Genomic DNA, 144,179 nt, shown 5'->3' on the forward strand with positions numbered 1-144,179 from the left:
GGCTTATGCCCAGTCATGGAGCTTATATACACAGTGGGCTTATACCCAGTAATGTAGCTTGTATACACATAGTGGGCTTATGCCCAGTCACAGAGCTTGTATACACACAGTGGGCTTATATCCAGTCACGGAGCTTGTATACACACAGTGGGCTTATGCCCAGTCACAGAGCTTGTATACACACAGTGGGCTTATACCCAGTCACAGAGCTTGTATACACATAGTGGGCTTATGCCCAGTCACAGAGCTTGTATACACACAGTGGGCTTATGCCCAGTCACGGAGCTTGTATACACACAGTGGGCTTATGCCCAGTCACAGAGCTTGCATACACACAGTGGGCTTATGCCCAGTCACAGAGCTTATATACACACAGTGGGCTTATATCCAGTGACGGAGCTTGTATACGCACAATGGGCTTATGCCCTGTCACAGAGCTTGTATACACACAGTGGGCTTATGCCCAGTCACAGAGCTTGTATACACACAGTGGGCTTATATCCAGTGACGGAGCTTGTATACACACAGTGGGTTTATGCCCAGTCATGGGAGCTTGTATTATACGCACAATGGGCTTATGCCCAGTCACAGAGCTTGTATACACACAATGGGCTTATGCCCAGTCACAGAGCTTGTATACACACAGTGGGCTTATGCCCAGTCACGGAGCTTGTATACACACAGTGGGCTTATATCCAGTGACGGAGCTTGTATACACACAGTGAGCTTATGCCCAGTCACAGAGCTTGTATACACACAGTGGGCTTATGCCCAGTCACGGAGCTTGTATACACACAGTGGTCTTATGCCCAGTCACGGAGCTTGTATACACACAGTGGTTTTATGCCCAGTCACGGAGCTTGTATACACACAGTGGGCTTATGCCCAGTCACGGAGCTTGTATACACACAGTGGGCTTATGCCCTGTCACGGAGCTTGTATACACACAGTGGGCTTATGCCCAGTCACAGAGATTGTATACACACAGTGGGCTTATACCCAGTCGCGGAGCTTGTATACACACAGTGGGCTTATACCCAGTCACAGAGATTGTATACACACAGTGGGCTTATAGCCAGTCACAGAGCTTGTATACACACAGTGGGCTTATTCCCAGTCACGGAGCTTGTATACACACAGTGAGCTTATGCCCAGTCACGGAGCTTGTATACACACAGTGGGTTTATGCCCTGTCACGGAGCTTGTATACACACAGTGGGTTTATGCCCTGTCACGGAGCTTGTATAGACACAGTGGGCTTATGCCCAGTCACGGAGCTTGTATACACACAGTGGGCTTATGCCCAGTCACGGAGCTTGTATACACACAGTGGGCCTATGCCCAGTCACGGAGCTTGTATACACACAGTGGGTTTATGCCCTGTCACGGAGCTTGTATACACACAGTGGGTTTATGCCCTGTCACGGAGCTTGTATACACACAGTGGGCTTATGCCCAGTCACGGAGCTTGTATACACACAGTGGGCTTATGCCCAGTCACGGAGCTTGTATACACACAAAGGGCCTATGCCCAGTCACGGAGCTTGTATACACACAGTGGGCTTATGCCCAGTCACAGAGCTTGTATACACACAGTGGGCTTATATCCAGTGACGGAGCTTGTATACACACAGTGGGCTTATGCCCAGTCACAGAGCTTGTATACACACAGTGGGCTTATGCCCAGTCACAGAGCTTGTATACACACAGTGGGCTTATGCCCAGTCACAGAGCTTGTATACACACAGTGGGCTTATGCCCAGTCACGGAGCTTGTATACACACAGGGCTTATATCCAGTGACGGAGCTTGTATACACACAGTGGGCTTATGCCCAGTCACAGAGCTTGTATACACACAGTGGGCTTATATCCAGTCACGGAGCTTGTATACACACAGTGGGCTTATGCCCAGTCACAAAGCTTGTATACACACAGTGGGCTTATACCCAGTCACAGAGCTTGTATACACATAGTGGGCTTATGCCCAGTCATGGAGCTTGTATACACACAGTGGGCTTATACCCAGTAATGTAGCTTGTATACACACAGTGGGCTTATGCCCAGTCACGGAGCTTGTATACACACAGGGCTTATATCCAGTGACGGAGCTTGTATACACACAGTGGGCTTATGCCCAGTCACAGAGCTTGTATACACACAGTGGGCTTATATCCAGTCACGGAGCTTGTATACACACAGTGGGCTTATGCCCAGTCATGGAGCTTGTATACACACAGTGGGCTTATACCCAGTAATGTAGCTTGTATACACACAGTGGGCTTATACCCAGTCACAGAGCTTGTATACACACAGTGGGCTTATGCCCAGTCACGGAGCTTATATACACACAATGGGCTTATGCCCAGTCACAGAGCTTGTATACACACAGTGGGCTTATGCCCAGTCACGGAGCTTGTATACACACAGTGGGCTTATACCCAGTCACGGAGCTTGTATACACACAGTGGGGTTATGCCCAGTCACGGAGCTTGTATACACACAGTGGGCTTATGCCCAGTCACAGAGCTTGTATACACACAGTGGGTTTATGCCCAGTCACGGAGCTTGTATACACACAGTGGGCTTATGCCCAGTCACAGAGCTTGTTTACACACAGTGGGTTTATGCCCAGTCATGGGAGCTTGTATTATACGCACAATGGGCTTATGCCCAGTCACAGAGCTTGTATACACACAATGGGCTTATGCCCAGTCACAGAGCTTGTATACACACAGTGGGCTTATGCCCTGTCACAGAGCTTGTATACACACAGTGGGCTTATGCCCAGTCACGGAGCTTGTATACACACAGTGGGCTTAAACCCAGTCACAGAGCTTGTATACACACAGTGGGCTTATGCCCAGTCATGGAGCTTATATACACACAATGGGCTTATGCCCAGTCACAGAGCTTGTATACACACAGTGGGCTTATACCCAGTCACAGAGCTTGTATACACACAGTGGGCTTATACCCAGTCACAGAGCTTGTATACACACAGTGGGCTTATGCCCAGTCATGGAGCTTATATACACACAGTGGGCTTATACCCAGTAATTGTAGCTTGTATACACACAGTGGGCTTATGCCCAGTCACAGAGCTTGTATATACACAGTGGGCTTATGCCCAGTCACGGAGCTTGTATATACACAGTGAGCTTATACCCAGTCACAGAGCTTGTATACACACAGTGGGCTTATATCCAGTGACGGAGCTTGTATACACACAGTGGGCTTATGCCCAGTCACAGAGCTTGTATACACACAGTGGGCTTATGCCCAGTCACAGAGCTTGTATACACACAGTGGGCTTATGCCCAGTCACGGAGCTTGTATACACACAGGGCTTATATCCAGTGACGGAGCTTGTATACACACAGTGGGCTTATGCCCAGTCACAGAGCTTGTATATACACAGTGGGCTTATATCCAGTCACGGAGCTTGTATACACACAGTGGGCTTATGCCCAGTCACAGAGCTTGTATACACACAGTGGGTTTATGCCCAGTCACGGAGCTTGTATACACACAATGGGCTTATGCCCAGTCACAGAGCTTGTATACACACAATGGGCTTATGCCCAGTCACAGAGCTTGTATACACACAGTGGGCTTATGCCCTGTCACAGAGCTTGTATACACACAGTGGGCTTATGCCCAGTCACGGAGCTTGTATACACACAGTGGGCTTATACCCAGTCACAGAGCTTGTATACACACAGTGGGCTTATGCCCAGTCATGGAGCTTATATACACACAATGGGCTTATGCCCAGTCACAGAGCTTGTATACACACAGTGGGCTTATACCCAGTCACAGAGCTTGTATACACACAGTGGGCTTATACCCAGTCACAGAGCTTGTATACACACAGTGGGCTTATGCCCAGTCATGGAGCTTATATACACACAGTGGGCTTATACCCAGTAATTGTAGCTTGTATACACACAGTGGGCTTATGCCCAGTCACAGAGCTTGTATATACACAGTGGGCTTATGCCCAGTCACGGAGCTTGTATATACACAGTGAGCTTATACCCAGTCACAGAGCTTGTATACACACAGTGGGCTTATATCCAGTGACGGAGCTTGTATACACACAGTGGGCTTATGCCCAGTCACAGAGCTTGTATACACACAGTGGGCTTATGCCCAGTCACAGAGCTTGTATACACACAGTGGGCTTATGCCCAGTCACGGAGCTTGTATACACACAATGGGCTTATGCCCAGTCACAGAGCTTGTATACACACAGTGGGCTTATGCCCTGTCACAGAGCTTGTATACACACAGTGGGCTTATGCCCAGTCACGGAGCTTGTATACACACAGTGGGCTTATACCCAGTCACAGAGCTTGTATACACACAGTGGGCTTATGCCCAGTCATGGAGCTTATATACACACAATGGGCTTATGCCCAGTCACAGAGCTTGTATACACACAGTGGGCTTATACCCAGTCACAGAGCTTGTATACACACAGTGGGTTTATGCCCAGTCACGGAGCTTGTATACACACAGTGGGCTTATACCCAGTCACAGAGCTTGTATACACACAGTGGGCTTATACCCAGTCACAGAGCTTGTATACACACAGTGGGCTTATACCCAGTCACGGAGCTTGTATACCACTACAGTAGGTCTATCTTCTCTGATGAAATGGCGTCGAGTCCCGGGCGCCGCGCCTTTTATAGATGCCCGAGTGATGTTCGGCCTCGAGGTGGAATCCGAGTCAGGCGGGAACACTCAAACTTGCGTTTCGGTGGACCCGGATTGCACCTGTTCGGAGTAGTTCACATTCCTCAGAATTCTATCCGCTCATCTCTGGTTTCCAGTCAGATCCGCAGCCCCCCTCTTCCCCACACACCTATGTCTGATGCATTTACATCCACCTCACTGATGGCTACTGTTTCTACTCCCGAGGTTTTAGCTAGTGGCTTGATGATACATGTGGTTTTTGTCTAAGTAGTTCGGAGGAAGAAGCAGACGGAGTAGGGAGATTCTGCCAGTCCGACATCAGCAAACAATGTTGATGCAGCAGAGATTCCTGGCCCATCTGGATCTGGTGAGCATGCAGTTCCCCATTTATCATCTGTTCATTCTTCCTCCGATTCGTCTACCAGCAGCGAATCTTCAATTTCCGCCAAGCGCCTGCGAAAATTAGCCAAGTTAATTGCACAGTGTTTAGTAAAGAAAGCATCGAAGCGCAAGGAGCCGAGTGCAGCAGGACCTCATGCGGAGACCATGCCTTTTGGGGAAACGGTACATTGTGCTAATACAGCTGTGACGAGGGGACTGAGGGAAAGAATGAGGGAAAAGATTACAAAGGGGAAGTACGTAGATGTGTTCACGCTCACTCATGAAATGAGAGAGGGTTTTGATAAGGCTAAGAAGCCGGGATGTATGGGTGAAGGTGCTTTTCATAGTTTTCATCACTGGTTAAAAGGTTTTTTAGTGTTTTCGGCATCATATTGGGAAACCAAGCCCAATGAACATCCGAACATTATAAAATACATATTCCAAGTTCACGAGATGTTCCGAGGGGTTACGTTTGGAGGGAATACAACGAAAAATGTAGTTGTAAACAGGATGGGAATGCACCCATGCCTTTAGGTTTTAAGGACGTGGAGGTTTGGTTGGAGGTTACACAGCAGGGGAAAAGTTCACTTGAGGGTCAGGATAAAAGAACCACCCTTGCTCCAACGGTAGGCCCCGGATATATTGCGAAGGGAAAATATTTCACGTACAATTATTCCAAATGTAACAGGGGCATGATTTGTTGTTTTCGACAATCATGAAGGATTTGCGTGGCAAGTCACCCAGCTAGAGAGCGCAAGTCGTCAGCAGGCGGTAGCCAGTCATATCAGGTCACAGGCAGAGGGGGTAATAAGTAAGGCATTGTCCCCGATGGTGTTGTCAGAATTGATGAAATGGTTGGCAAGGTTCTGCACCCCAGGAGGGATGATGCTCAGTTTTTGTTTGAGGGCTTTAGTTCTGGTTTTAGTTTGCCCATTCTTGATTCGGTGCAGGTGGTGGCGCGCAGAAATATAAGGTCTGCGAGAGAGTTACCCAATGTGGTTAGACAGAAAGTGGATACTGAAATCAAGTTTGGATGCATGTGCGGTCCTTTTAGCTGTGAACCTTTGCCTGGCTTGTGCGTTTCACCGTTAGGGGTGGTGCCCAAGAAAGTTCAGGAAAGTTCAGCTTAATCCAACATTTGTCTTACCCTCATGGGGGCTCTGTTAATGATGCAATTTCTGATGAGTTTTGTAGAATTTATTACCAGTTGTTCAAGGTTGAATTAATATGGTGTTTTGGCCCTAGGACGCTTATGGAGAAATTGGACATTGAGTCTGCTTTTTCGTCTCCTTCCCCTTCATCCTAATTCACTAAGGTTCATGGGTTTTAAGTTAGACGGTCTTTATTACTTAGATAAATGTTTGCCTTTGGGCTGTTCTGTCTCTTGTGCCTATTTTGAGAAATTTAGTATTCTTCTGCATTGGTGCATCCAAGCAGGTACAGGCCACAACGGAGTGGCGCATAATTTTCTCTTTATAGGCCCAAGAGATAGTAACGTTTTTCAGGATCTTTTGTTTTCAGCCCGCGCATTGCTTAAAGTTATGGGAGTCTCAATTGCACATGACAAGACATAAGGCCCGACCAGGGTTTTTTGCCAGAAGTTGGAGAGGGCAACTTCAGGAGTTGCTAAGCCACATCAAACTATACAATTGTCACAGGAGATCAAAGATGATTTACAGGTTTGTTCATTGTTTTTGGTTAATTTTAGAGATTGAGCGTGTTCGGTTCCCTGAGAACTTGACCCACCCAAACTTCGGGGATCCAGGGTGATCCCAGGTGCCCCTCGGATCTCTCCTCCTGCCCCGGATCCCTAATTGAGGCAAAACCTTGTGATCCTCTCGAGGTTTTGCCTCGAGCAGCCATTTTTAAGAATCCCTTTGCCTTCAATGGCCAAAGCGCTGTTTGGCTGACAGAGCCATCTGTCACGGCTTTCAGCCAAACCGTGTGTATGATCTGACACAGATGCATGCAGCATGGACGAGGGAAATCCATGCTACATACATCTTTGTGATTGACACAGAGCACGGACAGGACAGTGAGACCTGTCTGTGCTGCCGCGGTCCACTTGTCTGGTAAAATATCCATAAGGGACCTGTGAAAAAAAAAACAACATACCAACTACTATGCGAGATTCCAGACTTGGCAAAAAAATAAATAAATAAATATCACGACCTGAAGTACCGTTCTATAGAACGGTACTTCCCGATTGACAGCTTAGCGGCGGGATTTCACCATGGAAACCCTGCTGTGAAGCGCTCATTGGCTGAGAGAGGTCAGTGGAGTTTACCCTGCGCTTCCCAACATTGACTAAAATGGAGGGAGCCATTAATTTGCTGAGAGATGGGGGATGACTTCTCTCAGCCAATGAACACTTAGCGGCAGGATGTCCATGGTGAAATCCCACCACTAAGCTCTCATTCGGGAAGTACCATTCTATTGAACGTTACTTAAGTATGTGGATTGGGATTTTCTTCTTTTTTTTTTGCCAAGTCCGTGGGATGCCTACTTCGGAACGAAAAGGACAGAACCACACATAGGAGGCAGTGAGTATGTTTTTTTTTTTCACAGGTCCCCTATGGATACTTTACCGAACAAGTGGATCGATGCTACAGGTATACATAGGTGAGTATGTGTACATGTGTATGTGTGTGTACATGTGTGAGTGCATGTATGTTTAATAAACTTATACTGTGTATGGTGTGTGTATGTTATTTAAACATTTATTTACAGGTGAACAACAGGTGCTAGTGGGCCCTTAATGCAGTGCATGCTGGTACTTGTGGTTCTCCAAGTACCAGCATGCGGGGCAGAGTTGCTGGGACCTGCAGTTCTACTTGTAAAGATAATGTTTACACTTATTTAATTTTACACAACACATACACTTTCAACCTGCCACCCACCACCACCAAGGGTGGCGGGGATAGCCCCGGGCTATCAGCCTGGGCCTGAGGTACCCTGGAGGGGGTACCACCTTATTGGGGGGTTCCCAGCTCTGCAGGGATCCCTGGCCTGAGCTGACTAGTGGTCAGGGCTGATGCTGTGGCTGGGGGGCCCAGTGAAAGGGCTCCCCTGGCTGTGGCATCAGCCTCTCACTAGAAAAAGTTTGGTGCTCGTTCTGGAAGATACAGGGGAACCCTACTAATTTTTTTCCCCTGTATTTACAGAACCAGGACCAGATCAGAGCCCAGTGCTGGTTTTGCCAAATACAGGGGACCCCTACATCATCTGTCCCCAATATTTTGGCAACCAGGGCTGGTTCTGACTAGCCTGGTGTTGGTGTGCTTAGGTGCAGGGGACCCCTACATCATTTGTCCCCTGTATTTAAGCACACCCAGCACTGGGTCACTAAAGTCCAGGGCTGGTTGCTCTTTTGGAGGGGGGGGCACGCCATCTTTTTCTTTTACACAGGTTTTTTATTTATTTTTTACCGCAGCAACACAGATGGGTCACTGACACATCCGTGCTCTGTGTCAATCACACAGATGCATATAGCATGAATTTCCTGGGTCCACGCTACATGCATCTATACACGAGCCATGACAGACGGCTCTGTCAGCCAATCAGCGCTTTGCCCATTGAAGGCAAAGGGTTTTTTAAAAATAACCGCTGGAGGCAAAACCTTGAGATCCACAGGATTGCAAGGTTTTGCCTCGATTAGGGATCTGGGGCAGGAAGAGAGATCCGAGGGGTGCCTCGGATTGCCCAGGATCACCGAAGTTTGGGTGGGTCTGATTCTCAGGGAACCGGACCCACTCATCTCTAGTTGTAACGTGGTGGAACTCAACCCTCTATATGATTCAGAGGATGGAGGAGCAGCAAAAGGCCATTCAAGCCTATACATCCACCTAGGACATAGGGAAAGGAGGGGATTTCCATGTTGTGCAAGATTCTCCAGCCCTTCAAACTTGCCACACATGAAGTCAGTTCAGACACTGCCAGCTTGAGTGAGGTCATTCCCCTCATCAGGCTTTTGCAGAAGCAGCTGGAGAAAGTGAAGGAGGAGCTAAGACAGAGCGATTCCGCTCGGCATGTGGGACTTGTGGATGAAGCCCTTCATTTGCTTTGCCAGGATTCGAGGGTGGTCAATCTGTTGAAATCAGAACACTACATTTTGGCCACTGTGCTCGACCCTAGGTTTAAAGCCTATGTGGTGTCTCTCTTTCCAACCTACAAAAGCCTGTAGAGGTGCACATACCTGCTGGTGAAAACACTGTCAGCTGAAGTGGAATGTGACACATCAACAGGTCCTTCTTCATTTTCTCCTGCAACTGGGGCTGCCAGGAAACAACTTAGGTATCCTAAGCAACCCACTGGTGGTGATGCAGGGCAGGCAGGACCAAGTTTGAACATCTGGTCCGGACTGAAGGACTGTCACCATTGACAGAATGGTGGAGAATTACATCGGTGACAGCATCCAAGTAGGCATGTCAGACAGTCCGTCCTGTACTGGCAGGAAAAAGGCAATTTGGAGGCCCCTATACAAACTGGCTCTATTTTACCTAAGTTGCCCCCCCTCTAGTGTGTTCTCCGAAAGAGTTTCTAGTGCAGCCGGGAACCTTGTCAGCGAAAGGCGTAGGAGGTTGCCTCCACAAAATGTGGAGAAGATGTTCATCAAAATGAATTATCAACTCTTCCAGGGAGACCAGCCTCCAGAACGTACAGAGGGACCTGTGGTGGTGGATTCCAGTGGGGATGAACTAATACTCTGTGAGGATGAGGATGTACACAACACTGAAGAGGGTGAGGAATCAGTGGATGAGAACGACATCTTACCTCTGTGGAGCCAGTTTGTGCAGGGACAGATTAATTGAAAGCTTGTTTTGTGGGGGACCAAACGAACCAATCATTTCAGCCACAGTCGTGTGGCAGACCCTGGCGCTGAAATGATTGGTTTGTTAAAGTGTGCATGTCCTGTTTATACAACATATGGGTGGGAGGGCCCAAGGACAATTCCATCTTGCACCTCTTTTTTTTCTTTGCATTAAGTACAGTTTGGGGCCTAGTTTTTCAAACTGCCATCCTGTCTGCCACTGCAGTGCCACTCCTAGATGGGTCACGTGTTTGTGCCGCCCACTTGTGTCGCTTAGCATAGTCATCCAGCTACCTCGGTGCAACCTCTTGGCCTAAATAGACTGGAAATGAGTGGAAATTAATGTTATTGAGGTTAATAATAGCATAGGAGCAGAAAACCCACAAATTCTGAGATTTTAGCTGTTTTTATGGTTTTTTCCAAAAAAAATACAGATCCAAAACCCGGAAAGGTGGTTTTGTCAAAACCAATCCAGATCCAAAACTAAAACACGAAAAAGTGGCCGGTGCAGACCCCTAGTTAATTTTAATTTGACACCGGCCTGAAGGGCCAGATTAGTTTCAAATTCATACCTGCAGCTATTCACTGATGCAGCTGGCTCTTCTGGTTTCGGTGCCTTTTTCCAAGAGGAATGGTGTGCTGCTCCCTGGCCTACATCTTGGTTTTCTCGTGGTTTTATGGCCAACTTCATGTTATAGGAGTTGTTTCCGATAATTGTGGCAGTGGAGCTGTGGGCCAGAAAACTGTCAAACCGGAGCATTGTTTTTTGTGTGACAATTTGGGAGTTGTTCACTCGGTTAACAACCAGCGTTCCTCTTCACCTCAGGCTCTTCGGCTTTTAAGGTAGCTTGTGTTGAAGTATTTACAGTTTAACATCAATGTTACTGTGAAGCACGTTTCCGGAGTTGATAACGAGATAGCGGATGATTTGTCGCATTTCAACTTTGATAAATTTCGCTTTTTGGCACCGGAAGCTGAACCTTCTGGATTAACGTGTCCTCCTTATGTCTGGCAGATTATCGATCAGGCATAGCGGAATTGGCACAGAAATCCTTGGCACCATCGACACTGTGAGCGTATACGTCAGCTTGGCATGGGTGGGAAGCATATCGCATTAGGTACCAACAGGAGGGTAAGTCAGCCAAGCAATGTTTGCTGGCATTTGTATGGGTCCACTATAGTCAGTGTATGTACATGATTTCTGCTTTAGTCTGGATTTTATATTTTTTGCTAGAATGACTCAAATGAATGAACCCATTAAGTCATTTGTTTTGTCCAAGGCTCCTATGGGATGGGCTAGAGAATGGCCATCTCCGGCTTCATCTCATAGGCCCATTGATTTGGGATTATTACAATACCTTTTGGTAGTCCTAAAATCAGTGGCAGATTCAGAGTTCGAGGCAGTACTTCTCCAACTGGCTTTTTCCTTTACTTTCTTTGGGGCTTTTAGAATCAGTGAATTAGTGGCTTCAAATAAGCATTTGTTGAAGGGAGAGGCAGTACCGTGCAAGATCCCCCGCTCAAAAAAGGATCAAATGGAAAGGGGGTGATGGTTGTCTTTAAAAAGGAATATAGTTGGCGAGACTTGCAGCGGTGTTTAAGCGTTGTCTGGTTAAGTTGGGCCTGAAGAGTGAGAATGACGGCACCCACTATTGTCGCATTGGAGCGGCTCCTTGCGCTGCGGCCAGCGGTTTGCCAGCTCCAGCCATACAAGTGATGGGCCATTGGAAGTTTGCAGCTTTTAAATCTTATGTTCGCTGTGATAAGGTTTGATGTTGCGCTACTTGCGGTAACTCAAAAACGTTGCTTATCCGTCAGTTTTTTAATGACTAGCATTCAAAAAGTGGGGGTGTGAAGGGATTTTTAATTTTCCTCCGAGGGGGCATGATTACAATTGGCTGAATATCAGGTCCACGGGAGGTTTTTAAGTTTTCTCCTTCGCTTGGGTTCTTTTTGTCACTAACACAGTTCCTGGTAAACTTGTTCAGTTACTTGGTTTGCTGGGTGAGGATACTGACATTTAGGGATCTTTCTTAGCATCCCCGTCAACGGAGCAAGTGTGGATTGTAGGTCCTTCCTACATATTTTGAGCTGAGCGGTATCAGTTAGCTAGGAAGGCTTCTTTGATGTTGGGGGGGGCGAAGGGTTAGATGGTTAGGGGTTCAAGGTTTAAGGTTGGCAGCCCATTTGGATTTGATTTTTAGGAAAGAATAGCTACGGGGCATCCTGACTGGTTGGTGGTGCACATTGGGGGCAATGAAGTAGGGCAGATTAAAGGAATCGACCTTATTCTGAAAGTGAAGGCTGATTTGGCAGAGGTAGCCTCACACTGGCCTGATGTTCATGTGCTATGGTCGGAGTTGATACCTAGGCTTGTTTGAAGAGGTTCCAGGGGGCATAGCTTCTTCTGGGGGCGTAGTGGTTATATTTAGTTTGGGTAGCTTCTTCTGGGGGCATAGTGGTTAGACACCCGTTATTGACTTTACAGAGTCCACAATATTTTAGGTCAGATGGGGTGCATCTTTCTGAGTCAGGTTTGGGAGTGTCCCTTAAGGATATTTTCACATTCCTTGATTGAGTAGGATCTAGGTCCAGTCGGGGATAGGTGTCAGTTCAGGGCGGCAGGCTGCAGTTTCAGAACCTAGCTGTGGCGGGAAGGCACTACTAGCCAACGGCCACATGTATCTAAGGGTTAATTGCAATAAAGTAATGGATGCCTTATTTACCCTACGTGCAAAAACAGTGTATGTATTTGCTCCCCTTGTATTGTAACATGGTTTATCCAGGTTCACAGTCACTTGTTATATCTTACTCTATTCCCAAAGCTGAATCAGGCCCTCAGTCTGGATATTCATTTGGCACAATAAAGACTGGCGATGACCAGTTTGTACGAGAACCCCAGACTTGTATCCTGTTTCTACGGCTGCTGTGTGTATAAAGAGGTAGTCCATCTACCCCAGGAGAGGGACCCCTATCCCGACTGTGTCACAGTATATATATATTAGAAATCACAGGGGCTCTGCACTCACCATAATAACTAATAATAATATACATAATAAACAGTGGGGTTTTAGTTCATAAATTGCTGAATGCATTTAAGCTTGCAGCCCACCGACACGGGACCCCACTTTACTGCAAGTCCCTACTCTATTGCTCAGAATTATAACATGGAACTAGCCATCACATTAGTGTTACACTCAGGGTATGCTATCAAGGTTTAAAGCTCACAGCAACTTTGCTTTTAAACGTGAGACAGTCACCAAACACACCTGTTGCAAAGCACCTAGGAGAACAGCTGACACAAGTTAGATTAAACTAGTTAAAAGGGGTGCATGAGAAAATGTGATTTTTCCCTGATTCTCTTTTTCAGTTTAATGTATAGTTGTAACCATGGTGATGGGTCACTTGGGGTTGTACGTGTCTCTGTCGGCTGCTGAGAAGCGGGCGCTTCGGCGTTGTCTGATGATGTCATCAGATCTCCACGAGACTACGTACGGTGAAGGTGATGCACGGGGTGATGTCTATAAAGGTATGTAAAGTTTTACTTGTTTATATGTCTTGATAAAGGAGTTAACACTTCGAAACGTTGACAGATTAACGCTGGTCCTAGCGTGTTATTTTTGAATGTTGAGGAGAGCCACGAGTGCCGTCCATTTATCCAGTTGTGGTATTACTATTGTCTAGGAAGGGCACCGGGCACGTTGTTTTTTTCTTTATTGGGAGTGCCACACAGTGTGGATTTTATATATATGTATATATATATATATATTATACATACACATATATAGCTGACGCTGCTCTGCACCTCTATGGGGGGGAAATCAAGTGTTTTGTGTGCTGGTGGCCACTAGATGGCGCCAACATTTTGCAAATAACAGTTTTAGGGCTCTATTTATTAACATTATTTTGACTAAAATAAAGTGATAAAGGCTGTTTTGTGTTGTCACACCCTTTTCACATTATTTTAGTATCACCTATAGTTATTACAGGGCAATTGGAGTAGAATTAGTAAAATTCTACTCCAACCCCCAGTATCACTTATTTTTAGTAAAGCAGATCGCATTTCCCATAACTGTAATGGGAAATGTGATCCGACCACAGTTACTAAAAATAAATTGTAAAAAAATACCGGGGAAATCCCTGTGATAATAACGCCACCTGGAGGTGGCGTTATCCAGGGTCTCCCCCGGTTACCGGGCTCCCACTCTGCTCTAACGGGGAGAGCAGAGGCGGGAGCTGGTACCAGTAATCAGCTGTGTGGTCTAAGCAGACCGCAAGCTGATTGCTGTAAAAAAAAGAAAAAAAAAATTAAACATTTTTTTTTTCACTTACCTGAATCCAGGGACCGGGAATCGGGCCTCCGGTGATGGCTCCTCTCCGGTCAGCTGGTCTCCCACAGTGCACTGGGGCCCGGTCATCAGGTGATCGGGCCCCAGTGCAGTATGGGAGATCACCTGATCGGGAAGCCGGGAGAAGACCACCGGAGGCCAGGAGGATGCAGGTAAGTGTAATGAAGGGAGGGGGGGGGAGGGGGGGTCGCGGGGGTCCGCGATCGCAGGGGGCGGGGCTTAGCGTCGGTGGGGGGGTAGTAGCGGTGGTCGGTCGGCGCATGCGCAGGCTCTTTTTCCGAAAATACCGCGACTAGATTGCGGATGGGATCCGCAGGGACAGAGCTTTATCGCAAGCTCTGTCCCTGCAAGGGATTTATAGTAAATCCCTGTGATATTACCTGAATTCGCAATGCGAATTCACTCGGTAATATCACACTACAATCCGCATTCAATATGCGGATTGTAGTAAATAGAGCCCTTAGTCACAAATATGGTTTGGGCGCTACTCATACTGAGATACTTGGTGACGTGTCTGCTGAGGGAGTCACTGCAAAAAGATGAAGGGCGGAGCGGGATAAAGCTCGACGACAAACTATGACTGATGACTAAAGAGAATGAGAATGTGATCGCCATCGCCAAGCAAATATGAGTCCTCAGCAAATTTCCCGTCAAACAAAACAAAGAGCGAACAGAACAGAGGTAATAACACATCAACGCCTACAAAGTCCGTAAACAAGATGCCACGCTAGACGGGCTGCATTTACCAGTTACCAAGGAAACGTCCAACATGATCTCACAGTTACTTTATTCTGTCATTGTGACCGGCTCTTATCTAGTGAAAAAATAAATCGCTAAACAGTCTTCTATACAATAGTTATTAGTAAAAAAGTTAAATTAAAGCCAATTATATAAAATTGGGTTTATGGAGCAGCTGTGAGAATTTGAACAAACTTTGCCATCTGTCCCTTTTGAACTTAGGAGAACACAGTGTTACTAGCTCATTATACGTTCCCGCACTTTCTGCCCACTCCACTTACAGGGAAACAGTCCTAGGCTTCAGTACAGAGCGGGTCATGCAATGTAGCGTTCCCGCTAGGCTATTTTAGCGGGGCGCGGCGCCCTGTCCTCCTTCTGGAGGGCAAAAAGCACCCTGCACTCACAGCCTGCGGGTGCAGTCTTCACCCGCGGGACGCAGTGTCCCGCGGGTGGAGAAATGTGGGGTAACCCGGTCACCGCCGGAGAATAGACGCCGGGCGCATGCGCCCGGCATCTATTCTCCCTGTCTGCAGCGCTTGGGGGCTACACGCCCCCTTTTGATAGCCACGCCCACTTTTCAGCCACGCACATAATTGCCCTCTCTAGCTCTGGCGCCCTGCCTGCCGCCGGAGCTAGAGTGAACACTATAATGCACTCATCTGTACCTGAAGCCTTGTGCAGGAAGCGGATAACTGACAGCAGCAACTGAGGAGGAAACTGCTGCTGACATCTGACACAGACATTATACCAGCATGTGTCTGAGAAGGCAGCCAGTGCTACGTTACTCTCACCTGATGCAGGAAGCAGATAACTGATAGCAGTGACTGAGGAGGAAACTGCTGCTGACATCTGACACACAGACATTATACCAGCATGTGTCTGAGAAGGCAGCCAGTGCTACATTACTCTCACCTGATGCAGGAAGCAGATAACTGATAGCAGTGACTGAGGAGGAAACTGCAGCTGACATCTGACACACAGACATTATACCAGCATGTGTCTGAGAAGGCAGCCAGTGCTACATTACTCTCACCTGATGCAGGAAGCAGATAACTGATAGCAGTGACTGAGGAGGAAACTGCAGCTGACATCTGACACACAGACATTATACCAGCATGTGTCTGAGAAGGCAGCCAGTGCTACGTTACTCTCACCTGATGCAGGAAGCAGATAACTGATAGCAGTGACTGAGGAGGAAACTGCTGCTGACATCTGACACACAGACATTATACCAGCATGTGTCTGAGAAGGCAGCCAGTGCTACGTTACTCTCACCTGATGCAGGAAGCAGATAACTGATAGCAGTGACTGAGGAGGAAACTGCTGCTGACACACAGACATTATACCAGCATGTGTCTGAGAAGGCAGCCAGTGCTACATTACTCTCACCTGATGCAGGAAGCTGATAACTGATAGCAGTGACTGAGGAGGACACTGCTGCTGACATCTGACACACAGACATTATACCAGCATGTGTCTGAGAAGGCAGCCAGTGCTACGTTACTCTCACCTGATGCAGGAAGCAGATAACTGATAGCAGTGACTGAGGAGGAAACTGCTGCTGACATCTGACACACAGACATTATACCAGCATGTGTCTGAGAAGGCAGCCAGTGCTACGTTACTCTCACCTGATGCAGGAAGCAGATAACTGATAGCAGTGACTGAGGAGGAAACTGCTGCTGACATCTGACACACAGACATTATACCAGCATGTGTATGAGAAGGCAGCCAGTGCTACATTACTATCATCTGATGAAGACAGCATAGTCTGGGATTTGTAGAATAATATTTATTAAGCTTTCACAAGGTGCGCATGATTAATTTAGATATATATAAAAAATACATTTTGTACTCCTGCTTAATGACAGAAGGCAGACGGAGGTGAGGAGTAGATCCGAGCACCTGTCCTCCACCACCGCCGAGCTATAATACGTTACAGTGATATTACATATTTATACATTGGCAGAGCATTGCTATATAGGGGTGTGGCAGCAAGGTATGGGGGGTAATTAGTACAGTACACTGCCCTAGGCACATGGCAAAGCACCAGGGATTTATTAGGCAACAAAAGTACAGAGCAGGTGCTCATGTTCCTTGGGGGCGGTACCCACTGAGCAGGGTCATTTATAAGACATGCCAGCTCTATTACAAAATCTTTCACACTCATTGTAACATAAAACCCCATCCCTTCCGCTGTTCTTCATTACAGCTCACAAAAGGAGCCATACCACAAGTCTTCACTACGGTCCCACTCTAGAACCATCATTCGTCACTACCTTGTAAAATATCAATGATGGTTCCAACCTTCTGAAACATAGGCTGATCATTGTTCAGTATATTGAAATATCAAGATATGGATCTATCAAGTTATGGAACAGTCCCATTCTCCCCAAGGTGAGGCTACTATTCTCACTGAAATGTCAGGGACCCAGCATTTGTATGGGGGGCAGAAAATGGCACTTGGTCCTATGAAGGAGCCCCTCAGACATATAAACAAAGATCCAGCATGAAATGTTCACACGGCCAAAGCAAAAGCTGGATATTCAAACTAACACTGCAACATCCAATCACAGATTAACCTGCAGAATCGCACTGCGCCCACCAGACTAAACAGGGGAAATATTCAAGAGGGTGATCCAGGAGAAATGCTGCCCCTGACCCGCCACGTTGCCCCATCTTTTTTTATGAACCATCATGGGAAGATTACCAAGCCTCCATTCCCAACATACAGAATATACAGTAAATGTAAAGGACAACTGAATACTGGTTCTATATAACACTGCTCAGTAACCACAGCCTGCTGGCAACTGGATGATGGATATAGGAGTAACATTGGAATACCCAGGTCACCATCTGGCACAGAATAATGGGCCCCAGTCTCCCTGAAGGCACTTGGTGGCTTAAGCTAGAGCAATGGATAGGACTGGGTACATATTGCTCTGGGTTGTGTCCGGTTTTGGCTTATGTAGCTGTGAGATGGTGACTCTGAGCATTTGGGCAGCAATTGTGGTGGTGTTGCAAAGTCGGGATGGGACGATATATAAAGCCAAGCTCATCATTTCTCCTGCATCTTCTCCAGGATTGGCACAATCATGTCAAACTTGGGTCTTTTGGCTGGATCCTCATTCATACAAATCTTCATGAGCTTGCAGATATGTGGAGAGATCCCAGGAGGAATTGTGGGTCGCAGACCTTCCAGGGACACCTAAAACAATCCACAAATGTAGCTCAATATCATATCAGCTTTACCTACCTACCACACATATGCCTTCTATCCAACATAACAAAGGTGAGCTATAACCTACCTACCACACATATGCCTTCTATCCAACATAACAAAGGTGAGCTATAACCTACCTACCACATCTATGCCTTCTATCCAACATAACAAAGGTGAGCTATAACCTACCTACCACATCTATGCCTTCTATCCAACATAACAAAGGTGAGCTATAACCTACCTACCACATCTATGCCTTCTATCCAACATAACAAAGGTGAGCTATAACCTACCTACCACACATATGCCTTCTATCCAACATAACAAAGGTGAGCTATAACCTATCTACCACATCTATGCCTTCTATCCAACATAACAAAGGTGAGCTATAACCTACCTACCACATCTATGCCTTTTATCCAACATAACAAAGGTGAGCTATAACCTACCTACCACATCTATGCCTTCTATCCAACATAACAAAGGTGAGCTATAACCTACCTACCACATCTATGCCTTCTATCCAACATAACAAAGGTGAGCTATAACCTACCTACCACATCTATGCCTTCTATCCAACATAACAAAGGTGAGCTATAACCTACCTACCACATCTATGCCTTCTATCCAACATAACAAAGGTGAGCTATAACCTACCTACCACACCTATGCCTTCAGTCCAACATAACAAAGGTGAGCTATAACCTACCTACCACATCTATGCCTTCTATCCAACATAACAAAGGTGAGCTATAACCTACCTACCACATCTATGCCTTTTATCCAACATAACAAAGGTGAGCTATAACCTACCTACCACACCTATGCCTTATATACAACATAACAAAGGTGAGCTATAACCTACCTACCACACCTATGCCTTCTATCCAACATAACAAAGGTGAGCTATAACCTACCTACCACAACTATGCCTTCTATCCAACATAACAAAGGTGAGCTATAACCTACCTACCACACCTATGCCTTATATACAACATAACAAAGGTGAGCTATAACCTACCTACCACACCTATGCCTTCTATCCAACATAACAAAGGTGAGCTATAACCTACCTACCACACATATGCCTTCTATCCAACATAACAAAGGTGAGCTATAACCTACCTACCACACATATGCCTTCTATCCAACATAACAAAGGTGAGCTATAACCTACCTACCACATCTATGCCTTCTATCCAACATAACAAAGGTGAGCTATAACCTACCTACCACAACTATGCCTTCTATCCAACATAACAAAGGTGAGCTATAACCTACCTACCACATCTATGCCTTCTATCCAACATAACAAAGGTGAGCTATAACCTACCTACCACAACTATGCCTTCTATCCAACATAACAAAGGTGAGCTATAACCTACCTACCACATCTATGCCTTCTATCCAACATAACAAAGGTGAGCTATAACCTACCTACCACATCTATGCCTTCTATCCAACATAACAAAGGTGAGCTATAACCTACCTACCACATCTATGCCTTCTATCCAACATAACAAAGGTGAGCTATAACCTACCTACCACACCTATGCCTTCTATCCAACATAACAAAGGTGAGCTATAACCTACCTACCACATCTATGCCTTCTATCCAACATAACAAAGGTGAGCTATAACCTACCTACCACACCTATGCCTTCTATCCAACATAACAAAGGTGAGCTATAACCTACCTACCACATCTATGCCTTCTATCCAACATAACAAAGGTGAGCTATAACCTACCTACCACATCTATGCCTTCTATCCAACATAACAAAGGTGAGCTATAACCTACCTACCACATCTATGCCTTCTATCCAACATAACAAAGGTGAGCTATAACCTACCTACCACATCTATGCCTTCTATCCAACATAACAAAGGTGAGCTATAACCTACCTACCACACCTATGCCTTCTATCCAACATAACAAAGGTGAGCTATAACCTACCTACCACATCTATGCCTTCTATCCAACATAACAAAGGTGAGCTATAACCTACCTACCACACCTATGCCTTATATCCAACATAACAAAGGTGAGCTATAACCTACCTACCACACCTATGCCTTATATCCAACATAACAAAGGTGAGCTATAACCTACCTACCACACCTATGCCTTATATACAACATAACAAAGGTGAGCTATAACCTACCTACCACACCTATGCCTTATATACAACATAACAAAGGTGAGCTATAACCTATCTACCACACCTATGCCTTCTATCCAACATAACAAAGGTGAGCTATAACCTACCTACCACATCTATGCCTTCTATCCAACATAACAAAGGTGAGCTATAACCTACCTACCACATCTATGCCTTCTGTCCAACATAACAAAAGTGAGCTATAACCTACCTACCACATCTATGCCTTCTATCCAACATAACAAAGGTGAGCTATAACCTACCTACCACATCTATGCCTTCTATCCAACATAACAAAGGTGAGCTATAACCTACCTACCACATCTATGCCTTCTATCCAACATAACAAAGGTGAGCTATAACCTACCTACCACATCTATGCCTTCTATCCAACATAACAAAGGTGAGCTATAACCTACCTACCACATCTATGCCTTCTATCCAACATAACAAAGGTGAGCTATAACCTACCTACCACACCTATGCCTTCTATCCAACATAACAAAGTTGAGCTATAACCTACCTACCACATCTATGCCTTCTATCCAACATAACAAAAGTGAGCTATAACCTACCTACCACACCTATGCCTTATATACAACATAACAGAGGTGAGCTATAACCTACCTACCACATCTATGCCTTCTATCCAACATAACAAAGGTGAGCTATAACCTACCTACCACATCTATGCCTTCAGTCCAACATAACAAAAGTGAGCTATAACCTACCTACCACATCTATGCCTTCTATCCAACATAACAAAGGTGAGCTATAACCTACCTACCACATCTATGCCTTCTATCCAACATAACAAAGGTGAGCTATAACCTACCTACCACACCTATGCCTTATATACAACATAACAGAGGTGATACTACCTTCTAAACCAACATAAGAAAGGTGGGCTATAACCTACCAACCCCACCTGTGTCTTATATACAACACAACAGAGGTGATACTACCTTCTAAACCAACATAACAGAGGTGGGCTATAACCTACCAACCCCACCTGTGCCTTATATACAACATAACAGAGGTGATCTATAACCTACCTTCTAAACCTGTGCCTTATATCCAACATAACAGGTGAGCTATAACCTACCAGCCCCATTTGTGCCTTATATACAACATAACAGGTGAGCTACGACTTACCTTCATGCCAATCTCCATGTTTGAAAGGTCAGCAAAAGGAACCTCTCGTGTCACCAGCTCCCACAGCAGCACAGCGAAGCTCCACATGTCTGAAGAGCGACGGTTAATGTCCTCAGGACGTTTCTGCAGAGCTGGAAAAGGACGTCCGGCCAATGAGCAATGTGATGGATAAAATAAGCCTAACGTTGTACAGATACACAGCTTTGTACAGGGAGACGTACGGCTTGGTGGGAAGCTGGATGGGGTCTATGGAATTGTACATTTCAGCTGATAAGTCAGCGAGGGGGACAGTATTATATGGGGGTAGGCAGGTGTAATGGGGTAGTATAGAGAGAGACCATGAGGACAGTGTTATATGGGGGTAGACAGGAAGTCAGCAGAGGAACGGGATAGTGTAGAGACCATGAGGACAGTGTTATATGGGGTTAGACAGGAAGTCAGCAGAGGAACGGGATAGTGTAGAGGCCATGAGGACAGTGTTATATGGGGGTAGGCAGGAAGTCAGCAGAGGAATGGGGTAGTGTAGAGATCATGAGGACAGTGTTATATGGGGGGTAGGCAGGAAGTCAGCAGAGGAACGGGATAGTGTAGAGACCATGAGGACAGTGTTATATGGGGGTAGACAGGAAGTCAGCAGAGGAATGGGGTAGTGTAGAGACCATGAGGACAGTGTTATATGGGGGTAGACAGGAAGTCAGCAGAGGAACGGGGTAGTGTAGAGGCCATGAGGACAGTGTTATATGGGGGTAGACAGGAAGTCAGCAGAGGAATGGGGTAGTGTAGAGACCATGAGGACAGTGTTATATGGGGGTAGACAGGAAGTCAGCAGAGGAATGGGGTAGTGTAGAGACCATGAGGACAGTGTTATATGGGGGTAGACAGGAAGTCAGCAGAGGAATGGGGTAGTGTAGAGACCATGAGGACAGTGTTATATGGGGGTAGACAGGAAGTCAGCAGAGGAACGGGGTAGTGTAGAGGCCATGAGGACAGTGTTATATGGGGGTAGACAGGAAGTCAGCAGAGGAATGGGGTAGTGTAGAGACCATGAGGACAGTGTTATATGGGGGTAGACAGGAAGTCAGCAGAGGAATGGGGTAGTGTAGAGACCATGAGGACAGTGTTATATGGGGGTAGACAGGAAGACAGCAGAGGAACGGGGTAGTGTAGAGACCATGAGGACAGTGTTATATGGGGGTAGGCAGGTGTAATGGGGTAGTATAGAGAGAGACCATGAGGACAGTGTTATACAGGGGTAAGCAGGAGTAATGGGGTAGTATAGAGAGAGATCATGAGGACAGTTATACAGGGGTAGGCAGGAGTCATGGGGTAGTATAGAGAGAGATCATGAGGACAGTGTTATACAGGGGTAGGCAGGAGTAATGGGGTAGTAAGAGAGACCATGAAGATAGTTTTATACAAGAAGTCAGCAGAGGAACGGGGTAGTGTAGAGACCATGAGGACAGTGTTATATGGGGGTAGGCAGGAAGTCAGCAGAGGAATGGGGTAGTGTAGAGACCATGAGGGCAGTGTTATATGGGGGTAGGCAGGAAGTCAGCAGAGGAATGGGGTAGTGTAGAGACCATGAGGACAGTGTTATATGGGGGTAGACAGGAAGTCAGCAGAGGAACGGGATAGTGTAGAGACCATGAGGACAGTGTTATATGGGGGGTAGACAGGAAGACAGCAGAGGAACGGGGTAGTGTAGAGACCATGAGGACAGTGTTATATGGGGGGTAGGCAGGAAGTCAGCAGAGGAATGGGGTAGTGTAGAGACCATGAGAACAGTGTTATATGGGGGTAGACAGGAAGACAGCAGAGGAACGGGGTAGTGTAGAGACCATGAGAACAGTGTTATATGGGGGTAGACAGGAAGTCAGCAGAGGAATGGGATAGTGTAGAGACCATGAGGACAGTGTTATATGGGGGTAGGCAGGAAGTCAGCAGAGGAATGGGGTAGTGTAGAGACCATGAGGACAGTGTTATATGGGGGGTAGGCAGGAAGTCAGCAGAGGAACGGGGTAGTGTAGAGACCATGAGGACAGTGTTATATGGGGGGTAGGCAGGAAGTCAGCAGAGGAATGGGGTAGTGTAGAGGCCATGAGGACAGTGTTATACAGGGGTAGGCAGGAAGTCAGCAGAGGAATGGGGTAGTGTAGAGACCATGAGGACAGTGTTATATGGGGTTAGAAAGGAAGACAGCAGAGGAATGGGGTAGTGTAGAGACCATGAGGACAGTGTTATATGGGGGGTAGACAGGAAGACAGCAGAGGAACGGGGTAGTGTAGAGACCATGAGGACAGTGTTATATGGGGTGTAGGCAGGAAGTCAGCAGAGGAATGGGGTAGTGTAGAGACCATGAGGACAGTGTTATATGGGGGTAGACAGGAAGTCAGCAGCGTAATGAGGTAGCGTAGAGATGGATTGGACGTCAGAAGAGAAGAAGCAGCGGGTAGGTGCAATGCTATGTGAGAAGTGAAGTTGGAGGAAATGGTTACCTTCTGGTGCAATCCATGCCGGGCAATACATGCGACCTGGACACTGGAAGGACAGTTTGACATCTGCCATACTAACACGAGCGGTCATATCTTCATCAATCTGATGAGTGAAGGAAAGAAAGGACACTGAAAAGACGAGGGCAATGGAGGCATCACCGATAATAACGGGAAGAAGCCGCATCTGCGTGACTCACCATGACACTGCGGCTGTTCAGGTAATGCCGAGGAATAAGAGGCTCTAATGTGTGAAGAAATGCCATGCCACGGGCAATGTCCAGGGCAAACTTCACTGCTTGGCACTGATCCACCACCAGATCTGGGGAGACATACAAGGGACATTACTACTACATTTTCCTGACATGATCATCAGATAAACCCCACTGTCCTCCACTATTTAAAAATCTCTCCCAAATGTGAGCACATATTCCTAGAAGGACTCGTCATACCCGACCACGAAATACTGGACCTTCTCTGAACATAAACCCCCCCGAAAAAGTACCTTCATATGGCCTGAGAGACAGAGAATAGACAGGAAGGCCAAAAAGCATCAGCCTCCCCACTCCTTACCCACATCAAATAATATGTCTTCCCAATACATGATGTCACTGGGACTGATTCACTACCGATCGCAACTGCGAATGCAATAGCGATTACACACACAGTTCAACTGTGATAGTATGCTAAATCATTGCGATCGCTATGCTGCCGCAGCACAACGTCAGGACACCCACCTTACCTTACACACATCCATAATGTTTAGCAAGACTGAGACACCATCAGTAACATGGAGTACCATCACATCCTCACACACACTTACACAGGCTCTGACCTTACTCAGGAATTACTAACCTCATCACACACAGTGATTACACAAGACTGAGACACCTTCAGTAACATGGAGTACCATCACATCCTCACACACACTTACACAGGCTCTGACCTTACTCAGGAATTACTAACCTCATCACACACAGTGATTACACAAGACTGAGACACCATCAGTAACATGGAGTACCATCATAGCCTCACACACACTTACACAGGCTCTGACCTTACTCAGGAATTACTAACCTCATCACACACAGTGATTACACAAGACTGAGATACCATCAGTAACATGGAGTACCATCACATCCTCACACACACTTACACAGGCTCTGACCTTACTCAGGAATTACTAACCTCATCACACACAGTGATTACACAAGACTGAGATACCATCAGTAACATGGAGTACCATCACATCCTCACACACACTTACACAGGCTCTGACCTTACTCAGGAATTACTAACCTCATCACACACAGTGACTACACAAGACTGAGATAACATCAGTAACATGGAGTACCATCACATCCTCACACACACTTACACAGGCTCTGACCTTACTCAGGAATTACTAACCTCATCACACACAGTGATTACACAAGACTGAGATACCATCAGTAACATGGAGTACCATCACAGCCTCACACACACTTACACAGGCTCTGACCTTACTCAGGAATTACTAACCTCATCACACACAGTGATTACACAAGACTGAGACACCATCAGTAACATGGAGTACCATCACAGCCTCACACACACTTACACAGGCTCTGACCTTACTCAGGAATTACTAACCTCATCACACACAGTGATTACACAAGACTGAGATACCATCAGTAACATGGAGTACCATCACATCCTCACACACACTTACACAGGCTCTGTCCTTACTCAGGAATTACTAACCTCATCACACACAGTGATTACACAAGACTGAGACACCATCAGTAACATGGAGTACCATCACATCCTCACACACACTTACACAGGCTCTGACCTTACTCAGGAATTACTAACCTCATCACACGCAGTGATTACACAAGACTGAGACACCATCAGTAACATGGAGTACCATCACATCCTCACACACACTTACACAGGCTCTGACCTTACTCAGGAATTACTAACCTCATCACACACAGTGATTACACAAGACTGAGATACCATCAGTAACATGGAGTACCATCACATCCTCACACACACTTACACAGGCTCTGACCTTACTCAGGAATTACTAACCTCATCACACACAGTGATTACACAAGACTGAGATACCATCAGTAACATGGAGTACCATCACATCCTCACACACACTTACACAGGCTCTGACCTTACTCAGGAATTACTAACCTCATCACACACAGTGATTACACAAGACTGAGATACCATCAGTAACATGGAGTACCATCACATCCTCACACACACTTACACAGGCTCTGACCTTACTCAGGAATTACTAACCTCATCACACACAGTGATTACACAAGACTGAGACACCATCAGTAACATGGAGTACCATCACATCCTAACACACACTTACACAGGCTCTGACCTTACTCAGGAATTACTAACCTCATCACACACAGTGATTACACAAGACTGAGATACCATCAGTAACATGGAGTACCATCACAGCCTCACACACACTTACACAGGCTCTGACCTTACTCAGGAATTACTAACCTCATCACACACAGTGATTACACAAGACTGAGACACCATCAGTAACATGGAGTACCATCACATCCTCACACACACTTACACAGGCTCTGACCTTACTCAGGAATTACTAACCTCATCACACACAGTGATTACACAAGACTGAGATACCATCAGTAACATGGAGTACCATCACAGCCTCACACACACTTACACAGGCTCTGACCTTACTCAGGAATTATTAACCTCATCACACACAGTGACTACACAAGACTGAGAGACCATCAGTAACATGGAGTACCATCACATCCTCACACACACTTACACAGGCTCTGACCTTTCTCAGGAATTACTAACCTCATCACACACAGTGATTACACAAGACTGAGATACCATCAGTAACATGGAGTACTATCACATCCTCACACACACTTACACAGGCTCTGAGCTTACTCAGGAATTACTAACCTCATCACACACAGTAACTACACAAGACTGAGACACCATCAGTAACATGGAGTACCATCACATCCTCACACACACTTACACAGGCTCTGACCTTACTCAGGAATTACTAACCTCATCACACACAGTAACTACACAAGACTGAGAAACCATCAGTAACATGGAGTACCATCACATCCTCACACACACTTACACAGGCTCTGACCTTACCCAGGAATTACTAACCTCATCACACACAGTGATTACACAACACTGAGATACCATCAGTAACATGGAGTACCATCACATCCTCACACACACTTACACAGGCTCTGACCTTACTCAGGAATTACTATCCTCATCACACACAGTGACTACACAAGACTGAGATACCATCAGTAACATGGAGTACCATCAAATCCTCACACACACTTACACAGGCTCTGACCTTACTCAGGAATTACTAACCTCATCACACGCAGTGATTACACAAGACTGAGATACCATCAGTAACATGGAGTACCATCACATCCTCACACACACTTACACAGGCTCTGACCTTACTCAGGAATTACTAACCTCATCACACACAGTGATTACACAAGACTGAGATACCATCAGTAACATGGAGTACCATCACAGCCTCACACACACTTACACAGGCTCTGACCTTACTCAGGAATTACTAACCTCATCACACACAGTGATTACACAAGACTGAGACACCATCAGTAACATGGAGTACCATCACATCCTCACACATACTTACACAGGCTCTGACCTTACTCAGGAATTACTAACCTCATCACACACAGTGATTACACAAGACTGAGATACCATCAGTAACATGGAGTACCATCACAGCCTCACACACACTTACACAGGCTCTGACCTTACTCAGGAATTACTAACCTCATCACACACAGTGATTACACAAGACTGAGACACCATCAGTAACATGGAGTACCATCACATCCTCACACACACTTACACAGGCTCTGACCTTACTCAGGAATTACTAACCTCATCACACACAGTGACTACACAAGACTGAGATAACATCAGTAACATGGAGTACCATCACATCCTCACACACACTTACACAGGCTCTGACCTTACTCAGGAATTACTAACCTCATCACACACAGTGATTACACAAGACTGAGACACCATCAGTAACATGGAGTACCATCACAGCCTCACACACACTTACACAGGCTCTGACCTTACTCAGGAATTACTAACCTCATCACACACAGTGATTACACAAGACTGAGATACCATTAGTAATATGGAGTACCCTCACATCCTCACACACACTTACACAGGCTCTGCCCTTACTCAGGAATTACTAACCTCATCACACACAGTGATTACACAAGACTGAGACACCATCAGTAACATGGAGTACCATCACATCCTCACACACACTTACACAGGCTCTGACCTTACTCAGGAATTACTAACCTCATCACACGCAGTGATTACACAAGACTGAGATACCATCAGTAACATGGAGTACCATCACATCCTCACACACACTTACACAGGCTCTGACCTTACTCAGGAATTACTAACCTCATCACACACAGTGATTACACAAGACTGAGATACCATCAGTAACATGGAGTACCATCACATCCTCACACACACTTACACAGGCTCTGACCTTACTCAGGAATTACTAACCTCATCACACACAGTGATTACACAAGACTGAGATACCATCAGTAACATGGAGTACCATCACATCCTCACACACACTTACACAGGCTCTGACCTTACTCAGGAATTACTAACCTCATCACACACAGTGATTACACAAGACTGAGACACCATCAGTAACATGGAGTACCATCACAGCCTCACACACACTTACACAGGCTCTGACCTTACTCAGGAATTACTAACCTCATCACACACAGTGATTACACAAGACTGAGACACCATCAGTAACATGGAGTACCATCACATCCTCACACACACTTACACAGGCTCTGACCTTACTCAGGAATTACTAACCTCATCACACACAGTGATTACACAAGACTGAGATACCATCAGTAACATGGAGTACCATCACAGCCTCACACACACTTACACAGGCTCTGACCTTACTCAGGAATTACTAACCTCATCACACACAGTGACTACACAAGACTGAGAGACCATCAGTAACATGGAGTACCATCACATCCTCACACACACTTACACAGGCTCTGACCTTTCTCAGGAATTACTAACCTCATCACACACAGTGATTACACAAGACTGAGATACCATCAGTAACATGGAGTACCATCACAGCCTCACACACACTTACACAGGCTCTGACCTTACTCAGGAATTACTAACCTCATCACACACAGTGACTACACAAGACTGAGAGACCATCAGTAACATGGAGTACCATCACATCCTCACACACACTTACACAGGCTCTGACCTTTCTCAGGAATTACTAACCTCATCACACACAGTGATTACACAAGACTGAGATACCATCAGTAACATGGAGTACCATCACATCCTCACACACACTTACACAGGCTCTGAGCTTACTCAGGAATTACTAACCTCATCACACACAGTAACTACACAAGACTGAGACACCATCAGTAACATGGAGTACCATCACATCCTCACACACACTTACACAGGCTCTGACCTTACTCAGGAATTACTAACCTCATCACACACAGTAACTACACAAGACTGAGAAACCATCAGTAACATGGAGTACCATCACATCCTCACACACACTTACACAGGCTCTGACCTTACTCAGGAATAACTAACCTCATCACACACAGTGATTACACAACACTGAGATACCATCAGTAACATGGAGTACCATCACATCCTCACACACACTTACACAGGCTCTGACCTTACTCAGGAATTACTATCCTCATCACACACAGTGACTACACAAGACTGAGACACCATCAGTAACATGGAGTACCATCACATCCTCACACACACTTACACAGGCTCTGACCTTACTCAGGAATTACTAACCTCATCACACACAGTGATTACACAAGACTGAGATACCATCAGTAACATGGAGTACCATCACATCCTCACACACACTTACACAGGCTCTGAGCTTACTCAGGAATTACTAACCTCATCACACACAGTGATTACACAAGACTGAGACACCATCAGTAACATGGAGTACCATCACATCCTCACACACACTTACACAGGCTCTGAGCTTACTCAGGAATTACTAACCTCATCACACACAGTGATTACACAAGACTGAGACACCATCAGTAACATGGAGTACCATCACAGCCTCACACACACTTACACAGGCTCTGAGCTTACTCAGGAATTACTAACTTCATCGCGTATGGCATCGCAGTGGCAATTATGCACGCCCCTGCAATGGCGTAAAAATGCACTGACACTCCTGCGTTTCTACGGCCACCCCCTCGTCACCACCCACAAACGGCACTTCCTGTCAATCACTCTGCGTTGGGTCTGTGTAGTCACTGCGATCTCAGCCCCGATAGCAGTGGCCGGCTCACGCACTGCGATGCATACGCCTGCGCAGAACGCAACAATTGGCCAATTGGATGCGTAATCACAGTTGAAATCTGACATTAATCAGGCCCAATAATCTATCATTAGCCCCACCCACACCGCTTCCTCCATCACTTATTCCCATGCTCCACCGCTTCCTCCATCACTTCTTATTCCCATGCTCCACTGCTTCCTCCATCACTCCTTATTCCCATGCTCCACTGCTTCCTCCATCACTCCTTATTCCCATGCTCCACTGCTTCCTCCATCACTTCTTATTCCCATGCTCCACTGCTTCCTCCATCACTCCTTATTCCCAAACTCCACTGCTTCCTCCATCACTCCTTATTCCCAAACTCCACTGCTTCCGTCATCACTCCCTATTCTCACGCTCCACTGCTTCCCCCATCACTCCTTAGTCCCATGCTCCACTGCTTCCCCCATCACTCCTTAGTCCCATGCTCCACTGCTTCCTCCATCACTCCTTATGTATATGCTCCACTGCTTCCTCCATCACTCCTTATTCCCACGCTCCACTGCTTCCTCCATCACTCCTTATTCCCATGCTCCACTGCTTCCTCCATCACTCCTTATTCCCATGCTCCACTGCTTCCTCCATCACTCCTTAATTCCATGCTCCACTGCTTCCTCCATCACTCCTTACTCCCATGCTCCACTGCTTCCTCCATCACTCCTTACTCCCATGCTCCACTGCTTCCTCCATCACTCCTTACTCCCATGCTCCACTGCTTCCTCCATCACTCTTACTCCCAAACTCCACTGCTTACTCCATCACTCCTTATTCCCAAACTCCACTGCTTCCTCCATCACTCCTTATTCCCAAACTCTACTGCTTCCTCCATCACTTCTTAATCCCATGCTCCACTGCTTCCTCCATCACTCTTACTCCCATGCTCCACCGCTTCCTCCATCACTCCTTATTCCCATGCTCCACTGCTTCCTCCATCACTCTTACTCCCAAACTCCACTGCTTACTCCATCACTCCTTATTCCCAAACTCCACTGCTTCCTCCATCACTCCTTATTCCCAAACTCTACTGCTTCCTCCATCACTTCTTAATCCCATGCTCCACTGCTTCCTCCATCACTCTTACTCCCATGCTCCACCGCTTCCTCCATCACTCCTTATTCCCAAACTCCACGGCTTCCTCCATCACTCCTTATTCCCATGCTCCACTGCTTCCTCCAACACTCCTTACTCCCATTCTCCACTGCTTCCTCCATCACTCCTTATTCCTACCCCCCACTGCTCCCTCCATCACTCCTTATTCCCATGCTCCACTGCTTCCTCCATCACTCCTTATTTATATGCTCCACTGCTTCCTCCATCACTCCTTATTCCCATGCTCCACTGCTTCCTCCATCACTCCTTATTCCCATGCTCCACTGCTTCCTCCATCACTCCTTATTCCCATGCTCCACTGCTTCCTCCATCACTCCTTATTCCCATGCTCCACTGCTTCCTCCATCACTCCTTATTCCCACCCCAACTGCTTCCTCCATCACTCCTTATTCCCATCCTCTGCTTCCTCCAACACTCCTTATTCCCAATCCTTAACCATTCCTCCATCACTCCTTATTTTCACCCACACTGCTTCCTCCATCACTCCTTATTTCCATCTTCCACTGCTTCCTTCATCACTCTTTATTTCCACCACCCCCTAAGCCTTCCTCCAGCACTTACTCTACGTCCTCCCCCACTGCTTCCCAGAAACACTTCTCTCCCCATTGCTTCCAGTGTTACTGCTCCCTTACACCCACATGTTCCCGTAATCACTTCCTCTACCCCCCACTACTTCTCCATCACTTCTAATTCCCAGCACCCAACATCTCCCATCACATCTCTCCACCCCCACTGCTTGCCAGCATCACATCTCTCCACCCCCACTGCTTCCCAGCATCACATCTCTCCACCCCCACTGCTTGCCAGCATCACATCTCTCCACCCCCACTGCTTCCCAGCATCACATCTCTCCACCTCAACTGCTTGCCAGCATCACATCTCTCCACCCCCACTGCTTCCCAGCATCACATTTCCCCACCCCCACTGCTTCCCATCATCACATCTCCCCACCCCCACTGCTTCCCAGCATCACATCTCCTCACCCCCACTGCTACCCATCATCACATCTCCTCACCCCCACTGCTTCCCATCATCACATCTCCTCACCCCCACTGCTTCCCATCATCACATCTCCTCACCCCCACTGCTTCCCAGCATCACATCTCCTCACCCCCACTGCTTCCCATCATCACATCTCCTTACCCCCACTGCTTCCCAGCATCACATCTCCTTACCCCCACTGCTTCCCAGCATCACATTTCCCCACCCCCACTGCTTCCCATCATCACATCTCCCCACCCCCACTGCTTCCCAGCATCACATCTCCTCACCCCCACTGCTTCCCATCATCACATCTCCTCACCCCCACTGCTTCCCATCATCACATCTCCTCACCCCCACTGCTTCCCAGCATCACATTTCCCCACCCCCACTGCTTCCCATCATCACATCTCCCCACCCCCACTGCTTCCCATCATCACATCTCCTCACCCCCACTGCTTCCCATCATGCTTCTCCTCACCCCCCACTGCTTCCCATCATCACATCTCCTTACTCCCACTGCTTCCCATCATCACATCTCCTTACCCCCACTGCTTCCCATCATGCTTCCCCCACTGCTTCCCAGCATCACATTTCCCCACCCCCACTGCTTCCCAGCATCACATCTCCTCACCCCCCACTGCTTCCCATCATCACATCTCCTCACCCCCACTGCTTCCCAGCATCACATCTCCTCACCCCCACTGCTTCCCAGCATCACATCTCCCCACCCCCACTGCTTCCCAGCATCACATCTCCTCACCCCCACTGCTTCCCATCATCACATCTCCTCACCCCCACTGCTTCCCATCATCACATCTCCCCACCCCCACTGCTTCCCAGCATCACATCTCCCCACCCCCCCACTGCTTCCCATCATCACATCTCCTCACCCCCACTGCTTCCCATCATCACATCTCCTCACCCCCCACTGCTTCCCATCATCACATCTCCTTACCCCCACTGCTTCCCATCATCACATCTCCTTACCCCCACTGCTTCCCATCACATCTCCTTACCCCCACTGCTTCCCATCATCACATCTCCTCACCCCCACTGCTTCCCATCATCACATCTCCTCACCCCCACTGCTTCCCATCATCACATCTCCTCACCCCCACTGCTTCCCATCATCACATCTCCTCACCCCCACTGCTTCCCATCATCACATCTCCTCACCCCCACTGCTTCCCAGCATCACATCTCCCCACCCCCACTGCTTCCCATCATCACATCTCCTCACCCCCACTGCTTCCCATCATCACATCTCCCCATCCCCACTGCTTCCCATCATCACATCTCCTCACCCCCACTGCTTCCCATCATCACATCTCCTTACCCCCACTGCTTCCCATCATCACATCTCCTCACCCCCACTGCTTCCCATCATCACATCTCCTCACCCCCACTGCTTCCCATCATCACATCTCCTCACCCCCACTGCTTCCCATCATCACATCTCCCCACCCCCACTGCTTCCCAGCATCACATCTCCTCACCCCAAACTGCTTCCCATCATTACATCTCCCCATCCCCACTGCTTCCTAGCATCACATCTCCTCACCCCCACTGCTTCCCAGCATCACATCTCCTCACCCCCACTGCTTCCCAGCATCACATCTCCTCACCCCCCACTGCCTCCCATCATCACATCTCCTCACCCCCACTGCTTCCCATCATCACATCTCCTCACCCCCACTGCCTCCCATCATCACATCTCCTCACCCCCACTGCCTCCCATCATCACATCTCCTCACCCCCACTGCCTCCCATCATCACATCTCCTCACCCCCACTGCTTCCCATCATCACATCTCCTCACCCCCACTGCTTCCCATCATCACATCTCCTCACCCCCACTGCTTCCCATCATCACATCTCCTCACCCCCACTGCTTCCCATCATCACATCTCCTCACCCCCACTGCTTCCCATCATCACATCTCCTCACCCCCACTGCTTCCCATCATCACATCTCCTCACCCCCACTGCTTCCCATCATCACATCTCCTCACCCCACACTGCTTTACGGAATCACTCCTTATTCCCAAACCCCTCACCATCTTCACACATACACTTCCCGGCATCACCGCCCCCCCACTTCCTCCATTGACTCCAGTCCTCATGGATAAACCATCAGTGTCAGTCACTCCTGTATACCCTGCAATACTCACTGGTTCCCTCGTGCAGAACATTATACAGAGATCCGTACGGCATCCAGTGTGTGATGAGCACAGGGTGAGGGGCCGGTGGGGACTGACAAGCACCCAGAACTGGGAGGACATTGGGATGAGAAAATATCCTGTGTAGGACGAGACAATAAAAGAGATGAGAGGAATGATAGACCTGGAATAATGTACCAATGTGATCAGATGGGTGCTTATAGCACGTGCAGGCAGTGTGTAGGTAAACCAGTGTAATGCACAGATGTTTATGAAATACCATTTAGGGCATTATATATTCATATAGGAAAATCATTATGCATTAAACAATACTTTAGGGAAGACCTCTGTATATATTTGTAATCTGTGAAACATCCACATCCCCTGTAAACCTGGAACCCAGATTAAGTTGGGCCTTGCCTAGGTTTATAACTCAGCTGCTAATTCTGCACTGTGGCAGATGGATAGCCCCCCATGGCCTGGCCGTTATATCTTCCGTCTCCTCAGAAATAATACTCTGTGCGGCCTCCACCTTCCAGGGGCGCACAAATCGCATGACCTGTGCTCATCCTCATCAGCTTCAGACATCGCTGCTCTTGTAGCTATAACTTACAGTCCTGCAGCCCCTGTGCCAATTAGACCCCTGGCTACTTCGCTCAGCGGTGGTCATGTGAGCGGTATTACTATGCTCAGCGGTGGTCATGTGAGCGGTATTACTATGCTCAGCGGTGGTCATGTGAGCGGTATTACTATGCTCAGCGGTGGTCATGTGAGCGGTACTACTATGCTCAGCGGTGGTCATGTGAGCGGTACTACTATGCTCAGCGGTGGTCATGTGAGCGGTATTACTATGCTCAGCGGTGGTCATGTGAGCGGTATTACTATGCTCAGCGGTGGTCATGTGAGCAGTACTACTATGCTCAGCGGTGGTCATGTGAGTGGTATTACTATGCTCAGTAGTGGTCATGTGAGCAGTACTACTATGCTCAGCGGTGGTCATGTCAGTGGTATTACTATGCTCAGCGGTGGTCATTTGAGCAGTACTACTATGCTCAGCGGTGGTCATGTCAGTGGTATTACTATGCTCAGCGGTGGTCATGTCAGTGGTATTACTATGCTCAGCAGTGGTCATGTGAGCGGTATTACTATGCTCAGCGGTGGTCATGTCAGTGGGATTACTATGCTTAGCGGTGGTCATGTGAGCAGTACTACTATGCTCAGCGGTGGTCATGTGAGCGGTATTACTATGCTCAGCGGTGGTCATGTGAGTGGTATTACTATGCTCAGCGGTGGTCATGTGAGTGGTATTACTATGCTCAGCGGTGGTCATGTGAGTGGTATTACTATGCTCAGCGGTGGTCATGTGAGTGGTATTACTATGCTCAGCGGTGGTCATGTGAGTGGTATTACTATGCTCAGCGGTGGTCATGTGAGTGGTATTACTATGCTCAGCGGTGGTCATGTGAGCGGTATTACTATGCTCAGCGGTGGTCATGTGAGCGGTATTACTATGCTCAGCGGTGGTCATGTGAGTAGTATTACTATGCTCAGCGGTGGTCATGTGAGTAGCATTATGCTCAGAGTAGGACACATGTGTGAAAGTAAATATACACAATGCTGCAAAGTGAATGAACAGAAGAGAAATGTAAATCTAATCAGTATTTGGTGTGACAGCATCAATTCTTCTAGGTACACTTGTACAAAGTCAGGGATTTTGTAGGATTCTAACCAATCACACCAAGCAGTAATGTATGCTAAGCACATAATAGCTGGACCTGGCGTTATATTACACCGGACATCACTTAGCCCATTCCTTATAGATTACCGCTGCCTAATTCCCTCACATGTCCTACAGGTGAGATTAGGTGCAATAGGTCCCGGCCCTGCCGAGCGCATGATGATAACTTACCTATTACCTGCATAACCTATCTAGTATAATAATATAACAAAATATATATGTACAAAAGGTTTAGGCCTTATACACTCCATGTAGACCTTTGCGTATTCGATTAGAAATGGCATTTGCCGTAATTCCAGCTGCACGGAGTAAGGCGAGAACGTCTTTGTTTTCTGTAGCTAATTGAAAGATAAAATACGATGTCACATTATGATGTTCCTGGTTATTTGGGCTAGAGATGGGCCTAGCTAGTTTGTTGCTCATAGCGCGCCATTCAGGCCTCTTGTGTCACACCATGGAACATTACGTGATGGCTGTACTGTGGCGTACCGTGGTATTCTACAACGAAAGATAAGCCATGGCATGTAATACACTGCTTAACCACTAGGTGGCGAGTGCTCCACTGATAATATTTGTACTGCGGTGGGATGCTGAGAGAAATGATTTCAGTTCAGTAGAGTTCTTAAAAGTTTTAAAAGTACTTAAAAATATTGAACCTCTTTCTGAAAAACTTGCCCCGTTATGTGTACAATACAATGTCTACTGTATAGCAGAAATGCCAAATGGTGGGATGTCGAGAGAAATGTCTTGAGTCCAAGGTCACATGAGTGCTGTGTGACTCGGTAGCGCTGAGCGTCTTTTATGCGTCTTTTCACCCAAAAATGCGTCTTATTAGCACAAACAGCTTCTGCTGATTAAAATGATATGCAGCATGCCTATGTTCTGTAAGCCAGTATGGGTGTATCTGCAAGCAAATCACTATGTTACAGTGTTACAGTCACTGATACTGTAAGATAGCGTTTCCCGTGCAGATACACCTGCACTGGCTCACAGAATATAGGCATGCTGCATATCATTTTACTCAGCAGAAGCTGCTTGTGCTATCAATTCGAAGTCGCATAAAAGACGCTCGATTTAAAACCTAAAAAGGAAAAAAAAAAAAAACCTGCCCTTCCATGATTTGAACTCAGGAAACCCAAGGTGCAAGGTGCACACCTTAACCACTAGCCGACACACACCAGCCATGTTGAGAGCTGCACCTGTCGTGTATGTGATGTGAAGTGTACGAATTAAACTAGGCAATGTGTATAATGTCAATAGTGGGCAGTGTTATAGTCGCTGATGCTGTAACGTAACGTTTCACGTGCAGATACACCCAAACTGGCTCACAGAACATAGGCATGCTGCATACAATTTTAATCAGCAGAAGCTGCTTGTGCTATCAATTCGCATCGCTGTGTGATTCAGATGTATTTGAAGGTAATAAGTCTCATAAAAGACGCTCGGACTACCGAGTCATGCCTTATTAATACAGTACATGTAAACGCATTCATCACGTCTCAGTGAAAGCTGTACATGCCTGTGACCCCTGTCTGAGCCCATGAGACATATATATATATATATATATACATACATAATATAATTTTTTTTTTTTTTAACAGTACGGGACTCACACACATACTGTACTGTTGTTATTTAATACTTTATTACACATTCTTCTACAGCCCTGATGATTCAATGACTGAAACGCTATACTATAGTGTACCCAATCACAGCTTCTGTCAGCCAATCATCGGGCGGTGATACAGAATTAGTCATTGGAACACTGACGCATGTGCTGTGTAGTTTAGGAAAAGTGACACCTGGTGGACAAAAACTTGTATTACACGATAGGACTTTTTTCCAGTGCTACGCTACGTTCCATTACGAAACATTCTGTATGGCGCGACTCAAGGCTACTGTGTGGCACGAGATGCATGGCGCGCTGCATGGCGCACTACATGGCTGTACGGAGCAGACTAGCTGGGCACATCTGTAGTTTGCGGATATCAGCAGCAGGCGTTGTGACCTTGGGTCTACTGAGTAAAGATTCTTTGTTATCTCATTAAGCTGAAGCCAGGAGGAATTGGCGCTAAGTGATGGGAAACATTTAGGAATGATGATTCTTAAGGACAATTAAAGATTAATGCAACAGCTAATATTATAGATGATTCAGATAAACATTATATGTGGCATTTGTCAAATTAATCAATACAAGTCATTATAATCAGAATAATCAATATATAAGAGAAAATATGATTTGAATTAGAAGCTTTTTGTTCTAAGAGTAGATTGATGCGAGATTGGGAATTGCTGGTAGCAGACAAAATACTCCTTTTACGCCGACCTAAAAATCGCAGATTGATGCGCATCAACCCGGGATTTTTTGTCAGTGTAAAGGGATCTACCCGGGGATCCAACTCGGGCATTTTGCAGGGTTGGCCACGGGTCGTTCCCGTGCCACCCGCAGTGTAAACAGTGCGATCCGGGTCACAAATTTTTCCGCATGGCTCCCGCTTGGCCGGCTACAATGGAGGGTGGAGATGATGTAATCTCCAAGCGTCAACTGCAATGCCAGAAGAGCCGGTCACTGCAGAGCCAGCTCCGGTGTGAACGCCGCCAACTCGGTAATATCCTGGGTCGGCGATGCAACATGAAAGTGTTCTGTGCCGGGTCTGATCCGGATTGGAACAGTGTTCCAGCTCCCGGATCAAACCCAGCACTATGGTGTAAAAATGAGAGATACCTTTGTTATCTCTCTTTCTACGAAGTCCATATGGTCCACAGGGAGACCTTGGGGGGTACAGGCATGGCAGAATCATCCGGGCACCATGCAGTTAATTTTTTTATTCCCAGGATGCACTGGGTCCTCCTCTATACCCCACCCCTGGGCCAGAGGCACATCAGTTCGTAACAAGCTAAAGGCCGGAGGATAAAGAGAGAAGAAAGTCTGGAACACACAAGAATCACATTCTCACAAAGAAGGAGATGGAAAATCGGTGACCAGAGCGAAGCCCATCTGAAGCGCAGGTGAGTAAGGGTGGGTGCCCTGTGGACCCTATGGACTTCAAAGAACGAGAGAGAACAAAGGTAAGTTCTTATCGTATCTCTCATTTTCTTCTTCAGGGTCTATAGGCTCCACAAGGAGACCTTGGGGATGCCCCAGAGCAGTTCCATTTAAGGGTGGGGATGCTCCTGTGCAGAAAGGAGAATCCGTTGCCCAAAGAAAGCATCCTCAGAGGCAAAAGGTATCAAATGCATTATACCTTGGAAAGGTCTGGACAGAAGACCACGCGGCCGCCGTACAAAGCTGTACAGCCGAGGCACCACGGTGAGCTTCCCACGAGTGACCTACAGGCAGAGTAGAATGAGCAGTAACAGAAGGCGGTACAGAATGCCCTTCGTAAGTGTAAGCGTCAGAGATCGTCATACGAATCCATCTAGCCAATGTCCGTTTATTGGCTGGCCATCCCTGCTTGTGGAATCCATAGAGGACAATAAAGGAGTCCGACTTCCGAAGGGAACTCATACGGACCACATAAATCCCGAGGGCACGTACCACATCCAATGGTTTACACGATCCCAGCATTGTGTTAACCATAGAGCCAGAAAAACCCTTGGACCCTAGGAGGGATGTCTCAAGAGCCACGCCATCAAAGACAGAATGACCCCGGTCCAGGCTAAAGCAAGGACCTTGAGACAACAGGTCCGAATGCTGAAGCAACAGCAACGGAGTGTCAATGGAGAGACTCTGAAGATCTGAGTACCAGTGACGTCTGGGCCATGCTGGAGCCACCAGCAGGACAGTGCCTCCTTCCCGTTTGAACTTTCGAAGAACTCAAGGAAGAAGGGAGATTGGAGGGAACAGGTACGCAAACTGGAAGGTCCACTTGACTGACAGAGCGTTTACCAAGAGAGCATTGGTGTCTTTTGTCCTGGACCCGTTTCACACTGCAGTTTGTGATTGTGTCTGAAGGCCCCACTTGTCCACTAGGAGCTGAAACACTTCTTGGTGAAGAGACGATTACCCGGGATGCACGTCGTGACGGCTGAGGAAGTCCGCTTCCCAATTGAGAACTCCTGGAATGAACACTGCCGATATGGCTGGGAGATGAGCTTCCGCCCATGTCCGGATGCGTAACACCTCTGTCATTGCCGCCTGACTTAGAGTTGCTCCTCGATGGTTGAAGTAAGCCACGTCGTGGCGTTGGCTGACTGAACTTGCACGGGCTTTCCGCAAAGTATGAGCATGGCTTGTTGCAGGGCCCTGAAATGAGTGTGGACCTGTCACTGCGCCCCAACCCCAGAGACTTGCGTCAGTCGTCAGTAGGACGAAGTCCGGAATCCAAAAGGGGCGCCCCCTGGTGAGGTGGCCCGTCTGCAGCCTAAAAGCAAGAGACAGACGCACCTCTGGAGAGAGCACCATCGTTTGTGCCTATATCCAATGGGGTAATCCGTCCCACCTGGAGGAGGATCAATTTCTGTAGAGGCCGGGAATGAAACTGGGCATACTACACCATGTCGAAAGTCGATACCATGAAACCCAGTAACTAAATTGCTGAGTGGAAGGACACTCGGTGACTGTGTAGGCATCTGCGGACTCACATCTGCAAAGTGGAGATCTTTTCCGCAGCCAGAAAGATCTGCTACTGTTGTGAAACCAACAGAGCTCCCAGATGGAGCATCCTTTGAGATGGAATCAGGGAGGACTACTTCCAATTGATAAAGCACCCGTGCGTCAGCTGTAGGTGGTGGTGGTGGTGAATACGTCTGAAGAACTTGCCAACAGTAAAAAGTCGTCCAGGTAGGGTAACAGGCGGAACCCCTGCAGCCGCAGATGGGCTGCCATTACCGCCATAATGTTGGTAAATACCTGAGGTACAGTAGAGACCAAACAGTAGAGCCCAAAACTGGAAATGTTGTTGCAGAACCGCAAACCTGAGAAAACACTGGTGAGTCGAAGTAATTGGGATATGCAAGTATGCATCCTGAATATCCAGTGACACCATAAAATCCCCAGGATCCATAGCCACTATAATTGAGCGTCAGGTTTCCATCCTGAACCGAGGTACCCTGAGGAATTTGTTCAGGGACTTGAGACTGAGGATAGGCCGATGGGATCCGTTCGGTCTTTGAACCAGAAAGAGATTGGAATAATAACCCATTCCCATCTGGTGCAACTGGACAGGTACTATGACTCCTGCTTGAAGCAAGGAGTGTACGGCCTTCTGTTTGATTGAAGGCCTGTGCAGAAAGGAGGTCTTCTGCGAAAGGAGAGGGCGAACCCGTGAGAAACCACTTCCCTTACCCAGGTGTCAGCGGTGGTCTGACACCAACCATGGGTGAACTGAAGAAGTCTGCCTCCCACCCTGGGATCCCCCAAAGGGAGGCCCGTCCCGTTAGGCGGAGGGTTTATACTCGGACTTGGAAACAGGACGTCTTGTACTCCAGGCCTGTTTCTTGATTTTGACAGCCTTTCTGGAAGCTGAAGGCCTGACCTGTGGGTTAACCTTGAGGACGTAAGGATCGAAAGGAAGAGGTGCAAGGCTTCGCTGAAGCCGCAGCCGAAGGCAGAAACGTAGAATTAACCACTGCCAATGTGTCCACAATCCTGTCCATGTCAGGACCAAACAATACTTCCCCATGTATGGCGAGCATGGTAGGTGGAATCAGCATTTGCCCTTCAAGAATGTAACCACAGGAAACGGCGATCAGACACAGCTGCAGCCGAGACACTGGAAGTCAGAAGACTGATATCCAGAGCAGCCTCCCCAATATAAGAGGCTGCATCTCTAATGTTACCAACCAAAGTCATCTGAGCCCCAGAAGCATTTGAGGGAAGGGTATATAGACTTCCGGGAAACCTCCACCTTCCTAACCTTCAGGGAAGAAATGGAAGGCGTAGGTAACGTAGCACTTGTAAGTAACTGTCTTACATGTGAATCCACTGCAGGGGATTTCGTGCAATGAACATCAGGAAATGGATAACACGCAGTCAAACATCTCTGAGCTTGATACCTCTTACCAGGCGTTCGCAATCAACAAAATGATCCGATAAAGTGAATTACGCATAAGTAGTCCTATATCTGTACAAACAGAGCCTGCTTGAACAGAGGAGCTGGTTTGTCATCCTCTATTAGGCTCTGACAGTCCACACCAAGGCAGGAATAGTAACCCCAAACCAAGTCTCCATCTCCAGTGGAGGGGACTCAGGGTTAGTGACATCCGCAATCTCTCTCTGACATCTCAGACTCTGAGAGCTGTTTGGACTGTGATGACCCCATAGGAAGCCTAGATGACTTAGCGGCTTTCTCCTCCTGCAACAAGTCTGTAGAGCAGTAGAGGTGGCCACCATCTACCCATGGTGGGGGCACAGGAGCAATCTGTATAGCAGTAATCTGTTGTGGCAAATCCCGAGAGGGAAAAAAACAGACTGCTGTGGTAACCCCATAGAGGGGAAAGCAGATGGCACCGCTAAGCGGTCCGTAATAGTAGCCAGGACCTGAGATAAAAGGAAGCCCAAGGGGGTTCCTACACAGGGACCGGGACATTAGAAGGGCCTGCTGTATTATACCACCTAATCCATCCTGTACCATCTCCTCCTCACTTACACCTGCAGCACCTGACCTGCCAAATAGCAGAGCGCACATTATTGTCTCTCCCACACGTAGCTGTAGAGCAATATCGAACTTACTGCTCAGATATGTATTTGTGTCTGGCTCCACCTGCCGGATCCCCGGGTGTTCCCAACCCCCAGGGGAAAAGGACTGCTCTTTAGCGGGTCACCGCACGCGGTGGCCCGCTGCTTACCTGATCCCCGTGACATCCGGCCGCAGTCCAGGGATTCCCCGGGTTCCCTGCTAGTCAAGACCCCGGCATCCCTGCTGAGATCCCCGGATCAGTACCAGCGTCTCGGCACCACCGGGGTGAAGGAGTGGCAGCGCGGACTTCCGCTGGCCTTTTCAGCATCTTCAGGGGCTGAACGGCCCCACTGCTTTACCAGTAACCCGACTCCGGCCAAACACCTAACGAACTGATGTGCCTCTGGCCCGAGGACGGACCCAGTGCATCCTGGGAAGTAAAAAGTTAACTGCGTGGTGACCGGATGACTCTGCCATGCCTATACCCCCCCGCCCAAGGTCTCCCTGTGGACCACGTGCCTGGACAGTATGAATACTCAGTGTGGCCCACGTACCAGGATAGTATGAATACTCAGCATGGCCCACGTGCCTGGACAGTATGAATACTCAGCATGGCCCACGTGCCTGGACAGTATGAATACTCAGTGTGGGCCACGCGCCTGGACAGTATGAGTACTCAGTGTGGCCCACGTGCCTGGACAGTATGAATACTCAGTGTGGCCCACGCGCCTGGACAGTATGAATACTCAATGTGGCCCACGTGCCTTGACAGTAGGAATACTCAGTGTGGGACTCACCTCAGTTTCGGATACTCCTCATTGAAATCTCTGCTTTTCCTTGTACTCCAGTCTCGTATTTTGAGGACTTTGATGATAATATCGTTCCCCTGCCAGCGCCCCTTCCACAGCTATTGGGAGAAAAGCGTTATTACTATAGACGGGTGTGATTACATGCACAGATAGGGACCATCACTGGTACTCACCTCCCCAGAATGGTTGTCGTGGAGCTTGTGGCTGAGAGTCAGCTGCTTGTAATCAATGCCAGCCTGCTTATTCAGAGTACCGTTACCTGTGGGCAAAGGACACGTGAGATGGGGAGAAGCTCCAGTAACAGGGGGTTATATGGTTAGCGGTACAGCCAGGCACAGGAGGAGGTCAAGACTGGGCTACAAGGGTAGGGAATGGTACAGGTTTCCAGGATAGGGGCAATCACAAGAGCCACGAGGCATAATACTCATTTTATCTATATCCAACAGACTCGAATTATATCAGCTCCTCCACATCTCCCTTATTTCATGTCTGACATCACTGTGACATCATCACATACCCACAATATAACGCTCTCTTCTGACGCATTCACAGCGCTGCTTATCACATTACTCAGCACAGTCTCCTATATACAGACTCAGAAGCACACAGATAACAAGAGATATGGTAAGAACTTACCTTTGTTATCTCTGTTTCTACGAAGTCCATACGGTCCACAGGGTGACCTTGGGGTATAGCTGGATCTGGATCCACGGGCACCACGCAGTTAAAGCTTTGCTGCTCCCAGGATGCACTTGGGTCCGTCCTCCTCTATACCCTGCCCCCGACCACAGGCACCTCAGTTGGTAAGCAGCTAAGGCTGGAGGAGGAGACTAAACAGAGAGAAGGAAGACTGGAACACACAAGAAACCATACTCACAGAAATGGGAGACGGAAAACCGGTGACCAGTCACATAGCCCATATGAAGCCAGGTGCGTCAGGGCGGGCGCCCTGTGGACCCTATGGACTTCGTAGAAACAGAGATAACAAAGGTAAGTTCTTACCATATCTCTTGTTTTCTACTTCAGGGTCCATAGGGGGTCCACAGGGTTGACCTTGGGGATGTCCCAAAGCAGTTCAACTAAGGGCGGGGACGCTCCTGTGCTGAAAGGAACACCCGGCGCCCGAAGGATGCATCCTGAGAGGCGAGGGTGTCAAACGCATAGAACCTCAAAAACGTTTGAATTGAAGACCAAGTGGCCGCCTTACACAGCTGAACAGCAGAGGCGCCACATCTAGCAGCCCAAGAGGGACCCACAGAACGAGTGGAATGAGCCTTAACAGAGGCTGGCACAGGTAAACCCTCCTGTGCATAAGCCTCAGAAATAAAGGAACGAAGCCAACGAGCTAACGTTTGCTTGTTGGCAGGCCAACCCCTCTTGTGAAAACCGAAGAGGACAAACAATGAATCCGACTTCCTAACCGAAGCAGTCCGGTCAACATAAATTCTAAGTGCCCGGACTACATCTAAGGAAGCCTCACCAGCTGAAAGATCAGGTGACTGAAAACAAGTGTTTAATGTGGAACTTTGAGACCACTTTGGGGAAAAACTCAGGACGAGTGCGGAGCACCGCTCTGTCCTGGTGAAAAATCAGAAAGGGAGGGCGACAGGAAAGCGCCCCCAATTCTGACACCCTCCTGGCAGAAGCAATTGCCAGGAGAAAAACGGTCTTAAAAGTCAGCCACTTGAGTTCCACCGACTCAAGCGGCTCAAAAGGAGGACTCTGCAAGACCCGTAGTACCACCGCCAAGTCCCAAGGAGCCACCGGAGGCACAAAGGGAGGCTGGATCCTGAGAACACCCTGGAAAAAGGTGTGAACAGTGTAGCAATCCGACGTTGAAACCACACGGACAAAGCAGACACATGAACCTTAAGAGAGGCTGGGCGTAAGCCGAGGTCCAAACCTGATAGAAGGAACTCCAAGATTCTGGAAACCCGGAACACCTGAGGATCATAGCTTCTGGATTCACACCACCGAAAGTAAGTGTGCCACACCCTATGGTAAATCCGTGCGGAAGCAAGCTTGCGTGCCCTAACCATGGTACCAATGACCGAACTGGAGAAACCCCGAGACCTTAAGACGGCTGTCTCAAGAGCCACGCCGTCAAAGACAGCCGACCCAGATCCGGGTAAAGGCAGGGCCCTTGAGACAATAGGTCCTGACGCTGAGGAAGAAGGTACGGAGCGTCGATGGAGAGGCACCTCAGATCGGAGTACCAAGGACGTCTGGGCCACGCCGGAGCTACCAGCACGAGCGTGCCGCCGTCCTGCTTGAATTTCCGCAGAACCCGAGGAAGCAGGGATATCGGAGGAAACAGATACGCCAGGTGAAACATCCATTTCACCGACAGCGCGTCTACCAGACAGGCACCTGCGTCTCTTGTCCTTGACCCGTAAACGGGCAACTTGTGATTGTGACGGGAGGCCATCAAGTCCAGCTCCGGCAGCCCCCACCTGTCCACGAGTAGCTGAAACACCTCTGGGTGAAGCGACCATTCCCCGGGATGCACGTCGTGACGGCTGAGGAAGTCCGCCTCCCAATTGAGGACTCCGGGAATGAAGACTGCCAAGATCGCTGGAATGTGACACTCCGCCCAAGCAAGAATGCGAGACACCTCCGACATCGCTGCCCGACTGCGAGTTCCTCCTTGGTGGTTGATGTAAGCCACCGTGGTGGCGTTGTCGGACTGCACCTGAACCGCCCTTCCGTGAAGAGCGGGGCCGGATGATTGCAGGGCCCTGTATACTGCCCGCAGTTCGAGAATGTTGATGGGAAGAAGAGCTTCTTCCGCGGACCAACGACCCTGAAGCGATAATGAGCCGGTCACTGCCCCCCAACCCCGAAGACTGGCATTCGTCGTGAGCAGGACCCAGTCCAGGATCCAAAAGGGGCGCCCCTCGAGCAGAAGAGCCGTCTGAAGCCACCAAGCCAAAGACTGCCGAACCTCCGGGGACAACACCAGCAACTGAGAGCGGATCCGGTGTGGTAACCCGTTCCATTCTGATAGAATCAGCCCCTGCAGGGGCCGGGAATGGAACTGGTCAAATTCCACCATGTCGAATGTCGACACCATGGACCCCAGAACTCTCATAGCCGAATGAACAGACAGGCGGCAACTGCTCAGGCAACTGTGTATCCGCAGCTGGAGGGAGGAGACCTTCTCCGGAGTCAGGAAGATCCTCTGCTGACGAGAATCCAGCAGGGCCGCCAAATGAACCATCCGCTGAGATGGAATTAGGGAGGACTTTTTCCAATTTATCAGCCACCCGTGCGCTTGCAGGCAAGCGATCGTCAGGTGGAGATGTTGAAGCAGTACCTCCGGGGAGCTCGCCATCAACAGGAAGTCGTCCAGATACGGCAGCAGCCGTACATTCTGGTTCCGCAGATGTGCGGCCATGACCGCCATAATCTTCGTGAACACCCGCGGTGCCGTGGAGAGACCAAAGGGTAGCGCCCGGAACTGATAGTGGTGTTGAAGGATAGCGAACCTCAGATACCTCTGGTGCGAAGGTGCTATCGGAACATGGGAGGTAGGCGTCCTGGATATCCAGGGATCAACATAAACTCTGAGAGCACGGACAACGTCCAACGAAGCCCCACCAGCTGTTAGAACAGGAGATTGAAAAGCTGGCACCACAAGTTCCTGATTGATGTGGAACTTAGAGACTACTTTAGGCAAAAACTCAGGACGAGTGCGAAGTAGAGCTCTGTCCTGGTGAAAAATTAAGAAGGGGGGACTACAGGAAAGTGCCCCCAACTCAGATACCCTCCTGGCCGAAGCAATTGCCAGGAGAAACACCATTTTAAGTGTTAACCACTTGAGGTCAACCGACTCAAGAGGCTCAAAGGGAGGTCCCTGCAGGACCCGAAGAACCACCGCCAAGTCCCACGGAGCCACTGGAGGCACAAAGGGAGGCTGGATTCTAAGAACACCTTGGAAAAAGGTGTGAACGTCAGGCAGTGTAGCGATTCTACGTTGGAACCACACAGACAGAGCCGATACATGAACCTTCAGGGAAGCAAGACGTAAGCCCAGGTCAAGACCTGACTGCAAAAATGCCAAAATCCTAGAAACCCTGAACACCTGAGGATCAAAGTATCTGGACTCACACCACTGAAAGTAAGTGTGCCACACTCTGTGGTAAATCCGTGCAGAGGCAGGTTTACGCGCCCTCGCAGTGGTACTGATAGAGCTTGAAAAGCCGCGGGACCTTAAGACGGCTGTCTCAAGAGCCACGCTGTCAAAGACAGCTGACCCAGATCTGGGTAAAGGCAGGGCCCCTGAGACAGCAGGTCATGGCGCTGAGGCAGAAGGAACGGAGCATCTACGGACAAGCTCCTGAGATCGGAGTACCAAGGACGTCTGGGCCACGCTGGAGCCACCACCAGAAACGTGCCCCTGTCCTGTTTGATTTTTGTGAGTACCCGAGGTAGCAGGGAGATCGGAGGGAAGAGGTACGCTAGGTGAAATGTCCATTTCACCGACAGCGCATCCACCAGGCTTGCGCCTGCGTCCCTTGTCCTTGAGCCGTACACGGGTAACTTGTAATTGTGACGGAGGCCATCAGGTCCAGGTTGAAACACCTCTGGGTGAAGCGACCATTCCCCGGGATGCACGTTGTGACGGCTGAGGAAGTCGGCCTCCCAATTGAGGACTCCCGGGATGAAGACTGCCGAGATTGCTGGAAGGTGGCACTCCGCCCAAGCCAGGATCTGAGACACCTCTAACATCGCAGCTCGACTGTGAGTTCCTCCCTGGTGATTTATGTACGCCACCGTGGTGGCGTTGTCTGATTGCACCTGAACTGCTCTTCCGTGAAGAACGGTGCCTGACGACATTACAGCCCGGTACACTGCCCGCAGCTCTAACACGTTTATGGGAAGAGCTCCTTTTCAGCAGACCACCGGCCCTGAAGAGATAACGAGCCGGTCACTGCTCCCCAACCCCGGAGACTGGCATCTGTCGTGAGCAGAACCCAGTCCGGGATTCAAAAGGGGTGACCCTCGATGAGATGATCTGTCTGAAGCCACCAATTCAGGGACAGGCACACCTCCGGAGACAACACCAGCCACTGAGTCCGGATCCGGTGAGGTAATCCGTTCCATTCCGAAAGAATCTGCCCCTGCAAGAGCCTCGAATGAAATTGAGCAAATTCCACCAGGTCGAATGCCGACACCATGGATCCTAGAACTCTCACGGCCGAGTGTACTGACACTCTGCGACTGCCCAGGCAACTGTGTATACGCAGTTATAGGGAGGCAACCTTTTCTGGAGTCAAGAAGATCCGCTATTGACGAGAATCCAGGAGAGCTCCCAAATGGACCATCCTTTGTGATGGGATCAGAGAGGACCTTCCAATTTATTAACCACCCGTGTGCTTGTAAACAAGCAATGGTCAGATGGAGATGGTGACGAAGTACCTCCCGGGAGCCTGCTAACAGAAGAAGATCGTCCAGGTACGGCAACAGCCGTATACCCTGGTTCCGAAGGTGGGCGGCCATGATTGCCATCACCTTGGTGAATACCCTCGGAGCCGTAGACAGGCCAAAGGGCAACGCCCGAAACTGGTAGTGACGTTGCAGTATAGCAAACCCGAGATACCGCTGGTGTGCAGGTGCTATAGGCACATGGAGGTAGGCGTCCTGGATATCCAGGGAGACCATGTAATCCCCGGGTTCCATCGCCAGAATGATGGAACGCAGAGTTTCCATCCTGAACTTGGGAACTCTGAGATATTTGTTCAGAGACTTCAAATTGAGGATAGGGCGATGAGAACCGTTGAGTTTCTGTACTAGGAACAGAGTAGAGTAGTACCCCGTCCCACGTTGTAACTGTGGAATGGGAACAATGACCCCTGCTTGCAGCAAGGACTGTATAACTTCCTGAATCTGCGAAGCTTTGGTCTCGTCCAGAGAAGGACTCGTGCAAAAAAAACTGGTGGGGCGGCCTGAGCCGAAAGGATAGGGCGTACCCCTGGGAGACTACTTCTCGAACCCAGGCATCCATGGTGGTAGAGTGCCAACACTGGGCGAATTGAAAATGTCGGCCTCCCACTCTGGGGTCCCCCAGAGGGAGGCCCGTCCCATCAGGCAGCAGGTTTATCTTCCTGCTTCGTAGAAGGGCGCCTGGCACTCCACGCTCGCTTTTTAGGCTTAGGAGCGACCTTGGTTGCCGACTGCTTCGGAAAGGACTGACCCTTGGCCTTACCTTGAACTCGAAAGGACCGAAAGGCAGAGCTCCTCACTTTAGCCGGCGTAGAAGCCGAAGGGAGGAAGGCTGACTTAGATTTAGCCAGAGTATCTACTATCTTGTCCAAGTCAGGACCAAATAGCAATTCTCCATTAAAAGGCAAAGCCTCCAGGCCCTTTTTAGAGTCAGCATCAGCCCTCCAGGACCTCAGCCACAAGGACCGGCGAGCAGGCACAGCTGTAGCTGAAACCGTAGAGGTCAGCAGACTGGTATCCAACGATGCTTCCCCAATACAGGACGCAGCATCTCTGATCTGTCCTACCAACGCTCTCTGCATCTCCAGAGCATCTTCGGGAAAAGTATCTTCCAAAGCGTTGGCCCAGCTCTCGATGGCCTTAGCCACCCATGAGATGGCCATGGACGGGCGAGCCACTGCCCCTGAGAGAGAGAGTAAATGGATTTCAATGCAGTCTCCACCTTCCTGTCTGTGGGATCTTTCAAAGAAGAAATAGACGGTAAAGGCAGCGTAGCACTTTTAATTAAGCGGGTGAAATGGGAATCCACCGCAGGTGGGGTTTCCCATTTCCTGCAATAATCATCAGGAAAAGGGTAGTTAGAAACTAACCTTTTCTGTGGTTGGAATTTCTTACTAGGCAGCTGCCAAGCTACCGCCATATTATCCGCCAATTGATCAGAGGAAAAACACTTGAAGTAACCTTAACCTTTTTAAAGTTAGGATACTTAGGCTTAGACGCCGGGGCATCCTCCTCTATTTGAAGGATGGCTCGCACCGCCTTAACTAATGCCGGCACATTAATGGAGGAACTAGTTTCCACCTCCTGACCTGTAGCATCAGAGTCCTCAAGAATCTCTCCATCGTCTGAGGACACCTCAGGAGTCTGACAATTGCGCCGTCAATGTACTAACGACATGATGCTTGGACGCCTTCTGCGGCATATCACTTTGTAACATCGACTGAAAATCCGAAGACGTGGCCGCCAGGCTCTGTACCGAGCTGGAGAGTACCTCTACCCAGGGAGGATTAGTCGCCTGAGGGAAACTCTGAAAAGGCACAACAGACTGTTGCGTCACCGGGGGGGCTGTTGGTACACAGGCATCCCCGTATAGGGACCTACAGTCTGGGACCCGGGTGGAGACTGCAGTATTTGCGGAATTCCCGGGGAATGGGGGATGGTGTGCTCGGGCAACGCCCTAGGAGGGACTGTCGGGACCGATAAACGGTCAGCAATTGACACCAGCACCTGTGAAAACATCGCCTATGGAGGGTCCTGTGACATAGGGGTTTTTTAGTAGGGCCAGGTACCAGCCGGCACCGCCCGCACAGACCATCCTGAGATAGATCCTCCCTATTAAATCCTGCAGGACAGCGTCTGCATGAAACCAACACAGGGGTCCCAGAGTGCTCTACCTCCTCATCAGACATGATACAGTAAATACACAGGAATTACTTATCACAGGAAGCAGTATGGTATTAACACCTGCGCACTCTCAAGTGTGCAATACAACAGTTCACAATATGACACTGTGTGGCACACAACTGTAAGTGACTGACCTCACCAATACTTGTTTTATACAAGTGAGGTCCGTAGAAAAACCCTCCCCCACACACCTTAGGGCCGTAGGAGAAGGAAAGGGATAGGTATAAGCTGACAGTAAGGAGAATAAGTCACAGACAGGCAGCACTAGCAATAGTCACATACAATGCAGGAAGATATACTCACTGCACCTTCCGCTAAACTCAACCACCCAGATTCAGTGTCTGGGAGGGCTATAGCGCTGTGTACACCGTCCTTTAGCAGGGGAGAGGTACACAGGGGGACCGGTCCACATGTACAGCCTGAGGGATCTCATTGTGTCACTGGAGAAAATGGCCGCCGGAGACCCCAGAGGAGGAGTGGCCGAAGATAGGAGCAGCTCAGCGACGCCAGACACGGAGCAGAAAGGCGCGCTGAGCTGAGGGAAGGAGCCATAATACAGGGAAAGCTATATCCCCCGGCTAGCTATTAACCCCAGGGTTGCTGGTCCAGCTTCCAGCTTACTACCCTGGTGGTCTAGTGTTCACACGGGGTATGCCTCAATGGAGGGGGAGCCCGCCGCCACTGCTAGCGCCTCCGGTCTGTCCCCAGAGACCAGGAGGCATCTGACTGCATTTTTAAAGTATCCGCAGGCCGCCAAAATAAACCGGCGACTCGCGACTTACCTGAATGCCGTATGTCCGGCAGCAGTCAAGGGAGTCCCCAGAGCCCGGCTAGTACAGACTCTGGGGTCCCGCCGCGATCCCCAGATCTGTACTGGCGTCACGGCGCCAGCGGGAAGAACATGCGGCAGCGCGGACGTCTGACAGACAGTCTGATGCTGCCGCTTAGTTAAAAAAGTAAGAAAATAATAAAATCTTCTTCTTTAAAAGAAAGCTTTAGGGGCTGCTCCTGCAGCCCCCCTGCAACAGGTGACAGACTTCGGCCGGGCACCAAACTAAACTGAGGTGCCTGTGGCTTGGGGGCGGAGTATAGAGGAGGACGGACCCAAGTGCATCCTGGGAGCTAAAGCTTTAACTGTATGGTGCCCATGGATCCAGATCCAAGCTAAGGTCAACCCTGTGGACTCTGAAGTAGAAATTATATATATATATATATATATATATATATATATATATACACATACACACACACACACACACACACAGTCAGGTGCATAAATATTGGGACAGTGACAGAATTCTCATATTTTGGCCTCTAGTCACCACCACAATGGCTTTGAAATGAAACAAACAAGATGTGATTTACCTGCAGACTTTCAGATTTAATTTGAGGGTAATTACATCCAAATCAGGTGAACGGTGTAGGAATTACAACGGTTTCTATATGTGCCTCCCACTTTTTAAGGGGCCAAAAGTAATGGGACAAACTAAACAATCCTAAATCTAACTTTCACTTTTTAATACTTTGTTGCAAATCCTTTGCAGGCAATTACAGCCTGAAGTCTGGAACGCATAGACATCACCAGACGCTGGGTGTCATCCCTGGTGATGCTCTGCCAGGCCTCTACTGCAAATGTCTTCAGTTCCTGCTTGTTCTTGGGGCATTTTCCCTTCAGTTTTGTCTTCATCAAGTGAAATGCATGCTCAGTCGGATTCAGGTCAGGGGATTGACTTGGCCATTGCATAACATTCTACTTTTTAGCCTTAAAAAACTCTTTGGTTGCTTTTGCAGTATGCTTCGGGTCATTGTCCATCTGCACTGTGAAGCGCCGTCCAATGAGTTCTGAAGCATTTGACTGAATATGAGCATATAATATTGCCCGAAACACTTCAGAATTCATTCTGCTGCTTTGGTCAGCAGTCAATATGACAGAAGAATTATTTCCCTGGTGAAGAAAAACCCCTTCACAACAGTCGGCCAAATCAAGAACACTCTCCAGGAGGTAGATGTATATGTGTCAAAGTCAACAATCAAGAGAAGACTTCACAAGAGTGAATATAGAGGGTTCACCACAAGATGTAAACCATTGGTGAGCCTCAAAAATAGGAAGACCAGATTAGAGTTTGCAAAACAACATCTAAAAAAGCCATTACAGTTCTGGAACAAAGGGCCTGATTCAGACCCACTCGCGAGCGGCTGTCCGCTCGCAAGTGGGTCGATATTATGCACTGAGCATGCGCACGACGGAGGGAGCTCCGTCGTGCGCATGCGCCAGACGCGACGAGCGAAGGAAAGTCCTTCGCTCGTTGTGTCCGATCAAAGGGAGCGTGCTGTCAATGTTGATTGACAGCACGCCCCCTTTGGTGGGCGTGCCTCCCTGACGGGGGCGTTCCCACGGGAACGCCTCCCGTCACAAGCCGGCCCACTGACATCACTAGTGATGTCAGTGGGAGTGATTTTGGCTCTGAGAGCCAAAATCACTCCGGAGCTTGCGGTTGAAAACCTCAACCGCAGGCTCCGGCTCGCAATTTCGATGGTCGCGATGGTCTCGACCATCGCGGCCATCAAAATGCACGCTCGTATAGCCTGTGGGTGGTGACCCACAGCTATACGAGCGTCCAGGAGGACGCTCCATGAAAATGGAGCCCGGCCCTCATTCAGAGCGTGCGCTCTGCTCAGAGCGTACGGCTCTGAATGAGGGCCAAAGATCAACTTGTACCAGAGTGATGGGAAGAGAAGAGTATGGAGAAGGAAAGGAACTGCTCATGATCCAAAACATACCACCTCATCAGTAAAGCATGGTGGTGGTAGTGTCATGGCGTGGGCATGTATGGCTGCCAATGGAACTGGTTCCCTTGTATTATTGATGATGTGACTGCTGACAAAAGCAGCAGAATGAATTCTGAAGTGTTTCGGACAATATTATATGCTCATATTCAGACAAATGCTTCAGAACTCATTGGACGGCGCTTCACAGTGCAGATGGACAATGACCCGAAGCATACTGCAAAAGCAACCAAAGAGTTTTTTAAGGCTAAAAAGTAGAATGTTATGCAATGGCCAAGTCAATCCCCTGACCTGAATCCGATTGAGCATGCATTTCACTTGATGAAGACAAAACTGAAGGGAAAATGCCCCAAGAACAAGCAGGAACTGAAGACATTTGCAGTAGAGGCCTGGCAGAGCATCACCAGGGATGACACCCAGCATCTGGTGATGTCTATGCGTTCCAGACTTCAGGCTGTAATTACCTGCAAAGGATTTGCAACAAAGTATTAAAAAGTGAAAGTTAGATTTAGGATTGTTTAGTTTGTCCCATTACTTTTGGCCCCTTAAAAAGTGGGAGGCACATATAGAAACCGCTGTAATTCCTACACCGTTCACCTGATTTGGATGTAATTACCCTCAAATTAAATCTGAAAGTCTGCAGGTAAATCACATCTTGTTTGTTTCATTTCACAGCCATTGTGGTGGTGAATAGAGGCCAAAATATGCGAATTCTGTCAATGTCCAAATATTTATGCACCTGACTGTATGTATGACACTGTACTCCGTAGACACTTACCGATCACTGTTGCCAGCAGTGATTGGGCACATGCCATGGGGGCAGACAGCAGAGGCGGCGCTATTGTACCTGGTGAACCCAGCGGAAGCGGAGGGAGGTCCCGGGGGCAGTAAACAGATCAACAGCCGCTGCGGATGTTATGAGCTGCTATCACTGAAGGCAGCCGCGCTGGGAGGAGGGTGCCGCGGGCTGGACATAGTGCAGCAGCCGTGGTGACTACAAGAAGCCGCAGCTACTGCCTTCTTTGAACGGGCCGGGAGGGGTGACGGCAGCTGGCCACGGTGATCAGGACACAGCTTCAGCCGCGGCTACAAAGAGCTGCAGCTTCTATGTAAGACACAGCTTTCCTTGCAGCCACGCTGGGAGGGGGATGATGCTAGGACCAGCAGTGATCGGGACATAAAGGAGGGGGAGCCGAGGGTGTAGAGGGACCAGGAGGTCCCTCTAATATAGGAGGCTGCGGGAAGATTAGCCTCCTGCAGCCGCCCAGTGGGCATTTCTGACTGGTCGTATCTGATACAACCATGCCAGGCAATGATGAGGGTGACGTGGGTGGTCTTACACGTATGTATGAGGGGGCATCACATGATGTAGTGGTCAGGAGATGCATTATACACTCGCTGCTTTGTGATGTCCATGCAGGTTCCTAAACCCAGGACACAGCGATACCGGGGGGTTACGTCATACACTGACATCAGAGTAACTGCACGCGGCACACAGCGATACCGGGGGGTTACGTCATACACTGACATCAGAGTAACTGCACGCGGCACACAGCAATACCGGGGGGTTACGTCATACACTGACATCAGAGTAACTGCACGCGGCACACAGCGATACCGGGGGTTACGTCATACACTGACATCAGAGTAACTGCACGCGGCACACAGCGATACCGGGGGGTTACGTCATACACTGACATCAGAGTAACTGCACGCGGCACACAGCGATACCGGGGGTTACGTCATACACTGACATCAGAGTAACTGCACGCGGCACACAGCAATACCGGGGGTTACGTCATACACTGACATCAGAGTAACTGCACGCGGCACACAGCGATACCGGGGGGTTACGTCATACACTGACATCAGAGTAACTGCACGCGGCACACAGCGATACCGGGGGTTACGTCATACACTGACATCAGAGTAACTGCACGCGGCACACAGCGATACCGGGGGTTACGTCATACACTGACATCAGAGTAACTGCACGCGGCACACAGCGATACCGGGGGGTTACGTCATACACTGACATCAGAGTAACTGCACGCGGCACACAGCGATATCGGGGGGTTACGTCATACACTGACATCAGAGTAACTGCACGCGGCACACAGCGATACCGGGGGGTTACGTCATACACTGACATCAGAGTAACTGCACGCGGCACACAGCGATACCGGGGGGGTTACGTCATACACTGACATCAGAGTAACTGCACGCGGCACACAGCGATACCGGGGGGTTACGTCATACACTGACATCAGAGTAACTGCACGCGGCACACAGCGATACCGGGGGGTTACGTCATACACTGACATCAGAGTAACTGCACGCGGCACACAGCGATACCGGGGGGTTACGTCATACACTGACATCAGAGTAACTGCACGCGGCACACAGCGATACCGGGGGTTACGTCATACACTGACATCAGAGTAACTGCACGCGGCACACAGCGATACCGGGGGGTTATGTCATACACTGACATCAGAGTAACTGCACGCGGCACACAGCGATACCGGGGGTTACGTCATACACTGACATCAGAGTAACTGCACGCGGCACACAGCGAGCCCCATCACATTCTATCATGGCACGCGGCGGAGGAAGGAGAGGCAGGAGGTGCCTGGTGGCTGAGGTACAGGAAGGGGTAGTGATGGGAGAGGTAGGAGGTGCCTGAGGTACAGGAAGGGGTAGTGATGGGAGAGGTAGGAGGTGCCTGGTGGCTGAGGTACAGGAAGGGGTAGTGATGGGCGAGGTAGGAGGTGCATGATGAGGTGGGTGAGGTACAGGAAGGGGTAGTGATGGGAGAGGCAGGAGGTGCCTGATGAGGTAGCTGAGGTACAGGAAGGGGTAGTGATGGGAGAGGCAGGAGGTGCCTCATGAGGTGGCTGAGGTACAGGAAGGGGTAGTGATGGGAGAGGTAGGAGGTGCCTGATGAGGTGGCTGAGGTACAGGAAGGGGTAGTGATGGGAGAGGTAGGAGGTGCCTGGTGGCTGAGGTACAGGAAGGGGTAGTGATGGGCGAGGTAGGAGGTGCATGATGAGGTGGGTGAGGTACAGGAAGGGGTAGTGATGGGAGAGGCAGGAGGTGCCTGATGAGGTAGCTGAGGTACAGGAAGGGGTAGTGATGGGAGAGGCAGGAGGTGCCTCATGAGGTGGCTGAGGTACAGGAAGGGGTAGTGATGGGAGAGGCAGGAGGTGCCTCATGAGGTGGCTGAGGTACAGGAAGGGGTAGTGATGGGAGAGGTAGGAGGTGCCTGATGAGGTGGCTGAGGTACAGGAAGGGGTAGTGGTGGGAGAGGTAGGAGGTGCCTGGTGGCTGAGGTACAGGAAGGGGTAGTGATGGGAGAGGTAGGAGGTGCCTGGTGGCTGAGGTACAGGAAGGGGTAGTGATGGGAGAGGCAGGAGGTGCCTCATGAGGTGGCTGAGGTACAGGAAGGGGTAGTGATGGGAGAGGTAGGAGGTGCCTGATGAGGTGGCTGAGGTACAGGAAGGGGTAGTGGTGGGAGAGGTAGGAGGTGCCTGGTGGCTGAGGTACAGGAAGGGGTAGTGATGGGAGAGGTAGGAGGTGCCTGGTGGCTGAGGTACAGGAAGGGGTAGTGATGGGAGAGGTAGGAGGTGCCTGAGGTACAGGAAGGGGTAGTGATGGGCGAGGTAGGAGGTGCATGATGAGGTGGGTGAGGTACAGGAAGGGGAAGTGATGGGAGAGGTAGGAGGTGCCTGATGAGGTGGCTGAGGTACAGGAAGGGGAAGTGATGGGAGAGGTAGGAGGTGCCTGGTGGCTGAGGTACAGGAAGGGGTAGTGATGGGCGAGGTAGGAGGTGCATGATGAGGTGGGTGAGGTACAGGAAGGGGTAGTGATGGGAGAGGCAGGAGGTGCCTGATGAGGTAGCTGAGGTACAGGAAGGGGTAGTGATGGGAGAGGCAGGAGGTGCCTCATGACGTGGCTGAGGTACAGGAAGGGGTAGTGATGGGAGAGGCAGGAGGTGCCTCATGAGGTGGCTGAGGTACAGGAAGGGGTAGTGATGGGAGAGGTAGGAGGTGCCTGATGAGGTGGCTGAGGTACAGGAAGGGGAAGTGATGGGAGAGGTAGGAGGTGCCTGATGAGGTGGCTGAGGTACAGGAAGGGGAAGTGATGGGAGAGGTAGGAGGTGCCTGGTGGCTGAGGTACAGGGAGGGGTAGTGATGGGAGAGGTAGGAGGTGCCTGAGGTACAGGAAGGGGTAGTGATGGGCGAGGTAGGAGGTGCATGATGAGGTGGGTGAGGTACAGGAAGGGGTAGTGATGGGAGAGGCAGGAGGTGCCTGATGAGGTAGCTGAGGTACAGGAAGGGGTAGTGATGGGAGAGGCAGGAGGTGCCTCATGAGGTGGCTGAGGTACAGGAAGGGGTAGTGATGGGAGAGGCAGGAGGTGCCTCATGAGGTGGGTGAGGTACAGGAAGGGGAAGTGATGGGAGAGGTAGGAGGTGCCTGATGAGGTGGCTGAGGTACAGGAAGGGGAAGTGATGGGAGAGGTAGGAGGTGCCTGGTGGCTGAGGTACAGGGAGGGGTAGTGATGGGAGAGGAAGGAGGTGCCTGATGAGGTGGCTGAGGTACAGGAAGGGGTAGTGATGGGAGAGGTAGGAGGCAGTACTCACGTGGTCTGGTTCTTGTGGTTCCTTTCCAGAAAGTATCTTTGTAAGGGATCCTGCTCATACTCTGACCCATCTTCTCAGCCCGGTCTGGAGGGAACAAAACCAACGTCTCATATTACGGATGATGAATACATGTAATACACAGTACAAGCTACTCAGGAACCCCCCCACCACAGTCAGCAGTCATGTAATAATGTTCCAAAGGCAGCCACCAGGCAATAATATTACATACAATTCATGTAATAAAGATCCACACTAAAACCAATAGGAAATTCTATGTCGTGTAATAATGTTATAAAACGAACAGATAGGTAATAATATTACACACACACCTCATGTAATTATGCTCCACACACAACCAACAGGTAATATTACACACACGTCACGTAATAATGCTCCACACGCAGTAACCAGGTAATATTATACACGCATAGCAACTAGGTAATGATATTACACACAGGGTCCATAGGCTCCACAGGGAGACCTTGGGGTATAGATGATGATGAAGTCATCCAGGCACCACGCAGTTACATTTTTCTCCCAGGATGCACTGGGTCTCCCTCCTATACCCCACCCCCGGGCCAGAGGCACCTCAGTTCGTTGGGTGCCCGGCTGGAGATTTTTATTCAGCCCCTGAAGATTTTAAGCTTTCCTCAAGTGCGGACAGTCCAGGGGACGTCCGCGCTGCCGCTCCGTCACCCCGCCGGCGCAGAGAAGGATCAGGGGATCTCAGCGGGCATCCATGGTCATGGCTAGCAGGGACCCCGGATGATCCCTGGACTGCGGCCGGGCGCTACGGTAAGCGGCGGGCCACCACGAGCTGAGACGCAGTCTTTTCCCCCAGGGCTGGGGACTCCCTGGGGATGACAGCAAGTGGAGCCAGGCACGGAGTCCTGCGCTTCCACACGGCCACCAGAGACATAGGCTGGAAATAGTTACGAGAGATCAGCGTCCCGGGGGTTAAACGCTGGCCCGGGTCCCCCTATATACCTCTCCTCCAGGTGCTCAGTGTATGTAGCACTGTGTAGTTGATTGGTAGTGCTATTTGTGCAGGTGGTGTTTATATCTGCATTATATGTGACTGTATGCTAGCGCTGTCTGTCTGAGTTTCTGTTTTCCTCTGTCAGCCATTTTACTTTCCCTGCGCCTTTATTCTCACTGAGCCCTAATACAGGAGTTGTCAGGGTGTTATATCCTGTGTGGTGCTTCACATAGAGTATACTGGTATCCTCCTCACCATGTCTGGTAGTGAGAGTGAAGGGTCACATAGAGTATACTGGTATCCTCTCCCCCATGTCTGGTAGTGAGAGTGATGGGTCACATACAGTATACTGGTATCCTCTCCCCCATGTCTGGTAGTGAGAGTGATGGGTCACATACAGTATACAGATATCCTCTCCCCCATGTCTGGTAGTGAGAGTGATGGGTCACATACAGTATACTGGTATCCTCTCCCCCATGTCTTGTAGTGAGAGTGATGGGTCACATACAGTATACTGGTATCCTCTCCCCCATGTCTGGAAGTGAGAGTGATGGGTCACATACAGTATACAGATATCCTCTCCCCCATGTCTGGTAGTGAGAGTGATGGGTCGCATACAGTATACTGGTATCCTCTCCCCCATGTCTGGTAGTGAGAGTGATGGGTCACATACAGTATACTGGTATCCTCTCCCCCATGTCTGGTACTGAGAGTGATGGGTCACATACAGTATACTGGTATCCTCTCCCCCATGTCTGGTACTGAGAGTGATGGGTCACATACAGTATACAGATATCCTCTCCCCCATGTCTGGTAGTGAGAGTGATGGGTCACATACAGTATACAGATATCCTCTCCCCCATGTCTGGTAGTGAGGGTGATGGGTCACATACAGTATACAGATATCCTCTCCCCCATGTCTGGTAGTGAGGGTGATGGGTCACATACAGTATACAGATATCCTCTCCCCCATGTCTGGTAGTGAGGGTGATGGGTCACATACAGAATACAGATATCCTCTCCCCCATGTCTGGTAGTGAGGGTGATGGGTCACATACAGTATACTGGTATCCTCTACTCCATGTCTGGTAGTGAGAGTGATGGGTCACATACAGTATACTGGTATCCTCCTCACCATGTCTGGTAGTGAGAGTGAAGGGTCACATACAGTATACTGGTATCCTCTCCCCCATGTCTGGTAGTGAGAGTGATGGGTCACATACAGTATACTGGTATCCTCTCCCCCATGTCTGGTAGTGAGAGTGATGGGTCACATACGGTATACTGGTATCCTCTCCCCCATGTCTGGAAGTGAGAGTGATGGGTCACATACAGTATACTGGTATCCTCTCCCCCATGTCTGGTAGTGAGAGTGATGGGTCACATACAGTATACAGATATCCTCTCCCCCATGTCTGGTAGTGAGAGTGATGGGTCACATACAGTATACAGATATCCTCTCCCCCATGTCTGGTAGTGAGGGTGATGGGTCACATACAGTATACAGATATCCTCTCCCCCATGTCTGGTAGTGAGGGTGATGGGTCACATACAGTATACAGATATCCTCTCCCCCATGTCTGGTAGTGAGGGTGATGGGTCACATACAGTATACAGATATCCTCTCCCCCATGTCTGGTAGTGAGAGTGATGGGTCACATACAGTATACAGATATCCTCTCCCCCATGTCTGGTAGTGAGAGTGATGGGTCACATACAGTATACTGGTATCCTCTCCCCCATGTCTGGTAGTGAGGGTGATGGGTCACATACAGTATACAGATATCCTCTCCCCCATGTCTGGTAGTGAGAGTGATGGGTCACATACAGTATACAGGTATCCCCTCCCCCATGTCTGGTAGTGAGGGTGATGGGTCACATATAGTATACAGATATCCTCTCCACCATGTCTGGTAGTGAGGGTGATGGGTCACATATAGTATACAGATATCCTCCTCACCATGTCTGGTAGTGAGGGTGATGGGTCACATACAGTATACTGGTATCCTCTCCCCCATGTCTGGTAGTGAGGGTGATGGGTCACATACAGTATACTGGTGTCCTCTCCCCCATGTCTGGTAGTGAGGGTGATGGGTCACATACAGTATACTGGTATCCTCTCCCCCATGTCTGGTAGTGAGAGTGATGGGTCACATACAGTATACTGGTATCCTCTCCCCCATGTCTGGTAGTGAGGGTGATGGGTCACATACAGTATACAGATATCCTCTCCACCATGTCCGGTAGTGAGGGTGATGGGTCACATACCTGTATACCGGTATCCTCTCCCCCATGTCCGGTAGTGAGGGTGATGGGTAACATACCTGTATACCGGTATCCTCTCCCCCATGTCCGGTAGTGAGGGTGATGGGTCACATACAGTATACCGTATCCTCTCCACCATGTCTGGTAGTGACAGTGATGGGTCACATACAGTATACTGGTATCCTCTCCCCCATGTCTGGTAGTGAGAGTGATGGGTTACATACAGTATACTGGTATCCTCTCCACCATGTCTGGTAGTGAGAGTGATGGGTCACATACAGTATACTGGTATCCTCTCCACCATGTCTGGTAGTGAGAGTGATGGGTCACATACAGTATACTGGTATCCTCTCCACCATGTCTGGTAGTGAGAGTGATGGGTCACATACAGTATACTGGCATCCACTCCACCATGTCTGGTAGTGAGAGTGATGGGTCACATACAGTATACTGGTATCCTCTCCACCATGTCTGGTAGTGAGGGTGATGGGTCACATACAGTATACAGATATCCTCTCCCCCATGTCTGGTAGTGAGAGTGATGGGTCACATACAGTATACAGATATCCTCTCCCCCATGTCTGGTAGTGAGAGTGATGGGTCACATACAGTATACTGGTATCCTCTCCCCCATGTCTGGTAGTGAGGGTGATGGGTCACATACAGTATACTGGTATCCTCTCCACCATGTCTGGTAGTGAGGGTGATGGGTCACATACAGTATACAGATATCCTCTCCCCCATGTCTGGTAGTGAGAGTGATGGGTCACATACAGTATACAGATATCCTCTCCCCCATGTCTGGTAGTGAGAGTGATGGGTCACATACAGTATACAGATATCCTCTCCCCCATGTCTGGTAGTGAGAGTGATGGGTCACATACAGTATACTGGTAACCTCTCCCCCATGTCTGGTAGTGAGGGTGATGGGTCACATACAGTATACAGATATCCTCTCCCCCATGTCTGGTAGTGAGAGTGATGGGTCACATACAGTATACAGGTATCCCCTCCCCCATGTCTGGTAGTGAGGGTGATGGGTCACATACAGTATACTGGTATCCTCCTCACCATGTCTGGTAGTGAGGGTGATGGGTCACATACAGTATACTGGTATCCTCTCCCCCATGTCTGGTAGTGAGGGTGATGGGTCACATACAGTATACTGGTGTCCTCTCCCCCATGTCTGGTAGTGAGGGTGATGGGTCACATACAGTATACTGGTATCCTCTCCACCATGTCTGGTAGTGAGGGTGATGGGTCACATACAGTATACAGATATCCTCTCCCCCATGTCTGGTAGTGAGAGTGATGGGTCACATACAGTATACAGATATCCTCTCCCCCATGTCTGGTAGTGAGAGTGATGGGTCACATACAGTATACAGATATCCTCTCCCCCATGTCTGGTAGTGAGAGTGATGGGTCACATACAGTATACTGGTAACCTCTCCCCCATGTCTGGTAGTGAGGGTGATGGGTCACATACAGTATACAGATATCCTCTCCCCCATGTCTGGTAGTGAGAGTGATGGGTCACATACAGTATACAGGTATCCCCTCCCCCATGTCTGGTAGTGAGGGTGATGGGTCACATACAGTATACTGGTATCCTCCTCACCATGTCTGGTAGTGAGGGTGATGGGTCACATACAGTATACTGGTATCCTCTCCCCCATGTCTGGTAGTGAGGGTGATGGGTCACATACAGTATACTGGTGTCCTCTCCCCCATGTCTGGTAGTGAGGGTGATGGGTCACATACAGTATACTGGTATCCTCTCCCCCATGTCTGGTAGTGAGAGTGATGGGTCACATACAGTATACTGGTATCCTCTCCCCCATGTCTGGTAGTGAGGGTGATGGGTCACATACAGTATACTGGTATCCTCTCCCCCATGTCTGGTAGTGAGAGTGATGGGTCACATACAATATACTGGTATCCTCTCCCCCATGTCTGGTAGTGAGGGTGATGGGTCACATACAGTATACAGATATCCTCTCCCCCATGTCTGGTAGTGAGGGTGATGGGTCACATACAGTATACTGGTATCCTCTCCCCCATGTCTTGTAGTGAGAGTGATGGGTCACATACAGTATACTGGTAACCTCTCCCCCATGTCTGGTAGTGAGGGTGATGGGTCACATACAGTATACAGATATCCTCTCCCCCATGTCTGGTAGTGAGAGTGATGGGTCACATATAGTATACAGATATCCTCTCCACCATGTCTGGTAGTGAGGGTGATGGGTCACATACAGTATACTGGTATCCTCCTCACCATGTCTGGTAGTGAGGGTGATGGGTCACATACAGTATACTGGTAACCTCTCCCCCATGTCTGGTAGTGAGGGTGATGGGTCACATACAGTATACAGATATCCTCTCCCCCATGTCTGGTAGTGAGAGTGATGGGTCACATATAGTATACAGATATCCTCTCCACCATGTCTGGTAGTGAGGGTGATGGGTCACATACAGTATACTGGTATCCTCCTCACCATGTCTGGTAGTGAGGGTGATGGGTCACATACAGTATACTGGTATCCTCTCCCCCATGTCTGGTAGTGAGGGTGATGGGTCACATACAGTATACTGGTGTCCTCTCCCCCATGTCTGGTAGTGAGGGTGATGGGTCACATACAGTATACTGGTATCCTCTCCCCCATGTCTTGTAGTGAGAGTGATGGGTCACATACAGTATACTGGTAACCTCTCCCCCATGTCTGGTAGTGAGGGTGATGGGTCACATACAGTATACAGATATCCTCTCCCCCATGTCTGGTAGTGAGAGTGATGGGTCACATATAGTATACAGATATCCTCTCCACCATGTCTGGTAGTGAGGGTGATGGGTCACATACAGTATACTGGTATCCTCCTCACCATGTCTGGTAGTGAGGGTGATGGGTCACATACAGTATACTGGTAACCTCTCCCCCATGTCTGGTAGTGAGGGTGATGGGTCACATACAGTATACAGATATCCTCTCCCCCATGTCTGGTAGTGAGAGTGATGGGTCACATATAGTATACAGATATCCTCTCCACCATGTCTGGTAGTGAGGGTGATGGGTCACATACAGTATACTGGTATCCTCCTCACCATGTCTGGTAGTGAGGGTGATGGGTCACATACAGTATACTGGTATCCTCTCCCCCATGTCTGGTAGTGAGGGTGATGGGTCACATACAGTATACTGGTGTCCTCTCCCCCATGTCTGGTAGTGAGGGTGATGGGTCACATACAGTATACTGGTATCCTCTCCCCCATGTCTGGTAGTGAGAGTGATGGGTCACATACAGTATACTGGTATCTTCTCCCCCATGTCTGGTAGTGAGGGTGATGGGTCACATACAGTATACTGGTATCCTCTCCCCCATGTCTGGTAGTGAGAGTGATGGGTCACATACAGTATACTGGTATCCTCTCCCCCATGTCTGGTAGTGAGGGTGATGGGTCACATACAGTATACAGATATCCTCTCCCCCATGTCTGGTAGTGAGGGTGATGGGTCACATACAGTATACTGGTATCCTCTCCCCCATGTCTTGTAGTGAGAGTGATGGGTCACATACAGTATACAGATATCCTCTCCCCCATGTCTGGTAGTGAGAGAGATGGGTCACATACAGTATACCGGTATCCTCTCCACCATGTCCGGTAGTGAGGGTGATGGGTCACATACCTGTATACCGGTATCCTCTCCCCCATGTCCGGTAGTGAGGGTGATGGGTCACATACCTGTATACCGGTATCCTCTCCCCCATGTCCGGTAGTGAGGGTGATGGGTCACATACAGTATACCGGTATCCTCTCCACCATGTCTGGTAGTGAGAGTGATGGGTCACATACAGTATACTGGTATCCTCTCCACCATGTCCGGTAGTGAGGGTGATGGGTCACATACAGTATACTGGTATCCTCTCCCCCATGTCCGGTAGCGAGGGTGATGGGTCACATACAGTATATAGATATCCTCTCCCCCATGTCTGGTAGTGAGGGTGATGGGTCACATACAGTATACTGGTATCCTCTCCCCCATGTCTGGCAGTGAGAGTGATGGGTCACATACAGTATACTGGTATCCTCCCCCCCATGTCTGGTAGTGAGGGTGATGGGTCACATACAGTATACAGATATCCTCTCCCCCATGTCTGGTAGTGAGGGTGATGGGTCACATACAGTATACAGATATCCTCTCCCCCATGTCTGGTAGTGAGGGTGATGGGTCACATACAGTATACTGGTATCCTCTCCCCCATGTCTGGTAGTGAGAGTGATGGGTCACATAAAGTATACTGGTATCCTCCTCACCATGTCTGGTAGTGAGTATGATGGGTCACATACAGTATAAAGATATCCTCTCCTCTATGTCTGGTAGTGAGGGTGATGGGTCACATACAGTATACTGGTATCCTCTCCCCCATGTCTGGTAGTGAGGGTGATGGGTCACATACAGTATACAGATATCCTCTCCCCCATGTCTGGTAGTGAGAGTGATGGGTCACATAAAGTATACTGGTATCCTCCTCACCATGTCTGGTAGTGAGTATGATGGGTCACATACAGTATAAAGAGATCCTCTCCTCCATGTCTGGTAGTGAGGGTGATGGGTCACATACAGTATACTGGTATCCTCTCCCCCATGTCTGGTAGTGAGGGTGATGGGTCACATACAGTATACTGGTATCCTCTCCCCCATGTCTGGTAGTGAGGGTGATGGGTCACATACAGTATACTGGTATCCTCTCCCCCATGTCTGGTAGTGAGAGTGATGGGTCACATAAAGTATACTGGTATCCTCCTCACCATGTCTGGTAGTGAGTATGATGGGTCACATACAGTATAAAGATATCCTCTCCTCCATGTCTGGTAGTGAGGGTGATGGGTCACATACAGTATACTGGTATCCTCTCCTCCATGTCTGGTAGTGAGAGTGATGGGTCACATAAAGTATACTGGTATCCTCCTCACCATGTCTGGTAGTGAGTATGATGGGTCACATACAGTATAAAGATATCCTCTCCTCCATGTCTGGTAGTGAGGGTGATGGGTCACATACAGTATACTGGTATCCTCTCCTCCATGTCTGGTAGTGAGGGTGATGGGTCACATACAGTATACTGGTATCCTCTCCCCCATGTCTGGTAGTGAGGGTGATGGGTCACATATAGTATACAGATATCCTCTCCACCATGTCTGGTAGTGAGGGTGATATGCCCAGCTTATTGTGCTGCAGGTTTAGGTATGGGAGACATGGTACTGGAGGGGTTATGTGTGAGATGCTATGCTCCTCCAGGTCCCTCTACGGTCTCAGCCTGATTTGCACAACCATTAACGGCCATTGCGGGACGCTTAGCTGCCCCTCCTGTGTTTCCCCCGCTGGGGTTCACCCAGCAGCATCTAATGCCCTCTCAGGGCCTGCTTCAGCCGGCTGCACCCATGCAGGTTGTATCTAATCCTCCCTGGGTTAATACGCTTTCCACTACGGTACAGAATCTTACGGATGTGCGGCAGGTGGATGCACACAGATTAGACCGGCTAAAAGAATTTTGCCGTCATCTCAGTCTACTCAATATGATGATGTAGTCTGATGATGGGGTGCTCCCGGGTGACTCGGACTCCGAGACCTCTGCACGAGAGGTGGAGCCTAAGTCAAAGGTTTATATTCCAGGTCTGATACGGGCTATTGAAAAGATAAAATAAATATTCTCTGCGCACACACGTTAATGAACTGGCAGCTTGTCCCCCAGTGATAAACACTGAATCATAAAGAAGTATGTTCTAAAACAAACAAACTGTATATAGTCACGTTTATAGTCCCACTTTGAGTCCAAACAATATATAAGAAAAATCCTTATTCCATCAGCATGTATGGGTTTTCAACACCATGGATCCAATGTTATTTTGTGTTTCTTCATGCACATATATGAAACAGAGGAAAAAACACATTCATAGTGTAAAACAATTTATTTCACTTCACAAACATAAAAAATTCTAGTGGATTCTGTCTGATATGACAGAAGAAAATGAGAGTATCGAATTAGTAGATGAAGATTTAGACAGTATTATGTAAAAACTGGAAAAGATCCTCACATATGAAAGTAAAATATGGTGGGAGATAAAGGTTTACAGATCAAAAAAACATGTACCTTTTCAACAGATAATGAGGATTTTGAGAAAGAATGGAATATTATCTTACATAAGAGCTCACTTTCCCTTATTAATTTGATTGTGCAAGAAAGGAAAAGAAATTTAATAAGAACAGAAAATCAAATAAATGAATTAACATCCTTAGTGGCACCTTTTATGGGATCAAGAGAGTGCAAAGATCTAGAAAAAGATCTTGAGATGAAGGTTATTAAGAAAGAAAAAGAACTCATAATCGGAAAACAAAATAAATATAATCGCGATAAACAAGAATTATTAAGAAAGGAGACATCAAAAGAAACCAATAAATTAAATATTATGGACATTACTGATGAGGATTTCTGTAATTCCCTAAGAAATTGCCCTGTTCACACCCCAGGCTTTGGTTATAAAACTCCCATGACTAGCTCTCGACTTCCCCTTAGGAAAACACTCAGGCTTAAGTCTCCAATTAGGAATAAACCAAGAAGAGGGGAAGTAGAGAGAATATATGGTTGGAATAAACACAGAGACTTTGATAATGAGAACCATTTACAGAAAAGTAGGAGGATAAGAGAGAGTAAGGAGGAACTGGATCATAAATGGACCTAGATCTAGAGAATATTATGAAAATCCGCGCACTCAATGGTACAATGTTCCTACAAATAATCGATTTGATGCATTGGATAAAGAGACTTTTAGGGAGAGCTCGAAGGAAAAACAAGTGGATACGATAATACATTTTAAAAAAACACAGAGGGAAACGAGGAAAGGGTCCATGTAAAAAAATGAGGAATTCTGACAATAAGGCTGAACGGTCTAAGGATACAATCGAAGATCCTACAAAAATCTTTCATTTAAGCACACATAATCTAAATGAGAATGAAGAAAAAATTCTCAGGAAGGGCCTTAAGTTTGCACCGGTTAATAAATTAAACAAATTTCAAGTTTATGTTGATATTCAAAAGTATGTTAGAAACTTGTCTCTAAAGAGATATTTCGCAGGTCAGAAAATAACAGAACCTGATGAAAGGAAAGTTTTTAAACCTGAATCAACATTTAACCCTACATTCAGCCGAGGTTGTTTCCTTGAAAGTTTTAATAAAATGGTTTGTACGGAAGTAGAGAGCATTGAATTTAAGAAAAATTCTCCTTCTAATATGTCAAAAGAAGAATATGAAGCACACAAAAACTTGGAGGAAAACACAAATATAACTATTAAACCAGCTGATAAAGGTGGGTGTCGTTATTATGGACACAAACAAGTATAATCAGGAAATATTACGACAACTTAGTGATAAAACCACTTATAATTTACTTAAAAGGGAACCCTACAGAAAAAAAATATTTTTTTTTAATTAATCTTGTCAATAAATATGAAGAAAAGGGGACTATAACCATGCAAGAAAAGAAATACCTTATAAAACAACAACCAGTTATGCCTGTTATTTACATTTTGCCTAAAATACATAAAGATTCATTAAACCCACCAGGCCGCCCAATCATTGCGGGAAGTGATTCTATTACCTCTAATATATCGCATTTTATTGACCATTATTTACAACCTGAAGTTGTTAAAATGCGTTCCTATGTTAAGGATACAATTGACACTATCAGATGTCTTAAAGAAATTAGAGTATCGCAAAATTATTATTTAATTACAGCCGATGTTACATCATTGTATACTATTATCGATCATCAGGCAGGAATAGATGCTGTAGAATATACTTTTAGAAAGAATCCTGATGTGATCAATGGAGGATAAATTATCCTTTATTAAAGAATCCATTGCCTTTATATTAAAAAATATTTTCTTCTGGTTCAATAATCAATTTTTTATTCAGAAAGAAGGAACTACAATGGGCACATGATTTGCCCCATCGTATGGAAATCTTTTTATGGGATGGTGGGAAGATCATGCGGTATGGGAAAACAATATTTATAAAGAATATATTCCCCTTTGGTTACGTTTTATCAACGATATATTTTTCATTTGGAATGGTAGTAAAGAAGATATGGATGACTTCTGCAAAAATCTTAATAATAATAATAATCTGAACATCATTTTATCATACAATATACAATTTTTTTTTATACAGTTTTATTAATTTATAAGAAAGATGGTTTGTTATTAACGAAAAATTTTATTTTAATAAACCAACAGATAGTAATTCTTACATTGAGCGTAAAAGCCACCATCATCCAAAATGGTTGAAGAATATTCCGAAAGGACAAATCCAGCGAGTCAGAATAAATTGTACGAACAATGATATTTTTAAGGAACATGCAATGGTTTTAAAGAATAAGTTAATTTATAATTGATATGATGTAAAAGGAATAGATAGAACTATAGACCAAATGAGAAAGATCCCTCAGGAGGATCTTCTAATTTATAAAGAGAAGAAAGATGGGAAAGAAATGCCCACCATTCCATTCATAACAACTTTGAATATAAGACGATTGAAAAAATTTTCTTAAAAAATTGGCACTGATTAAAACAGGATCCTGTTCTAGTTAAAATCATACCTGATTATCCTAAGTTTGTGTACAGAAAGGCACCAAACGTGAAAGATAAATTAGTCAAAAGTACCAGACAGGAGAAAAAAAACTGGAAGAATTAAAACGAAGGGCTTTTTCCAGTGTGGTTCATGTAAAATATGCATTTCTCACACCAACCAAGTCTCTAAAGTAGAAGAATTTCTATTGCATACCACGAAACAGAAATTAAAAATTTCTGATTTTATGACTTGTAATAGTTCTAATTGCATCTATTTAATAGAATGTTCTTGTGGTTTCCAATATATTGGAAAAACCACTAGAAAATTGAGAGAAAGATGGGCAGAACATCTACTTAACAAAAAAAGGGTGTCCTGAACCACTCCCTTTCAAAGCATTTTTCTGCAAAACATAACTGCTCTATAAATAATATAAAAAAGTATTACAGGCATCAGAAAAATTGAAGGGAAGGCGTACAAAGGGTGCTGAGACCTTCCTTGCTAAGGCTGAAATGAAAGCTATCTATGATGTTAAAACTTTGCAGCCGTGGGGACATGACACTGACTTTGAACTTAAGTGGTTTTTATAATTGGATGTTCTATAAATTCTTATATATATTATATTCTCTTTTATATATTTATATTCTTTTACAAATTGTGTTTTTAAATACTGTCATTTTACCTGTTTTATGTATGTATTTATTATTGCTATATTTGCACTTTGACTAATATTGTATACATGTATGTATCAAGTTCCCATATATACTGATATGGACTTATCAATAATGGATACCGAACATTCCCCTCTAGTGTTTATCTCTAGTGCTTGATACACACAGGAAGTAGGAAGAAACGCGTGCCCCCGACAGACACGTCATTTCCGGTTATCGCTGTGGACGTATGGGAGGCACATGGGGGTGTGGAGCTTCCCCGGATAGGTGTGCCATTTTGGAAGGGCGCACTGAAAGGACGTCACATGGGTGACCGGGCGGGAGATAGCCCCCGCCGTGAAACCAGAAGTGACACAGAGTGGAACGCATGGTGACAAATTAAGTATAACCCGATATTATGTTATACGTAAGTACCTTTAAGTGGGATAGTTCAGTGATGTGACAAGAGGGGAGTTATTAACGAACAGTCAACAGACTATATTTTGATAGAAAAATGCAGTGGATATGATTTAGGATTGATGCCCGCCCACCTTATACAGGAAGTGGGGGGTAATCACCAGCCCTTATAAATTACCTGATTCCAAGTAACACATATACACCTTGATAAAGACCCAGTATTGGTTGAAACGCGTTGGTGGACTTTAGAGGCAGCAGTACCATCATCTAAAGAAAAGAAGGTATAGCCTAATAGGGGGAGCTTATCTTAAAATGACCCCTATATGCTTTTGACAGTGCCTTTTCTGAAAGAGGACATTTATGGTACACAGCCATTTTTATGTATGTTTGTGAAGTGAAATAAATTGTTTGATGGTTTTACACTATGAATGTCTTTTTTCCTCTGTTTCATATATTTGCATGAGGAAACACAAAATAACATTGGATCCATGGTGTTGAAAATCCATACATGCTTATGGAATCAGGATTGGGATGACTTTTCTTATATATTGTTTGGACTCACAGTGGGACTATAAGCGCGACTATATACAATTTATATGCTTTTTTTAATATTGTGTTATCCCTGACGAAAATCGGGATGTGTTTATATCCTTAAGAGTTGAGCGCTTGGATCCGTTTGTTCTTTTAGTCTGATACAAGCTGTCCGTGCGGCCTTGGTCATAGAGGAGGACGATCCTCCAGCACCTAAGTCCAAGCATGCCTTATTCAAGGACATAAAGGTGACTGCTGCTAAATTCCCATTGTCTGACCAGCTGGTGGATCACCTGGAGGTGGCGTGGAAAACACCTGGAAAGCGTTACCAGGCGCAGACGCCTGGCTTATGCTTATCTTTTTGCTGAGGACTATTTTACAAAATGGGAAACTTCACCTGCAGTGGATTTTCATGTGACGCGCTTGGTTAAAAGCTCGACCCTACCTATGCCTTCCATCTCCTCCTTAAAGGATACTACGGATAGGAAGGTGAAGGTTTGACTGAAATCCATTTATTGCCTTTCAGGTGCCGCGTGCAGACCGACCATGGCTATCTGCTGGGTAGCTCGGGCTATAGAATGTTGGGCTAACACCCTGGAAAACTCCTGGCCCTCGGATGCTACCAGAGAGCAGTTGAATCTAGTGGACAACCTCTGAGATTCAGCTACCTATATTAACGAGGCTGCCTTGGATGTCCGCTTGTTGAATGCCAGGATTTCTACTGCGGCTATTACGGCTCACCGCTCCCTGTGGCTACGCTCTTGGAGGGCAGATGCGGACTCCAAGAAGGGCTCTGAGTGTTTACCTTATAACGGTAAAGTATTGTTTGGCCCGGATTTGGATAAAATTGTAGAAACGTTGGCAGCAGCTAAGTTGGCTTGTCTGCCTTCTGCCCCTGCTCCTTCTGGGTCTCGGACCTCGACCATTCAGACCTATCGGGCCCCAGGTAAGATTAAAGCTAAGTCCTTCCCTAGGCCGTCAGTCACCAAGAAGACTGCCAAGCCCAAGAAGCAAGCTTGGAGTGCAAGACGTCTGGCTGCAAAGCCTGACTACAAACCCTTAGCCTGATGGAGCGGGCCTCCCCTTGGGGATCCCAGGGTGGGAGGCCGACTTCTTCAGTTCGCCCAATACTGGTGTCAGACTACCACAGACAACTGGGTAGGAGAAGTGGTCTCTCACGGATACGCCCTCTCCTTTCCGCAGAAGACCTCCCCATCAGTTCTTCTGCACAGGCTTCCTGTCCAACAAGGACAAGGCCTTAGAAATTCAGAAGGCAGTATAATCCTTTCTTCAGACAGGGCTGAAAGTGGCACCTTCAGTGAAGCAAGGCGAAGACCGTGATCTAAGCCCGTTTGTATGAAAGCCAAAACCCTGGATATCCTAAGGACCTGAAGATCAGAACCTCTAGGTCGACACCATTCAAAGAAAGTATGCCTCACCCGGTGGAAAAATCCCTGCAGAAGTAGGTTTCCGAGCTATGAGCATGGTGTTAACAGAGCTGGAAAAACCCCTGGACCTTAAGAGGGCTGACTTAACAGCCATGTGGTCAAAGCCAGACGACTGAGGTCCGGGTGCTGGAAAGGACCCTGAGACAACAGGTCCGTATGCAGAGGCAACAATATCGGGGTGTCGACTGAGAGACCCCGAAGATCTGAGAACCAGTGCCGCTTGGCCCACGCTGGAGCTATGAGCAGAAGCGTGTCGCCTTCTTGCTTGAAGTTGCGAGTAATTAGAGGAAGGGAAAACGGAGGGACGCAAACCTGAAGGTCCACCTGACCCACAGAGCGTCCACCAGAACAGCCCCTTCGTCTTCTGTGATTGAACTGTACACAGGCAGCTTGTAGTTGTGTCGGAAGGACATGAGGTCTATTTCTGAAAAAGCCCCATTTGTTCACCAGTTGGTGAAATACTTCCTGATGAAGAGACCATTCCCCTGGATGCACGTCTTAATGGCTGAGAAAGTCTGCATCCCAGTTGAGGCCTCCTGGCATGAACATTGCCGTATTATGGCAGGGAGATTGGCCTCTGCTCAAGCTAGAATGTGGGACACTTCTGTCAGAACTGCCTGACTTCTGTTTCCCCCTGGGCGGTCTATGTAAGCCACCGTGATGGCGGTGTCTGACTGTACCTGCACGGACCGTCCGTGGAGGACATGTGTTATCTGCTGGAGAATTTTGAATACTGGCCGAAGTTCCAAGAGATTTATTGGAAATGCAGATTCTGTTGGCGTCCACCGTCCCTGAACGAAGTGTGGACCAGTCACTGCTTCCCAGCCCTGGAGACTGGCGCCCATCATTAGAAGGACCCAGTCCGCAATTGAAAAGGGGCGCACCCTGTTTGGGAAGCAGTTAGTAGCCACCAGGCTAGAGACAGACGGACCACTGGGGAAAGCACAATTGTCTGTGCTTTTAACCGATTGGGCAACCCATTTTATCAGTTGAGGATTAGCTGCAGCAGAAGTCTGGAGTGGAACTGGGCATATTCCACCATGTCGAACAGCGACACCATGGAACCCAGTAACCGCATTGTTGAGAGCACAGACACTTGTCGGCTGCGAAGGCAACGTCTGTAATGTAGAGATATTGGCCCTCATTCAGAGCCGTACGCTCTGAGCAGAGCGCACGCTCTGAATGAGGGCCGGGCTCCATTTTCATGGAGCGTCCTCCAGGACGCTCGTATAGCTGTGGGTCACCACCCACAGGCTATACGAGCGTGCTTTGTGATGGCCGCGATGGTCGAGACCATCGCGACCATCGAATTTGCGAGCCGGAGCCTGCGGTTGAGGTTTTTAACCGCAAGCTCCGGAGTGATTTTGGCTCTATCAGAGCCAAAATCACTCCCACTGACATCACTAGTGATGTCAGTGGGCCGGCTTCTGACGGGAGGCGTTCCCTTGGGAACGCCCCCGTCAGGGAGGCACGCCCCCGGCACGCCCACCAAAGGGGGCATGCTGTCAATCAACATTGACAGCACGCCCCCTTTGATCGGACACAACGAGCGAAGGACTTTCCTTCGCTCGTCGCGTCTGGCGCATGCGCACGACGGAGCTCCCTCCGTCGTGCGCATGCTCAGTGCATAACATCGACCCACTTGCGAGCGGACAGCCGCTCGCGAGTGGGTCTGAATCAGGCCCATTGTCCTTTGTCAAAAAGATCCCCTGGTGTTGAGAGACTAACAGGGCTCCGAAATGGAGCATCCTCAGAGAGGGACCCAGGGAGGACTTCTCTCAGTTTATCAGCTAGCCATAATTGTGCAGCACAGATATTGTTAGGTGCAGATGGCGCTGAAGGATTTCTGGTATGGTAAATACTCGAGGCGCAGTGGCCAGAGTAAAGGGCAGTGCCTGAAACAGGAAATGGCGGCTTAACATCGCAAACCTGAGGAATTGCTGTTGCGCCAAGATAATAGGTATATGAAGGTAGGCTTCATAATTGTCCAGAGACACCATGAAATCCCTAGGTCCCATTGCCAATATAATGGAACAGAGGGTCTGTATCCTGAACCGAAGAACCTCAAAGACTTGTTTAGGCACCTGAGGTTTTGGCCGGTAAAACCCATTGGGTTTGTGTACCAGAAAGAGAATCGAGTAATATCCCGTTCCCTGTTGGGATAACGGAACAGGCACTATAACTCCAGCCCGGAGCATAGAGTGCAGCTCTTCTGGAGTTCCATGGCCGTAACGGATGGACGACCTGTAGTGAAAAACCGTCTGGGAGGCCTACGCCGAAATGAGAGGGCGTACCCCAGACAGACCACTTCTCTGACCCAAGTGTCCAAGGTAGTCAGATACCAGCACTGGGTGAACTGAAGAGGCCGGCCTCCCACTTTGGGGTCCCCCAAGGGGAGGCCTTAGGCTGAAGGTTTATCATCCGACCTGGGAGTAGGACGTCTTGTGCTCTAAGCCTGCTTGTTTGGCTTGGCAAATTTTCTGTTGTTGACTGCCGAGGAAAGGACTGCACTTTGGACTTACCCTGGGCCCCAGAGGCCCGAAAGGATGAAGCACCAGATCCGGATGGAATCAGAGCCGATGGCAGACACGCAGACTTAGCTGCTGCCAGAGTCGCAACAATGTTGTCCAAATCAGAGCCAAAAAGGAGCTGTCCATTAAAGGGCAAGCATTCCAAACCTTTTTCGGAATCTGCATCCGCTTTCCAAGAGCGCAACCCTAGGGTGCAGCGAACTGCCACGGCTGGCAAGGAGATTCTGGAAACGGCTGCCTCATTAATATACATGGCTGGGATTGCCATGTCTCTGGGATTGCCTACCAACTTCGCCAGTTCAGGCGACGAGTCAGAGTCCAGAGACAATTACAAATTATCAGCCCAGCGCTCCATGGCTGTGGACACCTAGTCCATGACCATAGCCGTCTGGACGCCCCTCCAGCAAGGGAATAACTGGATTTTAGGCATATTTCCACCTAATGATCCGTGGCATGCTTGAAGGAGGCAAGGAGGGCATAGTAATGTAGTACTCCACACTAGGCGTGTAACATGAGAATCCTCCTGTGGAGGAGTCTATTTAGTTTTGGCCACGGGGGGTTTGTCATCCTCAATAACCAAGACCGCACGGACTGCCAGTATATGGTTTGGTATATGTTTTTGACTTAGACTTCTGGTCTGAAAGGTCAAAAATTTCACCGTCATCAAATGTCATGACATCACCATCATGCAGAACATTCTGAGACACTACAGACCGCTTAGCAGACTGCAATGCTGTACCGAATTGGCCGTGAACCCACACACACAGGCTCATGCGAGACCTAGGTGGGCGAGAGCAGGAGAGACTGGGGGCCACTCAGCTTCCTGGGGAACCCCTATATGGGTGAGGACCCAACCGACTGCCGTGATAACCCTATGGGGCAACGCAGAGGGTGTGGCCAGCCGACCCAAGCCCAACAAGGCCAAGGTGTTCCTGTACAGGAGCAGACACAGTAACTGGGCGTGATATTAGAAAACACGCCATGCATAAACTCCCAGTGTTACAATACCCTCCTCTATTAGTACATTACAAGTGGTACACTTTAGCAGTAGGGGAAAATCACGTTCACTCTCAGACATGATGACTGTAACGGAGTGTATGCGACTTTCCTCACAAATAAATACATTTATAGTGAGGCAATGACGACCCTGCAGCACCGCACTGGAAGGGCTTTAGCAGAGGAAAAACAGGGATAGAGAATATGGCTGACAGTCAGAAGTGAAAGTACAGACAGACAGCGCAAGCAATAAGTCACATACAATGCAGAAATAACTTCCTGCACTACCAGCGCTGAGATCAACTACACAGACACAGAGCCTTGTAGGAAACAGCGCAGCATACACTGACCTTATCGTTGCTTGAAGGAGAGGTATGCAGGGGGACCCGGACCACACAGCCACCAGCATCAGCGTCCAGCAGCGCTTGCACATTACTAATAAAATGGCCGCCGGGGAGCAGAGAGGAAGCGGGCCCCAAGGGAGGAACGCTGAACACAGCCCGCCAGACCGCTGTGGAGAGGCACTGTGCAGCGGGGGAGGCGCCGGCTGTAAACTGGGAAGGCGCGCTCTCCTGGCATGCATTTAACCCCAGGGAAGCCGAATGTTTTCCGCTCAGTCGCGGCCCGCTGTTCCTGGGGCTTGTGGAAGCGCAGGATAATACCTGGCTCCACTCGCAAGCCAGTCCCCAGGGAGCCCCCTGCCTGGGGACTGAGGACTGTGTCTTCCGGCGGGTACCCTCCGTGGGACCCGCAGCTTACATGGTCCCCTTCGATCCGGCCACAGTCCGGGTGGTCCGGGGTCACCGCTAGCCACCACCAGTATCCCCGGATCGGTACTGGCGTTCTGGTACCAGCGGGGTGAAGGAGCGACAGCAAGAACGTCTGAACAGACTGTCCATGCTGTACTGCTCTAGATGTGCAGCCACAGCTTCTTTTGGAAAGTCTTCAGGGGCTGTAACAGCTCCACTCTGCTACATGTGCTTCGACTCCTGGCCGGGCACCAACAAAAACTGATGGCCTTGGCTGCGGGGCGGGGTATAGAGGAGGGACCCCAGAGCATCCAGGGAGGCTAAAGTTTTTACTCTGTGGTGCCCGATGCTGCTGCCGCATCGCCTATACCCCAAGGTATCCTGTGGATACCCTATGAACCCTAAAGTAGAAATTACATACACACACATTATGTAATAATGATCCACATACATCCATAGGGTAGTAATATTACACACATTATGTAATAATGATCAACATGCATCCATAGGGTAGTAATATTACACACATTATGTAATAATGATCAACATGCATCCATAGGGTAGTAATATTACACACATTATGTAATAATGATCCACATGCATCCATAGGGTAGTAATAATACACACACACATTATGTAATAATGATGCACATGCATACATAGGGTAGTAATATTACACACATTATGTAATAATGATCCACATGCATCCATTGGGTAGTAATATTACACACATTATGTAATAATGATCCACATGCATCCATAGGGTAGTAATAATACACACACACATTATGTAATAATGATCCACATGCATCCATTGGGTAGTAATATTACACACATTATGTAATAATGATCCACATGCATACATAGGGTAGTAATATTACACACATTATGTAATAATGATCCACATGCATACATAGGGTAGTAATATTACACACATTATGTAATAATGATCAACATGCATCCATAGGGTAGTAATATTACACACATTATGTAATAATGATCAACATGCATCCATAGGGTAGTAATATTACACACATTATGTAATAATGATCCACATGCATCCATAGGGTAGTAATAATACACACACACATTATGTAATAATGATGCACATGCATACATAGGGTAGTAATATTACACACATTATGTAATAATGATCCACATGCATCCATTGGGTAGTAATATTACACACATTATGTAATAATGATCCACATGCATCCATAGGGTAGTAATAATACACACACACATTATGTAATAATGATCCACATGCATCCATTGGGTAGTAATATTACACACATTATGTAATAATGATCCACATGCATACATAGGGTAGTAATATTACACACATTATGTAATAATGATCCACATGCATACATAGGGTAGTAATATTACACACATTATGTAATAATGATCAACATGCATCCATAGGGTAGTAATATTACACACATTATGTAATAATGATCCACATGCATCCATAGGGTAGTAATAATACACACACACATTATGTAATAATGATGCACATGCATACATAGGGTAGTAATATTACACACATTATGTAATAATGATCCACATGCATCCATTGGGTAGTAATATTACACACATTATGTAATAATGATCCACATGCATCCATAGGGTAGTAATAATACACACACACATTATGTAATAATGATCCACATGCATCCATTGGGTAGTAATATTACACACATTATGTAATAATGATCCACATGCATACATAGGGTAGTAATATTACACACATTATGTAATAATGATCCACATGCATACATAGGGTAGTAATATTACACACATTATGTAATAATGATCAACATGCATCCATAGGGTAGTAATATTACACACATTATGTAATAATGATCAACATGCATCCATAGGGTAGTAATATTACACACATTATGTAATAATGATCCACATGCATCCATAGGGTAGTAATAATACACACACACATTATGTAATAATGATGCACATGCATACATAGGGTAGTAATATTACACACATTATGTAATAATGATCCACATGCATCCATTGGGTAGTAATATTACACACATTATGTAATAATGATCCACATGCATCCATAGGGTAGTAATAATACACACACACATTATGTAATAATGATCCACATGCATCCATTGGGTAGTAATATTACACACATTATGTAATAATGATCCACATGCATACATAGGGTAGTAATATTACACACATTATGTAATAATGATCCACATGCATACATAGGGTAGTAATATTACACACATTATGTAATAATGATCAACATGCATCCATAGGGTAGTAATATTACACACATTATGTAATAATGATCAACATGCATCCATAGGGTAGTAATATTACACACATTATGTAATAATGATCCACATGCATCCATAGGGTAGTAATAATACACACACACATTATGTAATAATGATGCACATGCATACATAGGGTAGTAATATTACACACATTATGTAATAATGATCCACATGCATCCATTGGGTAGTAATATTACACACATTATGTAATAATGATCCACATGCATCCATAGGGTAGTAATAATACACACACACATTATGTAATAATGATCCACATGCATCCATTGGGTAGTAATATTACACACATTATGTAATAATGATCCACATGCATACATAGGGTAGTAATATTACACACATTATGTAATAATGATCCACATGCATCCATTGGGTAGTAATATTACACACATTATGTAATAATGATCCACATACATCCATAGGGTAGTAATATTACACACATTATGTAATAATCATACACATGCATCCATAGGGGAGTAATATTACACACATTATGTAATAATGATCAACATGCATCCATAGGGTAGTAATAATACACACACACATTATGTAATAATGATGCACATGCATACATAGGGTAGTAATATTACACACATTATGTAATAATGATCCACATGCATCCATTGGGTAGTAATATTACACACATTATGTAATAATGATCCACATGCATCCATTGGGTAGTAATATTACACACATTATGTAATAATGATCCACATGCATCCATAGGGTAGTAATAATACACACACACATTATGTAATAATGATCCACATGCATCCATTGGGTAGTAATATTACACACATTATGTAATAATGATCCACATGCATACATAGGGTAGTAATATTACACACATTATGTAATAATGATCCACATGCATCCATTGGGTAGTAATATTACACACATTATGTAATAATGATCCACATGCATCCATAGGGTAGTAATAATACACACACACATTATGTAATAATGATCCACATGCATACATAGGGTAGTAATAATACACACATTATGTAATAATCATCCACATGCATACATAGGGTAGTAATATTACACACATTATGTAATAATGATCCACATGCATACATAGGGTAGTAATATTACACACATTATGTAATAATGATCCACATGCATACATAGGGTAGTAATATTACACACATTATGTAATAATGATCCACATGCATACATAGGGTAGTAATATTACACACATTATGTAATAATGATGCACATGCATACATAGGGTAGTAATATTACACACATTATGTAATAATCATCCACATGCATACATAGGGTAGTAATATTACACACATTATGTAATAATGATCCACATGCATACATAGGGTAGTAATATTACACACATTATGTAATAATGATCCACATGCATACATAGGGTAGTAATATTACACACATTATGTAATAATGATGCACATGCATACATAGGGTAGTAATATTACACACATTATGTAATAATCATCCACATGCATCCATTGGGTAGTAATATTACACACATTATGTAATAATGATCCACATGCATCCATAGGGTAGTAATAATACACACACACATTATGTAATAATGATCCACATGCATACATAGGGTAGTAATAATACACACATTATGTAATAATCATCCACATGCATACATAGGGTAGTAATATTACACACATTATGTAATAATGATCCACATGCATACATAGGGTAGTAATATTACACACATTATGTAATAATGATCCACATGCATACATAGGGTAGTAATATTACACACATTATGTAATAATCATCCACATGCATCCATAGGGTAGTAATATTACACACATTATGTAATAATGATCAACATGCATCCATAGGGTAGTAATATTACACACACACATTATGTAATAATCAATCCACATGCATCCATAGGGTAGTAATATTACACACATTATGTAATAATGATCCACATGCATCCATAGGGTAGTAATATTACACACACACATACTATGTAATAATGATCCACATGCATCCATAGGGTAGTAATATTACACGCATTATGTAATAATGATCCACATGCATACATAGGGTAGTAATAATACACACATACTATGTAATAATGATCCACATGCATCCATAGGGTAGTAATATTACACACACATTATGTAATAATGATCCACATGCATCCATAGGGTAGTAATATTACACACATTATGTAATAATGATCCACATGCATCCATAGGGTAGTAATATTACACACATTATGTAATAATGATCCACATGCATCCATAGGGTAGTAATATTACACACATTATGTAATAATCATACACATGCATACATAGGGTAGTAATAATACACACATATACTATGTAATAATGATCCACATGCATCCATAGGGTAGTAATATTACACACACATTATCTAATAATGATCCACATGCATCCATAGGGGAGTAATATTACACACACACACATTATGTAATAATGATCCACATGCATCCATAGGGTAGTAATAATACACACACACACACACAAACACACATTATGTAATAATGATCCACATTCATCCATAGGGTAGTAATATTACACACACACACATACTATGTAATAATGATCCACATGCATCCATAGGGTAGTAATATTACACACACATTATGTAATAATGATCCACATGCATCCATAGGGTAGTAATAATACACACACACATTATGTAATAATGATCCACATGCATACATAGGGTAGTAATATTACACACATTATGTAATAATCATCCACATGCATCCATAGGGTAGTAATATTACACACATTATGTAATAATGATCCACATGCATCCATAGGGTAGTAATATTACACACACACATTATGTAATCTTCCACATGCATACATAGGGTAGTAATATTACACACATTATGTAATAATGATCCACATGCATCCATAGGGTAGTAATATTACACACACACATTATGTAATCTTCCACATGCATACATAGGGTAGTAATAATACACACATTATGTAATCTTCCACATGCATCCATAGGGTAGTAATATTACACACACACATACTATGTAATAATGATCCACATGCATCCATAGGGTAGTAATATTACACACATTATGTAATAACGATCCACATCCAGCTACCCGGTAATAACATTTCACATGATCTGTAATCATGAATCTCTGGGACATACCTCTCAGAATCTCTTGCAGGTGGGGTTTCCCTTTATCAAGTGGGGTCTCTCCATATTTGTTAGAGATATAGATGAGTGCAGAGTTATTTACCAAGTCCTGGGGAAGAAAGAAGCATGACCAGCTGTACATTATCAATATATAATGTGCTAAGAGACATGCACATATATCATATACCAGCCATCTATTCCACATGATCTATACAAAACTAGAGGGGTCAGTCTTCACCTCAGAGACATCGTCTTGTCCCCAGAAACAGGCGTAGTGTAGAGGGGAGTTACCATGTTCATTCACTGCATTGACATCCGCCTTGTACTGAATGAGCTAAGAGAGATAGAGAGAGGCGTTATATCAGTGTCCACTAGTAACCTATAGGTGGCAGTAATGCAACTGAGAACAGAGGGTTATATCAGTGTCCACTAGTAACCTATAGGTGGCAGTAGCGCAACTGAGAACAGAGGGTTATATCAGTGTCCACTAGTAACCTATAGGTGCAGTAGTGCTACTGAGAACAGAGGGTTATATCAGTGTCCACTAGTAACCTATAGGTGGCAGTAGTGCAACTGAGAACAGAGGGTTATATCAGTGTCCACTAGTAACCTATAGGTGGCAGTAGTGCTACTGAGAACAGAGGGTTATATCAGTGTCCACTAGTAACCTATAGGTGGCAGTAGTGCTACTGAGAACAGAGGGTTATATCAGTGTCCACTAGTAACCTATAGGTGGCAGTAGTACAACTGAAAACAGAGGGATATAGTGCTGTCCCTGCACCAGCATCTCTGTGTACTGGTCTCTGATCTGTTCTCCTGGTAACCGGGAATGGTCTCTGCTCCCTGTGCTGTCCCTGCACCAGCATCTCTGTGTACCGGTCTCTGATCTGTTCTCCTGGTAACCGGGAATGGTCACTGCTCCCTGTACTGTCCCTGCACCAGCATCTCTGTGTACTGGTCTCTGATCTGTTCTCCTGGTAACCGGGAATGGTCTCTGCTCCCTGTGCTGTCCCTGCACCAGCATCTCTGTGTACCGGTCTCTGATCTGTTCTCCTGGTAACCGGGAATGGTCACTGCTCCCTGTACTGTCCCTGCACCAGCATCTCTGTGTACTGGTCTCTGATCTGTTCTCCTGGTAACCAGGAATGGTCTCTGCTCCCTGTGCTGTCCCTGCACCAGCATCTCTGTGTACCGGTCTCTGATCTGTTCTCCTGGTAACCGGGAATGGTCACTGCTCCCTGTGCTGTCCCTGCACCAGCATCTCTGTGTACTGGTCTCTGATCTGTTCTCCTGGTAACCGGGAATGGTCTCTGCTCCCTGTACTGTCCCTGCACCAGCATCTCTGTGTACCGGTCTCTGATCTGTTCTCCTGGTAACCGGGAATGGTCACTGCTCCCTGTGCTGTCCCTGCACCAGCATCTCTGTGTACTGGTCTCTGATCTGTTCTCCTGGTAACCAGGAATGGTCACTGCTCCCTGTGCTGTCCCTGCACCAGCATCTCTGTGTACTGGTCTCTGATCTGTTCTCCTGGTAACCGGGAATGGTCACTGCTCCCTGTGCTGTCCCTGCACCAGCGTCTCTGTGTACCGGTCTCTGATCTGTTCTCCTGGTAACCAGGAATGGTCACTGCTCCCTGTGCTGTCCCTGCACCAGCGTCTCTGTGTACCGGTCTCTGATCTGTTCTCCTGGAAACGAGGAATGGTCTCTGCTCCCTGTGCTGTCCCTGCACCAGCATCTCTGTGTACCGGTCTCTGATCTGTTCTCCTGGTAACCAGGAATGGTCACTGCTCCCTGTGCTGTCCCTGCACCAGCATCTCTGTGTACTGGTCTCTGATCTGTTCTCCTGGTAACCAGGAATGGTCTCTGCTCCCTGTGCTGTCCCTGCACCAGCATCTCTGTGTACTGGTCTCTGATCTGTTCTCCTGGTAACCAGGAATGGTCTCTGCTCCCTGTGCTGTCCCTGCACCAGCATCTCTGTGTACCGGTCTCTGATCTGTTCTCCTGGTAACCGGGAATGGTCACTGCTCCCTGTGCTGTCCCTGCACCAGCATCTCTGTGTACTGGTCTCTGATCTGTTCTCCTGGTAACCGGGAATGGTCTCTGCTCCCTGTGCTGTCCCTGCACCAGCATCTCTGTGTACCGGTCTCTGATCTGTTCTCCTGGTAACCGGGAATGGTCACTGCTCCCTGTGCTGTCCCTGCACCAGCATCTCTGTGTACTGGTCTCTGATCTGTTCTCCTGGTAACCGGGAATGGTCTCTGCTCCCTGTGCTGTCCCTGCACCAGCATCTCTGTGTACTGGTCTCTGATCTGTTCTCCTGGTAACCGGGAATGGTCACTGCTCCCTGTGCTGTCCCTGCACCAGTATCTCTGTGTACCGGTCTCTGATCTGTTCTCCTGGTAACCGGGAATGGTCACTGCTCCCTGTGCTGTCCCTGCACCAGCATCTCTGTGTACTGGTCTCTGATCTGTTCTCCTGGTAACCGGGAATGGTCACTGCTCCCTGTGCTGTCCCTGCACCAGCATCTCTGTGTACTGGTCTCTGATCTGTTCTCCTGGTAACCAGGAATGGTCACTGCTCCCTGTGCTGTCCCTGCACCAGCATCTCTGTGTACCGGTCTCTGATCTGTTCTCCTGGTAACCAGGAATGGTCACTGCTCCCTGTGCTGTCCCTGCACCAGCATCTCTGTGTACTGGTCTCTGATCTGTTCTCCTGGTAACCGGGAATGGTCTCTGCTCCCTGTGCTGTCCCTGCACCAGCATCTCTGTGTACTGGTCTCTGATCTGTTCTCCTGGTAACCGGGAATGGTCACTGCTCCCTGTGCTGTCCCTGCACCAGCATCTCTGTGTACCGGTCTCTGATCTGTTCTCCTGGTAACCGGGAATGGTCACTGCTCCCTGTGCTGTCCCTGCACCAGCATCTCTGTGTACTGGTCTCTGATCTGTTCTCCTGGTAACCAGGAATGGTCACTGCTTCCTGTGCTGTCCCTGCACCAGCATCTCTGTGTACTGGTCTCTGATCTGTTCTCCTGGTAACCGGGAATGGTCACTGCTCCCTGTGCTGTCCCTGCACCAGCATCTCTGTGTACTGGTCTCTGATCTGTTCTCCTGGTAACCAGGAATGGTCACTGCTCCCTGTGCTGTCCCTGCACCAGCATCTCTGTGTACTGGTCTCTGATCTGTTCTCCTGGTAACCAGGAATGGTCTCTGCTCCCTGTGCTGTCCCTGCACCAGCGTCTCTGTGTACTGGTCTCCGATCTGTTCTCCTGGTAACCGGGAATGGTCACTGCTCCCTGTACTGTCCCTGCACCAGCATCTCTGTGTACCGGTCTCTGATCTGTTCTCCTGGTAACCAGGAATGGTCACTGCTCCCTGTGCTGTCCCTGCACCAGCATCTCTGTGTACTGGTCTCTGATCTGTTCTCCTGGTAACCAGGAATGGTCACTGCTCCCTGTGCTGTCCCTGCACCAGCATCTCTGTGTACCGGTCTCTGATCTGTTCTCCTGGTAACCGGGAATGGTCTCTGCTCCCTGTGCTGTCCCTGCACCAGCGTCTCTGTGTACCGGTCTCTGATCTGTTCTCCTGGTAACCGGGAATGGTCTCTGCTCCCTGTACTGTCCCTGCACCAGCATCTCTGTGTACCGGTCTCTGATCTGTTCTCCTGGTAACCGGGAATGGTCTCTGCTCCCTGTGCTGTCCCTGCACCAGCATCTCTGTGTACCGGTCTCTGATCTGTTCTCCTGGTAACCAGGAATGGTCACTGCTCCCTGTGCTGTCCCTGCACCAGCATCTCTGTGTACTGGTCTCTGATCTGTTCTCCTGGTAACCAGGAATGGTCACTGCTCCCTGTGCTGTCCCTGCACCAGCATCTCTGTGTACTGGTCTCTGATCTGTTCTCCTGGTAACCGGGAATGGTCACTGCTCCCTGTGCTGTCCCTGCACCAGCATCTCTGTGTACTGGTCTCTGATCTGTTCTCCTGGTAACCAGGAATGGTCACTGCTCCCTGTGCTGTCCCTGCACCAGCATCTCTGTGTACCGGTCTCTGATCTGTTCTCCTGGTAACCAGGAATGGTCACTGCTCCCTGTGCTGTCCCTGCACCAGCATCTCTGTGTACTGGTCTCTGATCTGTTCTCCTGGTAACCGGGAATGGTCTCTGCTCCCTGTGCTGTCCCTGCACCAGCATCTCTGTGTACTGGTCTCTGATCTGTTCTCCTGGTAACCGGGAATGGTCACTGCTCCCTGTGCTGTCCCTGCACCAGCATCTCTGTGTACCGGTCTCTGATCTGTTCTCCTGGTAACCGGGAATGGTCTCTGCTCCCTGTGCTGTCCCTGCACCAGCATCTCTGTGTACCGGTCTCTGATCTGTTCTCCTGGTAACCAGGAATGGTCACTGCTCCCTGTGCTGTCCCTGCACCAGCATCTCTGTGTACTGGTCTCTGATCTGTTCTCCTGGTAACCAGGAATGGTCACTGCTTCCTGTGCTGTCCCTGCACCAGCATCTCTGTGTACTGGTCTCTGATCTGTTCTCCTGGTAACCGGGAATGGTCACTGCTCCCTGTGCTGTCCCTGCACCAGCGTCTCTGTGTACCGGTCTCTGATCTGTTCTCCTGGTAACCAGGAATGGTCACTGCTCCCTGTGCTGTCCCTGCACCAGCATCTCTGTGTACTGGTCTCTGATCTGTTCTCCTGGTAACCGGGAATGGTCACTGCTCCCTGTGCTGTCCCTGCACCAGCATCTCTGTGTACTGGTCTCTGATCTGTTCTCCTGGTAACCAGGAATGGTCACTGCTCCCTGTGCTGTCCCTGCACCAGCATCTCTGTGTACCGGTCTCTGATCTGTTCTCCTGGTAACCAGGAATGGTCACTGCTCCCTGTGCTGTCCCTGCACCAGCATCTCTGTGTACTGGTCTCTGATCTGTTCTCCTGGTAACCGGGAATGGTCTCTGCTCCCTGTGCTGTCCCTGCACCAGCATCTCTGTGTACTGGTCTCTGATCTGTTCTCCTGGTAACCGGGAATGGTCACTGCTCCCTGTGCTGTCCCTGCACCAGCATCTCTGTGTACCGGTCTCTGATCTGTTCTCCTGGTAACCGGGAATGGTCACTGCTTCCTGTGCTGTCCCTGCACCAGCATCTCTGTGTACTGGTCTCTGATCTGTTCTCCTGGTAACCGGGAATGGTCACTGCTCCCTGTGCTGTCCCTGCACCAGCATCTCTGTGTACTGGTCTCTGATCTGTTCTCCTGGTAACCAGGAATGGTCACTGCTCCCTGTGCTGTCCCTGCACCAGCATCTCTGTGTACTGGTCTCTGATCTGTTCTCCTGGTAACCAGGAATGGTCTCTGCTCCCTGTGCTGTCCCTGCACCAGCGTCTCTGTGTACTGGTCTCCGATCTGTTCTCCTGGTAACCGGGAATGGTCACTGCTCCCTGTACTGTCCCTGCACCAGCATCTCTGTGTACCGGTCTCTGATCTGTTCTCCTGGTAACCAGGAATGGTCACTGCTCCCTGTGCTGTCCCTGCACCAGCATCTCTGTGTACTGGTCTCTGATCTGTTCTCCTGGTAACCAGGAATGGTCACTGCTCCCTGTGCTGTCCCTGCACCAGCATCTCTGTGTACCGGTCTCTGATCTGTTCTCCTGGTAACCAGGAATGGTCTCTGCTCCCTGTGCTGTCCCTGCACCAGCGTCTCTGTGTACCGGTCTCTGATCTGTTCTCCTGGTAACCGGGAATGGTCTCTGCTCCCTGTGCTGTCCCTGCACCAGCATCTCTGTGTACCGGTCTCTGATCTGTTCTCCTGGTAACCAGGAATGGTCACTGCTCCCTGTGCTGTCCCTGCACCAGCATCTCTGTGTACTGGTCTCTGATCTGTTCTCCTGGTAACCAGGAATGGTCACTGCTCCCTGTGCTGTCCCTGCACCAGCATCTCTGTGTACCGGTCTCTGATCTGTTCTCCTGGTAACCGGGAATGGTCTCTGCTCCCTGTGCTGTCCCTGCACCAGCATCTCTGTGTACCGGTCTCTGATCTGTTCTCCTGGTAACCGGGATTGGTCACTGCTCCCTGTGCTGTCCCGTTTTTTTTTTTGTTACAGGTAAAAGACACAAGCAGCTTACACATATATCTCACAGATGTATCTCACTGATATGTGCAGGCTGCTTGCTCGGGAGAGTTAGGCAGAGAGAAAACTCTGCAATCTCGGGTGAGTAATCTCCTGCAAAACAAGATACTCGGTAGAGATATCTCGTTCTGCTTCACCATCGCCCAACTCGATTTGCCTCAAATTGCCTGTTGGTAAATTTGCAAATTATAAAGTGAATAAATCACCCGAGTTCAGGTGAGGTACAGCGAGATTAGTCTCTTTACAAATCTGGACCATCTCGATTCTTAGCAAAATTTACCCCCAGGGGTCTCTTGTGCGTCTCTGTGTAACATGCCCCTAAGAACTGGAGGTGTTAAGACTGGGAAAGCCCAAACTGGTTTTATGCATAGAATAATCCTCGTTTTTAAAAGGATGAATGTAATTTACCAGCTCCTGTGAATTGTGAGTTACATTTTCAGAGACAGTTATACTGTATGCTAAATGAGATTGTGTTTTAAGAAAGCCAACTAGTTTGGCTGGGAACAAGGAAATTTAGTTAGCTCCTGTGAAATGTAAGATGCGCTTATTTATATTTTGTGAGATAGCATGATTGATTAAAAGGACACAGGGTGGATTTACCCCCTGTGGGTTAGTATGGGATATGAAGAAGGCCTGCATGCCTGGTTTGTGTGTATCTTTTTGAACATCAAGAAGGAATGAACGGCTGTAACATGTGTATGAGGTGATAACCCCAAGGGGGAGAGTCTTTATGAAGACTATTTGAGCAATAAACATCTTTGCCTTAACGTCTGCATCTGAATCCTGCGACAACAGAATTGCACCAAATGATTTTCTGTTTTCCGGCTGTTCTGGATTGAGCCCAGGTGTCTCCAAGCCCTCTGCCAGCTACCCTGCAGAGCCTGGCCCACTGTGAGGGATCAGGGGGAATCAACCAACACCAATCAGGAGGTGTCTACGCATCCACAGCAGCAAGCGGTTCAAAGTGCCGATGGTAGGAGCCTGGGTGTACGCAAGAAGCGGTTCCAGGGCCAGTGGTAGGACCTGGTGGTGGCAGCAACATATCCGCCCACTGCGCAGCGGTGGAGTCAGAGACAGGAGGTTACGTATGGTAAGAGGTAATCCCTAATACCCCAAGATCTAGTGGGGATGAAAAACTAATCTGTGATCGGGTAGCAAAAGAAGCCATCCGGTCACAGTCACCATGGGTGTTTATTCCAGGGTCACATGACTTACCTTCTGAACGATGTCCCGGTGACCATGACTGGAAGCGAGGTGAAGAGGAGTGTCATCCCCCCTGTTCATAACATTGATCCGTGCTCCTCTCATTATTAACATGTCAACAATGTTACTGCGGCCTTCACGACACGCCCAATGCAGGGGACTGAACCCATGGTCATCGCTAGAACACATGAAGACAGAGTTATAGAGGGGATGGAGGCATGGTCATCGCTAGAACACATGGAGACAGGGTTATAGAGGGGATGGAGGCATAGTCATCGCTAGAACACATGGAGAGAGTTATAGAGGGGATGGAGACATGGTCATCGCCAGAACACATGGAGACAAACTTATAGAAGGGGTGGAGGCATGGTCATCGCTAGAACACATGGAGACAGGGTTATAGAGGGGGTGGAGGCATGGTCATCACTAGAACACATGGAGAGAAACTTATAGAAGGGGTGGAGGCATGGTCATCGCTAGAACACATTGAGACAGGGTTATAGAGGGGGTGGAGGCATGGTCATCGCTAGAACATAGGAGGACAGGGTTATAGAGGGGGTGGAGGCATGGTCATCGCTAGAACCAAGGAGGACAGGGTTATAGAGGGGGTGGAGGCATGGTCATAGCTAGAACATAGGAGGACAGGGTTATAGAAGGGGTGGAAGCATGGTCATTGCTATCAGTCTACAGCAATCAGGAGGTGTGCACCAAAGCTCATAGACGCATACACAGCAGCAAGCGGTTCCAGGGTCGGTGTTAGGACCTGGTGGTAACAGCAAAGTTCCACGACCACAGTGCAGTGGGTGGGGTCAGTAAAAGGTGGCTGCTGACAGTAATAGGGAAGCCCTGATACCCCAAGATTCAGTGGGGATCAAAACTAATCAGTGATGTGGTGGCGAGCTGAGGACATCCGATCACAGCAGGTTTATAGAGGGGGTGGAGGCATGGTCATCGCTAATACATAGGACAGGGTTATACAGGAGGTGAAGGCATGGTCATCACTAGAACACTGAAGGATGAAGTTATAGAGGGGCTGGAGGCATGGTCATCACTAGAACATAGGAGGACAGGGTTATAGAAGGGGTGGAGGCTTGGTCATCACTAGAACATAGGAGGACAGGGTTATAGAAGGGGTGGAGGCATGGTCATCACTAGAACATAGGAGGACAGGGTTATAGACAGGTTGGAGCCATGGTCATCGCTAGAACATAGGAGGACAGGGTTATACAGGGGGTGGAGACATGGTCATCAATAATACATAGGAGGACAGGATTATAGAGGGTGTGGAGGCATGGTCATCACTAGAACATAGGAGGACAGGGTTATAGAGGGGATGGAGGCATGGTCATCACTAGAACATAGGAGGACAGGGTTATAGAGAAGGTGGAGGCATTTCATTGCTAATTCAAAGGACAGGGTTTTTTGGGGGGTGGAGGCATGGTCATCACTAATACATAGGACATGGTTATAGAGGTGGTGGAGGCAATGGTCATCGCTAATACATAGGACAGGGTTATAGAGGGGGTAAAAGCATGGCTATCACTAGTACATAGGACAGGATTATAGAGGAGGTGGAGTCATGGTCATCGCTAATACATAGGACAGGGTTATAGAGGGGGTGAAGGCATGGTCATCACTAAAACATAGGAGGACATTGTTATAGAGGGGGTGGAGGCTTGGTCATCGATAGAACATAGAAGGACAGGAATATAGAGGGTGGTGGAAGCATGGTCATCACTAGAACATTGGAAGACAGGGCTGATAGATGAGGTGTACCCACTGGAACATAGGCACAAATAATCATTTACCCCTGGTTCAAGTCATTCTCTGTATTATCCAGCCACAATCGAACAGCTACTGCGTTACCCTCCCGGCACTGTGTGAAGATGTCATCCATGATGACTTGTGCTCAGCTTCTGCGCAGATTATAAACACGGATTATTCATAACACAATATATGCAGAGATTACAAGAGTACCCTGCTCATATAAAGGTGAACATGACACACGATGTGTATAAAAATGTGGATTAGACTAGGTAAAAGTGTGTTATGTTTTTGAAAAAGAAAAAAAAAGAAATACAGATGGAGGAGGGGTAGAGATGTGGAAGAGCGTAGGGATGAGGATACAGATGGAGGAGGGGTAGAGATGTGGATGAGCGTAGGGATGAGGATACAGATGGAGGAGGGGCAGAGATGTGGATGGGCGTAGGGATGAGGATACAGATGGAGGAGGGGCAGTGATGTGGATGAGCGTAGGGATGAGGGGCAGTGATGTGGATGAGCGTAGGGATGAGGGGCAGAGATGTGGATGAGCGTAGGGATGAGGGGCAGAGATGTGGATGAGCGTAGGGTTGAGGATACAGATGGAGGAGGGGCAGAGATGTGTATGAGCGTAGGGATGAGGATACAGATGGAGGAGGGGCAGAGATGTGGATGAGCGTAGGGATGAGGATACAGATGGAGGAGGGGCAGAGATGTGGATGAGCGTAGGGATGAGGATACAGATGGAGGAGGGGCAGAGATGTGGATGAGCGTAGGAATGAGGATACAGATGGTGGAAGAGCGTAGGGATGAGGATACAGATGGAGGAGGGGCAGAGATGTGGATGAGCGTAGGGATGAGGTTACAGATGGAGGAGGGGCAGAGATGTGGATGAGCGTAGGGATGAGGTTACAGATGGAGGAGGGGCAGAGATGTGGATGAGCGTAGGGATGAGGATACAGATGGAGGAGGGGCATAGATGTGGATGAGCGTAGGGATGAGGATACAGATGGAGGAGGGGCAGAGATGTGGATGAGCGTAGGGATGAGGATACAGATGGAGGAGGGGCAGAGATGTGGATGAGCGTAGGGATGAGGATTCAGATGGAGCAGGGGCAGAGATGTGGATGAGCGTAGGGATGAGGGTACAGATGGAGGAGGGGCAGAGATGTGGATGAGCGTATAGATGAGGATACAGATGGAGGGGCAGAGATGTGCATGAGCATAGGGATGAGGATACAGATGGAGGAGGGGCAGAGATGTGGATGAGCGTAGGGATGAGGGTACAGATGGAGGAGGGGCAGAGATGTGGATGAGCATAGGGATGAGGGGTACAGATGGAGGAGGGGCAGAGATGTGGATGAGCATAGGGATGAGGATACAGATGGAGGAGGGGCAGAGATGTGGATGAGCGTAGGGATGAGAATACAGATGGAGGAGGGACAGAGTGGATGAGCGTAGGGATGAGGATACAGATGGAGGAGGGGCAGAGATGTGGATGAGCGTAGGGATGAGGATACAGATGGAGGAGGGGCAGAGATGTGGATGAGCGTAGGGATGAGGGTACAGATGGAGGAGGGGCAGAGATGTGGATGAGCGTAGGGATGAGGGTACAGATGGAGGAGGGGCAAAGATGTTGATGAGCATAGGGATGATACAGAGGGAGGAGGGACAGATGTGGCTGAGCGTAGGGATGAGGATACAGATGGAGGAGGGGCAGAGATGTGGATGAGCGTAGGGATGAGGGTACAGATGGAGGAGGGGCAGAGATGTGAATGAGCGTAGGGATGAGGGTACAGATGGAGGAGGGGCAGAGATGTGGATGAGCGTAGGGATGAGGATACAGATGGAGGAGGGACAGAGATGTGGATGAGAGTAGGGATGAGGACACAGATGGAGGAGGGGCAGAGATGTGGATGAGCGTAGGGATGAGGATACAGATGGAGGAGGGGCAGAGATGTGGATGAGCGTAGGGATGAGGATACAGATGGAGGAGGGGCAGAGATGTGGATGAGCGTAGGGATGAGGGTACAGATGGAGGAGGGGCAGAGATGAGGATGAGCGTAGGGAAGAGGGTACAGATGGAGGAGGGGCAGAGATGTGGATGATCGTAGGGATGAGGATACAGATGGAGGAGGGGCAGAGATGTGGATGAGCGTAGGGATGAGGATACAGATGGAGGAGGGGCAGAGATGTGGATAGCGTAGGGATGAGGATACAGATAGAGGAGGGGCAGAGATGTGGATAGCGTAGGGATGAGGATACAGATGGAGGAGGGGCAGAGGTGTGCATTATAAAGTAATTACACCCCGCAGACCCTATATATACACACACACACACACACACCCTACATGTCATTGTTATAATATATATATATATATATATATACACACACACATACATATACACACACACTGTTGTCCTGAGGAAGGGGCTGAAGACCCCGAAACGTTGACTGATTAAAGTCCCTCAGCCGAGGGTGTTACGTGTTTCACCAGTCTCCGAGTGCCGCCTATGTTTTTGGTACATTGTGTATTGGGGGTGCTGTCCTCACACCGGAGCAAGGAAGGACTGCCTGTCCAGAGACACAGCGTGAAGGAGTGCCGGAGGATTGTATATATACACACACACACACATATAATTTTTTTTTTTTTTCATAAACACACAAACAACTTTCCAATATACAGTATTGCACCCTATATACAGTATAAGACCCCGTACACAGTATCGCAACCTAGATGCATACACAAGTTACATACAATATCACACCCCTTACAAACTCTATGTACAGTATCACACCCTATATGCATACACACGTTACATACAATATCACACCCCTTACATACTCTATGTACAGTATCACACCCTATATGCATACACCCGTTACATACAATATCACACCCCTTACATACTCTATGTACAGTATCACACCCTATTTGCATTAAATATACACTATTAGACCCCTATATACAGTAGCACACTCCTTACATACCATATATACATGAGTACTCCCCTATACACAGTATTACATCCCATACACACCCTATGTACAGTATCACACCAAATATGCTTTAAACATACAGTAATACTACACTATATAGAGTAACACACCCTATATACAGTATCACAACCTATATGATTAAACATACAGTATTACTACCCTATATACGATAACTGTGGCCGGAGCCCGACTACACGTGGCTAAAATCGCCCCCCTGGGACTGAAGGGGTTAACCTTCATTGCACGGCACCATCTGTAAAGGGACAATGTAGTGTAGATTTATGGCTGATATTGCATTTTATCATTTATAGTGCTGTGCGCAGTTTTAAAATTGGGGAAACCTGTTTGAATGTACAGGCTAATATACTTATATAAATGTCATTTGGGGGGCGTGGCCTGGCAGCCATTTCGAGAAGACGCTTAACACAGGGGCTCCCGGCGCTCACCTTCTCTTTATCGCCCTAAAGTACATCCACTACTGCCATCTGGCTCTAGGAGCGTCTCCCCGGTATCCTACATCGGGCGTGCATCGGGTGGTGGCGATCGCGGAGCCGGGGGAGGATCTCCTATCTTACTCGCGGGTTGCGGCCCTCCACCCTTCCACAAGCCAGGACCTCGAGTTTGGAAGCCTCCCTGATGATCGCGGAGGTGACGGCGCTGAAGCGCGCAGCACTAACTCACCACCCTCCTCTTTGTGGCTGCCCTGATTGGAGACTTGCGATCTCCCCCCCCAGGTACCTTGCCTCCTGTCTCGGGATCTGGACCCTCTCTCACTGCCGGAGCTGACCTCCGGAGCTGGGGACTGTCAGCCATCTTGGTCCTCCCAGCTGTGCTAAATCCTGGTGTGCCTGTCGGGGCCTGCTCCTGGGGCTCATTGATGGTAGGCTGGCCTGTGTCTGTTGTCCTCAGTGCAGCTCACCCCCAAGGCACTATCAGAAGCTTATGTCCTCTCTGCCCTGCGTGCAGGTAGTGGTTATTAGCCTGCTGGATCACCCCTAGCCCCTGGGTGTTCTCTCCATATTGCAGCCCATCCTACTTCACCTGGCCACGCACTTTTACTATATGGTGATACTACTAGCCCTGAATATTGCAGTCGGGGGGCATTTTTATTATCTATATCTATGGTTGTGTATATGGCTCTTTTTATGCCTATAGGAGTAATAGCTTTATGAGAATATAAGATTCCACTCTGGAGACTCAGGCTCCATCTTGTGGTTTCTCACTGTAATATCTTCACCCATTGTATTTCTCTACTAAGCTCCTACTACCCACTAACAGGCTGCACTTGAATAGGGCTATATAACTTATTCACGGTTCTATATTTCTCAGTTGTCAGGTCCTCAATCCTGACTAATTGAATAAAATGACACATTAAGTGGGCATGTCCCCCATCCCCTGGGTGCTTTAATCCCCTATATATTTTATTTTTTCTCTGTTTTATATATATATATATATATATAAATATATACACACACACACACACACACACACACACATATATATATATATATATATATATATATATATACACACACACACACACACACACACACACACACATATATATATATATATACACATACATACATACTTACTGGCTCTGGGTCTTTTTTTTTTTTTTCTTCTCTCGGCAACCCTGACACTGGTGGCCCACACATGCAGAAATCTACTACCAAGACTCCTAAACAAGGGGGAAGTGATATTTCGCAACACTTCACGAGAGGTACGAAATCATCTCAACAAAGGGGTCCCCCTTCCCCCCCTTTCATTGCCATGGATAAGGATGGTTCTCACTCACCCACCCCATCCACTAAAGAAGACATTCTAGCTCTTCGCTCCCTCATTACGGAGTTTAAGGACTCTCTTGAAACCAAACTCGACAATGCAGTTGCCTCTATTAAAGCTGAAGTTTCAACTCTGGCTGCAAGAACCACTAAACTTGAGTCTCGCCAGGACGGCTTTCAGAAAGCCTTAAATGAAACTAGCAGAGACCTGGATCATGTCGTCAGTGAACTTTCTGACCTTCGCTCTAAAAACGAAGATTTGGAAAACCGGGAACGTAGGAATAATATCAACATTCGTAACATCCCGGAATCAGTTTCTCCTGATGTTCTGGAATCATATCTGTATAGACTTTTCGCTTTCCTACTCCCTGACCTTGGCTCACGCTCACTACCACTTGAAAGGGCCCACCGAGCTCTTCAGCCGAAACCCAGGGACAACGACCCTCCTCGTGACGTCATTATGAGGTTCCTTAGTTATAAGGACAAAGAACTCGCTCACAACCCTACAAAGGGTAAACCACACATCCTATTCGAATCAGCCAAGCTTCAATTCTACCAGGATCTTTCACCACTGACGATTGCCAAGAGAAGAGACTTTCGGGACTTAACCAAGGCTCTTCGTGATAGAAGAATCAGATATCGTTGGGTTCCCCTTTAAGAATCATTCGAGATCTTCGTGAATGTAAGGACTTGCTTCACTACCTAGAGGAATCGGGCCCCTCCCCTGAAGGGAACCCCGACGTTTCGTGAGTGCCTTACCCATCAACAATTGTCCCTTGTTTCTGCTATATTATTCTTCACACTTAAGTCTTGCTTTTTTTACTAACTTACAACCATGATTTGATTACTGGTTTCCGCTCTGTATTTACCCCACCCCTTACCTCTCCCCTTTCTTGCTCGTCTCTCTTCTAAGTAATATAGTTGAGATGTAGACTGTTTATTTACTTCCTAGATATGGTTATTGTCTGAAAAACTCGGTATTATGTTCTGTATCTATTTTTTGACATATATCTTTAGCTGTTCTCTTTATTTAGCTACTAGCTAATATTGATCCATTATGCTATTTACTGTATATTTTCATTTACTTTACTATAATTACAAAGAGAGAAAAAAAAAATGAATAATCTTTATGGTTACCATTTGTTGCTATTATTGGGACAACTCTGTGTTATGTTATGTATCCATTTCCCATATATGTATATGATCTTTAGCTGTTTTTTCAGTTTAGATACTAGCTAATACAGATCTGTTATGCTGCTAGTTGTTTATTATTATTAGGTCTTATTTTTTATGATGTTTAGAGCATGGAGATATTGTAGCATTTTTCTGCCTTGCTCTCCTTACTACAATTGTAATCTATAACTTCACCCTATATATATTTCCTCCCCCCTTTTTTTTTTTTTTTCTTTTTCTCTTGTATTCATTTTTTGTATGTCTCTCTAAGTTTTGCTCTTTTTGTGATTGGTAATTTCAATCTGTTACTTCTTTCCCCTTCTCGCCCCTTTCTGCACCCGGGGGAATGCTTCTGATCCCATACAAATCCTTCTCTGTTCTTTTCTTCTCCTCTTTTTTAGGAGATTTATATCTTTCTCGAATTGCGACACTGTCAACATTATTTGTTATTTTTGTTGTGTTCTACTTTATTAGAGGGTTCTCTGGCTTTTTTAGCCTGCTCCTCTCTGGATTTCTAAGTCCAACCTTTTGAGTACATTCTCCTCCTTCTTTGTAGATAGGGTTTTCGTACTCAGTTCCTGTTGTGGTTTTTGTTTTTTGTGTTTGTTTTTTTTCCTTCCTTCTTCTCTCCTTTTTCTTTCTCCCCCCTTCTTATTTTCTCCCTCACTCTATTTGTTCTCTACATTTTCCCTTGCGAGCTGGGACCCTTATTTCCATTCCACTGCTCCTTCCTAGCCTACCCAAAACTGACCCGATATGCCTCTCACTATAGCATCCATGAATGTCCGCGGCCTCAATACTCCTCAGAAGCGTTCCCACCTGTTTCGCACTATTCGATCAATAAAAGCCGACATAGTCCTTTTGCAGGAAACCCACTTCCGCTCACCAAATCCCCCTTCTCTTACCTCCAGATACTTCTCCACCGTGTTGTATTCCTCCAGTACGTCTAAACATAATGGTGTGGCCATTCTCATTAAAAATAACTTACCTTTTTCCCAAGAATCTGTATATACCGATGCGGATGGTCGATACATTATTCTCACTGGCAGGCTCGGACACACAGAGGTGACTATCGCCACAGTATATGCCCCTAATGTAGGCCAATGTCGCTTCCTTTTTTAAAATACTGTACAAACGTCGTATTGGTCACTTGCTTCTTGGTGGCGACTTTAACTCTGTTCTGGATCCGACCCTGGATAAGTCTTTTTCTAGGACCTGCCCTTCCACTTGTCCTATATCTAAAACTCTAAATAAACATATGAAAACGGCTGGTCTATTTGACACGTGGCGCTCCCTCAATCGCTCTTCTAAGGATTACACATTCTATTCCAACCACCATCGTACTTATTCCAGAATCGATTTTATTTTATGTAGTCTCCCCATTTCCAAACACCTTACAGATGCGAGTATCATTCCTAATTCCTGGTCTGATCACTCTATCGTTACTTCCTCCCTCGATTTCTTAGATAACCCGGTTATCAGGCCCACGTGGCGGTTAAATGAGACCCTTCTTAAAATCCCTCACTTCCAAACAAAAATTATAGGTGTCTTAAAGGATTACTTTGCTCTTAATATTTCCGGCTCCGGATGTTCTCCCATGGAGTGGGAGGCTCACAAATCCGTCATTCGTGGGCACATCATCAGCTTTGCTTCTCACAGAAATAAAGAACACAAGCTCCTTCTTCGATCTCTCACAGATCAGGTTCACCACTTGGAGTCTCTCCATAAGCGCACGCCCACTGACGCTCTCTATAAACAACTCACTACTGCAAAATCTGCCCTTAACTCGATTCTCTCTGAAAAGACTGAAAAATCTCTTAGATGGCTGAATCAGCGATTCTATGAAAAGAGCAATAAGGCGGACACTCTTCTTGCCAATCGTTTAAAGGCTCGCAAGGTTGCTATGGCGATTCCTGCGCTTAAGGACCATTCTGGATCTCTTCAATACAGTCCCTCCAAAATCAATTCTATCTTTAAAGACTATTATTCTTATCTTTATAACCTTACAGATCACGATCCGTCCCCACCCCCCCTCCTCATCTCCATTACTGACTATTTGACTTCTTGTGATCTACCCCACATCGATGCTTCCACCTCTGAATCACTTAACCTCCCCATAACTGAGGAAGAGGTTACCTGTGCACTTAAACATCAGAAACCTCCGAAGGCACCTGGTCCGGACGGTCTCCCCTTTTCTTACTATAAAACATTCCAGAGCTCTCTAATCCCCCATCTCACAAATTCTTTTAATCAAATTTTTGAAGGTAACTTTTTTCCCACTGATACCACCAGGGCTAAAATAACAGTTATCCCGAAACCGGGTAAGGATCCCCATTTGGTAACTAACTATCGACCAATTTCCCTTCTAAATACGGATCTCAAACTTTTAGCAAAAATTTTGGCAAATAGACTAAACCCCATCCTCTCTTCTCTTATTCATACGGACCAGGTAGGTTTCGTCCCCTCCCGACAAGCCCTTGATAACACTAGGCGTACAGTGGATCTTATACATCATGTAAACTCTATTAAACTTCCCTCTCTCCTTCTTGCTCTTGATGCCGAAAAGGCCTTTGATAGGGTCTCTTGGCCCTTTATGATTAATACTCTTCTTGGCTTCGGTTTTCATGGTAGATTTCTCCAGGCCATTAGGGCCCTTTATCATAACCCATCTACTTCGGTTTTTGCAGGGGGTCTTCTTTCTGACTCCTTCCCCATCTCAAATGGCACTAGGCAGGGCTGTCCTCTATCCCCGCTGATTTTCGCTCTAATTATTGAACCCCTGGCCTGTAAGATCCGAGGGAATCCAGACATTTCTGGCATTCAAGTAGGTGACTCCTCGTATAAAATCTCTCTATTTGCCGACGATGTCCTCCTTACTCTCACCAACCCCTTGATTTCCCTCCCAAATCTGTTCCAAGAAATCTCCCTTTATGGACAATTTTCCGGTTATAAAATCAACAACGACAAATCAGAAGCTTTACCCCCTCCATATTCCGAGGTCGTCTCTAGAGCTCCTCCGTCTTAATTCAATTTTAACTGGCGTTTGGAATCTATTAAATACCTAGGTGTCAACCTGACAAAATCTTATCACGGTCTCTACAAGGCAAACTATCTCCCTCTGTTTAGAGCCATAGAACAAGACCTTTTTCATTGGCGCTCTCTATTTATCTCTTGGACAGGCCGTATAGCCGTGATTAAAATGAATGTCCTTCCCAAACTCCTCTACCTTTTCCAAACCCTTCCTGTGGCAGTACCGCCCCGCGTTCTATCTTCTTTACAGGCAAGTTATGGTAAATTTATCTGGAATTACAGAAGACCTCGTATACGTAGAGCAGTCCTTTTTAAGACCACTTCAGCTGGCGGCCTAGGTCTCCCCTTGTTATCCAAATACTACCAAGCCTCTAGACTTAGTCAATTAGTCTCCTGGCACTCTCCAAAGGGAACCAAACGATGGGTTGATTTTGAATCAGCACTCACCAAACCTACCGTGGCTCCCCAGAAAACTCAGACCTCTCTCTATCTCTTTGGTCCCATCAGTTTCTCTTACTTTATCTGTATGGGACTCTCTCGATACTAAGTTCTCTCTGACTACTCACCCCTCGCCTCAGACACCTCTCTGGTTTCACCCTTCTTTTCTCCCTGGCCACTCGCCCCATATGATCTCTACATGGTCTGCAGTTGGCATCACCCGCTTTCATCACATCCTGGGCAATTTTGCCCCCCATTCTTTTACTGAGTTACGGGAGATACATTCTTTACCGCAGTCCTGTTTCTACCAGTATCTCCAGATTCGCCACTTTGTCCATTCGTCCCTCTCTTCTCTTGACGCTTTACGAAACCCCACAGCTATGGAACGCCTTTGTATTTATAGACCCGTGGAAAAGGGCTTAATTTCTCAGATCTATCATTCTACACTAGATCAGGATAGCCCGCCCCTAGAGACCCATGAGTGTTGTTGGGAGATAGACTTGGGTACCTCTCTGGGAGAAGACACTTGGGAGGCTATACGCCTTAATATATCGAAATGCTCAATTAGTGTCTCCATTAAGGAAAACTCTTATAAAGGTGTACACTTGAGTACACTTGATGGTATCTTGTCCCGGAGCGTCTTCACCAAATATACCCTAATTCTTCTAACCTTTGTTGGAGACAATGTGGACAAGTCGGCTCTTTCTACCATATTTGGTGGTCCTGTCCATATATTGTCCCTTACTGGTCCATGGTCCAATCTACTATACTGTCAATGATTCCCTATGCCTCCCCTCTTACTGCTGCTTTGTTGCTCCTGTGTGCCCCGATCTGTCAACTTTCCAACCATGAGAATAAGTTGGCCCTACACATCTCCTGTGCCGCCAAGTATCAGATTGCTAGCTCTTGGAAACAACCACTCCCTCCTACTCGTCAACAGTTTCTCAACCGCGTATGGTTTGTGGCCAAAATGGAATATATCACAAGCCTTCAACACAACACGGTGGACAAGTTTAACGCAATCTGGTCTCCCTGGTATGGCTTCCAGGGTGTGACCTCTCCTGGTCTCTCATAATTATTTGCCCTCTGCTCTTTTCTCTCTCTCTTCTCTCCCTCTCAAATTCTTTATTCTATCCCCCCAGCTCGCTCTCTTCCTCTTCACTCCCTGATTTTTATGTATATAATTTTTTTTTTATTTTTTATTTTCTCTATATAATTTCCAAATTTTTAATTTGTATTTATTTATTTACTTTCCTACTCAATTATTATTATTATTATTATTATATTTTATTTTTCTCTCTTTATATATTTTTTTTTCTCTTGATATTTTGTTTCTTTGTTCTGTGCTACTTTCTTAAGGAATTACAAAGAAAAAAGAGGGAAAAAAGGAAAAGTTCATTTTCAATATCAGAATATCATTATACTTGTTACCTATCTATTTGTATGATGAATATTTACTGTTTATTTTGTTCCTTAATCCCCCTTGGGGACTGCACTGTTTTTTTTTTTCTGTTTCTCTTGTATTGATACCCCAATAAAATTATATATGATTATACAAAAAAATGTCATTTGGAGACACACTGCTCTGTAGACATCCTCACCTAGGGACTGATATGGTAATTATCCTAGCCTGGTAGTGGGGGGTTGGTGGGGACTGAACAAGCCTTTTCTTTGTAATGCGGGCTAGGGAGGCTCCTGTGTGTCTCTGGGTACAATACCCAGCAAGTCATGCCCCCTCCTCTCGTGGTCATGCCCCCTCCTCTCGTGGTCATGCCCCCTCCTCTCGTGGTCATGCCCCCTTTGCAGTCACAGCCGCTGACACGGTAACGTAGTGTTTTGCATGCAGACACAGCCGAACGCAGTAGCACACAGATATACAGGTTGAACCAGGGGCTATTTTCAGCAGGAAGAAGTAGGAACTTAGCTCCTGAACCTCTTATTAATTATGACGGAATGTCCTGGACCAACCTGTATTTTATCCACAATATGAGTTTTATTTTAAAGTCCCTTTTGAGAGCCATCTATTATAAATACAAATTTTTATATATACATAGCATTCCCGCTAGGCTGTTTTAGCGGGGCGCGGCACCCTGCCCTCACAGCCTGCGGGGCAAAAAGCACCCTGCCCTCACAGCCTGCGGGTCGCAGTGTCCAGCGGGTGGAGAAATGTGCAGTGAACCGGTCACCGCCGGAGAATAGACGCCGGGCGCATGCGCCCGGCATCTATTCTCTGTGTCTACTGCGCTTGGGGGCTTCCCGGCATGTTCGTAAGTGCCGGGCACGCCCCCAAGAGTGACGAAAAGGGGACGCGTCTTATAGACACGCCGCCTTTTCAATGGCCAAAACCCCCTTCTCAGGCGCGCGCACTAAGGTGCCCTCTCTGGCTCCAGCGCCCTGCCTGCCGCTGGAGCTAGAGTGAACACAGATATATATATATACACACACACACATACACATACATACATACATACACACACGGTTACATGTTTCCCTGAAGACGGGGGTCAGTCCCAGAAACGTTGGATCAAAGGATTTTTCCCTATGACTGACAAGTCTGCTGAGTGCAGCCGTATACTCCGTATATTATATATATATATAATATATAAAAGAATGAACAATCCGACACTCAGCAGTGAGAACAGTAACAGTCCCAGGTGCCTTACACAGCATTACCATCATGCACTGACTGATACCATTCAACGATTATAAGATTCAGAAAAGCGCCAATTAAAGGCGCTGAAACGTCGCTAAACAAAGCCATGTGAGTCTGATATTTTCTCCGGAGTGCCGCCGTTTGGAATGGTATATAGTTAGTATTACTCCCCTATAGTATATACAGTATCACACCTCATGCACACTATATACAATATCACACCCTATATACAGTATCACTTCCATGCACACACTATATGCAGTATCACACCCTATATACATTATCACTCCCCTATATACAGTATCAAACCTTATATACAGTATACACAGTATCACACCCTATATTCATTATATATACACAGTATTACTCCCCTATATGCAGTATCACACCCTATACACACAGACATTACTCCCCTATATACAGTATCACACCCTGTATGCATTATATATATATATATATATATATATATATATACACAGTATTACTCCCCTATATGCAGTATCACACCCTATATACATTATCACACCTTATATACAGTATACACAGTATCACACCCTATATTCATTATATATACAGTATTACTCCCCTATGTGCAGTATCACACCCTATATACACACACATTACTCCCCTATATACAGTATCACACCCTGTATGCATGATATATACACAGTATTACTCCCCTATATCCAGTATCAGACCCTATATGCATTATGTATACACAGTATTACTCCCCTATAGGTCAGTATCACACCGTATATGCAGTATATATACACACACAGTATCACACACTATATGCATTATATATACACAGTATTACTCCCCTATATACAGTATCATACCCTGTATGCATTATATATACACAGTATTACTCCCCTATATACAGTATCACATCCTATATGCATTATATATACAGTATCATACCCTGTATGCATTATATATACACAGTATTACTCCCCTATATACAGTATCATACCCTGTATGCATTATAGATACAAGTATTACTCCCCTATATGCAGTATCACACCCTATACACACACACATTACTCCCCTATATACAGTATCACACCCTATATGCATTATATATACACAGTATTACTCCCCTATAAGCATTATATATATATACAGTATTACTCCCCTATACGTCAGTATCACACCGTATAAGCATTATATATACACGCGGTATCACACCCTATATGCATTACATATACACAGTATTACTCCCCTATATGCAGTATCATACCCTGTATGCATTATATATACACAGTATTACTCCCCTATATGCAGTATCACACCCTATATACACACACACACATTACTCCCCTATATACACACACACACACATTACTCCCCTATATACAGTATCACACCCTATATACACATTACTGCCCTATATACAGTATCACACCCTGTATGCATGATATATACACAGTATTACTCCCCTATATGCAGTATATACACACACACAGTATCACACACTATATGCATTATATATACACAGTATTACTCCCCTATATACAGTATCATACCCTGTATGCATTATATATACACAGTATTACTCCCCTATATGCAGTATCACACCCTATATACACAAACATTACTCCCCTATATACAGTATCACACCCTATATGCATTATATATACACAGTATTACTCCCCTATATGCAGTATCATATCCTATATGCATTATATATACAGAGTATTACTCCCCTATATGTCAGTATCACACCCTATATGCATTATATATATATATATATACAGTATTACTCCCCTATACGTCAGTATCACACCGTATAAGCATTATATATACACGCGGTATCACACCCTATATGCATTATATATATATATACAGTATTACTCCCCTATACGTCAGTATCACACCGTATAAGCATTATATATATACACGCGGTATCACACCCTATATGCATTATATATACACAGTATTACTCCCCTATATGCAGTATCACACCCTATATACACACACACACACATTACTCCCCTATATACAGTATCACACCCTATATACACATTACTGCCCTATATACAGTATCACACCCTGTATGCATGATATATACACAGTATTACTCCCCTATATGCAGTATATACACACACACACAGTATCACACAATATATGCATTATATACACAGTATTACCCCCCTATATACAGTATCATACCCTGTATGCATTATATATACACAGTATTACTCCCCTATATGCAGTATCACACCGTATATGCAGCATATATACACACACACACACAGTATCACACCCTATATGCATTATATATACACAGTATTACTCCCCTATATGCAGTATCATACCCTGTATGCATTATATATACACAGTATTACTCCCCTATATGCAGTATCACACCCTATATACACACACACACACATTACTCCCCTATATACAGTATCACACCCTATATACACACACACATTACTCCCCTATATACAGTATCACACTCTATATACACATTACTGCCCTATATACAGTATCACACCCTGTATGCATGATATATACACAGTATTACTCCCCTATATGCAGTATATACACACACACACACAGTATCACACACTATATGCATTATATATACACAGTATTACTCCCCTATATACAGTATCATACCCTGTATGCATTATATATACACAGTATTACTCCCCTATATGCAGTATCACACCCTATATACACAAACATTACTCCCCTATATACAGTATCACACCCTATATGCATTATATATACACACAGTATTACTCCCCTATATGTCAGTATCACACCGTATAAGCATTATATATACACGCGGTATCACACCCTATATGCATTATATATATATATACAGTATTACTCCCCTATATGCAGTATCATACCCTGTATGCATTATATATACACAGTATTACTCCCCTATATGCAGTATCACACCCTATATACACACACACACATTACTCCCCTATATACAGTATCACACCCTATATACACACACACACACACATTACTCCCCTATATACAGTATCACACCCTATATACACATTACTGCCATATATACAGTATCACACCCTGTATGCATGATATATACACAGTATTACTCCCCTATATGCAGTATATACACACACACACACACAGTATCACACAATATATGCATTATATATACACAGTATTACCCCCCTATATACAGTATCATACCCTGTATGCATTATATATACACAGTATTACTCCCCTATATGCAGTATCACACCGTATATGCAGTATATATACACACACACACACACACACAGTATCACACCCTATATGCATTATATATACACAGTATTACCCCCCTATATACAGTATCATACCCTGTATGCATTATATATACAGAGTATTACTCCCCTATATACAGTATCACATCCTATATGCATTATATATACACAGTATTACTCCCCTATTTGCAGTATCACACCGTATATGCAGTATATATACACAGACACACAGTATCACACCCTATATGCATTATATATACACACACACAGTATTACTACCCTATATACAGTATCATACCCTGTATGCATTATATATACACAGTATTACTCCCCTATATGCAGTATCACACCGTATATGCATTATATATACACACACACACACACACAGTATCAGACCCTATATGCATTATATATACACAGTATTACTCCCCTATATACAGTATCATATCCTGTATGCATTATATATACAGTATCATACCCTATATGCATTATATATACACAGTATTACTCCCCTATATACAGTATCATACCCTGTATGCATTATATATACAGAGTATTACTCCCCTATATACAGTATCACATCCTATATGCATTATATATACACAGTATTACTCCCCTATTTGCAGTATCACACCGTATATGCAGTATATATACACACACACACAGTATCACACCCTTTATGCATTATATATACACACACACAGTATTACTACCCTATATACAGTATCATATCCTATATGCATTATATATACACACACACACAGTATTACTCCCCTATATACAGTATCATACCCTGTATGCATTATATATACACAGTATTACTCCCCTATATGCAGTATCACAACGTATATGCATTATATATACACACACACACACACAGTATCAGACCCTATATGCATTATATATACACAGTATTACTCCCCTATATACAGTATCATATCCTGTATGCATTATATATACAGTATCATACCCTATATGCATTATATATACACAGTATTACTCCCCTATATACAGTATCATATCCTATATGCATTATATATACAGTATCATACCCTATATGCATTATATATACAGTATCATACCCTATATGCATTATATATACACAGTATTACTCCCCTATATACAGTATTATACCCTGTTTGCATTATATATACAGTATTACTCCCCTATATGCAGTATATATACACATACAATATTACTCCCCTATATACAGTATCACACCCTATATATACTAGGAATGTGCAGGCTCGGATTAGTTCGGATTTTTCCGGCCAAAAATCTGGTCTCAGAAAGAGGAAAAACGTCATCTTTCATGGACTTTTGTCCAGGAATGATGATGTTTGTCCATGAAAGATGACGTTTTGCCTTTCAGAGACCATATTTTTGGCGGGAAAAATCCGAACTAATCCGAGCCTGCACATTCCTAATTAAATACAGTCAGGTGCATAAATATTGGGACAGTGACAGAATTCTCATATTTTGGCCTCTAGTCACCACCACAATGGCTGTGAAATGAAACAAACAAGATGTGATTTACCTGCAGAGTTTCAGATTTAATTTGAGGGTAATTACATCCAAATCAGGTGAACGGTGTAGGAATTACAACGCTTTCTATATGTGCCTCCCACTTTTTAAGGAGCCAAAAGTAATGGGACAAACTAAACAATCCTAAATCTAACGTTCACTTTTTAATACTTTGTTGCAAATCCTTTGCAGGTAATTACAGCCTGAAGTCTGGAACGCATAGACATCACCAGACGCTGGGTGTCATCCCTGGTGATGCTCTGCCAGGCCTCTACTGCAAATGTCTTCAGTTCCTGCTTGTTCTTGGGGCATTTTCCCTTCAGTTTTGTCTTCATCAAGTGAAATGCATGCTCAATCCGATTCAGGTCAGGGGATTGACTTGGCCATTGCATAACATTCCACTTTTTAGCCTTAAAAAACTCTTTGGTTGCTTTTGCAGTATGCTTCGGGTCATTGTCCATCTGCACTGTGAAGCGCCGTCCAATGAGTTCTGAAGCATTTGACTGAATATGAGCATATAATATTGCCCGAAACACTTCAGAATTCATTCTGCTGCTTTTGTCAGCAGTCACATCATCAATAATACAAGGGAACCAGTTCCATTGGCAGCCATACATGCCCACGCCATGACACTACCACCACCATGCTTCACTGATGAGGTGGTAGGTTTTGGATCATGAGCAGTTCCTTTCCTTCTCCATACTCTTCTCTTCCCATCACTCTGGTACAAGTTGATCTTTGTTCCAGAACTGTAATGGCTTTTTTAGATGTTGTTTGGCAAACTCTAATCTGGTCTTCCTGTTTTTGTGGCTCACCAATGGTTTACATCTTGTGGTGAACCCTCTATATTCACTCTTGTGAAGTCTTCTCTTGATTGTTGACTTTGACACATATACACCTACCTCCTGGAGAGTGTTCTTGATTTGGCCGACTGTTGTGAAAGGGTTTTTCTTCACCAGGGAAACAATTCTTCTGTCATCCACCACAGTTGTTTTCCGTGGTCTTCCGGGTCTTTTGGTGTTGCTGAGCTCTCCGATGCGTTCTTTCTTTTTAAGAATGTTCCAAAAAGTTGATTTGGACACACCTAATGTTTTTGCTATCTCTCTGATGGGTTTGTGTTGATTTTTCAGCCTAATGATGGCTTGCTTCACTGATAGTGACAGCTCTTTGGATCTCATATTGAGAGTCGACAGCAACTGATTCCAAATGCAAATGTCACACCTAGAATCAACTTCAGACCTTTTACCTGCTTAATTGATAATGAAATAACGAGGTAATAGCCCACACCTGTCCATGAAATAGCTTTTGAGTTGATAGTCCCATTACTTTTGGCCCCTTAAAAAGTGGGAGACACATATAGAAACCGTTGTAATTCCTACACCGTTCACCCGATTTGGATGTAATTACCCTCAAATTAAATCTGAAAGTCTGCAGGTAAATCCCATCTTGTTTGTTTCATTTCAAAGTCATTGTGGTGGTGACTAGAGGCCAAAATATGACAATTCTGTCACTGTCCCAATATTTATGCACCTGACTGTAAGTCAGTGAGTTAGTACACACCCTATATACAGTATATACACATTATATATAGATATAATATGTCAGTGAGTTAGTACACACCCTATATACAGTATATACACATTATATATAGATATAATATAAGTCAGTGAGTTAGTACACACCCTATATACAGTATATACACATTATATATAGATATAATATAAGTCAGTGAGTTAGTACACACCCTATATACAGTATATACACATTATATATAGATATAATATAAGTCAGTGAGTTAGTACACACCCTATATACAGTATATACACATTATATATAGATATGTCAGTGAGTTAGTACACACCCTATATACAGTATATACACATTAGATATAATATAAGTCAGTGAGTTACTACACACCCTATATAGAGTATATACACATTATATATAGATATAATATGTCAGTGAGTTAGTACACACCCTATATAGAGTATATACACATTATATATAGATATATGTCAGTGAGTTAGTACACACCCTATATAGAGTATATACACATTATATATAGATATAATATGTCAGTGAGTTAGTACACACCCTATATACAGTATATACACATTATATATAGATATAATATAAGTCAGTGAGTTAGTACACACCCTATATAGAGTATATACACATTATATATAGATATAATATGTCAGTGAGTTAGTACACACCCTATATAGAGTATATACACATTATATATAGATATATGTCAGTGAGTTAGTACACACCCTATATAGAGTATATACACATTATATATAGATATAATATGTCAGTGAGTTAGTACACACCCTATATACAGTATATACACATTATATATAGATATAATATGTCAGTGAGTTAGTACACACCCTATATACAGTATATACACATTATATATAGATATAATATAAGTCAGTGAGTTAGTACACACCCTATATACAGTATATACACATTATATATAGATATAATATGTCAGTGAGTTAGTACACACCCTATATACAGTATATACACATTATATATAGATATAATATAAGTCAGTGAGTTAGTACACACCCTATATACAGTATATACACATTATATATAGATATAATATAAGTCAGTGAGTTAGTACACACCCTATATACAGTATATACACATTAGATATAATATAAGTCAGTGAGTTACTACACACCCTATATAGAGTATATACACATTATATATAGATATAATATGTCAGTGAGTTAGTACACACCCTATATACAGTATATACACATTATATATAGATATAATATAAGTCAGTGAGTTAGTACATACCCTATATACAGTATATACACATTATATATAGATATAATATGTCAGTGAGTTAGTACACACCCTATATACAGTATATACACATTATATATAGATATAGTATAAGTCAGTGAGTTAGTACACACCCTATATACAGTATATACACATTATATATAGATATAATATAAGTCAGTGAGTTAGTACACACCCTATATACAGTATATACACATTATATATAGATATAATATAAGTCAGTGAGTTAGTACACACCCTATATACAGTATATACACATTATATATAGATATAATATAAGTCAGTGAGTTAGTACACACCCTATATACAGTATATACACATTATATATAGATATAATATAAGTCAGTGAGTTAGTACACACCCTATACACAGTATATACACATTATATATAGATATAATATAAGTCAGTGAGTTAGTACACACCCTATATACAGTATATACACATTATATATAGATATAATATAAGTCAGTGAGTTAGTACACACCCTATATACAGTATATACACATTATATATAGATATAATATAAGTCAGTGAGTTAGTACACACCCTATATACAGTATATACACATTATATATAGATATAATATAAGTCAGTGAGTTAGTACACACCCTATATACAGTATATACACATTATATATAGATATAATATAAGTCAGTGAGTTAGTACACACCCTATATACAGTATATACACATTATATATAGATATAATATAAGTCAGTGAGTTAGTACACACCCTATATACAGTATATACACATTATATATAGATATAATATGTCAGTGAGTTAGTACACACCCTATATACAGTATATACACATTAGATATAATATAAGTCAGTGAGTTACTACACACCCTATATAGAGTATATACACATTATATATAGATATAATATAAGTCAGTGAGTTAGTACACACCCTATATACAGTATATACACATTATATATAGATATAATATTAGTCAGTGAGTTAGTACACACCCTATATACAGTATATACACATTATATATAGATATAATATGTCAGTGAGTTAGTACACCCTATATACAGTAATATACACATTATATATAATATAAGTCAGTGAGTTACTACACACCCTATATAGAGTATATACACATTATATATAGATATAATATGTCAGTGAGTTAGTACACACCCTATATACAGTATATACACATTATATATAGATATAATATGTCAGTGAGTTAGTACACACCCTATATACAGTATATACACATTAGATATAATATAAGTCAGTGAGTTACTACACACCCTATATAGAGTATATACACATTATATATAGATATAATATGTCAGTGAGTTAGTACACACCCTATATACAGTATATACACATTATATATAGATATAATATAAGTCAGTGAGTTAGTACACACCCTATATACAGTATATACACATTATATATAGATATAATATAAGTCAGTGAGTTAGTACACACCCTATATACAGTATATACACATTATATATAGATATAATATATGTCAGTGAGTTAGTACACACCCTATATACAGTATATACACATTATATATAGATATAAATATAAGTCAGTGAGTTAGTACACACCCTATATACAGTATATACACATTATATATAGATATAATATAAGTCAGTGAGTTAGTACACACCCTATATACAGTATATACACATTATATATAGATATAATATAAGTCAGTGAGTTAGTACACACCCTATATACAGTATATACACATTATATATAGATATAGTATAAGTCAGTGAGTTAGTACACACCCTATATACAGTAATATACACATTATATATAGATATAATATAAGTCAGTGAGTTAGTACACACCCTATATACAGTATATACACATTATATATAGATATAATATGTCAGTGACTTAGTACACACCCTATATACAGTATATACACATTATATATAGATATGATATAAGTCAGTGAGTTAGTACACACCCTATAACAGTATATACACATTATATATAGATATAATATAAGTCAGTGAGTTAGTACACACCCTATATACAGTATATACACATTATATATAGATATGATAAGTCAGTGAGTTAGTACACACCCTATATACAGTATATACACATTATATATAGATATAATATAAGTCAGTGAGTTAGTACACACCCTATATACAGTATATACACATTATATATAGATATAATATAAGTCAGTGAGTTAGTACACACCCTATATACAGTATATACACATTATATATAGATATAAGTCAGTGAGTTAGTACACACCCTATATACAGTAATATACACATTATATATAGATATGTCAGTGAGTTAGTACACACCCTATATACAGTATATACACATTATATATAGATATAATATAAGTCAGTGAGTTAGTACACACCCTATATACAGTATATACACATTATATATAGATATAATATGTCAGTGAGTTAGTACACACCCTATATACAGTATATACACATTATATATAGATATGATATAAGTCAGTGAGTTAGTACACACCCTATATACAGTATATACACATTATATATAGATATAATATGTCAGTGAGTTAGTACACACCCTATATACAATATATACACATTATATATAGATATAAAATAAGTCAGTGAGTTAGTACACACCCTATATACAGTATATACGCATTATATATAGATATAATATAAGTCAGTGAGTTAGTACACACCCTATATACAGTATATACACATTATATATAGATATAATATAAGTCAGTGAGTTAGTACACACCCTATATACAATATATACACATTATATATTATATCTATATATAATGTGTATATAGAGTGTGTACTAAGTCACTGACTTATATTATATCTATATATAATGTGTATATAGGGTGTGTACTAAGTCACTGACTTATATTATATCTATATATAATGTATATATATTGTAAGTCAGTGACTTAGTACACACCCTATATACACATTATATATAGATATAATATAAGTCAGTGACTTAGTACACACTCTATATACACATTATATATAGATATAATATAAGTCAGTGAGTTAGTACACACCCTATATACAGTATATACACATTATATATAGATATAATATAAGTCAGTGACTTAGTACACACCCTATATACAGTATATACACATTATATATAGATATAATATAAGTCAGTGAGTTAGTACACACCCTATATACAGTATATACACATTATATATAGATATAATATAAGTCAGTGAGTTAGTACACACCCTATATACAGTATATACACATTATATATAGATATAATATGTCAGTGAGTTAGTACACACCCTATAACACTATATAAACATTATATATAGATATAATATAAGTCAGTGAGTTAGTACACACCCTATATACAGTATATACACATTATATATAGATATAATATGTCAGTGAGTTAGTACACACCCTATAACACTATATACACATTATATATAGATATAATATAAGTCAGTGAGTTAGTACACACCCTATATACAGTATATACACATTATATATAGATATAATATAAGTCAGTGAGTTAGTACACACCCTATATACAGTATATACACATTATATATAGATATGATATAAGTCAGTGAGTTAGTACACACCCTATATACAGTATATACACATTAGATATAATATAAGTCAGTGAGTTACTACACACCCTATATAGAGTATATACACATTATATATAGATATAATATAAGTCAGTGAGTTAGTACACACCCTATATACAGTATATACACATTATATATAGATATAATATAAGTCAGTGAGTTAGTACACACCCTATACACAGTATATACACATTATATATAGATATAATATAAGTCAGTGAGTTAGTACACACCCTATATACAGTATATACACATTAGATATAATATAAGTCAGTGAGTTACTACACACCCTATATAGAGTATATACACATTATATATAGATATAATATGTCAGTGAGTTAGTACACACCCTATATACAGTATATACACATTATATATAGATATAATATGTCAGTGAGTTAGTACACACCCTATATACAGTATATACACATTATATATAGATATATGTCAGTGAGTTAGTACACACCCTATATACAGTATTATACACATTATATATAGATATGTCAGTGAGTTAGTACACACCCTATATACAGTAATATACACATTATATATAGATATAATATAAGTCAGTGAGTTAGTACACACCCTATATACAGTATATACACATTATATATAGATATAATATAAGTCAGTGACTTAGTACACACCCTATATACAGTATATACACATTATATATAGATATAAAATAAGTCAGTGAGTTAGTACACACCCTATATACAGTATATACACATTATATATAGATATAATATAAGTCAGTGAGTTAGTACACACCCTATATACAATATATACACATTATATATAGATATAATATAAGTCAGTGACTTAGTACACACCCTATATACACATTATATATAGATATGATATAAGTCAGTGACTTAGTACACACTCTATATACACATTATATATAGATATAATATAAGTCAGTGAGTTAGTACACACCCCTATATACAGTATATACACATTATATATAGATATAATATAAGTCAGTGACTTAGTACACACCCTATATACAGTATATACACATTATATATAGATATAATATAAGTCAGTGAGTTAGTACACACCCTATATACAGTATATACACATTATATATAGATATAATATAAGTCAGTGACTTAGTACACACCCTATATACAGTATATACACATTATATATAGATATAATATAAGTCAGTGAGTTAGTACACACCCTATATACAGTATATACACATTATATATAGATATGATATGTCAGTGAGTTAGTACACTCTATATACAGTATATACACATTATATATAGATATAATATAAGTCAGTGAGTTAGTACACACCCTATATACAGTATATACACATTATATATAGATATAATATAAGTCAGTGAGTTAGTACACACCCTATAACAGTATATACACATTATATATAGATATAATATGTCAGTGAGTTAGTACACACCCTATATACAGTATATACACATTATATATAGATATAGTATAAGTCAGTGAGTTAGTACACACGCTATATACAGTATATACACATTATATATAGATATAATGTCAGTGAGTTAGTACACACCCTATACACAGTATATACACAGTATATACACTATATATAGATATAAGTCAGTGAGTTAGTACACACCCTATATACAGTATATACACATTATATATAGATATAATATAAGTCAGTGAGTTAGTATACACCCTATAACAGTATATACACATTATATATAGATATAAGTCAGTGAGTTAGTACACACCCTATAACAGTATATACACATTATATATAGATATAATATAAGTCAGTGAGTTAGTACACACGCTATATACAGTATATACACATTATATATAGATATAATATAAGTCAGTGAGTTAGTACACACCCTATATACAGTATATACACATTATATATAGATATAATATAAGTCAGTGAGTTAGTACACACCCTATATACAGTATATACACATTATATATAGATATGATATAAGTCAGTGAGTTAGTACACACCCTATATACAGTATATACACATTATATATAGATATAATATAAGTCAGTGAGTTAGTACACACCCTATAACACTATATATAGATATAAAATAAGTCAGTGAGTTAGTACACACCCTATATACAGTATATACACATTATATATAGATATAAGTCAGTGAGTTAGTACACACCCTATATACAGTATATACACATTATATATAGATATAATATGTCAGTGAGTTAGTACACACCCTATATACAGTATATACACATTATATATAGATATAGTATAAGTCAGTGAGTTAGTACACACCCTATATACAGTATATACACATTATATATAGATATAATATAAGTCAGTGAGTTAGTACACACCCTATATACAGTATATACACATTATATATAGATATAATATAAGTCAGTGAGTTAGTATACACCCTATAACAGTATATACACATTATATATAGATATAAGTCAGTGAGTTAGTACACACCCTATAACAGTATATACACATTATATATAGATATAATATAAGTCAGTGAGTTAGTACACACGCTATATACAGTATATACACATTATATATAGATATAATATAAGTCAGTGAGTTAGTACACACCCTATATACAGTATATACACATTATATATAGATATAATATAAGTCAGTGAGTTAGTACACACCCTATATACAGTATATACACATTATATATAGATATGATATAAGTCAGTGAGTTAGTACACTCTATATACAGTATATACACATTATATATAGATATAATATAAGTCAGTGAGTTAGTACACACGCTATATACAGTATATACACATTATATATAGATATAATATAAGTCAGTGAGTTAGTACACACCCTATATACAGTATATACACATTATATATAGATATAAGTCAGTGAGTTAGTACACACCCTATATACAGTATATACACATTATATATAGATATAATATGTCAGTGAGTTAGTACACACCCTATATACAGTATATACACATTATATATAGATATAGTATAAGTCAGTGAGTTAGTACACACCCTATATACAGTATATACACATTATATATAGATATAATATAAGTCAGTGAGTTAGTACACACCCTATATACAGTATATACACATTATATATAGATATAATATAAGTCAGTGAGTTAGTATACACCCTATAACAGTATATACACATTATATATAGATATAAGTCAGTGAGTTAGTACACACCCTATAACAGTATATACACATTATATATAGATATAATATAAGTCAGTGAGTTAGTACACACGCTATATACAGTATATACACATTATATATAGATATAATATAAGTCAGTGAGTTAGTACACACCCTATATACAGTATATACACATTAAATATAGATATAATATAAGTCAGTGAGTTAGTACACACCCTATATACAGTATATAGACATTATATATAGATATGATATAAGTCAGTGAGTTAGTACACTCTATATACAGTATATACACATTATATATAGATATAATATAAGTCAGTGAGTTAGTACACACCCTATAACACTATATATAGATATAATATAAGTCAGTGAGTTAGTACACACCCTATATACAGTATATACACATTATATATAGATATAAGTCAGTGAGTTAGTACACACCCTATATACAGTATATACACATTATATATAGATATAATATGTCAGTGAGTTAGTACACACCCTATATACAGTATATACACATTATATATAGATATAGTATAAGTCAGTGAGTTAGTACACACCCTATATACAGTATATACACATTATATATAGATATAATATAAGTCAGTGAGTTAGTACACACCCTATATACAGTATATACACATTATATATAGATATAGTATAAGTCAGTGAGTTAGTACACACCCTATATACAGTATATACACATTATATATAGATATAATATAAGTCAGTGAGTTAGTACACACCCTATATACAGTATATACACATTATATATAGATATAATATAAGTCAGTGAGTTAGTACACACCCTATATACAGTATATACACATTATATATAGATATAATATAAGTCAGTGAGTTAGTACACACCCTATATACAGTATATACACATTATATATAGATATGATATAAGTCAGTGAGTTAGTACACACCCTATATACAGTATATACACATTATATATAGATATAATATGTCAGTGAGTTAGTACACACCCTATATACAGTATATACACATTATATATAGATATAATATAAGTCAGTGAGTTAGTACACACCCTATATACAGTATATACACATTATATATAGATATAATATAAGTCAGTGAGTTAGTACACACCCTATATACAGTATATACACATTATATATAGATATAATATAAGTCAGTGAGTTAGTACACACCCTATATACAGTATATACACATTATATATAGATATAAGTCAGTGAGTTAGTACACACCCTATATACAGTATATACACATTATATATAGATATGTCAGTGAGTTAGTACACACCCTATATACAGTATATACACATTATATATAGATATAATATAAGTCAGTGAGTTACTACACACCCTATATACAGTATATACACATTATATATAGATATAAGTCAGTGAGTTACTACACACCCTATATACAGTATATACACATTATATATAGATATAATATAAGTCAGTGAGTTAGTACACACCCTATATACAGTATATACACATTATATATAGATATAATATAAGTCAGTGAGTTAGTACACACCCTATATACAGTATATACACATTATATATAGATATAATATAAGTCAGTGAGTTAGTACACACCCTATATACAGTATATACACATTATATATAGATATAATATAAGTCAGTGAGTTAGTACACACCCTATATACAGTATATACACATTATATATAGATATGTCAGTGAGTTAGTACACACCCTATATACAGTATATACACATTATATATAGATATGATATAAGTCAGTGAGTTAGTACACACCCTATATACAGTATATACACATTATATATAGATATGTCAGTGAGTTAGTACACACCCTATATACAGTATATACACATTATATATAGATATAATATAAGTCAGTGAGTTAGTACACACACCTCAGTGCGCGCTCCCGACGCCCCTGTTACGTCCTCGCTCCCGCAGACACGTCACATTCCGTAGCTGGGTGTTTCTGTCGGGCGGTGAATGTAGCCCCGGTCCAATAGCTGGCTATAGTGGGTGTGGCTTCGTTATGTCCAGCCAATGAGAGAGGAGAAAGTTTGGGGCGATGCGCGGGAAGGATGAATGAGAAGGCGTGCACTCCCGTGACAGAGGCCAATAGACGCCGAGCACAGCTGTATCCCCGCCCCCTGCAGCAGCTGAGCTCATTGACCATATATAGGGAGGTGGTGAGGATCCCAGAGACAACGTGACGTCACCAGGCTGGGGGATACCATGTAACTAAGAGGGGGGGAGGGAAGGTACCATGTGAGCGGCTCTGCCTCTGTGCTGGGCTGGTACGGGGCCCTGTTTAGGACATTCCTGCACACTGTCTGCACATGTATGACACATGGGAATAACATGTAACCAGGTACACGCTATCACATCAGTGTAAAGCTGGGTACACACTAGACCAGGGGTGGCCAAACTCGGTCCTCAGGACCCCACACAGGTCACGTTTCCCAGGTCACCCAGCAGGAGCACAGGTGTAGTCATTACTCACTGACACATTTCCCAGGTCACCCAGCAGGGGCACAGGTGTAATCATTACTCACTGACACATTTCCCAGGTCACCCAGCAGGAGCACAGGTGTACTCATTATTCACTGACACATTTCCCAGGTCACACAGCAGGAGCACAGGTGTAATCATTACTCACTGACACATTTCCCAGGTCACCCAGCAGGAGCACAGGTGTATTCATTACTCACTGACACATTTCCCAGGTCACCCAGCAGCTGCACAGGTGTAATCATTACTCACTGACACATTTCCCAGGTCACCCAGCAGGTGCACAGGTGTAAGCATTACTCACTGACACATTTCCCAGGTCACCCAGCAGGTGTACAGGTGTAATCATTACTCACTGACACATTTCCCAGGTCTCCCAGCAGGGGCACAGGTGTAATCATTACTCACTGACACATTTCCCAGGTCTCCCAGCAGGGGCACAGGTGTAATCATTACTCACTGACACATTTCCCAGGTCACCCAGCAGGTGCACAGGTGTAAGCATTACTCACTGACACATTTCCCAGGTCACCCAGCAGGTGTACAGGTGTAATCATTACTCACTGACACATTTCCCAGGTCTCCCAGCAGGGGCACAGGTGTAATCATTACTCACTGACACATTTCCCAGGTCACCCAGCAGGTGCACAGGTGTAATCATTACTCACTGACACATTTCCCAGGTCACCCAGCAGGTGCACAGGTGTAAGCATTACTCACTGACACATTTCCCAGGTCACCCAGCAGGTGCACAGGTGTATTCATTACTCACTGACATTTCCCAGGTCACCCAGCAGGAGCACAGGTGTATTCATTACTCACTGACATTTCCCAGGTCACCCAGCAGGAGCACAGGTGTACTCATTATTCACTGACACATTTCCCAGGTCACACAGCAGGAGCACAGGTGTAGTCATTATTCACTGACACATTTCCCAGGTCACCCAGCAGGTGCACAGGTGTAATCATTACTCACTGACACATTTCCCAGGTCACACAGCAGGAGCACAGGTGTAGTCATTACTCACTGACACATTTCCCAGGTCTCCCAGCAGGGGCACAGGTGTAATCATTACTCACTGACACATTTCCCAGGTCACCCAGCAGGTGCACAGGTGTAAGCATTACTCACTGACACATTTCCCAGGTCACCCAGCAGGTGTACAGGTGTAATCATTACTCACTGACACATTTCCCAGGTCTCCCAGCAGGGGCACAGGTGTAATCATTACTCACTGACACATTTCCCAGGTCACCCAGCAGGTGCACAGGTGTAATCATTACTCACTGACACATTTCCCAGGTCACCCAGCAGGTGTACAGGTGTAATCATTACTCACTGACACATTTCCCAGGTCACCCAGCAGGTGTACAGGTGTAATCATTACTCACTGACATTTCCCAGGTCACCCAGCAGGTGCACAGGTGTAATCATTACTCACTGACATTTCCCAGGTCACCCAGCAGATGCACAGGTGTAATCATTACTCACTGACACATTTCCCAGGTCACCCAGCAGGAGCACAGGTGTAATCATTACTCACTGACACATATCCCAGGTCACCCAGCAGGAGCACAGGTGTAATCATTACTCACTGACACATTTCCCAGGCCACCCAGCAGGAGCACAGGTGTAATCATTACTCACTGAGACATTTCCCAGGTCACCCAGCAGGTGTACAGGGGTAGTCATTATTCACTGACACATTTCCCAGGTCACCCAGCAGGTGTACAGGTGTAATCATTACTCACTGACACATTTCCCAGGTCACCCAGCAGGAGCACAGGTGTAATCATTACTCACTGACACATTTCCAAGGTCACCCAGCAGGTGTACAGGGGTAGTCATTATTCACTGACACATTTCCCAGGTCACCCAGCAGGTGTACAGGTGTAATCATTACTCACTGACACATTTCCCAGGTCACCCAGCAGGAGCACAGGTGTAATCATTACTCACTGACACATTTCCCAGGTCACCCAGCAGCTGCACAGCTGTAATAATTACTCACTGACACATTTCCCAGGTCACCCAGCAGGAGCACAGGTGTACTCATTACTCACTGACACATTTCCCAGGTCACCCAGCAGGAGCACAGGTGTACTCATTACTCACTGACACATTTCCCAGGTCACCCAGCAGGAGCACAAGTGTAATCATTACTCACTGACACATTTCCCAGGTCACCCAGCAGGTGTACAGGTGTAATCATTACTCACTGACACATTTCCCAGGTCACCCAGCAGGAGCACAGGTGTAATCATTACTCACTGACACATTTCCCAGGTCACCCAGCAGGTGTACAGGTGTAATCATTACTCACTGACACATTTCCCAGGTCACCCAGTAGGAGCACAGGTGTAATCATTACTCACTGACACATTTCCAAGGTCACCCAGCAGGAGCACAGGTGTACTCATTATTCACGGACACATTTCCCAGGTCACCCAGCAGGTGCACAGGTGTACTCATTACTCACGGACACATTTCCCAGGTCACCCAGCAGGTGCACAGGTGTAATCATTACTCACTGACACATTTCCCAGGTCACCCAGCAGGTGCACAGGTGTAATCATTACTCACTGACACATTTCCCAGGTCACCCAGCAGGAGCACAGGTGTAATCATTACTCACTGACACATTTCCCAGGTCACCCAGCAGCTGCACAGGTGTAATCATTACTCAGTGACACATTTCCCAGGTCACCCAGCAGCAGCACAGGTGTACTCATTACTCACTGACACATTTCCCAGGTCACCCAGCAGGAGCACAGGTGTAATCATTACTCACTGACACATTTCCCAGGTCACCCAGCAGGAGCACAGGTGTAGTCATTACTCACTGACACATTTCCCAGGTCTCCCAGCAGGTGCACAGGTGTACTCATTACTCACTGACACATTTCCCAGGTCACCCAGCAGGTGCACAGGTGTATTCATTATTCACTGACACATTTCCCAGGTCACCCAGCAGGAGCACAGGTGTACTCATTACTCACTGACACATTTCCCAGGTCACCCAGCAGGAGCACAGGTATAATCATTACTCACTGACACATTTCCCAGGTCACCCAGCAGGTGCACAGGTGTAATCATTACTCACTGACACATTTCCCACGTCACCCAGCAGGTGCACAGGTGTATTCATTATAAACTGACAAATTTCCCAGGTCACCCAGCAGGTGCACAGGTGTATTCATTATAAACTGACAAATTTCCCAGGTCACCCAGCAGGAGCACAGGTGTATTCATTATAAACTGACACATTTCCCAGGTCACCCAGCAGGTGCACAGGTGTATTCATTACTCACTGACACATTTCCTAGGTCACCCAGCAGGAGCACAGGTGTATTCATGACTCACTGACACATTTCCCAGGTCACACAGCAGGAGCACAGGTGTATTCATTACTCACTGACACATTTCCCAGGTCACCCAGCAGGAGCACAGGTGTAATCATTACTCACTGACACATATCCCAGGTCACGCAGCAGGAGCACAGGTGTATTCATTACTCACTGACACATTTCCCAGGTCATCCAGCAGGAGCCCAGGTGTACTCATTACTCACTGACACATTTCCCAGGTCACCCAGCAGGTGCACAGGTGTAATCATTACTCACTGACACATTTCCCAGGTCACCCAGCAGGAGCACAGGTGTAATCATTACTCACTGACACATTTCCCAGGTCACCCAGCAGGTGCACAGGTGTAATCATTACTCACTGACACATTTCCTAGGTCACCCAGCAGGTGCACAGGTGTAATCATTACTCACTGACACATTTCCCAGGTCACCCAGCAGGTGCACAGGTGTAATCATTACTCACTGACACATTTCCCAGGTCATCCAGCAGGAGCACAGGTGTAATCATTACTCACTGACACATTTCCCAGGTCACCCAGCAGGTGCACAGGTGTAATCATTACTCACTGACACATTTCCCAGGTCACCCAGCAGGTGCACAGGTGTAATCATTACTCACTGACACATTTCCCAGGTCACCCAGCAGGTGCACATGTGTACTCATTACTCACTGACACATTTCCCAGGTCTCCCAGCAGGAGCACAGGTGTAATCATTACTCACTGACACATTTCCCAGGTCACCCAGCAGGTGCACAGGTGTAATCATTACTCACTGACACATTTCCCAGGTCACCCAGCAGGTGCACAGGTGTAATCATTACTCACTGACACATTTCCCAGGTCACCCAGCAGGTGCACAGGTGTACTCATTACTCACTGACACATTTCCCAGGTCACCCAGCAGGACCACAGGTGTAATCATTACTCACTGACACATTTCCCAGGTCTCCCAGCAGGGGCACAGGTGTAATCATTACTCACTGACACATTTCCCAGGTCACCCAGCAGGTGTACAGGTGTAATCATTACTCACTGACACATTTCCCAGGTCACCCAGCAGTTGTACAGGTGTAATCATTACTCACTGACACATTTCCCAGGTCACCCAGCAGGTGCACAGGTGTAATCATTACTCACTGACACATTTACCAGGTCACCCAGCAGGAGCACAGGTGTATTCATTACTCACTGACATTTCCCAGGTCACCCAGCAGGAGCACAGGTGTATTCATTACTCACTGACATTTCCCAGGTCACCCAGCAGGAGCACAGGTGTACTCATTATTCACTGACACATTTCCCAGGTCACACAGCAGGAGCACAGGTGTAGTCATTATTCACTGACACATTTCCCAGGTCACCCAGCAGGTGCACAGGTGTAATCATTACTCACTGACACATTTCCCAGGTCACACAGCAGGAGCACAGGTGTAGTCATTACTCACTGACACATTTCCCAGGTCTCCCAGCAGGGGCACAGGTGTAATCATTACTCACTGACACATTTCCCAGGTCACCCAGCAGGTGCAGAGGTGTAAGCATTACTCACTGACACATTTCCCAGGTCACCCAGCAGGTGTACAGGTGTAATCATTACTCACTGACACATTTCCCAGGTCTCCCAGCAGGGGCACAGGTGTAATCATTACTCACTGACACATTTCCCAGGTCACCCAGCAGGTGCACAGGTGTAATCATTACTCACTGACACATTTCCCAGGTCACCCAGCAGGTGTACAGGTGTAATCATTACTCACTGACACATTTCCCAGGTCACCCAGCAGGTGTACAGGTGTAATCATTACTCACTGACATTTCCCAGGTCACCCAGCAGGTGCACAGGTGTAATCATTACTCACTGACATTTCCCAGGTCACCCAGCAGGTGCACGGGTGTAATCATTACTCACTGACACATTTCCCAGGTCACCCAGCAGGAGCACAGGTGTAATCATTACTCACTGACACATATCCCAGGTCACCCAGCAGGAGCACAGGTGTAATCATTACTCACTGACACATTTCCCAGGCCACCCAGCAGGAGCACAGGTGTAATCATTACTCACTGAGACATTTCCCAGGTCACCCAGCAGGTGTACAGGGGTAGTCATTATTCACTGACACATTTCCCAGGTCACCCAGCAGGTGTACAGGTGTAATCATTACTCACTGACACATTTCCCAGGTCACCCAGCAGGAGCACAGGTGTAATCATTACTCACTGACACATTTCCAAGGTCACCCAGCAGGTGTACAGGGGTAGTCATTATTCACTGACACATTTCCCAGGTCACCCAGCAGGTGTACAGGTGTAATCATTACTCACTGACACATTTCCCAGGTCACCCAGCAGGAGCACAGGTGTAATCATTACTCACTGACACATTTCCCAGGTCACCCAGCAGCTGCACAGCTGTAATAATTACTCACTGACACATTTCCCAGGTCACCCAGCAGGAGCACAGGTGTACTCATTACTCACTGACACATTTCCCAGGTCACCCAGCAGGAGCACAGGTGTACTCATTACTCACTGACACATTTCCCAGGTCACCCAGCAGGAGCACAGGTGTAATCATTACTCACTGACACATTTCCCAGGTCACCCAGCAGGTGTACAGGTGTAATCATTACTCACTGACACATTTCCCAGGTCACCCAGCAGGAGCACAGGTGTAATCATTACTCACTGACACATTTCCCAGGTCACCCAGCAGGTGTACAGGTGTAATCATTACTCACTGACACATTTCCCAGGTCACCCAGTAGGAGCACAGGTGTAATCATTACTCACTGACACATTTCCAAGGTCACCCAGCAGGAGCACAGGTGTACTCATTATTCACGGACACATTTCCCAGGTCACCCAGCAGGTGCACAGGTGTACTCATTACTCACGGACACATTTCCCAGGTCACCCAGCAGGTGCACAGGTGTAATCATTACTCACTGACACATTTCCCAGGTCACCCAGCAGGTGCACAGGTGTAATCATTACTCACTGACACATTTCCCAGGTCACCCAGCAGGAGCACAGGTGTAATCATTACTCACTGACACATTTCCCAGGTCACCCAGCAGCTGCACAGGTGTAATCATTACTCAGTGACACATTTCCCAGGTCACCCAGCAGCAGCACAGGTGTACTCATTACTCACTGACACATTTCCCAGGTCACCCAGCAGGAGCACAGGTGTAATCATTACTCACTGACACATTTCCCAGGTCACCCAGCAGGAGCACAGGTGTAGTCATTACTCACTGACACATTTCCCAGGTCTCCCAGCAGGTGCACAGGTGTACTCATTACTCACTGACACATTTCCCAGGTCACCCAGCAGGTGCACAGGTGTATTCATTATTCACTGACACATTTCCCAGGTCACCCAGCAGGAGCACAGGTGTACTCATTACTCACTGACACATTTCCCAGGTCACCCAGCAGGAGCACAGGTATAATCATTACTCACTGACACATTTCCCAGGTCACCCAGCAGGTGCACAGGTGTAATCATTACTCACTGACACATTTCCCACGTCACCCAGCAGGTGCACAGGTGTATTCATTATAAACTGACAAATTTCCCAGGTCACCCAGCAGGTGCACAGGTGTATTCATTATAAACTGACAAATTTCCCAGGTCACCCAGCAGGAGCACAGGTGTATTCATTATAAACTGACACATTTCCCAGGTCACCCAGCAGGTGCACAGGTGTATTCATTACTCACTGACACATTTCCTAGGTCACCCAGCAGGAGCACAGGTGTATTCTTGACTCACTGACACATTTCCCAGGTCACACAGCAGGAGCACAGGTGTATTCATTACTCACTGACACATTTCCCAGGTCACCCAGCAGGTGTACAGGTGTACTCATTATTCACTGACACATTTCCCAGGTCACCCAGCAGGAGCACAGGTGTACTCATTATTCACTGACACATTTCCCAGGTCACCCAGCAGGTGTACAGGTGTAATCATTATTTACTGACACATTTCCCATGTCACCCAGCAGGTGCACAGGTGTATTCATTACTCACTGACACATTTCCTAGGTCACCCAGCAGGAGCACAGGTGTATTCATGACTCACTGACACATTTCCCAGGTCACACAGCAGGAGCACAGGTGTATTCATTACTCACTGACACATTTCCCAGGTCACCCAGCAGGTGTACAGGTGTACTCATTATTCACTGACACATTTCCCAGGTCACCCAGCAGGAGCACAGGTGTACTCATTATTCACTGACACATTTCCCAGGTCACCCAGCAGGTGTACAGGTGTATTCATTACTCACTGACATTTCCCAGGTCACCCAGCAGGAGAACAGGTGTAATCATTACTCACTGACACATATCCCAGGTCACCCAGCAGGTGCACAGGTGTAGTCATTACTCACTGACACATTTCCCAGGTCACCCAGCAGGTGCACAGGTGTATTCATTACTCACTGACATTTCCCAGGTCACCCAGCAGGAGAACAGGTGTAATCATTACTCACTGACACATATCCCAGGTCACCCAGCAGGTGCACAGGTGTAGTCATTACTCACTGACACATTTCCCAGGTCACCCAGCAGGAGCACAGGTGTACTCATTATTCACTGACACATTTCCCAGGTCACCCAGCAGGTGTACAGGTGTATTCATTACTCACTGACATTTCCCAGGTCACCCAGCAGGAGAACAGGTGTAATCATTACTCACTGACACATATCCCAGGTCACCCAGCAGGTGTACAGGTGTAGTCATTACTCACTGACACATTTCCCAGGTCACCCAGCAGGTGTACAGGGGTATTCATTTCTCACTGACACATTTCCCAGGTCACCCAGCAGGTGCACAGGTGTATTCATTACTCACTGACATTTCCCAGGTCACCCAGCAGGAGAACAGGTGTAATCATTACTCACTGACACATATCCCAGGTCACCCAGCAGGTGCACAGGTGTAGTCATTACTCACTGACACATTTCCCAGGTCACCCAGCAGGTGCACAGGTGTATTCATTACTCACTGACATTTCCCAGGTCACCCAGCAGGAGAACAGGTGTAATCATTACTCACTAACACATTTCCCCAGGTCACCCAGCAGGAGCACAGGTGTAATCATTACTCACTGACACATTTCCCAGGTCACCCAGCAGGAGCACAGGTGTAATCATTACTCACTGACACATTTCCCAGGTCACACAGCAGGAGCACAGGTGTATTCATTACTCACTGACACATTTCCCAGGTCACCCAACAGGTGTACAGGGGTATTCATTTCTCACTGACACATTTCCCAGGTCACCCAGCAGGTGCACAGGTGTATTCATTACTCACTGACACATTTCCCAGGTCACCCAGCAGGTGTACAGGTGTAATCATTACTCACTGACAAATTTCCCAGGTCACCCAGCAGGAGCACAGGTGTAATCATTACTCACTGACACATTTCCCAGGTCACCCAGCAGGTGCACAGGTGTAATCATTACTCACTGACACATTTCCCAGGTCACCCAGCAGGTGCACAGGTGTAGTCATTACTCAGTGACACATTTCCCAGGTCACCCAGCACGTGCACAGGTGTATTCCTCACTCACTGACACATTTCCCAGGTCACCCAGCAGGTGACAGGTGTAATCATTACTCACTGACACATTTCCCAGGTCACCCAGCAGGTGCACAGGTGTAATCATTATAAACTGACACATTTCCCAGGTCACCCAGCAGGAGCACAGGTGTAATCATTATAAACTGACACATTTCCCAGGTCACCCAGCAAGTGTACAGGTGTATTCATTATTCACTGACAAATTTCCCAGGTCACCCAGCAGGTGTACAGGGGTATTCATTACTCACTGACACATTTCCCAGGTCACCCAGCAGGTGCACAGGTGTATTCATGACTCACTGACACATTTCCCAGGTCACACAGCAGGAGCACAGGTGTACTCATTATTCACTGACACATTTCCCAGGTCACCCAGCAGGTGCACAGGTGTACTCATGATTCACTGACACATTTCCCATGTCACATAGCAGGTGCACAGGTGTAATCATTATTCACTGACACATTTCCCAGGTCACCCAGCAGGTGCACAGGTGTACTCATTATTCACTGACACATTTCCCATGTCACACAGCAGGTGCACAGGTGTAATCATTATTCACTGACACATTTCCCATGTCACACAGCAGGTGCACAGATGTAATCATTACTCACTGACACATTTCCCAGGTCACCCAGCAGGAGCACAGGGGTAGTCATTACTCACTGACACATTTCCCAGGTCACCCAGCAGGTGTACAGGTGTATTCATTACTCACTGACACATTTCCCAGGTCACCCAGCAGGTGCACAGATGTAATCATTACTCACTGACATTTCCCAGGTCACCCAGCAGGAGCACAGGTGTAGTCATTACTCACTGACACATTTCCCAGGTCACCCAGCAGGTGTACAGGTGTATTCATTACTCACTGACATTTCCCAGGTCACCCAGCAGGAGCACAGGAGTAGTCATTACTCACTGACACATTTCCCAGGTCACCCAGCAGGTGCACAGGTGTATTCATTACTCACTGACACATTTCCCAGGTCACACAGCAGATGCACAGGTGTATTCATTACTCACTGACATTTCCCAGGTCACCCAGCAGGTGCACAGGTGTAGTCATTACTCACTGACACATTTCCCAGGTCACCCAGCAGGAGCACAGGTGTATTCATTACTCACTGACACATTTCCCAGGTCACCCAGCAGGTGCACAGGTGTAATCATTACTCACTAACACATTTCCCAGGTCACCCAGCAGCTGCACAGGTGTAATCATTACTCACTGACACATTTCCCAGGTCACCCAGCAGCAGCACAGGTGTACTCATTACTCACTGACACATTTCCCAGGTCACACAGCAGGAGCACAGGTGTATTCATTACTCACTGACACATTTCCCAGGTCACACAGCAGGAGCACAGGTGTATTCATTTCTCACTGACACATTTCCCAGGTCACCCAGCAGGTGCACAGGTGTAATCATTACTCACTAACACATTTCCCAGGTCACCCAGCAGCTGCACAGGTGTAATCATTACTCAGTGACACATTTCCCAGGTCACCCAGCAGCAGCACAGGTGTATTCATTACTCACTGACACATTTCCCAGGTCACCCAGCAGGTGTACAAGTGTACTCATTACTCACTGACACATTTCCCAGGTCACCCAGCAGGTTCACAGGTGTAATCATTACTCACTGACACATTTCCCAGGTCACCCAGCAGGTGCACAGGTGTAATCATTACTCACTGACACATTTCCCAGGTCACCCAGCAGGAGCACAGGTGTAATCATTACTCACTGACACATTTCCCAGGTCACCCAGCAGGTGCACAGGTGTAATCATTACTCACTGACACATTTCCCAGGTCACCCAGCAGGAGCACAGGTGTAATCATTACTCACTGACACATTTCCCAGGTCACACAGCAGGAGCACAGGTGTATTCATTATTCACTGACACATTTCCCAGGTCACCCAGCAGGTGCACAGGTGTAATCATTACTCACTGACACATTTCCCAGGTCACCCAGCAGGAGCACATGTGTATTCATTACTCACTGACACATTTCCCAGGTCACCCAGCAGGTGCACAGGTGTATTTATTATTCACTGACACATTTCCTAGGTCACCCAGCAGGTGCACAGGTGTATTCATGACTCACTGACACATTTCCCAGGTCACACAGCAGGAGCACAGGTGTACTCATTATTCACTGACACATTTCCCAGTTCACCCAGCAGGTGCACAGGCTTACTCATTATTCACTGACACATTTCCCAGGTCACCCAGCAGGTGCACAGGTGTACTCATTATTCACTGACACATTTCCCATGTCACACAGCAGGTGCACAGGTGTAATCATTATTCACTGACACATTTCCCATGTCACACAGCAGGTGCACAGATGTAATCATTACTCACTGACATTTCCCAGGTCACCCAGCAGGAGCACAGGTGTAGTCATTACTCACTGACACATTTCCCAGGTCACCCAGCAGGTGTACAGGTGTATTCATTACTCACTGACATTTCCCAGGTCACCCAGCAGGAGCACAGGTGTAATCATTACTCACTGACACATATCCCAGGTCACCCAGCAGGAGCACAGGTGTATTCATTACTCACTGACACATTTCCCAGGTCACCCAGCAGGTGTACAGGTGTACTCATTACTCACTGACACATTTCCCAGGTCACCCAGCAGGAGCACAGGTGTAATCATTACTCACTGACACATTTCCCAGGTCACCCAGCAGGTGTACAGGGGTAGTCATTATTCACTGACACATTTCCCAGGTCACCCAGCAGGTGTACAGGGGTATTCATTACTCACTGACACATTTCCCAGGTCACCCAGCAGGAGCACAGGTGTAATCATTATTCACTGACACATTTCCCAGGTCACCCAGCAGGTGTACAGGTGTATTCATTACTCACTGACACATTTCCCAGGTCACCCAGCAGGAGCACAGGTGTATTCATTACTCACTGACACATTTCCCAGGTCACCCAGCAGGTGTACAGGTGTATTCATTACTCACTGACACATTTCCCAGGTCACCCAGCAGGAGCACAGGTGTATTCATTACTCACTGACACATTTCCCAGGTCACCCAGCAGGTGCACAGGTGTATTCATTATTCACTGACACATTTTCTAGGTCACCCAGCAGCTGCACAGCTGTAATCATTACTCACTGACACATTTCCCAGGTCACCCAGCAGGAGCACAGGTGTACTCATTACTCACTGACACATTTCCCAGGTCACCCAGCAGGAGCACAGGTGTATTCATTACTCACTGACACATTTCCCAGGTCACCCAACAGGTGTACAGGGGTATTCATTTCTCACTGACACATTTCCCAGGTCACCCAGCAGGTGCACAGGTGTATTCATTATTCACTGACACATTTCCCAGGTCACCCAGCAGGAGCACAGGTGTATTCATTATTCACTGACACATTTCCCAGGTCACCCAGCAGGTGTACAGGTGTATTCATTACTCACTGACAAATTTCCCAGGTCACCCAGCAGGAGCACAGGTGTAATCATTACTCACTGACACATTTCCCAGGTCACCCAGCAGGTGCACAGGTGTATTCATGACTCACTGACAAATTTCCCAGGTCACCCAGCAGGTGCACAGGTGTAATCATTACTCACTGACACATTTCCCAGGTCACCCAGCAGGTGCACAGGTGTATTTATTATTCACTAACAAATTTCCCAGGTCACCCAGCAGGAGCACAGGTGTAATCATTACTCACTGACACATTTCCCAGGTCACCCAGCAGGTGCACAGGTGTATTTATTATTCACTGACACATTTCCTAGGTCACCCAGCAGGTGCACAGGTGTAATCATTACTCACTGACACATTTCCCAGGTCACCCAGCAGGTGCACAGGTGTAATCATTACTCACTGACACATTTCTCAGGTCACCCAGCAGGAGCACAGGCTTACTCATTATTCACTGACACATTTCCCAGGTCACCCAGCAGGTGCACAGGTGTATTTATTATTCACTGACACATTTCCTAGGTCACCCAGCAGGTGCACAGGTGTAATCATTACTCACTGACACATTTCCCAGGTCACCCAGCAGGTGCACAGGTGTAATCATTACTCACTGACACATTTCTCAGGTCACCCAGCAGGAGCACAGGCTTACTCATTATTCACTGACACATTTCCCAGGTCACCCAGCAGGAGCACAGGTGTAATCATTACTCACTGACACATTTCCCAGGTCACCCAGCAGGTGCACAGGTGTAATCATTACTCACTGACACATTTCTCAGGTCACCCAGCAGGAGCACAGGCTTACTCATTATTCACTGACACATTTCCCAGGTCACCCAGCAGGTGTACAGGTGTAATCATTATTTACTGACACATTTCCCAGGTCACACAGCAGGTGCACAGGTGTATTTATTATTCACTGACACATTTCCTAGGTCACCCAGCAGGTGCACAGGTGTATTCATTACTCACTGACACATTTCCCAGGTCACACAGCAGGAGCACAGGTGTATTCATTACTCACTGACACATTTCCCAGGTCACCCAGCAGGTGCACAGGTGTATTCATTACTCACTGACACATTTCCCAGGTCACCCAGCAGCAGCACAGGTGTAGTCATTACTCACTGACACATTTCCCAGGTCACCCAGCAGCAGCACAGGTGTAGTCATTACTCACTGACACATTTCCCAGGTCACCCAGCAGGAGCACAGGTGTAATAATTATTCACTGACACATTTCCCATGTCACACAGCAGGTGCACAGATGTAATCATTACTCACTGACATTTCCCAGGTCACCCAGCAGGAGCACAGGTGTAGTCATTACTCACTGACACATTTCCCAGGTCACCCAGCAGGGGTACAGGTGTAGTCATTACTCACTGACACATTTCCCAGGTCACCCAGCAGGTGCACAGGTGTATTCATTACTCACTGACACATTTCCCAGGTCACACAGCAGATGCACAGGTGTATTCATTACTCACTAACACATTTCCCCAGGTCACCCAGCAGGTGCACAGGTGTAATCATTACTCACTAACACATTTCCCAGGTCACCCAGCAGCTGCACAGGTGTAATCATTACTCAGTGACACATTTCCCAGGTCACCCAGCAGCAGCACAGGTGTACTCATTACTCACTGACATTTCCCAGGTCACCCAGCAGGAGCACAGGTGTAATCATTACTCACTGACACATTTCCCAGGTCACCCAGCAGGAGCACAGGTGTAATCATTACTCACTGACACATTTCCCAGGTCACACAGCAGGAGCACAGGTGTATTCATTACTCACTGACACATTTCCCAGGTCACCCAACAGGTGTACAGGGGTATTCATTTCTCACTGACACATTTCCCAGGTCACCCAGCAGGTGCACAGGTGTATTCATTACTCACTGACATTTCCCAGGTCACCCAGCAGGAGAACAGGTGTAATCATTACTCACTGACACATATCCCAGGTCACCCAGCAGGTGCACAGGTGTAGTCATTACTCACTGACACATTTCCCAGGTCACCCAGCAGGTGCACAGGTGTATTCATTACTCACTGACACATTTCCCAGGTCACACAGCAGATGTACAGGTGTATTCATTACTCACTAACACATTTCCCCAGGTCACCCAGCAGGTGCACAGGTGTAATCATTACTCATTAACACATTTCCCAGGTCACCCAGCAGCTGCACAGGTGTAATCATTACTCACTGACACATTTCCCAGGTCACCCAGCAGCAGCACAGGTGTACTCATTACTCACTGACATTTCCCAGGTCACCCAGCAGGAGCACAGGTGTATTCATTACTCACTGACACATTTCCCAGGTCACCCAACAGGTGTACAGGGGTATTCATTTCTCACTCACACATTTTCCAGGTCACCCAGCAGGTGCACAGGTGTATTCATTATTCACTGACACATTTCCCAGGTCACCCAGCAGGTGTACAGGTGTAATCATTACTCACTGACAAATTTCCCAGGTCACCCAGCAGGAGCACAGGTGTAATCATTACTCACTGACACATTTCCCAGGTCACCCAGCAGGTGTACAGGTGTAATCATTACTCACTGACAAATTTCCCAGGTCACCCAGCAGGAGCACAGGTGTAATCATTACTCACTGACACATTTCCCAGGTCACCCAGCAGGTGCACAGGTGTAATCATTACTCACTGACACATTTCCCAGGTCACCCAGCAGGTGCACAGGTGTAGTCATTACTCAGTGACACATTTCCCAGGTCACCCAGCACGTGCACAGGTGTATTCCTCACTCAGTGACACATTTCCCAGGTCACCCAGCAGGTGCACAGGTGTAATCATTACTCACTAACACATTTCCCAGGTCACCCAGCAGCTGCACAGGTGTAATCATTACTCAGTGACACATTTCCCAGGTCACCCAGCAGCAGCACAGGTGTACTCATTACTCACTGACATTTCCCAGGTCACCCAGCAGGAGCACAGGTGTAATCATTACTCACTGACACATTTCCCAGGTCACCCAGCAGGAGCACAGGTGTAATCATTACTCACTGACACATTTCCCAGGTCACACAGCAGGAGCACAGGTGTATTCATTACTCAGTGACACATTTCCCAGGTCACCCAACAGGTGTACAGGGGTATTCATTTCTCACTGACACATTTCCCAGGTCACCCAGCAGGTGCACAGGTGTATTCATTACTCACTGACATTTCCCAGGTCACCCAGCAGGAGAACAGGTGTAATCATTACTCACTGACACATATCCCAGGTCACCCAGCAGGTGCACAGGTGTAGTCATTACTCACTGACACATTTCCCAGGTCACCCAGCAGGTGCACAGGTGTATTCATTACTCACTGACACATTTCCCAGGTCACACAGCAGATGTACAGGTGTATTCATTACTCACTAACACATTTCCCCAGGTCACCCAGCAGGTGCACAGGTGTAATCATTACTCACTAACACATTTCCCAGGTCACCCAGCAGCTGCACAGGTGTAATCATTACTCACTGACACATTTCCCAGGTCACCCAGCAGCAGCACAGGTGTACTCATTACTCACTGACATTTCCCAGGTCACCCAGCAGGAGCACAGGTGTATTCATTACTCACTGACACATTTCCCAGGTCACCCAACAGGTGTACAGGGGTATTCATTTCTCACTCACACATTTCCCAGGTCACCCAGCAGGTGCACAGGTGTATTCATTATTCACTGACACATTTCCCAGGTCACCCAGCAGGTGTACAGGTGTAATCATTACTCACTGACAAATTTCCCAGGTCACCCAGCAGGAGCACAGGTGTAATCATTACTCACTGACACATTTCCCAGGTCACCCAGCAGGTGTACAGGTGTAATCATTACTCACTGACAAATTTCCCAGGTCACCCAGCAGGAGCACAGGTGTAATCATTACTCACTGACACATTTCCCAGGTCACCCAGCAGGTGCACAGGTGTAATCATTACTCACTGACACATTTCCCAGGTCACCCAGCAGGTGCACAGGTGTAGTCATTACTCAGTGACACATTTCCCAGGTCACCCAGCACGTGCACAGGTGTATTCCTCACTCAGTGACACATTTCCCAGGTCACCCAGCAGGTGCACAGGTGTAATCATTATTCACTGACACATTTCCCAGGTCCCCCAGCAGGTGACAGGTGTAATCATTACTCACTGACACATTTCCCAGGTCACCCAGCAGGTGCACAGGTGTATTCATTACTCACTGACACATTTCCCAGGTCACCCAGCAGGTGCACAGGTGTATTTATTATTCACTGACACATTTCCCAGGTCACCCAGCAGGTGCACAGGTGTATTCATGACTCACTGACACATTTCCCAGGTCACACAGCAGGAGCACAGGTGTACTCATTATTCACTGACACATTTCCCAGGTCACCCAGCAGGTGCACAGGTGTACTCATTATTCACTGACACATTTCCCATGTCACACAGCAGGTGCACAGGTGTAATCATTATTCACTGATACATTTCCCAGGTCACCCAGCAGGTGCACAGGTGTACTCATTATTCACTGACACATTTCCCATGTCACACAGCAGGTGCACAGGTGTACTCATTATTCACTGACACATTTCCCATGTCACACAGCAGGTGCACAGATGTAATCATTACTCACTGACATTTCCCAGGTCACCCAGCAGGAGCACAGGTGTAGTCATTACTCACTGACACATTTCCCAGGTCACCCAGCAGGTGTACAGGTGTATTCATTACTCACTGACACATTTCCCAGGTCACCCAGCAGGTGCACAGATGTAATCATTACTCACTGACATTTCCCAGGTCACCCAGCAGGAGCACAGGTGTAGTCATTACTCACTGACACATTTCCCAGGTCACCCAGCAGGTGTACAGGTGTATTCATTACTCACTGACATTTCCCAGGTCACCCAGCAGGAGCACAGGTGTACTCATTACTCACTGACACATTTCCCAGGTCACACAGCAGGAGCACAGGTGTATTCATTACTCACTGACACATTTCCCAGGTCACACAGCAGGAGCACAGGTGTATTCATTTCTCACTGACACATTTCCCAGGTCACCCAGCAGGTGCACAGGTGTATTCATTACTCACTGACATTTCCCAGGTCACCCAGCAGGAGAACAGGTGTAATCATTACTCACTGACACATATCCCAGGTCACCCAGCAGGAGCACAGGTGTAATCATTACTCACTGACACATTTCCCAGGTCACCCAGCAGGAGCACAGGTGTAATCATTACTCACTGACACATTTCCCAGGTCACACAGCAGGAGCACAGGTGTATTCATTACTCACTGACACATTTCCCAGGTCACCCAACAGGTGTAGAGGGGTATTCATTTCTCACTGACACATTTCCCAGGTCACCCAGCAGGTGCACAGGTGTATTCATTACTCACTGACATTTCCCAGGTCACCCAGCAGGAGAACAGGTGTAATCATTACTCACTGACACATATCCCAGGTCACCCAGCAGGTGCACAGGTGTAGTAATTACTCACTGACACATTTCCCAGGTCACCCAGCAGGTGCACAGGTGTATTCATTACTCACTGACACATTTCCCAGGTCACACAGCAGATGCACAGGTGTATTCATTACTCACTAACACATTTCCCCAGGTCACCCAGCAGGAGCACAGGTGTAATCATTACTCACTGACACATTTCCCAGGTCACCCAGCAGGAGCACAGGTGTAATCATTACTCACTGACACATTTCCCAGGTCACACAGCAGGAGCACAGGTGTATTCATTACTCACTGACACATTTCCCAGGTCACCCAACAGGTGTACAGGGGTATTCATTTCTCACTGACACATTTCCCAGGTCACCCAGCAGGTGCACAGGTGTATTCATTACTCACTGACACATTTCCCAGGTCACCCAGCAGGTGTACAGGTGTAATCATTACTCACTGACAAATTTCCCAGGTCACCCAGCAGGAGCACAGGTGTAATCATTACTCACTGACACATTTCCCAGGTCACCCAGCAGGTGCACAGGTGTAGTCATTACTCAGTGACACATTTCCCAGGTCACCCAGCACGTGCACAGGTGTATTCCTCACTCACTGACACATTTCCCAGGTCACCCAGCAGGTGACAGGTGTAATCATTACTCACTGACACATTTCCCAGGTCACCCAGCAGGTGCACAGGTGTAATCATTATAAACTGACACATTTCCCAGGTCACCCAGCAGGAGCACAGGTGTAATCATTATAAACTGACACATTTCCCAGGTCACCCAGCAAGTGTACAGGTGTATTCATTATTCACTGACAAATTTCCCAGGTCACCCAGCAGGTGTACAGGGGTATTCATTACTCACTGACACATTTCCCAGGTCACCCAGCAGGTGCACAGGTGTATTCATGACTCACTGACACATTTCCCAGGTCACACAGCAGGAGCACAGGTGTACTCATTATTCACTGACACATTTCCCAGGTCACCCAGCAGGTGCACAGGTGTACTCATTATTCACTGACACATTTCCCATGTCACACAGCAGGTGCACAGGTGTAATCATTATTCACTGACACATTTCCCAGGTCACCCAGCAGGTGCACAGGTGTACTCATTATTCACTGACACATTTCCCATGTCACACAGCAGGTGCACAGGTGTAATCATTATTCACTGACACATTTCCCATGTCACACAGCAGGTGCACAGATGTAATCATTACTCACTGACACATTTCCCAGGTCACCCAGCAGGAGCACAGGGGTAGTCATTACTCACTGACACATTTCCCAGGTCACCCAGCAGGTGTACAGGTGTATTCATTACTCACTGACACATTTCCCAGGTCACCCAGCAGGTGCACAGATGTAATCATTACTCACTGACATTTCCCAGGTCACCCAGCAGGAGCACAGGTGTAGTCATTACTCACTGACACATTTCCCGGGTCACCCAGCAGGTGTACAGGTGTATTCATTACTGACATTTCCCAGGTCACCCAGCAGGAGCACAGGTGTAGTCATTACTCACTGACACATTTCCCAGGTCACCCAGCAGGTGCACAGGTGTATTCATTACTCACTGACACATTTCCCAGGTCACACAGCAGATGCACAGGTGTATTCATTACTCACTGACATTTCCCAGGTCACCCAGCAGGTGCACAGGTGTAGTCATTACTCACTGACACATTTCCCAGGTCACCCAGCAGGAGCACAGGTGTATTCATTACTCACTGACACATTTCCCAGGTCACCCAGCAGGTGCACAGGTGTAATCATTACTCACTAACACATTTCCCAGGTCACCCAGCAGCTGCACAGGTGTAATCATTACTCACTGACACATTTCCCAGGTCACCCAGCAGCAGCACAGGTGTACTCATTACTCACTGACACATTTCCCAGGTCACACAGCAGGAGCACAGGTGTATTCATTACTCACTGACACATTTCCCAGGTCACACAGCAGGAGCACAGGTGTATTCATTTCTCACTGACACATTTCCCAGGTCACCCAGCAGGTGCACAGGTGTATTCATTACTCACTGACACATTTCCCAGGTCACCCAGCAGCAGCACAGGTGTAGTCATTACTCACTGACACATTTCCCAGGTCACCCAGCAGCAGCACAGGTGTAGTCATTACTCACTGACACATTTCCCAGGTCACCCAGCAGGAGCACAGGTGTAATCATTATTCACTGACACATTTCCCATGTCACACAGCAGGTGCACAGATGTAATCATTACTCACTGACATTTCCCAGGTCACCCAGCAGGAGCACAGGTGTAGTCATTACTCACTGACACATTTCCCAGGTCACCCAGCAGGTGTACAGGTGTAGTCATTACTCACTGACACATTTCCCAGGTCACCCAGCAGGTGCACAGGTGTATTCATTACTCACTGACACATTTCCCAGGTCACACAGCAGATGCACAGGTGTATTCATTACTCACTAACACATTTCCCCAGGTCACCCAGCAGGTGCACAGGTGTAATCATTACTCACTAACACATTTCCCAGGTCACCCAGCAGCTGCACAGGTGTAATCATTACTCAGTGACACATTTCCCAGGTCACCCAGCAGCAGCACAGGTGTACTCATTACTCACTGACATTTCCCAGGTCACCCAGCAGGAGCACAGGTGTAATCATTACTCACTGACACATTTCCCAGGTCACCCAGCAGGAGCACAGGTGTAATCATTACTCACTGACACATTTCCCAGGTCACACAGCAGGAGCACAGGTGTATTCATTACTCACTGACACATTTCCCAGGTCACCCAACAGGTGTACAGGGGTATTCATTTCTCACTGACACATTTCCCAGGTCACCCAGCAGGTGCACAGGTGTATTCATTACTCACTGACATTTCCCAGGTCACCCAGCAGGAGAACAGGTGTAATCATTACTCACTGACACATATCCCAGGTCACCCAGCAGGTGCACAGGTGTAGTCATTACTCACTGACACATTTCCCAGGTCACCCAGCAGGTGCACAGGTGTATTCATTACTCACTGACACATTTCCCAGGTCACACAGCAGATGTACAGGTGTATTCATTACTCACTAACACATTTCCCCAGGTCACCCAGCAGGTGCACAGGTGTAATCATTACTCATTAACACATTTCCCAGGTCACCCAGCAGCTGCACAGGTGTACTCATTACTCACTGACATTTCCCAGGTCACCCAGCAGGAGCACAGGTGTATTCATTACTCACTGACACATTTCCCAGGTCACCCAACAGGTGTACAGGGGTATTCATTTCTCACTCACACATTTTCCAGGTCACCCAGCAGGTGCACAGGTGTATTCATTATTCACTGACACATTTCCCAGGTCACCCAGCAGGTGTACAGGTGTAATCATTACTCACTGACAAATTTCCCAGGTCACCCAGCAGGAGCACAGGTGTAATCATTACTCACTGACACATTTCCCAGGTCACCCAGCAGGTGTACAGGTGTAATCATTACTCACTGACAAATTTCCCAGGTCACCCAGCAGGAGCACAGGTGTAATCATTACTCACTGACACATTTCCCAGGTCACCCAGCAGGTGCACAGGTGTAATCATTACTCACTGACACATTTCCCAGGTCACCCAGCAGGTGCACAGGTGTAGTCATTACTCAGTGACACATTTCCCAGGTCACCCAGCACGTGCACAGGTGTATTCCTCACTCAGTGACACATTTCCCAGGTCACCCAGCAGGTGCACAGGTGTAATCATTACTCACTAACACATTTCCCAGGTCACCCAGCAGCTGCACAGGTGTAATCATTACTCAGTGACACATTTCCCAGGTCACCCAGCAGCAGCACAGGTGTACTCATTACTCACTGACATTTCCCAGGTCACCCAGCAGGAGCACAGGTGTAATCATTACTCACTGACACATTTCCCAGGTCACCCAGCAGGAGCACAGGTGTAATCATTACTCACTGACACATTTCCCAGGTCACACAGCAGGAGCACAGGTGTATTCATTACTCACTGACACATTTCCCAGGTCACCCAACAGGTGTACAGGGGTATTCATTTCTCACTGACACATTTCCCAGGTCACCCAGCAGGTGCACAGGTGTATTCATTACTCACTGACATTTCCCAGGTCACCCAGCAGGAGAACAGGTGTAATCATTACTCACTGACACATATCCCAGGTCACCCAGCTGGTGCACAGGTGTAGTCATTACTCACTGACACATTTCCCAGGTCACCCAGCAGGTGCACAGGTGTATTCATTACTCACTGACACATTTCCCAGGTCACACAGCAGATGTACAGGTGTATTCATTACTCACTAACACATTTCCCCAGGTCACCCAGCAGGTGCACAGGTGTAATCATTACTCACTAACACATTTCCCAGGTCACCCAGCAGCTGCACAGGTGTAATCATTACTCACTGACACATTTCCCAGGTCACCCAGCAGCAGCACAGGTGTACTCATTACTCACTGACATTTCCCAGGTCACCCAGCAGGAGCACAGGTGTATTCATTACTCACTGACACATTTCCCAGGTCACCCAACAGGTGTACAGGGGTATTCATTTCTCACTCACACA

General features: G+C 45.9%; 1 protein-coding gene across 1 annotated transcript; it reads right to left on the reverse strand.

Moving 5' to 3' along the window:
- Nucleotides 1–16,754: 16,754 nt before the first annotated feature.
- ILK (integrin linked kinase) lies at nt 16,755–121,125 on the reverse strand. The gene is made up of 13 exons (XM_088464030.1): nt 121,027–121,125; nt 92,780–92,887; nt 90,984–91,149; nt 83,892–83,987; nt 83,666–83,762; nt 58,995–59,078; nt 44,109–44,194; nt 43,924–44,033; nt 34,781–34,908; nt 24,207–24,328; nt 24,013–24,112; nt 21,518–21,648; nt 16,755–18,185 (listed from the first exon to the last, which is right to left on the reverse strand). The coding sequence occupies exons 2-13, from the start codon at nt 92,866–92,868 to the stop codon at nt 18,036–18,038; spliced, it is 1,359 nt and encodes a 452-aa protein (XP_088320156.1). The 5' UTR covers nt 92,869–92,887; nt 121,027–121,125; the 3' UTR covers nt 16,755–18,035.
- Between the last annotated feature and the right edge of the window lie 23,054 nt (nt 121,126–144,179).

This window comes from Taudactylus pleione, unplaced genomic scaffold, assembly GCF_031769625.1.
Source record: "Taudactylus pleione unplaced genomic scaffold, aTauple2 ptg001564l, whole genome shotgun sequence".
NCBI classification, from domain to species: Eukaryota; Metazoa; Chordata; class Amphibia; order Anura; family Myobatrachidae; genus Taudactylus; species Taudactylus pleione.

Bases quoted from the DNA above. Each gene is read 5' to 3' on its own strand.
- ILK (XM_088464030.1), bottom strand. From the start codon at position 92,868: ATGGATGACATCTTCACACAGTGCCGGGAGGGTAACGCAGTAGCTGTT. The intron at 83,988-90,983 runs GTAAGTCATGTG...TATCTCTCTTAG, and splicing joins ACCGGGACATCGTTCAGAAG to CTCATTCAGTACAAGGCGGA. The intron at 44,034-44,108 runs GTGAGTACCAGT...TTCTCCCAATAG, and splicing joins ACGACAACCATTCTGGGGAG to CTGTGGAAGGGGCGCTGGCA.